General features: G+C 31.2%; 18 protein-coding genes across 21 annotated transcripts; 10 read left to right on the forward strand and 8 right to left on the reverse strand.

Annotated features, from left to right (window-relative positions):
* The first annotated feature begins 4,671 nt into the window (after positions 1–4,671).
* On the forward strand, positions 4,672–6,726 carry LOC124537431 (allergen Tha p 1-like). The gene is made up of 3 exons (XM_047114268.1): positions 4,672–4,833; positions 5,193–5,383; positions 6,425–6,726. Exons 2-3 carry the CDS (start codon positions 5,194–5,196, stop codon positions 6,613–6,615), a joined length of 381 nt encoding a protein of 126 aa, XP_046970224.1. The 5' UTR covers positions 4,672–4,833; position 5,193; the 3' UTR covers positions 6,616–6,726.
* A 12,487-nt stretch (positions 6,727–19,213) lies between these two features.
* On the forward strand, positions 19,214–32,921 carry LOC124537433 (allergen Tha p 1-like). 2 transcript variants are annotated; one of them, XM_047114270.1, is made up of 4 exons: positions 19,214–19,393; positions 19,793–19,987; positions 20,139–20,325; positions 32,849–32,921. In XM_047114270.1, exons 2-4 carry the CDS (start codon positions 19,801–19,803, stop codon positions 32,850–32,852), a joined length of 378 nt encoding a protein of 125 aa, XP_046970226.1. In that variant the 5' UTR covers positions 19,214–19,393; positions 19,793–19,800; the 3' UTR covers positions 32,853–32,921. The 2 variants fall into 2 exon arrangements, with proteins under 2 accessions (XP_046970226.1, XP_046970225.1); XM_047114269.1 differs by lacking the exon at positions 32,849–32,921 and having other exon boundaries at positions 19,240–19,393; positions 20,139–20,418.
* LOC124537435 (allergen Tha p 1-like) lies at positions 22,815–28,789 on the forward strand. 3 transcript variants are annotated; one of them, XM_047114274.1, is made up of 3 exons: positions 22,815–23,004; positions 23,756–23,950; positions 24,236–24,515. In XM_047114274.1, the coding sequence occupies exons 2-3, from the start codon at positions 23,764–23,766 to the stop codon at positions 24,424–24,426; spliced, it is 378 nt and encodes a 125-aa protein (XP_046970230.1). In that variant the 5' UTR covers positions 22,815–23,004; positions 23,756–23,763; the 3' UTR covers positions 24,427–24,515. The 3 variants fall into 3 exon arrangements, with proteins under 3 accessions (XP_046970230.1, XP_046970231.1, XP_046970229.1); XM_047114275.1 differs by lacking the exons at positions 23,756–23,950; positions 24,236–24,515 and adding exons at positions 28,092–28,286; positions 28,510–28,789 and having other exon boundaries at positions 22,981–23,004; XM_047114273.1 differs by lacking the exons at positions 22,815–23,004; positions 23,756–23,950; positions 24,236–24,515 and adding exons at positions 27,451–27,548; positions 28,092–28,286; positions 28,510–28,789.
* Positions 31,496–32,921, forward strand: LOC124537434 (allergen Tha p 1-like). Its single transcript, XM_047114271.1, has 3 exons — positions 31,496–31,577; positions 32,212–32,406; positions 32,662–32,921. Exons 2-3 carry the CDS (start codon positions 32,220–32,222, stop codon positions 32,850–32,852), a joined length of 378 nt encoding a protein of 125 aa, XP_046970227.1. The 5' UTR covers positions 31,496–31,577; positions 32,212–32,219; the 3' UTR covers positions 32,853–32,921.
* Positions 32,922–39,297: 6,376 nt separating this feature from the next.
* Positions 39,298–40,656, forward strand: LOC124537436 (allergen Tha p 1-like). The gene is made up of 2 exons (XM_047114276.1): positions 39,298–39,546; positions 40,377–40,656. Exons 1-2 carry the CDS (start codon positions 39,336–39,338, stop codon positions 40,565–40,567), a joined length of 402 nt encoding a protein of 133 aa, XP_046970232.1. The 5' UTR covers positions 39,298–39,335; the 3' UTR covers positions 40,568–40,656.
* A 2,549-nt stretch (positions 40,657–43,205) lies between these two features.
* On the forward strand, positions 43,206–45,634 carry LOC124537437 (allergen Tha p 1-like). Its single transcript, XM_047114277.1, has 3 exons — positions 43,206–43,260; positions 44,190–44,384; positions 45,363–45,634. The coding sequence occupies exons 2-3, from the start codon at positions 44,198–44,200 to the stop codon at positions 45,551–45,553; spliced, it is 378 nt and encodes a 125-aa protein (XP_046970233.1). The 5' UTR covers positions 43,206–43,260; positions 44,190–44,197; the 3' UTR covers positions 45,554–45,634.
* Positions 45,635–47,389: 1,755 nt separating this feature from the next.
* Positions 47,390–49,512, forward strand: LOC124537430 (allergen Tha p 1-like). Its single transcript, XM_047114267.1, has 3 exons — positions 47,390–47,489; positions 48,730–48,923; positions 49,279–49,512. The coding sequence occupies exons 2-3, from the start codon at positions 48,731–48,733 to the stop codon at positions 49,467–49,469; spliced, it is 384 nt and encodes a 127-aa protein (XP_046970223.1). The 5' UTR covers positions 47,390–47,489; position 48,730; the 3' UTR covers positions 49,470–49,512.
* A 30-nt stretch (positions 49,513–49,542) lies between these two features.
* LOC124537438 (ejaculatory bulb-specific protein 3-like) lies at positions 49,543–51,770 on the reverse strand. Its single transcript, XM_047114278.1, has 2 exons — positions 51,465–51,770; positions 49,543–49,851 (listed from the first exon to the last, which is right to left on the reverse strand). Exons 1-2 carry the CDS (start codon positions 51,646–51,648, stop codon positions 49,664–49,666), a joined length of 372 nt encoding a protein of 123 aa, XP_046970234.1. The 5' UTR covers positions 51,649–51,770; the 3' UTR covers positions 49,543–49,663.
* A 2,210-nt stretch (positions 51,771–53,980) lies between these two features.
* LOC124537426 (allergen Tha p 1-like) lies at positions 53,981–56,289 on the reverse strand. The gene is made up of 3 exons (XM_047114263.1): positions 56,124–56,289; positions 55,867–56,053; positions 53,981–54,256 (listed from the first exon to the last, which is right to left on the reverse strand). The coding sequence occupies exons 2-3, from the start codon at positions 56,051–56,053 to the stop codon at positions 54,054–54,056; spliced, it is 390 nt and encodes a 129-aa protein (XP_046970219.1). The 5' UTR covers positions 56,124–56,289; the 3' UTR covers positions 53,981–54,053.
* Positions 56,290–73,339: 17,050 nt separating this feature from the next.
* LOC124537427 (allergen Tha p 1-like) lies at positions 73,340–74,738 on the forward strand. The gene is made up of 2 exons (XM_047114264.1): positions 73,340–73,591; positions 74,207–74,738. The coding sequence occupies exon 2, from the start codon at positions 74,214–74,216 to the stop codon at positions 74,598–74,600; it is 387 nt and encodes a 128-aa protein (XP_046970220.1). The 5' UTR covers positions 73,340–73,591; positions 74,207–74,213; the 3' UTR covers positions 74,601–74,738.
* On the reverse strand, positions 74,481–75,519 carry LOC124537439 (allergen Tha p 1-like). Its single transcript, XM_047114279.1, has 2 exons — positions 75,320–75,519; positions 74,481–75,047 (listed from the first exon to the last, which is right to left on the reverse strand). Exons 1-2 carry the CDS (start codon positions 75,498–75,500, stop codon positions 74,860–74,862), a joined length of 369 nt encoding a protein of 122 aa, XP_046970235.1. The 5' UTR covers positions 75,501–75,519; the 3' UTR covers positions 74,481–74,859.
* Positions 75,520–76,305: 786 nt separating this feature from the next.
* On the forward strand, positions 76,306–78,155 carry LOC124537423 (EF-hand domain-containing family member B-like). The gene has a single exon (XM_047114259.1). It carries the CDS (start codon positions 76,357–76,359, stop codon positions 77,947–77,949), a length of 1,593 nt encoding a protein of 530 aa, XP_046970215.1. The 5' UTR covers positions 76,306–76,356; the 3' UTR covers positions 77,950–78,155.
* Positions 77,946–84,165, reverse strand: LOC124537428 (allergen Tha p 1-like). Its single transcript, XM_047114265.1, has 2 exons — positions 83,662–84,165; positions 77,946–78,263 (listed from the first exon to the last, which is right to left on the reverse strand). The coding sequence occupies exons 1-2, from the start codon at positions 83,864–83,866 to the stop codon at positions 78,082–78,084; spliced, it is 387 nt and encodes a 128-aa protein (XP_046970221.1). The 5' UTR covers positions 83,867–84,165; the 3' UTR covers positions 77,946–78,081.
* Positions 83,662–87,117, reverse strand: LOC124537429 (allergen Tha p 1-like). Its single transcript, XM_047114266.1, has 3 exons — positions 86,833–87,117; positions 86,007–86,208; positions 83,662–84,510 (listed from the first exon to the last, which is right to left on the reverse strand). The coding sequence occupies exons 2-3, from the start codon at positions 86,200–86,202 to the stop codon at positions 84,323–84,325; spliced, it is 384 nt and encodes a 127-aa protein (XP_046970222.1). The 5' UTR covers positions 86,203–86,208; positions 86,833–87,117; the 3' UTR covers positions 83,662–84,322.
* Positions 87,118–90,087: 2,970 nt separating this feature from the next.
* Positions 90,088–92,627, reverse strand: LOC124537442 (allergen Tha p 1-like). Its single transcript, XM_047114281.1, has 3 exons — positions 92,539–92,627; positions 91,649–91,826; positions 90,088–91,063 (listed from the first exon to the last, which is right to left on the reverse strand). Exons 2-3 carry the CDS (start codon positions 91,818–91,820, stop codon positions 90,909–90,911), a joined length of 327 nt encoding a protein of 108 aa, XP_046970237.1. The 5' UTR covers positions 91,821–91,826; positions 92,539–92,627; the 3' UTR covers positions 90,088–90,908.
* Positions 92,628–96,093: 3,466 nt separating this feature from the next.
* LOC124537440 (ejaculatory bulb-specific protein 3-like) lies at positions 96,094–98,762 on the forward strand. The gene is made up of 3 exons (XM_047114280.1): positions 96,094–96,157; positions 96,593–96,773; positions 98,477–98,762. Exons 2-3 carry the CDS (start codon positions 96,593–96,595, stop codon positions 98,656–98,658), a joined length of 363 nt encoding a protein of 120 aa, XP_046970236.1. The 5' UTR covers positions 96,094–96,157; the 3' UTR covers positions 98,659–98,762.
* Positions 98,763–100,018: 1,256 nt separating this feature from the next.
* On the reverse strand, positions 100,019–111,759 carry LOC124537558. Its single transcript, XM_047114433.1, has 7 exons — positions 111,661–111,759; positions 110,667–110,848; positions 108,418–108,600; positions 105,994–106,160; positions 102,154–102,281; positions 101,506–101,696; positions 100,019–100,485 (listed from the first exon to the last, which is right to left on the reverse strand). The coding sequence occupies exons 2-7, from the start codon at positions 110,842–110,844 to the stop codon at positions 100,301–100,303; spliced, it is 1,032 nt and encodes a 343-aa protein (XP_046970389.1). The 5' UTR covers positions 110,845–110,848; positions 111,661–111,759; the 3' UTR covers positions 100,019–100,300.
* Positions 111,760–113,710: 1,951 nt separating this feature from the next.
* Positions 113,711–115,188, reverse strand: LOC124537456 (ejaculatory bulb-specific protein 3-like). Its single transcript, XM_047114310.1, has 2 exons — positions 114,939–115,188; positions 113,711–114,062 (listed from the first exon to the last, which is right to left on the reverse strand). Exons 1-2 carry the CDS (start codon positions 115,117–115,119, stop codon positions 113,878–113,880), a joined length of 366 nt encoding a protein of 121 aa, XP_046970266.1. The 5' UTR covers positions 115,120–115,188; the 3' UTR covers positions 113,711–113,877.
* Between the last annotated feature and the right edge of the window lie 930 nt (positions 115,189–116,118).

Genomic DNA, 116,118 nt, shown 5'->3' on the forward strand with positions numbered 1-116,118 from the left:
AGTCTTAAATGGTAAATAAATAAAGACTGTTATAGCGTACGTTGTATAAAACGTACGACCTTTATTGGGACATGCACGTGATTTACTGACTTTAAATGGAATAATTGGCCTTGCCCTATCAGACTCAGAGCAAATGGATGTTTATAAAATTACTATGTAAACAGAAAAACTTGCAAAAAGATTTCAATTTAAATATTTCTTGTGAACATCATTATATTTCATTGTAGATCAAATAGAAAATAGTTAAATAAAACATGGATAAATAGACAAAGCGTATATTTTTGGCGAATTAACATTGAGGTCTGTTTTTAATTTGAAGCAAGTATTATGATGATATCTTATGTTATAATAACATTAAAACAAGTCTATTATCATTTTTTTAAATAAATTCTACAAAGAAATAATACCTAGTAATTACAGGTACAAGGGGCTATCTTAGTTCCTAATATTGGTGGCGCATTGGAGCTATGTAAGGAAGGGTTATTATTTGTTACATGTCTATAGGCGCGGTGACCATATTATAACATCATGTGCTGATGATTGCATCATTTGATCATCGGCATAGAAAAAAAAACTTAGGGAATTAGGAAAACCATATTCAAACCCGATTTGTTATTCGGACTGTTGCCCAATAGGTTAAAATTTTATGAATGAGTGCACTAGTAGAAAAACATTTAGTAATAAATTATATTGTTGATTTTAGTGGTATATTACAAAAAATACATATGTCCAGAAAGTAAAGGAGATCTTAGCGGCATTTGTTCCAGTCCTTTGATGAAAATCAGTAAATTTTCATGATAAACTCTTTGACAATTATTTTAAATAGAACTTTAGAGAGCACTCTTCGATATTTATATCTTTAAAATATATATATAGCATACATAGTATGGCAAATATTAAAGTCATAAATATATTTGTTAAAAGTTTTAATTAATTAATGATTTTAATAATTGCGTGTTGCCTCTACAGGTTAGACGTATGATACATACATACGTAATATGCAACACATAAAACATTAAAAAGAATAAAGGAAACTGCCAAATTGTGTTCAGCAAAATTCTGTTATATTGAAGATCCATGGTGGACTTTGTGCTATCCCGTCTGGATAGGTACTGTGTTCTGGTTTGAAGGCTGACTGAGCCAGTGTAACTACAGGCACAAGGGACATAACATTTTAGTTCCCAAGATTGGTGGTGTGGGAACGTTTCTTACAGCGCAATGGTCTATGGACGGTAGTGACTCCTTACTATCAGATGGCGCATATGCTTGTCCGTCAACTTATAGCATATAAAACCCCTTTTGCCTTCCACCAGCAATAACAATGGTGCTTGAACGAATTAAATACGCGTTACTGAAATCCACGTGTTCGACCCACTGACCTAGCTCTACTCATAAAACATATATATTTATAAACGAAATAATGATTCATAAATAAATAATCGCTCCCTTTAATTACAAAACCTAATGGTTTCGCTAAACATGGTTAATGTAACCACTAATTTATTTTATGCACAGTATCTTGCGTCATCAGTGATTAACGTACTACATGTTTTGTATTTGTTACCGAGAAATAGAAAAATCATTGAAAACTAAATATATACAAATCGAATTAGCATAATTGCTATTACAAATAACGTTCACGTAGGGTAATTGTTATTCTTGTATGTTTTATACTTTATTGTAGGGTTTAGAATGATTACAATATTGTTGCTATGTTACAAGCTATGCTACATATGACGACCTCCGAGGTCCCGGGTTCGATTCCCGGCCAAGTCGATGTGGAACTTTCATTAGTTTTCTGTGTTATCTTGGGTCTGGGAGTTTGTGGTACCGTCATTACTTCTGATTTTCCATAACACAAGTGCTTTAGCTACTTACATTAGGATCAAAGTGATGTTGTCAATATTTATTTACGTACAAATTAAAGTATGTCGGGTAGCTAAGGAAGCTTAGTACTTCTTCTTAGGATGTGTGTAAAGCCAATTTGTTATTCTACTCATAATTTATGATTTCGTCCATCTGTTCTCTTAGAACGATGACATAGAAACTTAGTAACGTCACATAAAATAACATATTAATTAATAGAATTATTTGTTTGTTGTGAAATATAAAGCTAATATTTCTTATATTGTCGATGGCTATGAGTTATCTAGCCATCGACAATACCTATGAGTCGAGATGGCACAGTGGTTAGAACGCGTGCATCTTAACCGATGGTTGCTGGTTCAAACCCAGGCAAGAACCGCTGATTCATGTGCTTAATTTGTCTTTATAATTCATCTCGTGCTCAGTGGTGAAGGAAAACATCGCGAGAAAACCTGCATGTGACAAATTTCATAAAAATTCTGCCACATGTGTATTTCACCAACCCGCATTGGAACAGCGTGGTGGAATATGTTCCAAACCTTCTCCTCAAAGGGAGAGGAGGCTTTTAGCCCAGCAGTGGGAATGTACAGGCTGTTGTTGTTGATTGATGAGCTATCTGCTTGTTAGCCGTTTTATTATAGACACCAATTAAAATAACCAATTATAGTTTTTTTAACGAATTATTTTAGGTATTATATTTTATTAATTAATATTTAAACTCGACTAAAAAATATTTTATAGTTTCACCTACTAATCTATAAACATGGAATTATTTGTTTTGAATAAAACTTGCCTTGGAATATGGAATGTTTTTCTTCTAAGTAAAGATAAAATCAAATCAACACAGTCGTTATTTGAATAATATAACAGTTATGAGAAATATTGAGATGTGATAATCGCATAATTGCATAGGATATGTCTTACATAATCAAAGCTTTAAATTAGTAAAATCTTGCAAATATTTGAAATGACTTCCAGACAGATTGCGTTAAAATTTGCACACATTTGTGGTGCTTTTTACATAGGTACAAGCAAGAAAAAATCTTATTTTACATGTTCATTAGCTACAAAACATCGTAGCTTAATTATTAAACACATAAATTATATATAGTGCATTTTTAGTAGTCGAACTTTTTTCTAATCACTTTTTTTAAAATATTTAACGTGCTAGGACTTTGTACTAGGCAGTCTGGTTATCTACCCATTCGAGATATTAATCTCGTATTATACAGCCAAACAAAAAACTAAGTATTGATTTTTTAGGTGTGGAGGGTGAAACCAGAGTAACTACAAGGGAAATAACATCTTAGTTCACAAAAGGTGGGGCATTGGTTATTTTGATTGGTTAGCATTCCATAGTTGATAGTACCAATGTCTAGAGTAATTGTCTAGAGGCAATGGTGACCACTTACCTTTTTAGTACCAATTTTATTGATACTAAAACTGTTAAAAAAGGTGTTCCTTATTTTTAGCTATGATAATGATTAATAGTATTATAATAATAGCAACATTAAATTTTTATTAACAGTTTTATTTTTAGTCTAAAGTGTCTCCTTCTTCTTGTGAGTGAAAAATTATAATAAAAGTTCTTTTAGACCAAATACAAGTATTTCTATAGCAATCCACTTCCACTGTACGAACACAGACAATCTGCTACAAATAGAACAAGTTTGACGGTAGGTACAAAGGAAAAAAACAAAAAAATGAGTGATTCAGATTTGTTTATTATCACTTACAAACTCGAAATAATAAATGATACCCGAAAAAAAAACACAGACGGCAATTGAAAAAAAAAATAAAAAGCTAAGAATACAATTAATTCGTAATTGCAACATTGTATCTACGAGGCTTTGATGTACCATTTACCGATACGTTTACACGACTGTGACAATTGACAGTTGAATGATATATCATTATCGTATCAATTCGAAGTGTTCTTTTAATACTTGAAATAAGAAATTATCTTCGAGATATTTAAAAAAAGAAACAATGTTATTGTAAATCGTAAAATAATTCGTCTTCGCTAAGATAGTAAATACTTTTTGGATTTTTGTATTCGATTTTACTATTAAAACCCTACAACCTTTTTATTTTGCTATGCATAAATGTAATATTCTCTTCTCAAAAAGTAATATACATACAGCGTGAATTTTTTTTGTGATTTTCTCAATATCAGGAGACTATTAAGATTATTCTGCACAAGTGTGCATGCAAACATAAGTCTACTCCCGATTTTTACAATCGAATAATCCGATGGGACTGTAAAACACGATCGGAAACAGTTCAGGGCCAACGATTTTACGCGCTTTTCGAAACTCGGGAGTGAACAAACTTCCAAATTTAAAATTTTAATTTGACGGTTACTAATTTTTTTCTACATTTTGTTATTTGTCTGATGGATATAGAACCTGTCTATATAAACTCTTTAGATAAAAAGCGCATGTCTAACTAAATTGCCATCACGGCCCAGTTGTTAACACTAAACAAACATATGTACATACCGAGAAACGTTGATTTTATCTTTATTCCAATTTTTTGTTGAATGTTTTTTTTTTTAAATAATTGCTGTAGTAATGATTTTTCGAAAACAATTTTGATTATACGACAAAAAATGATTGCTTGATTCCAATTGATGCTTTGATGGATAAACATAACAATTATATTATAACTATATATTTAATAACGAGTAATAATTAAATCCGAGGACGTACGGATATTTAAAATAATTTGCTAATTCGTTTATATAAAAAATAAACATAATGACAAACAGCCTTAAAGTTTGTAGGTAAATTAACGACATCTCTGACGAAACGTTCCGCGAACTATGTACTAACCGAAACTTGTTTTGTCGCGTCCAAAAATCTCGTTTTTTAATAGTGTATAAAAAGTCAAATCATAGCTCGCCCTCTGGACTCAGTTATCAACTCGGACCGTTGAAAGTGCTCCTATTTTACGACAAAACTTAAGGTATTAAATTTTTTGTGATTCGTGTTACTCAATGGAATATTCTTAATAGTATTTTTATTCGTGGATTCTGACGTACGAACGATGTTTTTATACGCTTATGAATTTGTTTTATTCAATTTTACAATAAGGAAATATTTGTGTACCTATTGTATTTTTAACAGTTTATTTTAGTTTTTGTATTTTAAAATTAATTATGCAGTTTAATATTGATGCAAAATATTAACAACAGTTTTTAATTAATTTTATGATTTGAAATTGTTGAATGCTATATCTTAAACATGTAAACATGTTTAAACTTCGATTAGAATCAATGGGTTGTTTCAAATATACGTTTTAATGATTAAATGATTTTGTTTCAGAATGAAGAGTGTTATTGTATTATGTTTTTTGGCACTAGTTGCGTTTGCCGCAGCTCGGCCGGATAAATACACCGATCGTTTTGACAAAGTTAACATTGACGAAATTTTGAGTAACCGAAGGTTATTAACGGCTTACATTTCGTGTGTGCTCGAAAAGGGCAAATGCACGAACGACGGACGCGAATTAAAATGTGAGTATAATATTTAAAATAAATTGTATAGCTATTATAATTCCTTTTTTATTCTTTTCTTAAAAGTACTTTCAAAGCATTCGTCATTGTTCTTTAGGACAATATACTCTATGGTTTCAGATTTATTAAATGTTTATACATATCTGTTATGTAAAGTAAAAAGATTATTAAGAGTCAAATTTTTAGTTCTTGATAAATTTACCATTTAAAAAAAGTTTAATCAATAAGTTTCAATTTAAAAAGGGAAATAAATTCTATGAATTGCTTAAAGAAATTATATTTATTTGAATATGTCAATCATTTAAGAGGATAAAATTATGTTTTTCGTAAATCACTTTTAAATTTTAACAAAATATCTTTGTAATATTTTTAATGAATTGTTAGTCATTGTCTAGTTAGTTTTTTTTGAAACTTATAAATATTCGACATTGTGAACTATGTACAGCGATATTCATCAGTTTCCCTGAAACCTCAGCCTTCATAATAGTTAAGAAAAAAACATTAACATTTTGTTTTGATTGTAAAATAAACCAAAAAATTGTTTATAGGATAAATGTTATTGCACGATGCATTTTATTTCCTAATTCATACAAAAACCGTATAATTAAGACCCCCAATTTACTTTTTGCAATAAATTCGAATAAAAATTCAAAACAACAAACTCGTTTAATATATTAATTAGACAATTAGGATTACAATTAAATATTGCGTCATACATCGTTTACATCAATTACGTAATTTAATCAATTAACGTAAAGTAGAAAAATATTAATAACAAGAAATTATTTAGCTAATGTGTCATTAATTTTTTTTTACAACTTTTATCATATTTTTTATATATATTTTTATTACAAAAAAAGATAAATTAGTCTAATTCTTAAATAGTAAATCTTATTTTAAATAAGACCTGACTTATTCATATTTATTAAATTAAAACTGTTCTATAGTAATAAGTGTCGTTGGTATTTATGTGAAGACTTTTTGCTTAGTACCATCAACAAAAAAAAAAAAAACTTATATTTTTTTTTTTTATTTTCCCAGCTCACATTAAGGAGGCTTTGGAAAATCAGTGTGAGAAATGTACCGAAGTCCAGCGTAAGGGAACGAGAACCGTAATCCGTCATTTGATCAACAACGAACAGAGTTACTGGGAACAACTTGTCGCGAAGTACGACCCAAAACGCAAATATGTTACTAAATATGAGAATGAACTCAGGGCTATCAAAGCGTAAAAAGAATGAAGAATTATGGGAACATCTGAATTTAGATATAACACTTAATTGTGTTAACAATAAGACTCAGAATGTGCAGCTATGAAAATAATAAACACTTATTTAATTTAATTACATTTCATTACTACAGCTACACCTATATATGTTGTTGAAGACGTGATTAGTTAAACAATGCTGTCTTCTTCTTTCGAATGTCAAATCAATGATGCGAGAAAGAGAGAAACTAGACACTTATTAAACTATGTCAGTCGTAAACAGTTTCTGGTGAAGATAATCAAATCAAAAAGTTCATCAATTTTACATAATGCAATTTAATTTTTCTAGTGTTCGTTACGTTATTGTCTGTATCATATTTTTCTTGGAAATACCAGAAAAAAATGGCTTAAAATGATTTACTTGTCTCGTTTGTAGTAGTATCATTGTTTGTATTTGGTTAATTGTATAGACGATGCGCATAGTTTTAGATGAATATTAATAAATTATTACTACTTATTTTTTGTTTTTATTTGAAGGTATTAAAATAATATTATATTTCAGACAAACACAGTAATGAACTTTATAACATTATAAAGTTGATGAGTTTGTTTGTTTGAAATTGAACGGGGTATTCCCGCATCTGAGCAAGTTTTGTGAAACAAAAAAACGTGTTAATAAATGTAATTAGAGTTAATTAAACTGAAAAGTATAAACAAATATTTTCTAGGTTTAAAATTTGATTTTGTCTATACTGCTAAGTGAAACATAAAAAAATATACAATTTTTACAACAACATTATTATATAACAATACAACAAATTTATTAGGAGAGTGGTGCTGTTTCTTATTGCCCTTAGCCAATTCAGAGAAAGGCAGTTTTCCCCATTACCTGGGAAAAACCCAAAGTCGTAATTTCTTTTGAACAAATTAACCGAAATCCAATTCGTCGAAGACGTTTTTCTTGCCGAGAAAGCATTGCTTTTACCACCTTTTCCGTACGAGATACCCCGATGGTAGGTAGGCCAACTATGGTAGGGAAAGCATCACGATTACATGCGCATGTGATCCCATAATCCCCCTGAAAAGACGGAATGGATACTATTGGTGTTTTTTGTAGATTTTAGATTTTAGTTGGACAACTTTTTAACCACTTAACGTGGAAGAAACCCATAATTGCGTTGTTTCAGCAAATTCAAAATCAAAAATGAAAATAGGCTCAAGTCCTTACATAGTCATAGTGTCCTGGTGGTTATCATGTTCTGAGATGGTCGCCGTTCTATCATTTTTCACCTCATAAATCGATGTTGAAGGTTTACCTGGCCAGATCATCAGCCACAGCAGGAGATTACGAAGACGGGAATATTTTTCAAGAAATATAATAATAATAATATACTTTATTGTACACCACAGTAACACAGTAATTTAACAATAAAAATGAAATATATACAAAATAAAAGTAGATGCACAATAAGGCGGTATTATCGCTAGGTAGCGATTTCTACCAGACAACCTTATGGGCTTAGAAACACAGTCATGATTTCAGAGAAAGGTGGTGTCACATGTTAAAATGTTTAATGTATAATAAATAATAATTACATACATACATACATACATACATACATACATACATACATACAAAGATACTTACATACATACATACATTCAAAATGCTATATCAAATATCAAAAGTATTGTCACCAAAAGACAATGCCAGGAAATGGTCTTTCTTTGGAAATATCTTAGTAGATCAAAGACTAACATCACGTAGCGATCTATCATCACAGAACAGCTTATTACTTATATAATGGGTTATGTAATATTGTCGATTAAAATAACAAATTCGTAAAACCGGATAAATAATTACCAGTTAAAGCAGTCATTGCTTAGCTAGTTTATATCTAAGTTACAATCTCACTGATAAGTGTAACTAAGTATTTGAAGGTTTTTGTATTGAATTACTTTAATTATATAAATTATTAATTTGTATTAATAAGTAGTCAAAAGACGTTCTTTAGTTTTGTACTTATTATAAAAAGAAGGATTAAATTATTATTTGTATACATATACTAAATATGTAACTAAAAGTGCTATTTTGTAATTATCTAAAATGAAAAAAAATAGTTAATGATATAAAAAAAATAGATAATAATTTTAGTAAGTTGTAATTTTTTTCATCATACTATTATATGAATAAATTTTATTGAAATAATAGTCTGAATAAAATTATAAAACAAATAAAATTCTACTAATTGTATTGGTATATCATTATTATATTATTTCATAATTTTTTACAATTTACACATATGATTTTATTGGTACGCCTTTGTTTCTTCGATCGGACGGATTGCTCTTTAAACTTGAAGACCGATATTAAGTTGACTGGAAACTCAGGGGCAACAAAGGATCATCATCATCTTCATCATCATCATCATCATCATCAGTACGTTTTTGTCCACTGCTGGACATAGGCCTCTCCAAGTGCACGCCTGAGGACGTTTTTTTTTATTATTTTTTTATGATATAATTATATTTTATGCGGACGAGCATATGGGCCACCTAATGGTAAGTGGTTACCATAACCCACAGACAATGACGCTGTAAGAAATATTACAATTCCTTACATCGCCAATCAATGTGCCACCAAACTTAGGAACTAAGATGTCATATTCTTTGTGCCTGAAGTTACACTCGCTCACTCACCCTTCAAACCGGAACACAACAATACTGCGTAATGTTATTTAGCGGAAGAATAACTGATGAGTGGATGGTACCTACCCAGACGGGCTTGGACAAAGCCCTACCACCAAGTAAGTCCTACACTACGTTTGCCGAGACGCGGTCTCCACTCTAGAACACGTTTACCCCAACGGTTTTCGGTTCTACGACAAATATGACCAGGCCACTGCCGCTTCAGCTTACTAATCCGGTGGGCTATGTCGATGACATTGGTTCTTTGAAGGATCACCTCATTTCTGATGCGATTCCTCAGAGAAACGCCGAGCACAGCCCTTTCCATAGCATGCTGAGCGACTTTAAACTGGTGGACCAGCCTTGTCGTGAGTTTTCATGTTTCGGCTCCGTATGTCACAAAACAAGGCCTCTAATTAAATTATAATTTATAAATAATTTTAAACAATTTCTCTCGGTTACATTGTTCAATAACCTGTTTCAATTTTTTTTCGAGATTTTTTCTTTGCCTATCTATTGCTTATAGCTAGTAAAACAATAGTACCTCTATGACCTTCTCTCTGACTATTTAACATTAGGTGACTACTTACTCGTGTCTTTTTAAAATAAGCAATAACATAAAAATAAAATTCAAAGTCTAGAAGAAAAATATTTTATCAATGTAGAAGCGTTACTCTTATTGATTGTCAAAAACCTATCACTAGTTCCGAAAAAAACACTTCTTGGTTATTGCCTCCTATATTTTTAAGGGAAATGTTTCTAAATTTTTCCACAAGTTAAGTACACTGAATGTTCATTTAAAAATATAAAGTAAATAAGGATAAATGATACGATGTAAATAAAAAGCAACATCATCTTAATAAGCAGTGCACGTTTCAATAACTATTTTTATGAAGTATTCTGACGCATTCCGCGTAAAAAATAATATTACATGTTGAAGCTCTTATGACTCAGTTTCCTGTAATATACTGCAAGGCATAAATATTAAAGTGTATATAATAATAATATAAGACAAGTAAAGGTTAGCGTTAGTAAATTTTCAATTAAGACTATCATTGTTTTGATTGGTTTTACAGAATACATATTTTACACTAAGTAGAGATACTCATGAGTAGGGAAAGTAAATTACATCCAAGCCCGTATTAAGAGATCTGGAGGCTCTGGGGTAAAAATTAATAGGACCATTATTATATTTTATTAATAAATTTCAACAATTTCTGTCTGTTTAATTTTCCAATAATTTGTTTTCAGGGTTTTTTCTCTTTTTTTCATTGCCTTTCTGTTTCGTTTATAACAATAATTAAGAAACGTAGAAGATATCGCGTACAATATCCACATAAATAATAACACATTAAGATTTTCCAGATCGAGATGGCCCAGTGGTCAGAACGCGTGCATCTTAACCGATGATTGCGGGTTCAAACCCAGGCAAGCACCGCTGATTTATGTGCTTAATTTGTCTTTATAATTCATCTCATGTGACAAATTTCATAGAAATTCTGCCACATGTGTATTCCACCAACCCGCATTGGAACAGCGTGGTGGAATATATTCCAAACCTTCTCCTCAAAGAGAGAGAAAGCCTTTAGCCCAGCAGTGGGAATTTACAGGCTGTTGTTGTAAGATTTTCAACTCTTTCAATTGAGTATCAATTTAACGTGAAATCTTGGTGATTATTGACCCGGATCTTTGCCAAATGTTTTTCGTTGTTTCTTTGCTCCTCCTTAACTTAAAGTGAGCTAGTCTATGAGAAGCCAAAATTCAGAAAATACTAAATACTAGTTTAAAGTTGTTTTTTTTCTTCAAATTGCTATTTACAATTTAATGATGCTATGAACAATAACAGGCTTGTTAGCTAGTAATGATGTTGTAAATGTGTTAATTAATTAAGTTTTTATTTTTTATTAAACTTATAGATTTAGTGTTAAGCGTAATTAGTATATACATACGTTTTTAACTTAAGATATATCTAACAATCAAAACAGTTTTAGTAATTAATTAAAATAACAGGGGTTTTTTGGTAAATAAGCAATGTTTTGTTGATGAAACCTGAGTTTCTTAGTTTATTATTTTCCCTGAAACTCTTTATTACAATACTAATTGACTATGTATACAATGTATAATGTAGATGGTATGATTCATATACTATGTTGTTTACACCTTTAAAGACGTATCACTTTGAATGTTACCTATTTATATTAGTTGTTAATTTTAAGTGTTTAGTTGATGGTGTAAAGTATTGTATGATGGTGTATCTATTTGAATAAAGTAATATATATACACGATTTTTCAATTGTTAGTTTAATTTTTTGGATCTCGTATACCAACTTTTTTTACTCTCGATATCTGCATTATATCACTTACGCAACATATTGACTCTTTAATTTAACTATTGCTTTCTCTTTCTTGCCTTTCTTGGTATTGTAATGATTGTCCAGTCGTAGAAATTTTGAAACGAAAATGATCCGAGCTGATTGATTTCTGGATATGTGAGGAGCTTAGAAAAGCCTAATTTGAAAATATCGACCTCGCTTACTTTTTTTATGCTACAACTCAGCTGTTTGTCGTGATACGAGGATTAGAATGTTTTTTTTTGCTTCATTTACCCTCTACAATTTAAGTTCTGTATATTTTTAACTTACTGTTAATTAATCAGAATATCGAAAAGAAAAGAGATAATACCTTTGTATCCAGTGCATACATTTTTTGTAACTACTTTTTTTCTGATACGTATTATTAACCTTTCCTTATTTTCTTATTAACGGATAATTTCTCAATGAATCGCGTAAAGTGTTATACACTAAAAATATAGGGTAAGACTAATTTAGAAAAACGTTTTTCGAAATAGTTTAATTATTGTAAAATATAAAGTTGGATATCTATATAAATAGATTGAATAATATCTATAGTTATTTATATGGACCACAACATTACTTTAATATCTCATAATGTATCATGATTTCTATAGTTATATTGATAATTTTTTTGACGTTTAAGTAGTTTTTTTGTGATTTGTGTGAGCGGCCGACTAAATGTGCCATCTGACCTTAAATTAACATCATCGCTTATAACAATGGCGTTCTAAAAATATCAACCATTCCTTACATCGCTAATGTCATTAACCTTGGAAACTGAGATTGTAATTCATTGCTCACTCCATTCAAATCGGAACGCAACAATACTGATTACTTCTGTTTGGCAGTACAATGATTATGAGTGATGAGGATGGTACCTACCCAGAAAGGCCTGCCCAAAGCTTTAAAAACCAAAATTGTCTTTACTTTTTGCCTTATATTTTCTTCGCTTACTTACGCTGACAGATCAGAGTAATTTTTCTCTCTTGGAAATCCGAGCCCAAAGTGTATTGTATATTGTATTCAAAATATGTTTTAATATTTGAAACGTAAAGTAATTTTTTTTGAATGAACAATTTTCATAGTTCTAGACTACGAGTTTGTTAGTTGCGAGTTGCGGATTAACATTTTAATGGCGTGGATCATTTATATTAATATTATGAATGTGAAAGTAACTGTCTGTCTGTCACTCTTTCACAAAAAACCGCTGAACCGATTTGAAGAAATTTGGTAAGAAGCAAACTTGAACTTCAAGAAAGGACAAAGACTAGGCTATTTAGCCTGACACATGACAACCAATACCCTAAAACGCGAGCGAAGCCGGGGGCGATTAAGTACTAGTTTTTTTTATAAAGTCAATTTGCTTTGTATTATAAGCGAATAAACAAACTATAAAATACATTCAAGAACGATGCACAAGAGCTTATCTCTAAGCCAGCGATCTCTTCCAAACAACCTTAAGGTAGAGGTAAAATAATTATCATAGTTTTATTCAAATGTAAACGTAAGGTTCCTTCCGCCTTAAACACAAAGAGAAACATTAAACACATTAGAGGAAATAGAAGTTCACGCCATTAGGGAAGAACTATTCAAGTAGTTTATTTAGGACATTTAGATAATTATAAAATATAAACTAAGATAAAGCATATTTTATTTAATCTATAAAAATAATATATAAAAAAGAGATTTGGTAATGTGTGATGTGTCCTAAATATTATACATGTAGCTTTAAAGTGGCTTTCCTAAAACTCAGCATTGATTTCAGTGAGGATATACTCGTGAAACTCCTGGTTTGTCATTGAGTTACCTCGATCTCATATATAATTTATATTTAATATTTGTACATTTAGTTTGGTTATTAATGCAGTAAATTACTTTACTTTTTTGTTCCATTTGCTGTCGAAACGTTTGGCCCTCGTGGCCCTCGGAGTAGTGGTGCAAAAAGCTTCATCAAAAGTATAACACCTCGTCGACACATTGCCTCCACTGGTGACAGGAGGGCTGGTTCGTTTTTTGCCCAAAGGATCGGTATTGCGATTCAACGGGGAAATGCTGCTAGCATTCTTGCCACCATTCCTAACTAACTAGTAACTAGTTTTAGTTCATATTTGTACATATTTAAGCATTCAATGTCATTAATTCTTATGTTAGTAAAAGATTGTATTTTAATGCAGTGTTTATATAATTTATTATCAATATCGTCAAAAAATTACTGTTTCAAATCATTTGGGATTGGTCTTTCTTGTAATTAAAAATAATTCTCATCATCATCAATTTACTTTGCACTTGTGCAAAACATTTCCGATTCTTAATATACTCATAGTAATAAAATTGCTACAATAATGTAGGGCGAAAGTGGAAAAAACCCCGAGCACTTTAACACAATGTTTGTTTGAACGAGTCTGTACAGTAAATTAATTCGTATTTTTAATATTTATATCAGACCAAGTAGAAAAAACGAGTTATTTTGTTGTATTATTTTTGATAATAAGAGTTTGATTTCATAAACAAAAAGTAGATTTCTAACGAATAATTTCTAAAGATCTTATTCACGATTAATGGTCAATTTCAGGTCAGGTTTAAAAATGACATAAAAAATATTTAATCGTTTGTTGATTCTCAATTGCTTTCGCAATAATTTAATAGGTAAATATGTTTCAAAACTTAAAATCGTTAGTAATAAAATCCTAGTAAAGATCATGATAGTCTAAATAACGAAGTACTTGTTACAAGGTAACCAACGTCATATTTGCGGGTTGATGAACCCGTACTAAAAATAGAAAAAAAAGGTAAAATAGGGTTTCTGCAAGGAACTGGAAGTTTCGTGTATATGAAACCTGAACCTGAACCACTTTTGCCCTATACTGTGTCTAGCGTGGCTGCGTTATCTGCTCTTTCTTGAGATTAGGCGCCGAGGACGAAATCGGTCAGCACGACATCACCGTTAGGACACTCTAACAAGTCACAAAATACTCTCTAAAATATTTATTAACTTGCTTCACTAAAAATATAAAGTTCAAACCCAGGCAAGCACCGCTGATTCATGTGCTTAATTTGTCTTTATAATTCATCTCGTGCTCAGCAGTGAAGGAAAACATCCTGAGGAAACCTGCATGTGACAAATTTCATAGAAATTCTGCCACATGTGTATTCCACCAACCCGCATTGGAACAGCGTGGTGGAATAAAGGGAGAGGAGGCCTTTAGCCCAGCAGTGGGAATTTACAGGCTGTTGTTGTATTTAGGCGTAAGTAGATTTTACGTTGTCTCAAAACTGATGATGTGTGTAAAATTTTTTTGTTCTGAATAATAAATGATGTCGATTATTGTTACAAGCTACACCCATGTAGCAATTGGCATTAAATGAATAACGTGATTATTTAGATAAGTATAACTGTTTTCCTATTATAATCAATGAATCCTTTTATTACTGGTTTATAAATCACAGCAAGATAATTTGATCACAATCATGTAATGTTAGTAATTATCAATTCCGTTGAATACAGTAGGTACTTGTTATAAAAATATTTCAAAATGACTTCTAGGTATAATGAACGACTATGTCGATTACTGATCTAGTTTTTTATTATGCATACTTGTTTGTAATAAAAATAATAATTGTCTTTAAAAAAGTTACATTCAGTGATAAATTAAAGAAGTAACAACTTGCAAATTTCCCACAGCTGGGGGAAAGCCTCCTTTACCTGCAAGGAAAATATTTGGAATTTATTCCACCACGCCGATACGGGTTGCTTTGATACTCATCCCGGAAAATTCCATTGTTTTTTAACAAATGCACCTCACGAAGTTTTCCTTCACCGCTGTGCTGGAAATAAAAAATAAACAGAAAATAATTAAAAGAAAGTTCAGTGGCGTTTGCCTGCGTTTGAACCGCAAGAAACCACTAGGATTATTGTAGAGTTTCCTTATCGTGCTTAAATGGAAATCGAGAAGTAGTGATAGGTATATTATGCACATTAATTACTTCATTTAAATTTATACGCATAAACACAATGTGTAATAGGTGATTTTTAAAGTGAAGTTGCATGTATATTAAGGGAAATTAATAATAAGATTATCTTAAAAAATCTTAAAGTCTTCTCTGTTAAATTAATATTAGGATTTGTTAAAATTGTATAATTTTATTTAAAATTGGATAATTGGCTACGTATTATTTGCTTTTTTACGGTTTTTTTTGATATGGTATGGTTTGCCTATGAGCAAAAGGGTCACCAAATGGTAAGTGGTCACTGGTCACCAATGCCGGAATTGCCTGTGGGCAATGGCGCTGCAAGAAAAATCAACCAATTCTTGCTTCACCAATACACCACCAACCTTGGGAACTATTTGTTACAATAGTTCATTCGCCCTTCACGGTACACAACAAACCTACCGCCAAACAACAGTACTCACTCTCTAATGAGTGGGTGGTACCTACCCAGACGGACTTGCACAGAGAACCATTACGGAGTAATTAATACTGTACCGTAAATAAAAGGCTATATTTAAAAAGTAAGGTTCTGTTATTCCCCATTAATATAGTTTAAAAAGGGTTCCTATGACTGAAAATAGAAACTATAATAAATAACACAATTGACTATTTCCTGAAAGTCAAAAATACAAAACAAAATCATAAAGTTAAATGGAAATATTTGAGGCAGCGTCCGTTGTCAGAAATCTTTCCACGGATCAGGAATATTTTAGTTTTTTTTTCCTTATTTTTTACCAAAAGTTTATAACGCATTGTAAATTATATCGTTGAAGGCTATTTGCAATTATAAAATATATGCTCGAGTTGTTGTAAAGGTGAATAAAAATAATGCCTCCGATAGGCCTTAGATAACCAAGCACTATAAATAAACAATATAATTAAAGATATACCTCCTTAAAATTAATTAAAAAGATATTAATAACCAGTACAATTAAAAACATGAAAATTAAGTGGTGTCAGGGTTTGAATCCACATACATCTTTTAAGATGTACACGTTCTAACCATTGAGTCATCTGGGTGCATCTAAGTACGACATTAGTGGTAAAATAACATTCATCGTCATCATCAGGCCACTGCTGTCCACTGCTGAACATATCCCCCAGAGCGCGCCTCTTTATTAGTCCTCTGCATCCCTCATTCAGCTTCTACCGGCGATCCTGCGAATGTCGTCGGACCAGCGGGTAGAAGGTCGTCCGTTATCAGTAGTTATAATAAAATATCTTTACTTTTCTTTGTTAGGATAAATAACGACTGCAATTCTCCTGTTAATATGTGTGACTTTTCCCCTGTTGCTTCTCTGTATTACTCTTACTCTACTTCTAACTATATTTGACAACGCGTTTACATAATTTCAAGGTCATCAGTGGAGGAGTAACAAATAAACGCTATAAAAACGTTACTATTTTTATATTTACAATATTAGTTACGATAAAAAATAATAATTCGATACCTGTTTTGCTAATCGACTTTAATTTAGATACGCCCATTTGATCAGTCGATTTAAATAATTAAATACGAACGATGTATGCAATATAAAACAAGACGTCAGCAAAAACTAAGTAAAAAAAACCTCTTTGACGTATTCGTACAGGTTTCTTGCGGCCATAAGTTAACAAGAAAATAAAAAGAGCATTCGAAACGGCATCTTTAAAATCATTTTTAGTCACAGAAGTAAAGATTAAGGAAATTTCCATAAATGTATAATTTGGACACGACTGTTAATTTTACGTACCCATCTTATCTTTTATAATCTTACCTTTACTATATTTATAATCTTTGTTTTGTTTATATTTATAAATTGTGGTAGTCATTTACTAATATATACATATATTCATTGTGTAGTGTATTTTTAGTTTCCCAAAAAATTCTATCAGACTATCAATTAAAATAGAGTTCAATCTAATTTTCACAGCAATACCAAATTTTGTGTTTGAAAGATGACTTAAATAAATCGATAAAATAACTACCCATATATATGTAGTCGATATAGTCGATAATGTTATGATTTATGTATTTAAAACCAATATCTATACTTATATTATATATTCATAGCTAAATGCAAAAAGAACGTTGCTGTGAAGTTAGGTCGAAACCCAAGAAAGGAAATAAACTTTATTATTTGTCACATTAAGCGTAAAACCGGACGAAAAACCCCCAAAAAGCGAGCAAATCCACGGACGACATCCAGTCTGTTATATTTTAAACATATTTTTGATATAACAGAAACATTTTATAATACATATATTCTATTCTAAAAAAAAAACTAATGTTGTCAACAGCTTCAAATACTTAAGATATTTACAGCTATTAAAACATTCTAAGGAAACAAGTTCAAGATATCTAGGCTAAGTTCGTAATATTATACTTAAGCGATAATTTGATACCCAGAAGCGTATTTAAAGACCTTTAGAATATAATACTTCAAAGGTCCATTTGCAATATCTAAGTGTACCATAGATTTTTTATTATTTGTAACAGGAACTAACAACAAACAACAGGGTGGTAAGACTTGGTTAGCACCCGTCTACGTAATTGCTCAAACCTTCCTAAAACCCTCCACTAATCACATATTCTACCGGCAAAAACCAATCCTTAGTGTTGTTGTGTTCCGGTTTGAAGGGCGAGTGAGTCAGAGTAATTAGATAAGACATAACATCTTAGCTCTCAAAGTTGGTGGCGCATTGGTGTGATGCAAGGTATCCTTATTATTTCTCACCGTGCCAAGGTTTACCGGTGGTGACAACTTACCATCAGGTGGACTATTTACCCGTCTGCAAACCTGTACGGGTAACCAATAAATACAAACTTAATTTAGTACTTTAAAAGAGGATTCAAATGACGAGTTTTCTGGTACTTGACAAAAGATATATTGTGTATTTTGGAGATCACTGCTATACATTAGGTACAGCATATATAAAAAGCATTTATTGACACCTTTGAAATTATCGAGGGCATGGTTTTCTTAACTTGTTTTGCTTATAAAACACGTGATAAGTAATTATCATTAAATACTCCAATCCTTAGTCTAGTTTGCGATATTCAAATTTAAGTTTAAAACCATAAACGGTAACTCTCTAAGGTAGATAGATGTACTTCGTTTATTTGTTAATTTATTTTTAGTGTGTGTGTTATTTTTTTGTTCAGAATATTCAAATTGAAGAAGAATTTAAGAGGTACACAAAAAACCAAACATACCTACTTCAGTATTTAGAATAAAATAATATTGCTACTATTAAAAGTAAAAAATATGTATCTCGTTGCGCTAGCTAATTTGGCTAAGTGCAATTTTTCAAATAGCTTACATGGACCTTATGGAAAATACTGACAATAGCGTGTAATAAAAATTCAAGAAACCTGCCTATAATGTTGTCTTAAGTTTTCGCGATTATTACACATAGAAATAAAACTAGTTATAACGGATTTGAATCGCGTATATTAATTATTTTTAACATCCCGACGTTTCGAGCATTTTACAGCGTTCGTGCATTTTCGAGCATTTTAGATTTCATATATCTATTAGTTAAACGAAAAAATCTGCAACACGAGATAAACAATATAACTTGCTGGAACAGGTCAGAGCCTTGGCATCATGCTCCGAGTCAAGTGTCGTATGAATACGTCACACGGAAAGATTATAAGTTATGACTAAGTTAAGTCTAAGTACCTACTTAGTTTTTGTGCGTTCCATATATACTAGTATAAAAAGCCGTGAGGACGGAGTCTGCTAATCAGTAACGAACTTTAAATCGGTGATCACACGTCTCAAGCAGGTATGCGATATTTTAATTTGTTGTAGATTGATATAATCATTTAATTAATACAAATTAATATTAGTGTTAATCAAGTGAGAAATATATGATTTACTTGAACATGAAATTAAACATTCACTGAAATTACACTTGGGTCTGGGCATGGGACTATGAGAATGTAATTGGAATAGTTTTGCATCAGGCTTCAATTTTATTTTTATTTCGTAATTTGTATACAATGTCATAAATTTATGTAATTATATAGTTGCCAGTTTGCTCCATGTCACAGATTCCTTACAACTGAGAGCATTTATGTGCGTTGTTTGGTTTTAATCTACGGATATAAATTTAGATGGTACCTTCCGAAATTGGAACTAACTTGCCGGACAACCTAATTAATCAAATGTCTTTTTTTTTCAGAAATCACAATGAAGGTCATAGTCTGCCTGTTCGCCTTAGCCGCGGTCGCGCTCGCCCGCCCTGATGAGAAGTACACCAACCGCTACGACAATGTCGATCTGGATGAAATTCTCGGCAACAAGCGCATCCTAGAGAACTACTTCAAGTGCATCATGGACCAAGGGAAGTGCTCTCCCGACGGCACTGAACTCAAATGTAAGTGATGTGATGTTTTGCTACTATGTTTTTCATAAATCAAACATTTACTTAAAAATAAATGTGTCATCGCTTGTGTTGTTTAAGCACGAAAACATCAAGTTAATTATGGTAATTTAAAAATTGCAACAATTTTGATCTTTAATTTCAGCACACATGCAAGAAGCTCTCGAAAACGAATGCGCCAAGTGCACAGACGCGCAGAAGAATGGCACAGAGAAGGTGATCGCCCATCTCATCAACAAGGAGCCGGAACTTTGGAACCAACTCTGCGCCAAGTTCGACCCTGAGAGCAAGTACAGGGTTAAATACGAGGAGCGCCTTAAAACTTTGTCTAACTGATTGAAATAATGAGTCCTTTGAAATGTGATATTATTTTTTGTAAAGCATTGCTGTTAGCTACAGATGAATAAAGAAATTATTTAAATTTATGTTGTGGTATTATTTGTTTAAAGTCAAGTTTTCGAAATAAAGAAAATAATTTATTTAATTTAGAAAACAAACAGTACAATTCATTGTTAAAATTATAACATTAATTTAGCACATATACCAGTACAGTTCTTTCTTATAACTAAATGTGAAACATGATAAGAGCAGAACAAATTATTATGAATAATCAAAAAATAAAACAAAAACCATAATCTTTTCTGAAACCATCAGTAAAACAAACTAAACTTCTTCGGATCCAATCGGTGAATTGAAATCTAACCTTTGGCTTGTGAGCCAAACGGAAATATTTTAAACGTATTGTTTGCAAATCATAAACATTAAGAGTTATCGACTCAATACCTTCGAGTAATTAGTTTCTGTTTGTTTCTTAGAGAAATGTTCGTTACATTTCACATCACTTTTTCGTATTACAGTTTCTCACAATATCATTAATATTTTTCCATTCCATTTTACTTTACAGAATATATATTCAGAAGCAAAACTCCATATCTTGATTCCTTAGAATTATGCCTCAATGATTCTTTAATTTCTGCGTTATAAGTTGCGTTAATTTCTCACTCTTTTCTGCTGCATAAATATCGCATGGAAAGCGGCTGCGTTATTTCTATACTTTAAGATTTTAATGTATCCACAGCCGTAAATAGTCTAAATTTTTTGGCTTCAAATGACAGTGAGCTACAAACTATTCCACAATTTTTCTACATGAGGCTCATGCAGAAAAATTTAATTATCATATTTAAAAAAAAAAACAGAATTTTTGGTCAAATTTTCTTTGAATTAGCTTGGAATGTAATTTTATTTAAGGAAATAAAATGTTATTAAAAAAAAGATATCAATAATATACACCAAGGTGTCAAAAGTTTTGCATTATTAGGCATGCGATGCCAATATTGATAATAATACATAAAATGTTGTTGTTTATATTTCTGATACTTTAACATTTTTAAGTTAAATTAGTCTTTGTTTTGCACAAAATTGATACACTGTTTTTTGTCAGAAAAAAACTGTTTTGTTATTACGTTATGATTAAGGTTTAAAAACATCAGAAGATACATCAAATCATTGTATTAGAAAATGGATAGGACTATTCGTGACAGCATGTGGCCTTTTAAAGTAAACCCGTAATAACTATTTTATCTATTGCTAATAAGTAAAAAATATTAGGTTGTTTGCAAAGCCATTTCCTCCGCCTGATTGGTAATCCTTATTGGGGTGGTTCCGTTTTGTTCAAAGCTCATAAAGATACGAAAAGCTAGATAAATTACACAAATGAATTTAAGTTTATTCTATGGTATGCAAATACATAAAGACACTAAGTATCTTCACTAAGAGCCATCGGTCACTAATTTTTATTATAAAGATCTCAAAACGATGAATTCCATTCATAGCAGAAGACTCAACTGACGGCAGTTTTCTGATAATTATCATAAAGGCAGGTTCTATTTTGAATATTACTGCAATAACGTTTTATGTAAAATGACTTAGAGTATTCCTACTTTTTTCATAGTTAAAAGAAATGTTATAAAGAATACTTGCATATATTGGTACCTTTTAAAATGATCGAGGGCACGGTTTTCTTAACTTGTTCTGCTTATAAAATTCGTAATAAATAGTGATTATAGATCATCTCAGTCTTAGGAATAGTTTACGCCATTGAAATTTAAACCTAAAACTAGATTTAGACAAAGGTGGGTTACTTCTGCTGAGGTAAATGCACTTAATACATTTGTCCATTTACTTAACTTTTTTCTGTTGATCACATTTTTGTTTAGATTATAATTGAAATAAAATGAGTAGTTAATAAATTTTATAAAAACCGGAGGTATCGCAGTATCACAAGCATAATAAAATAATACACATATAATAACGTTGCTTCAATTAACAATAAAAATACATGTATTACATTGCGCTGGCCAAATTGATTAGGTGCTTCTTTAATACGTGATAGCAATACGATCATGGAAAATACGAACGATGTCATACGAGCAAGGAGCTATAGAGCACATTTTAGACCTCTCATCTAGAAGAGCAAGCAAACACAACAACAACTGTGCTAAGGCTTCCTCTCCCCTTGAGGAGAAGGTTTCCACCAGGCTGTTCCAATGCGGGTTAGCGGATTACACATGTGGCAGAATTTCGTTGAAATTAGACACATGCATTCACACGATGTTTTCCTTCACCGTCGAGCACGAGATTAATTGTTAAATAGAAAGTGAGCACATGTATATTCAGTGCTTGGCTGGGTTTGAACCTAGGCCATATCGGCTCTTCTAGAAAATCAAGAAACAGGCATAAATCTCTTACTGTGTTTAATTTCTTAAGATACAAAATCTGCAACACGAAATAAACAACGTCGCCTGCTGGAACAGGTTAGAATCTTGGCGTCATACAACGAGTCCAGTGTCGTACGAATACGTCACACGGGCAAATTATAAGTTATGACTAAGTTAAGTCTAAGTACCTACTAAGTTTTTGTGCGTTCCATATATACTAGTATATAAAGCCGTGTGGACGGAGTCTGCTAATCAGTAACGAACTTTAAATCGGTGATCACACATCTCACGCAGGTACGCGATACTTTAATTTGCTGTAGAATAAAATAGTCCTATAATTAATATAAATTAATATTAGTGATATACATGTATCAAGTGTAAAATGTAATAAACGAGAAACTTTTTGCCTGTTTCTAACAATTCCTTACAAATCATAATTAATATTTTTATTCGCTGTGAATTTATTTTGTCCTTAATTAACAATAAGACATTGAATAATAAAACGTTTATATACGTTGTTGCGGTAATAATAGTATTTGTATTATCTCCTTATTTTGTGTCTATAAATTATATATTGAATAGCCCCTCCTATTCATAGTATTTGAATTCTTCTTTTGACGCAATTCATATCTCTCGTGCGACTACATTTTGAAGCTTTTTATACAGTGATAAACGTCAGGATACATATATAACCGAATCATTATAGTCTATTATTTTCACAACTTAAGTAAAATATGTATAAATTTCATCATAAATTGATTTTAATGTGTGATAATTTAGATTACCAAATCTATTAGAAATGTAATATTTAGATTTTTGTCATTTGAAAGCAATATGTAGCCCAAAAAAATTGTCATAAAAATATTGAATCACATCAATGCTATTTTGATCCACATCTACTGTACCTATAAGTCTTTTGGAATATTTACGTGATATTTTTATTTTTAATCTTCCGATTTAAATGTAGACCTGTTTGATTGGTAACTTCAGAAATTGGAACAAACTTGCCGGACAATCTAATTAACCAAATGTCTTTTTTTTTCAGAAATCACAATGAAGGTCATAGTCTGCCTGTTCGCCTTAGTCGCGGTCGCGCTCGCCCGCCCTGATGAGAAGTACACCAACCGCTACGACAATGTCGATCTGGATGAAATTCTCGGCAACAAGCGCATTCTAGAGAACTACTTCAAGTGCATCATGGACCAAGGGAAGTGCTCTCCCGATGGCACTGAACTCAAATGTAAGTTATCTTATGTTATAATTATTTTCACTAACAAAACATTTACTCAAAAATGAAATTTCAAAATAAATGAAATATGCAATTACAAATCGTAAGATCGAAAAAGTTTAAGATCGATTCGATCGATCGAATCGAAGTTTAAGATCGATTATCTCGTCGAAAGATCAACCAACCTGTAAAAAGTTTATACCAACGGATGTGTGTCGCTTGTGCTGTTTAAGCACGAAAACATCAAATTAATCGTGGTTATTTAAAAATGGTAACAATTGTGTTCTTTAATTTCAGCACACATGCAAGAAGCACTCGAAAACGAATGCGCCAAGTGCACAGATGCGCAGAAGAATGGCACAGAGAAGGTGATCGCCCATCTCATCAACAAGGAGCCGGAACTTTGGAACCAACTCTGCGCCAAGTTCGACCCTGAAAGCAAATACAGGGTTAAATACGAGGAGCGTCTTAAAACTTTGTCTAACTGATTGAAATAATGAGTCCTTTGAAATGTGATATTATTTTTTGTAAATCATTGCTGTCTGATACGGATGAATAAAGAAATTATTTAAATTAACGTTGTAGTATTATTTGTTTAAGGACAAGTTTTAAAATATAGAAAATAATTTATTAAATTTGGGAAACAAACAGTACCATTGATACTTAAAACTATAACATTAAATTATAGTTAAAAACATAATAAGAGAAGAACAAATTAATTACGAATATCTCAATATAGTAATAATATGATCAAAAATAAAACAAAACCATAATCTCTTGTTATTCTGTCGTAAAGTCATAAACATTAAGATTTACCGACGCAATACGGTCGTGTAGAGGAGTAATGTTTGTAACATTTCACATCATAGTTTCTCATAAAATCGCTAATATTTTTTCCATTCCACATAACATTACATAACATAAATTTAGAAACAATACTCCATATCTTGATTTACCTAGATTTATGCCTCAATGATTTTTCAATTCCTGGCTTAAAAATTAAGTGAATCTTAAAGTAGTAAGTCTAACAACCCGTTAAGAAGTCTATCAGCTTGTACGTTTTTCACATTTTGTGTGTTAAATTTTTCTTCCCTAATGTATTCTATACGTAATATTATTTTATAGGTACGTTAGTTTGTAAAATCCGAGATAGCGTTGTTTACATTGTCATCGTGTATCTCTTTTCTTTTAAGTTTAATAACTAACGAGGTAGCATCATCATACAATACCATATCACTTTTAAGTCCTAAAAAAGAGGTTCGATCATGTTATACATATCAGGAATAGAAAAGGTCCAAGATCTAGCCCTTGAGGGATTCCCATATCAATTAAGACCCCAGTGCAGGTTTTTCCCTTAACGATAGCCTTCTAAATTATGTTGTTAAGCTAAGGAAGTAAAAGTATATCGTCTTGACCGACTTTAGCTACGGCGGACAATTTCAAAAATCTAAGCAGGATATTTATAGTGCACAAACGTGTATACAAACTGTAAAATACAAATACTTACTGATAAACTCAAAACTACTACATATGCCTTAATAGTTCTGAGTTATTAATTACGGGACTAACTTTTCCTTTTCTGCAGCATAAATATTGTATAGAAAGCGGCTGCGCTATCTCAAAGCATAATACTGTAAGATGTTAAGCTGTCGACATCGGTAAATAGTCTTATTCATTTGGCCACAATTGACTGAGACTATTTACCGATTGATGATTTCTCTATCATATAGAGAGATCGGCGATCAGTTATTAGGCAGGCTTATTTAGGAAGCTGATGTTGAATTAATTTAAAAAAGTATGTGGGTATGAACAAATGTAATCTAAAATTATATTACTATGAGGATGACGACCTCACCGACTTCAGCTACGACGGCCAATTCGAATGGAGACGATCTACCAAGCAGGGTATTTATTGTGCAGAAGTGTGTGTGCAAACACAGTAAAACATTCACTTATTGATGAACTCAAAACTACTCAAACAATTTATTTATTATATCATTATATTGGAGTAAAATGGGCTGTGGGTTTAATTAAAAAAATATATGAAATTTTAAAAAATGGCAAAATATACGAGTTTTCCAAATATTTGGCGTACGTTGCCTATTGCCTATTCATGATACATACAATATTATAGTTTCCTTTATAATTCTTCAACATTTTAAGTGAAAATAGTTTTTATGTTTTGTTTTGCATAAATTGTTATAATGTATTTTATCCGAATAACTGTTTTTTTGTGATGACTTACGCTTACATACCCGCAGAAGATACATCCAAACAATGATTTAGAAAATCAGAAAAATGACATAACTATGATCCGTGACAGCATGTATCCGTTTAAAGTAAGCCCATAATGAGTACTTTAAACTGTTACATACAATAAATAAAAAAGGCGTAGATTTGTTTGCAAAAGCCATTTACTCCACCTCATTGTTAATCCTCATTGGGCCGGTACGCTTCTTTTAAAGAACACAAAGATATTAAAAGCTACAGAAATTACAGAAACTAATTTAAGTTTATTTTAGTGTATGTATAAAAGGCTATTTGGTATGTGGGACTGTCGGCTACAGGTTTGTATTATAAAAATATCAAAACAATTTTATACTTTATAGATATTGAGCTCAGAAGTCACTGACAGTGGTTTTCTGATACTTATCATTACAACTACTACAAACTCGTGATAAAAAATGATTAACAATCATTTCAGTCTTTAGTCAAGTTCACGCTATTCAAATTTGAATCTAAAATCTCATTCTGTTAAAGATGGGTTACGTCTGCTTAGGTAGATGTACTTCGTACATTTATTGATTTACTAAACTTTTTCTGATGATCACCTTTTTGTTCAGAATATAATTTGTATAAAAATAGTAAATAGATTTTGTAAGAACCGAAGGTATCGACTTAAGTACAGGACAAACATAATCCCACCAAAAACATAAAAATGTAAAAAAATGCCAAGTCTGTCGATGGAGTCTTTCCATCGTAAAAAGTTTTGAGATCTCATACAAGCCAAGTCCTATTCAAATTATTTTGTAGTTATAAATCGACATTCAGTAATTGTATCTTTATCATTGTATTTAGTAATACTTTTCTTTATCTTTTAATCATAGTGACTGTCTGCCTGTTTTGCTCGAGACTTGGCTGGAGCACTGCCGTGCTCCAAGATAAACGAATACACTTATATTGCTGCTATTAACAGTAAAAATATTTGTATCACATTGCGCTTGCCAAATTTCTTAGATGCTTTTTCAATTTGAAAAATACGGCCGATATCATACGAGCAAGAAGTTACAGTGCACATTATAGAACTGTCGGTCATCAATAAAATAAAGAAATCTGCATAAATGACTAATTTAATTTAATTTCTTAAAATAGAAAATCTACAACACGAAATAAACAACACAGCCTGGAACAGGTTAGAGCTTTGGCGTCATACAACGAGTCCAGTGTCGTATACACACGTCACACGGGCCAATTATAAGATATGTCTTAGTTAAGTCTAAGTGCCTACTTAGTTTTTGTGCGTTCCATATATACTAGTATATAAAGCCGCGTGCACGGAGTCTGCTAATCAGTAACGAACTTTAAACCGGTGATCACACATCTCACGCAGGTACGCGATACTTTAATTTGCTGTAGAATAAAATAGTCCTGAAATTAATATAAATTAATATCAGTGTTATATATACATGTATCATTCTGTTTCGTACAATTCCTTACAAAACATAATTATTATTTATATTAGCTGTGAATTTGTTTTGTTCTTAAAATAACAATAAGACATTGAATTGTGCAACGTTAATATATCAGTTTATATATCTTATTGTGGTCTATTATTTTTTAAAACTTGTACAAAAATGATAAAATACATATTCATTTGGTCACGTATACAATTTTCATGCGTTATAAAGTATGGATAAGTGTATACTAAACTTTCACATTTGTTTTATCTCCAGATATATGGGCAAAAAATGTTGTCAAAAATTTATTGAATTACATAAATGCTTCTTTTTTCCACATCTAATATGGATGGAATATTAACGTAAGAGTTTTTTTTAAACTTCCGATATATTCAGAAACGTTCGGTTGGTACCTTCCCAAATCTGAACAAACTTGTCGGACAATCTAATAAAAACAATCTGTCTCTGCTTTTCAGAAATCACAATGAAGGTCATAGTCTGCCTGTTCGCCTTAGTCGCGGTCGCGCTCGCCCGCCCTGATGAGAAGTACACCAACCGCTACGACAATGTCGATCTGGATGAAATTCTCGGCAACAAGCGCATCCTAGAGAACTACTTCAAGTGCATCATGGACCAAGGGAAGTGCTCTCCCGACGGCACTGAACTCAAATGTAAGTTATCTTATGTTTTTTATATTGTAATTTTTTTCACTAACCAAACATTTACACAAAAATAAAATTTCAAAATAAATTAAGATCGATTATCGCCTCGAAAGATCAACTGACCTGTAAAAAGTTTATACCAAAGGATGTCGCTTGTGCCGTTTCCACGCGAATACATCACGGGAACCTTTGAAAATGTTATAATTGAAACAATCGTTCTGTTTAATTCCAGCACACATGCAAGAAGCTCTCGAAAACGAATGCGCCAAGTGCACAGATGCGCAGAAGAATGGCACAGAGAAGGTGATCGCCCATCTCATCAACAAGGAGCCGGAGCTTTGGAACCAACTCTGCGCCAAGTTCGACCCTGAGAGCAAGTACAGGGTTAAATACGAGGAGCGCTTGAAAAATTTGTCTAACTGATTGAAATAATGAGTCCTTTGAAATGTGATATTATTTTTTGTAAATCATTGCTGTTTGCTACAGATGAATAAAGAAATTATTTAAATTTATATTGTGGTATCATTTGTTTAATATATGGACTAGGGTTAAAATATAGAAAATAATTAATTTAATTTGGGAAACAAACAGTACAATTAATTCTTATAAGAATAACATACAATTAGCATCTACATCAGTAAAGTTTCCACTGATAATTGAAAACATAATAAAAGCAGAACAAATTAATTAAGGATATCTTAATAGGTAATTATCAAAATAAAGCAAAAACCATAATCTGAACACAATAGGAAAACATAAGAAATAAACTTCTTCGGATCCGCTCGAAGAATGGAAATGTAACCTTTGGCACACATCCTTTTAGATTTTTTTTAAATTCAGCAAGGGAAAATTTTGATATTTTGTTATAAAATCATAAACGTCAAGAGTTGCCGACTCCATACGATCGAGTATCAGTATCTCACAAAATCATGATTTTTCCATTCTACATAACATTACAGAATAAATATTCAGAAGCAACACTCCATGTTTGTTTTCCTGAGCTCTATGTTTGATGATTTTTCAACTCCTTGTTTATAAATTGCGACTGCATTTATATCCCTTTTCTGCAGCACAAATATATGGAAAGCAGCTGCGTTAACTCAAAGCATAATTCTGTAAGATTTTAAGAGCTGTCAGTATCAATTAAATACTATTATTTTTTACTACAAATGCCGCAGAACCTCTAACTAATCATTGCAATAGGAAATTTAGCATCAACTTTTAGCTGACTCAACCGGATGTAACAAATACAGGCAAAAGAAGTGAGCATCAGCTTGGACATTTCTTCTTCACACTTGGTGTGCTATATTTTCTTAACTTATGAACATTACATTCGTTTTAAACTAATGTAATATACATTAATTTGTAAAATCAGAAATACCGCTATTTACATTGCTATCCTGAATATAATCTAAAAAATATTTTATAAGTTCTCATCTTGACCGACTTCAGCTACCAACCGAGTAGGATATTTACAGTGCACAGAAACAGAAAACACTTACTTAATGATAAACTTAAAACCTCTCTCTACTTAACTACTCTACAATTTTTTGTAAATATTTTTCTTGTAAAGGCATTACTTTCCATTAAGACTGTCAGCTGTTTAATTAAAAAAACATCCTAAAGAACTAGCAATAAGGCGTCAAAAGCTATTGATAATATATTAAGCATTATTTGGCTATTGATAATATACAAAATAATGTAAATTATGTCTGGAATATTTTAAACATTAAGTTAAATTAGTTTTTATGTTTTGTTTTGCAAAAAAATGTTGCATGGTTTTTTATCCGACAAACTGTTTTGTTATGCCTAACGCTTAAAAAACCTCAGAAGATACTTAATATAAATGTTTTCGAAAATCCTAACCTAACCTAAAACTAGATTTAGATAAAGGTGAGTTTTTGCTGCTTTGGTAGATGTACTTAGTACATTTATTCATTTACTGAACTTTTTTCTGATGATCACATTTTTGTTCAGAATGAAATTAAAATAAAATAAGTAGTTTATAGAATTAATAAAAACCGAAGGTATCGACTTGAGTACAGAATAAACATAATAGACGAATGCACTGCTGTTAACAGTAAAAATATATATATCATATTGCTTGCAAAATTTCTTAGGTGATTTTTAGGGTTCCGTAGTCTACTAGGAACCCTTATAGTTTCGTCATGTCTGTCCGTCTTTCTGCACCGATTGCCACAAAAATTGGTGGAGAGATGTATACTGATAATCCAAAAATTGATTTTTAAAATGATCGAAAAATAATAATTTTTTGCCCCCATCCCCCCTTCCCAATACAATACAGCGAATTAAGTTGATTCGAAAAAAAAATCCGTCTTACCCCTTCGTGTGGGGTATCGTTAAAAAGGTATCTTTAAATACAACAAAAAATACCTTGAAACCATGTGGATCAAACCCCCCAGTCTCGAAATATACTAATACAAAGTTATAATTAGAGCGTCCCCCCCCTTAACTTTTGAAATACTATTACAATAACTCTGTATCATACATAGTTATTTTTATACAACTCGACCAACTTGTGACGTGTAACTGCCCTAATTAAACGGTAATTTATGGAAATAACTACCTACAAACTATGAAAATAAGTACGAATGTTACATACAGAAGTGGGCCAGGGTAGAAATAGAGATTGCCAAATTTATCATCAAGAAAATCAAGCCAACAACCACAACAATAACAACAGCCTGTAAATTTCCTACTGCTCTGCTAAGGCCCCCTCTCTCTTTGAGGATAATGTTTGGAACATATTCCACCACGCAGTACCAGTGCGGGTTAGTGGAATACACATGTGATCACAGAATTTCGTTGAAATTAGAGGCATTCAAGTTTCCTCACGATGTTTTCCTTCACCGCCGAGCTTGAGATGAATTTTAAAACACTAATTAAGCACATGAATATTCAGTGTTGCTTGTCTGGGTTTGAACCCGCAATCATCGGTTAATATGCACGCGTTCCAACCGATGGGCCATCTCGGCTCTTCTAGAAAGTCAAGAATCCTGCATAAATGACTTACTGTGTTTAATTTCTTAAGATACAAAATCTACGACAAGAAATAAACAACATAGCCTGCTGGAACAGGTTACAGCTTTGACGTCATACAACGAGTCCAGAGTCGTATGCATACGTCACACGGGCCAATTATAAGTTATAATATCTAAGTTAAGTCTAAGTGCCTACTTAGTTTTTGTGCGTTCCATATATATTAGTATATAAAGCCGCGTGGACGGAGTCTGCTAATCAGTAACGAACTTTAAATCGCTGATCACACATCTCACGCAGGTACGCGATACTTTAATTTGCTGTAGAATAAAATAGTCCTGTAATTAATATAAATTAATATTAGTGTATCAAGTGTAAAATTTTAGTCTTCACTTATATTTCGGTAATTAATTTATGTTTCTTACAATTCCTTAAAAATCATAATGAATATTTATATTCGCTGTGAATTTGTTTTGTCTAATTAACAATAAGGCATTGAAAAATACAACGATCATATATCAATGTAAAGTGTTAAGGAATAAAAGTACATATATTGTTTTGTTTTTTTTTCTTGTTATACCATAAATTGCCTATCTCGTGCGACTAGATTTTGAACGTCAGGATGTATTTAGTATCGATTAATTATGGTGTATATAAAATATATATTAATTTCGTCATACATTGATTTTCCATGCGGTATAACGCTATGATATATAAATTAGGTTTTAGTTAATATTTACATATTTGTCTTTGAAAATATCAACAAAGTCAGAATTGGTTGTGATAAATTTATTGTTGGTCGTTTGGAATATTCATATAAGCTTTTTGTTTTTAATCTTCCAATATATATTACCTGTTCGATTGGTACCTTCCCAAATTGGAACAAACTTGTCGGACAACCTAATAAAAACAATCTGTCTTTGATTTTTTTCAGAAATCACAATGAAGGTCATAGTCTGCCTGTTCGCCTTAGTCGCGGTCGCGCTCGCCCGCCCTGATGAGAAGTACACCAACCGCTACGACAATGTCGATCTGGATGAAATTCTCGGCAACAAGCGCATCCTAGAGAACTACTTCAAGTGCATCATGGACCAAGGGAAGTGCTCTCCCGACGGCACTGAACTCAAATGTAAGTGATGTGATGTTTATTATGTTATAATTTTTTTCACTAACCAAACATTTACTCAGAAATAAAATTTCAAAATGAATGAAATATGCAATTACAAATCGTACGATTTAAGATCGATTATCTCCTTGAAAGATCAACCGACCTGTAAAAAGTTTATACCAAAGGATGTGTATCGCTCGCGCCGTTTCCACACGAATACAACACGGGGATCGTTGAAAATTTAATAATTGAAACAATTGCTCTTTTTAATTCCAGCACACATGCAAGAAGCCCTCGAAAACGAATGCGCCAAGTGCACAGACGCACAGAAGAATGGCACAGAGAAGGTGATCGCCCATCTCATCAACAAGGAGCCGGAACTTTGGAACCAACTCTGCGCCAAGTTCGACCCTGAGAGCAAGTACAGGGTTAAATACGAGGACCGCTTGAAAACTTTGTCTAACTGATTGAAATAATGAGTATTTTATGTAAATGATTGCTGTCTGATACGGATGAATAAAGAAATTATTTAAATTAATGTTGTGGTATTATTTGTTCAATATAAGGACACGTTTTTGAAATAAAGAAAATAATCTATTTAATTTGGTAAACAAACATTATAATTAAGTCTTAAAACTATAACGAAATATTAACACATATAACTAAAGTTTCCACTTATAACAAAAATATAAGAACAGAACAATAATTATGAATATCATAACATTGTAATTATCAAAAATGAAAAAATACAACATCTTTTAAATAAATCACAGATGTAATACAAATAATCTTCGTCGAATCAACTCGAAGAATTGAAAAAAAACTTGTTGCACTAAGAGATCATTTATATTTTTTTTTAATTTGGCAACACAAGAATTTTAAATGCATTTTGGTATTCTGTTGTCAAATCATAAACATTAAACGTTACCGACTCTGCACTTTTTACATCATCACATTAGTTTATAGTATTTTACATGACTTATTCGTATATCTATGATTTTGATTTCTCACAAAATCATTTATATTTTTGCCGTTCATATATAACATACATATATTAAGAAGCAACATTCCATATCATCATCATGATCACCCTGTATTAGTCCACTGCTGGACTGCCTTCCCCAATGCGTGCTACTGAGTCCGATCTTTGGTCCTTCACATCCCCGTTCAAGCAGCCAGCGAGATAATTATTGACTATGATAAGTCCATATAAGCACAGATTTTTTGTAGAAAGCGGCTACGTTATCTTAAAGCGCAATACTGTAAGTATATAAAGCTGCCACCACCCGTAATTACACCACCCGTAATTAGTCTTATTTTTTGAGCCGCAAATACCGCAGAACCGAAATGATTGCCAATTTGTTTTTGTAAGAGAATTAAGATTCATCCTGTTACTATTCAAATCATTTGCTTTAATACTGAATCAGTTTTCTATTTTGTTGCAGTTTATATTACTTACATATTTTATTTTACTTTGTATTTTAATTTTTAAAACAGTTGTTAGAAGGAATAGAATTATTTGTTGAACATATTCTAAAAATTGAAAGAATAAATAAAAATATTAACAAAAAGAAAAACTGACTTCAAACAAAACACCATTTAAAAACAAATAAATATACACTAAAAAGTAATAAAAATAATTGCGTATTCAACATATTTTTTAGAGTCCTCCTAACTTCCTAAGTAAAATTAAAAAAATATATTAGAGTACTTAAAAGGCGATTTACGATTAAATAACGCAGTTATTGTTTTTGGAGCCGATGGAGATAGATAACTTTCAAACAAAAAAAAAAATTATCAAAATCGGTCCATCCAGTAAAAAATTATATGAGGTAACAAACATTAAAAAAAAATACAGACGAATTTATAACCTCCTCCTTTTTGAAGTCGGTTGACAATATACGTTAGAGGTATGAACGAAAGCAATCTAAAAATGTATTACTATGCAATGTCGTCCTGAAAGACTTCAGCTACAACGGCCATTTCACAGGAGATGAGCCAATTAAGCAAGATATTTATCGTGCACAAGTGTATGTGCAAACACAGGAACAAACACAAGAACAACTACAAAAATAGCAATAATGTACACTAAGGTATCAAAAGTTTTGCTCAACATCAATATTTTGTGTGCATTCCAAATTGATAATACATAAAATATTATAATTCATATCTTTACTTAGGTTAAAGTTAACTTATCTTTTAAGCTTCCTTTGCAACGAATTCGTTTAACGGTTTAACTGTGTTCTTGTGATTACATGGCTAACGCTGTAAAAGCCACAGGTGATTCATCAAAATAATGCATTAGAAAATCATAGGTCTTAAAGAATTGTTCAGAAAATTCCACTACAGCATGTGCCACTTTAAGGTTAATTCATCATAACTATTATATTTTATCTATTACAAATTAATAAACAAAAAATAAGATTGTTTGCGAACCTATTTTCTTTGATTCATTGTTAATATAAAGTAAAACACTATGGCCCGTCTAAAATTTACGATGATATTATTTAGCTATAGATACTACATACTCATAATTCACTTTAAGTTTATTTAAGAGTATGTATATAAAGACATTCGGTTTATAGGGCCGTTGGTTTGTATTAAAAAAATCTCAAAACGATTTATTCCTTTACAGATATTTTGGCACAGGAGTCCACTGACTGCAGTTATCTAATACTTATCAATACACAGACCCGAATAGGGAACTATTTTGAATATCACTGCAATGCAGTTTTTTGGTAAAACGTAAATAATATTTGCATATATCTGTACCTTTAATATGATTTAGGGCAGGATAAAACAAAGTCTCATAAATTAACTTGATTTAGGTATTCATAAAACTCGTGATAAATAATGACTAGAAATAAGTCCAGTCCAGTCTTTAGTTCACGCTATTCAAATTTGAATCTAAAACCATATTCACATGAGGGTGGGTGCCTTCTACTTAGGTAGATGTACTTAGCTCATTTATTGATTTACTAGTATTTAATTATGTTCTAGTAAACAGATATGTCATTAACGCGCAAAAAGTGAAGACTAGAAAACGTCCTAATTGGGACGTTTGCCTTTAGTCGTTTTCATCATAATTATGCCAGTAATACGTTATAATACATCATAATTATGTAGTAATACGTTTTGCGTAATTAAAACATCTAGTTATCCCTTTTACTTATTGTTTTTATCAAGCTATCCTTTTTACTTGTAACGAAATTTAAAATAAACGGTCCCCGGCGCGGCACACTTTTTTCAAGTGTCAAAAAGTAGTTAATAGAATATATAAAAACTGAAGATATCGACAAAAGTACAGGACAGATAATATAAACGAATACTTACATTAAAAAAAAATAATAACTAATATAGGACATTATCACATACATTACTCTAATCCTGATGTAAGTAGCTAAAGCATTTGTGTTATATTGCTGCTAATAACAGTAAAAAATATATATCACATTGTGCTTGATCGTTGCTTTAGTGCATTTATAAAAAAAACGTTATAATAACCATGAAAAACGCACACGAGTGCGTTTTGTAAGGAAAATTGTACATTTTAGCTCTATGCCTAAAATGACTTCCTGTGCTTAATGTCTTAAAGGATTAAACTTCTAGCATGAGATAAACAATATAGCCTGCTGGAACAGGTTAAATCCTTGGCGTCATGCTCCGAGTCAAGTGTCGTATGAATACGTCACACGGAAAGATTCTAATAATCAATAATCAAATACTACCATGATACTATAGCATGATCTTAGTTTTCCTCTGAATGAAAACTTTACAGTTTCTCATAACAAAACCTAGCATACGTGACGCTTTGTTTATGATGTTAGTTAAATGGTTATTAAATGTTAATTTTGTATCAAATATCACACCCAGGTCACTTATTGTTTCACATTTTTGCAAACATTCAGACTTTATATAACAGTTGGACCGTATACAAGATTTTTTTCTGGTGAAAGTCATTTGAAAGCATTTTTTTGTATTTATCACCATTCCATTGTTGTCTGACCATTTTATTAGCCTATTTATGTCATCTTGTAGTTTTGTATAATCACAACTTGTTTCTATAGTTTTAAGGAATTTAAGGTCATCTGCATACATGTACGGCGTACAATGTTTAAAACACGATGGAAGATCGTTTACAAAGATGTTGAATAGTATCGGACCCAAGTGAGATCCCTGTGGGACTCCTGAGTAAACTTTTTTAAGAGTAGATTCAAAGCCGTTAACAACTACATAAAATCTCCGATCAGTTAGATATGACTCAATCCATTTAAGTAAGTTACCTGAAAAACCGTAAAAGTGCAATTTTTTTATAAGTATATTGTGGGAAACTAGATCAAAGGCTTTACTAAAATCGGTATAAATAACTTCAATTTGCTTTCCTACATCAATTTGTTCAGCTAAGGTTTCGGTGAAGTCAACCAAATTTGTTGTAGTTGATCTTGACCTCATAAAACCATGTTGGTGATCACTAATCAAAGGTCTAAAATAGTGCTGCACATGCGGGAGAATTAGAGATTCAAAAATCTTTGCAAAGGTTGTCAGTATTGATATTTGTCTATAATTTTGGACGCTTGTTTTGTTATCGCTCTTATATATAGGTACCACTTTAGCTATTTTCCATTTAGATGGAAACTTTCCTACTTTCAATGACTTGTTGTAAATAAAACACAATGGTTTTGAGAGGTTAGATGCGCAATTTGCAATGAGAATTGGTGGAATGTCATCGGTTCCTGCACCTTTGGCTTTGTTAACATGCTTTAGTTTATGTAATACATCTTCATGGTCAATTGATATATCTGATAAATTATTACTTGATTGATTTAATAAAACGGAGTTTATTAGAAACTCAGTGTTCGGAGGGTCTTGAATTACATTTTTATAGATTATACTTGCAAAGTGTTCAGCAAAGAGTTCACTTATACTTGCCCCTCCAAGCACTGTGTTTTGTCCATTAGTCATCTTTGAGGGATATGAGTTAGCAGCGTTACGTTTTCCTTTCATGTATGTCCAAAATAATTTAGGTTGCTTTTTGATCCTATGTTCTATATAATTAATATATGAAAAGTAATTTTCATTGGCAAAATTTTCACAACGTTCTTCCAAAATTGACAACGATATTTCATCCATGGGGTTTTTGTACTTTTTATATCTATTATGTAACTTATTACTTTCCCGGATTAATTTAATAAGCTTATAAGTGAACCATGGCGGATATTTAGTACTCTTTATTTTATATGTTGGAATAAACTTTGAGATACCTACATTAAGAACTTCATAGAAAACATCAACCATTTTATCAATGTCATCATCGTCACAGAACAACTCATGCCATTTTATATTATTTAAATAAGTGTTCATTTCTAAATAATCACCCTTAATGAAATTATATCTTATCTTATTAAAATTATTATTTAAGGCCTTTGTTTTTATATCAGAAATGTATGCAATGATAGGTGGGTGAAACTTATCCACCCTACATAATGATTGCATAGATGCCATTACTGAACAGTTTTCAATATTTGTAAGAAAAACATCTAGAATCCTATTCATGCTATTCAACACGTTATTGCACTGTCGTAATTCATTGAGGTTACAAAAATCGAGAAGTGTATGTCCTAAGTTTGAGATGCGATAGTTTGGAGATTCAGCACAGTTATTAAGTAAGTTCCAATCAATACAACCCAAATTCAAATCACCTACGATGCATGTATTATTGTTATGAAATTCTGAAATCTTATTACAGTTATCAATAAAATTATTTAGGATATTTTTATTGACAGGAGGAGGCAGATAAACAGCACATAAAGCAAACTTTGCGATACAAGGGTTACCTACGTCTACCGTAATCCATAAATCCTCACATACACTCTCCCATTCTTGCATACGCTGACATTCAATATTTTTAGACACGGCAATTAGAACTCCTCCTCCTTCTCTTTTACCTTGAACTCTGGACAATGCTCTGTCTCTTCTAAAAACCACATATCTATTGTCAAAAAGCTCCGTATCGAAAACACTTTCATTAAGCCATGTTTCTGTTAAAACGATTATATCATAGTTACTACGACACACATTTATAAAAAAACTCGTAGTTTTGCTTTTTAGTCCACGTACATTTTGATAATAGAAATTTAGATTTGCGAATGCTATGATTATAAATTTAAATACTCTCGTAGCTAAAATAATATTAAAGATAATACATATAACAAAGGGAAGTAACAAATCTATGTAAGTTTTTTCAGGAAATCTAAATCTTTAACTAATTTACAATCTGAATAATCATATCAATCGATATTAATATAAATTAATATCAGTCTATTTATTAGTATATTATTAGCATCAAGTGTCTATTTATTAGTATATTATTTGTAAAATAAAATATTAACTGAAAATACTCGTTGCCCGAAGCAAGGGGTTGTTATTGTTTTTTATTTTTTTCCTTATGAATCATAGATAAATATTTAGATTTGCAGTTCGTTTATTATATACGACAATATGCGGACTTTTCATTTATTAAGAAAAAGATTGTATATTGTCTCCTTGTGAATTGTCTACAAATATTTAACATAATATTTGGCCCTCTTTTTCATACTATATTTATTCCTTTATTCCATGGCTTGTGTCTCTCGGAGTAATTTTTAAAGTTTATTCAGTAATATTAGAAGTCTTGCAATAAAAATTGTCGATCAGTGATATTTATTTCAATCGAATATAAAAGATAAAATAAACGTTAACATTTGGAAAATTACGTGCCAATATTGCTACAGAAATAATTTAAAGTTGGCCATGAATTTATTTAAAAACAGATTTTATTTTGTTACACGTCTAACGGTCTTTTGGAATATTTAATTTAACTTATACGTTTCAATCTTCCGATATATTCAACCAATAGAACGGGTCTGTTCTATTAAATCTGAACAAACTTGTCGGACAACCTAATAAAATAAATGTCTTTTTTTCAGAAAATCACAATGAAGGTCATAGTCTGCCTGTTCGCCTTAGTCGCGGTCGCGCTCGCCCGCCCTGATGAGAAGTACACCAACCGCTACGACAATGTCGATCTGGATGAAATTCTCGGCAACAAGCGCATCCTAGAGAACTACTTCAAGTGCATCATGGACCAAGGGAAGTGCTCTCCCGACGGCACCGAACTCAAATGTATGTAGATGTTGATGAATATAATCTTATTATGCGTCTTATAAATATAAGATTTACTCAAAAATAATCCTTTCAAATAAATTATATACAAATACAAATCGTATGACAATAAGTCTGATTATCTCGTTGAAAAATCGACCAACCTGCAAAAAGTTGTAACCAATGGATCGGCAATGGTCCTTAGTGTTCAAATGGTTACCTATTTATAACTTTTTAATAAAAGTCAATTTGATTTGATTTATAAAAATTATATTAATTTAAATCTGGTTTACCTATACCACATGTATTTCGTCTCTCCTAAAACTGAAAATTGCAAATGGTTTTTATCTGCAAATGGGACTTAAAAAATTGGCATAAGAGAAAAATATTCAGATATTCATTAATTATTTCTAACAAGAAGTCTATGTTGATTGGTCTTGTATCCCTTTGTTGTTTTATGTCCTAGTGACGTAGGCGACACTTAAACGAATCATCAATCGCGATAAATATTTACACCGGCGTAAGATCAGATACACGTCAGTTGTTTTTCTTGTGAATCATTACAAATTATAAATAGATTTGTTTATTACGAGCTGTCAAAACATTAGCTAAACGTTAAATTCTCATTTTGTGTCACGGGTTTAACTTTGCCACTAACACTACATTTTTTATCATAATTCAACTCGTAATGGGCGTTGTACAAAAACATCTTGAGTAAACAGCGTTAGTGCAATTGGCTCAAAGCCTTGAGTCTCTACCCAAAGTCCAGTTCAAAGTCCAATAAGGCATTAGCAGGCTATATCTATTCATTGTATGATTATTAAAAAATAATAATTTGTCTTTAATTTCAGCACACATGCAAGAAGCCCTCGAAAACGAATGCGCCAAGTGCACAGACGCGCAGAAGAATGGCACAGAGAAGGTGATCGCCCATCTCATCAACAAGGAGCCGGAACTCTGGAACCAACTCTGCGCCAAGTTCGACCCTGAGAGCAAGTACAGGGTTAAATACGAGGAGCGCCTTAAAACTTTGACTAACTGATTAAAATAATGAGTCTTTTATAATGTGATATTATTTTTTGTAAATCATTGCTGTCTGTCTCGGACGAATAAAGAAATTATTTAAATTCATGTTGTGGTATTATTTGTTTCATATGACTAAAGGTTTAAGAATTAAAAGAAATAATCACTTTTAAATATGTACAATACAAATAAACTTCTTATTGCAAAGTGTACATAGCCAGAATGTAACCTTATGGTAGGAAGGATATAGTAAAATATTATTTTGTTGTGACCATACAAAATCATTAATATTTTTTCATTTATATATAAAAATACAGAATATATGTATTGAGAAGGATATTTTGATTTCTTTAAATGTATGCCTGGCTTATAGTGATCTCGTGAATAGCCCCTTTAATCGAATTATTGTAAGCGAGCTCTACCAACACCAGTTATTAATCTTTTTTTGAAACAGTTTACAACTTTACAGTGAAGCTGAGAGGTTAAGCTGACCTAACTGGATATATCGATAAACTCCTGATATAAATAACTCATAAAATTTGTATAAACTTACATACTGTGTATTGGAGGGGTCTGAAGAACCAGACATAATTTTCATCCAATATTTCTTATATTTAAAATATAATATAAATAACTCTAAAATTTTCACGGTCTCAAGAACTACCAGACTTAATTTTCATCATATATTTCTCGAAGAATCTGATAGTTTTTTAGTTGTTTTCTAGTTTAAAGCAGTTTATATTATTTAATTATTTTTCGCTTTGAAAACTAATAAGAGGAAGTATAGAAACATTTCTAGAACGAATTCATCTCATAGGAGATGAAACAATAAGCATGATATTTTTGGTGTACAAGTGTATGGGACACAGACCTACTACTCTTTCCTTGCCTCTCATATCCGATGGGACGGGAAATCCAACATGACCTGAAAGAGTTCAGGAGAAAAACAATGTATTTACGTGCTTTCTGAGATATGAAGTTTCAGACTCCAGGCTGTTATTGAAATTTTGACAGGAAAACATAATATTTTTGTCATCCTGACCTGGCACTTTAAACTTGGGGTAGTCTAAGAAGGCAGACTTAAGTAATATAGTACATGATAAATCATTAAATATAACTGACAATTACTCTATTTCTGCGTTATATGTTAAAACCCAATATTTTTTTTTCTAAACTTATTTTTCAAAAATCATACAGTCAATATTACCTATCCTTTATCTAGAATAGAGCACTAATGTTATTGCAGCTTCAAGTATTTAACATATTTGTACCTATTAAAATATTCTTAGTGAGGAAACAAGTTCAACAAATCTAGGCTAAGTTCGTAATATTTAGCTTTAGCGATAATTTGATATTCAGAGGCCGTTTAAAATACCACTCTATTCTATTTGACTGCAATATCAAAGTTTAACTAAGTTATTTTATTATTTTTTGTAGTAGATATCTATAGAAACAAAAATGTTATTAGCGTTAAAAGTTTTATTAAAATAAGAATTAATAACATCACATGCTTAATATATACAAATATGAACTAAAACTAGTTAATATGTAAATCTTGACCGCGTGGACTGGTGGCAAGAACGCTATTATATAGGTTATTAGTTATCATTAGAAGTTATATTAGTTATTGTTAGGATAGGTTCACACGATGTTTCAATTTGAAAGAAATGAGTTCTTGTCGGTGTGTAGGAAGTACCGATACAGCCAATTGTCAAGGTATTTAATTGTAAATAATGACAAGTGAGTTGAAGCCTGGTTGGCGTACATAGTTTTGACTTATCGAGACTTCTAGACATTTAACAAAAAATATTTGCGTATATTTGTACCTTTAAAATAAGTGAGGATACAGTTTCTATTAGCTTTTGCTTACAATAAATCTAAAAGCACAAAAAGATAAAGGTGGTTTATCTTTACTCAGGTAGATTTACTTTTAATAATTTATTAAACTATTTTCTGTTAATGAATTTTTTGTTCAGAAAGTTATTCAAATAAAATAAGTAGTCAATAGAATTTATAAAAACCAGACAAAGCGGACAAACATAATAAACGAATACACTTATATTGCTGTTAACAATAAAAAATATATCACATAGCGCTCGCCCAATTGCTTAATGCATATTTCAAATAAATTAAAGGAATTTATGAAAAAACCATAGCGTTAGAGAAAGAAGTTCTACCTCGCACAACTAACTAGTTAGTGGAACCAGCTTTCGCCGGCGGTTTTTCCGAACCGATAAGACTTGGGAATCTTCAAGAAAAGAGCGTACTCCTTCCTTAAAGGCCAGCACGCACCTGCAAACCCCACGGTATCACAGTTATACATGGGCCGTGCTAATGATTTTCTATCAGGTGAGCCTTATGCTCGTTTGCACCGTTAAATTTGCCCCTAAAAATTGCAACTTCTAGATCTATCTATCAGCTATAAATATTAGAAACCCGCCTAAACTTTCTGTGTTTAATTTCTTAAGCAATAAAATCTGCAACACGAGATAAAGAACGCAACCTGTTGTAACAGGTTAGAGCCTTGACGTCATGCGACGAGTCCAGTGTCGTATGCATACGTCACACGGAAAAATTCTAAGTTATGTCTAAGTTAAGTCTAACTACCTACTAAGTTTTTGTGCATTCCATATATCTAGTATATAAAGCCGTGTGGACGGAGTCTGCTAATCAGTAACGAACTTTAAATCGCTGATCACACATCTCACGCAGGTAAGCGATATTATATTATAATTTGTTGTCAAACAAAATAGTCCTGTAATTAATATAAACGACTATTAGTAGTATATGTTATTTAGCTCTAAATATATTATTTTAAAATGAAATTATACAATGTCTGAAATTACACTTAAGCTAGTTGAATTTTGTTTCAGAAAATTGTAGAATCAATGTTACTGAGGCCTATTTCTTCACGTTCTTAACACCTCCGAAGATTTTTTTCGGCACTTAATCCCTTTTTCAACAAATATTTATTTTCGAAGTTTGTTTTGTCCCTATTTAACAGTAAGACAATGAATGGTATTCTTAAGTACTACTCCGATGTATGATCTTTGTAAGATCATACATCGGTGTAGTACTTAAGGATTAAAAGTAAATATTTTGTCTATGGATATTTAATATATTTCGTCTGTCTGTGTATTTACTATACAGTGCAGTATTTTTTATTCTTCTATTCCTTGAATTGCGTCTCTCGGACTAAATATATTAGGTAATGATAGTCGCCATGATATATTTATTGTTGACTTACTTTTGTCTATTGTTTTCTGAAACTTGAGATAAAATATGTATTAATTTCGTTATTTATATTGAATTCTCATTCGTTAAAATATATGAATTAAAATTGAATAAATTTTCACATTTAAGTCATTTAATTAAGATTACCTTTTAATTACGTTCCAATATTGCAAAATAATTAATTAACATTCTGTTATATTTTATTTATTGCATAGACGCTATATTGCTCCTCATCCGAAATATCCACATTCTGCAGGTATTTTGGAATATTTATATAAGCCATTGAATTTCAATCTTCCGATATATTTAGACCTGTTCGGTTGGAACCTTTCGGAATTGGAACGAACACGACCAACAACAACAAGTGGTCCGAAAACATAATAAAACAAATCTGTGTGCTTTTTTAGAAACCACAATGAAGGTCGTCATCTGTCTTTTCGCCTTAATCGCTGTCGCCCTCGCCCGTCCTGATGAGAAGTACACTGACCGTTACGACAATGTCGATCTGGACGAAATTCTCGGCAACAAGCGCATCCTAGAGAACTACTTCAAGTGCATCATGGACCAAGGGAAGTGCTCTCCCGACGGCATCGAACTCAAATGTAAGTACATTTCACATTTACCATAATAACAGCTTTCTAATATACAATTCAAAATAATTATAAAGACTTTAAGAAAAATTCTTCTCTGGTTCATTTACAATTATCATTTTTATCTGGGTAGCGTTTTGACGGCAAACAATAATTTTAGTTCAAATAAATGTTACAGGTAAGCTAGTAGAATAGCTCATTTTACTATTTTTATTTATTTGTTTGTTCAGTTTAATGCCGTTCAGGCTTTTTCTTCCGCTGTTGTTTTGACGTCCGTGATACTTAGAAAAAAAGTAATGTAGATGCTAATGATTGAATCACGCGCGATAAATATTTACAACGGTGGAAGATCAGATACAACACGAAGTTGTTTTTCTTATGAATAATTGCAAATTAAAAATAGATTTGTTTGTTGCGAGCTGTCAAGGATTAGAAAAAAACCTAAATACGCTCTTTACCTAATGCGAAAAAGCCAGCTGTTTTTTCAATCGTTAATTGTTCAATTTTCAATTTGTTTACTCAAATAAAAATAATTTATGTTTTGTTTTTTTATTTACGGGATGTAACAGTTATAATGATTTGAAGTCGATTCTTAGTGGCAAGGGCTTTGCCGAACAGCCCTGACCAAGTTGTAAAGTTCATTGCTACCAGATTATAATATAATTAGCAGTTACCTGGGACTTCCCGCATATCCTCATAAATCTTACATTTATTTGACAAATGACTCTCTTTATTACGCTAACACTAATGTATTTTTCTTTATTTAAGTTAAATGATATTCGTCAACATCTTATGTAAATAAAACTATTACGATATAAATCTACGATCTTAGTTTTCTTCTATAATTTATCTCGAAATTAGAGATGAAGGGAAATATCGTGGATTCATTATCTCAAAACCTTGAAATCTTTGTCCAATGTCCTGTAACATTAGAAGGCTATAACTATTGTGTAAGATTATTAAAAAATATATTATTCTTTTTAATTTCAGCACACATGCAAGAAGCCCTCGAAAACGAATGCGCCAAGTGCACAGACGCGCAGAAGAAAGGCACAGAGAAGGTGATCGCCCATCTCATCAACAAGGAGCCGGAACTCTGGAACCAACTCTGCGCCAAGTTCGACCCTGAGAGCAAGTACAGGGTTAAATACGAGGAGCGCTTGAAAACTTTGTCTAACTGAGTAAAATAATGAGTCATTTGAAATTATTTTTGTAAATCATTGCTGTCCCTTACGGATGAATAAAGAAATTATATAAATTTATGATGTGGTATTATTCGATGAATATAAAGATAGGTTTATAAACAAAGAAAATAAGCTCTTAAACATAAAAATATGCAATGCAAATAAACGTCTTGAGCTAGCGTTATAACCTTGTTGTTGGAAGCCGAAATTAAAATTATTAATATTTTACCATTGACACTGAAACATATTTATAGCACAAAACAAATCTGTCAATTGCTGCAAAATAATCGAATAGTAAAATAACATTGGTCTTTGTGCCTGATTGGCATAATTAAGAGGCATTATATTAAACTATAAACATTAATCTCTCATCTTTTTTTATAAAATGAGTCCACTTGGACTCAGACTCAGTTTGCTGGACGTAATGTAGTAGTGGCTCTCCACTTAATGTGAATAGCGGAAAAGTAATTTGTTTTAATTAAGTGAGTATATTTAGGGTCATCTTTTTTTAAGATATTATATTTGACACAGAATGAGTCACTGGCCATAGAAAATGATGCTGGAAGAAATAATAACAATGATTTACATCACCAATGCGCTGTTAACCTTGAGTAACAAGATGTTACGTCCCTTGTGCCTGTTGTTATACTGACTTACTCACCTTTTAAATCTGAACAAACCGATACTGAGTACTGCCGTTTGGCGATAGAATTTCTGATGAGTGGATGGTTATTACACAGAGGAGCTTGTACAGATATATCATCGTCATCATCAGTCCGTTTTTGTCCACATTTTTGGACATAGGCCTCTCCATGTGCACGCCACTGTGGTCTTTCTCCGATTACTCGCATCCAGCTCCTGCCTGCCGTCTTGCGCAAATCGTCACTCCACCGTGCATGAGGAAGTTCTACTCTACGTTTCCGGAGACGCGGTGTCCACTCTAGAACACGTTTTCCCCAATGTTTGGAGAAAACACAAATATATTGCTTCTTAAAATTAAGAATCAGAAAGCAACGATGTGCAAGTAAGGCTAAAACTACCTAACTTTCAGTCGTTTGTGTGTTATTACGTATCTAATGTCTAAACATACAAATTTTACATAATTTTATAGTATATTAGTACAGTTTAAAGTCTACGTATGCTATGAATGGGAGCAGTTTTGTCAAAAAGTCCAGCTTATCAATCGAATGGCTAATTGTACTTATTGACTATTACACGACACAACACATACACCCACGCACATATAGACACTCTCAAACACACACAAATACACATATTTGAGTGAAACTGCCAAGCACAGCTACTTATATAAAAAAAAAGAATATTACCCACAACCTTCTCCACAACTCACAGCACTTCCTAATAAGTTCAAAAGTACAAATTTTGTAAAATTATAGCTTAGTTAAATACGTTTATTTTTGTAATATTCACTTAAATTGTTCAGTTATGTCTTACAAAAACAAATCTATATATAGTTAAAATGTCTAATATAAAAGCTTCGGTGCTTCAAAGTGCCCTTCGTCTGCCTATATTTATCAGCGATATTCACGTTTTTTTATAGAATTATGTTACTATTAAAAGTTATTACTTTTATAAAAGAAATATAATAACAATATTCGCAGTAGCACTGCAATGGTTAGTGTACAAATGAATAAATATACAAAACCTTTTATACGACGGAAGTCAAAGAGTACAATGCACTCAATAAAAATAAAAAATAAACTTTTTATTATAACGACAATTTTAACAAATCAAGGAAAAACTGAAACCAGTTTTATTTACTTTCAATAAAACTAGGAACTTAGTCACAAATTTGTATAAAAACATCTACCTTATGAGAAAAAATATCAGTCAATATTCGTGAGTGAAAGAGGTCGTCAATAGTTTGCTTTTGATTAAATTAAGGATATTTTACAAGTGAATAATCTTAAAGGTAACAACACATATATTTTTTTTTTTGTTCTAAGTTAGTATATGTTTAGCTCTGTGCAACCTCATGTAGGTACCATCCATTTACATCATATTCAAATATAAACAGCAACAGTATTGTTGTGTTCCGGTTCGATGGATAAGTGACCAACTAATGATGGTAGAGGTTGAGAAACGTAAATAATATTTAATATTTCTTACACATGCCAATGTCATCATGATCAAAATCGTTATCATTATAATCATCATATTAACATCATTTAAATTATATTCTTACTATTGAAAAAAATACTAACATACTATAAAAAATATGACAAGCAATAATGCTATCAGCATTTTCCCGTTCCAAATCAATTCCGATCACGCAGGTGTAAAGTGAACCAGCCATGCTAACACTAATAGACTAGAGTCGATAACGTGAGGTGTTATAATTTTATCTTCTGCATAATTACTCCAAGTTTCAATTGTTATTATGTCTTTGTTCAACTTGCAAAGAGAACAAGCAAGAGAGATATAATTTACAATTAGGGAGTAATTGCATCGTTGGACCAATTCCGTTTTCACAGTGGCCCCATCTATTAAAATTGTTCCCCTGATTTTTTTTATGTGCCACCTGGTGGTAAGTTGTCACCATCACCCATAGACAATGAAGCTGTAAGAAATATTAACTATTCTTTAAAACGTCAATGTGCCACCACCCTTGAACTAAGATGTTATGTCCCTTGTGCCTGTAGTTACACTGGCTCACTCACCTTTCAAACCGGAACACAACAATACTGAGTACTGTTATTTGGCGGTAGAATAACTGATGAGTGGGTGGTCCCTACCCAGATGGGCTTGCACAAAGCCCTACCACCAAGTGAATAAGACGGGGAAATTGATTCAACGCATGTAGAGTCCCATACTAAAACCCTTCCTCGTTATTATTTATACATAATATAATATGTAATATTTAAAACTATAAAATAAGTGAATGTTAATTAAAAAAAAACGTATCCTTCAGTTTTAAGTGAAGTATCGGCATGACGATGCAAATATATTTATTGACTTTTTAAAAGTTTTAATTCTTAAATTTTTATTGTTCTATTATCATAAAGTTGAGGAAGCAATAACATATTATAAATATTACATTAAAGTTAAAAGTATACTGTTATGAAATCGACGTCGAAACACGTTTAATTCAAGTAGATTCGTGTAAGTACTTTTAAATCAAATTAAAAGAATATTAAAACATTTTTTTTTAGAATGAAGGCTGTATTCATGGCCTGCGTTTTGTTCTTGGTCACGGTAGTTGATTCAAAGCCTGCAGATACGTACACAGACAAATATGATACTATAGATATCAAAGAGATCCTCGAAAATCGACGATTATTGACTCCATTCATTAAATGTTTGTTGGATCAAAGTAAATGCTCAGCGGAAGGGAAAGAGTTGAAATGTGAGTATTTATACATTGACTGTAGCAAGATATTACTATAGAAACTTCCTTGGTCGTATTACAAAGCTGTTTCCGTATATGGATACAGTATCATATTGATAAGCTTATTGTAATCTAAGGTAGCCTATCAAAAGTTGAATTTAAGATACTAAATAAGTAGTTTAATTACATCAACGTGAATATTATTAATATTAATTAAAATAACTACCAAGTACTACTATTAGCTGTAGCTGAAAACATCCTTAATGAACTGGGATAAGTTGTTCTACAATTGCTTTACAAACAGTTACTAATGTAATCCTCTTTAATTACTTATTATATTTTATTATTCAAAATATGTGTTTTGTTTCTATAGCTCACATCCAGGAAGCTTTGGAGAACAACTGTGCTAAATGTACTGATGCACAAAAAAAATGGACCCGTGTGGTGATAAGTCACTTTATCAACAACGAACCCGACCATTGGAAGGAACTCTCTGCCAAATATGACCCGCAGAGCAAGTATGTCAAGAAGTACGAGGCAGAGCTGAAATCTATTACGGCCTAATGTTACCACCGCCGTAACTTATATTTTTTTCATTGAATATTTGATATTTTATTTATACAAATAAAAGCTTTTATTAATATTTGATGATATTTTATTTATGATTCTAAATTTTGATCTGTATTCATATTAAGACAGTTTAAAATTTTAAAGATAAACATCTTAGTAATTAGGCTATGTATGTAAAAAATTGTAACTCAATCGTCTGCGTTAAGAAAAGCTTCGTATATCTCCTTGTACTTGCTGTCTGGATCGTACTTCTTCTTCAGTTCTTCCCAAAACGTTTTCTCGTGTTCACGAATATGGGCGACAACTATGCGAGATTTGGTTTTTTGTGTTGTTGTACATTTTTCGCACCCAGTCTGGATCGCGTCTTTAATGTGTACTGAAATATGGAAAGCAATGCAAAATTATTAACAAATAAATTTAAACAGATATAGATTTTTGTACGTTACATGTTCCGTAGTTAAAAAAACTACTTATAGTCTATTTCAATCACAAAAGGACAAACGCCAAATAAACAACATTTGACATCGAATTAACGCATTGCCATTGGTCGAGAGCTTGAATAACTCATGACCCTCATTATGGATTTGCGTAAATGTTACGTTTGACTGTTCACGAAGCCGTTACTGGAAATTTAAATTTAGAACTGTTACTAGAGCATTATGTCGCTAAAGTATTGGCGAATCGCGTGTATAAATTTAAGGTTTGTTGATCTTTATTCCTTATATTGGAATAGGCTATAGTTACGATAGCGACGCATTACTTTAATAACGTAATTAATTGTGCCGTCGAATACAATAGCCGTCAAATCATATTAATCGAATGAAAGAACACAATTGAACTTGTGTTTGAAAACGCTCTTAGACACTTATCAATGTTTACTGCGTAATACTAGTCGATGATAGCCTTAGATGCGACGCACTTGGTGCCTTTAAATATGGATGGCCGATTCTTAGGTTTTTCTAAATGAAATATGTACAAATAAAATGGCTATTTTCCAATCACAAACAGGTATAATGTCATTTTAAAAAACATGTATATATCTAAATGTAATATACAGACACTTTACTTTGAATACATGTAGTATGGAAATAAAATCACAAAAGTGTTTCAAAGAATGATTTCCGATTCAAAGTGTGGAATATATGCAGAACATTCGGCATGTAAATAAATTATGCAACCCATTTTGGGAACTCAGATGTTATGACCCTATGCTTCTACTTTTGTTGGCATCCAGACCTGAGCAACTACATATTGATTTTTCTCGGTTTTGGTATTAACGTTATAATTTGATAATTTATTTATAAACTGTGTTATTATAGTAATGAGTGTTATATAAATATGTACATACATCGTGGTCATGTATTCAAACTCCAATATTTATTCACAAATATAGTCTAGATATTTACATAATGGCTAGATGACTTCAGAAAACATCAGAGGTTGTTAGGTGAAATAAACAAGTGAATGACTAAGAAGCTAGCTTTATGAATGTGATAATTTTAACTTTAGGTATAATTATGGTTTAGTTTATATTAAACATCCTCACATCCCCGCTACTGAGTAGTTAACCTTGCCTGTAAAATCCATTACTGTGACACCTAGTTTCTTTATATTAATCTATACATATACTAAAATTGTAGTGTCTATTTGTAATATTAAAATAGCCCTTTTTTACTTAATGTATATGTATACATGGTAAATATGCCAAAATAACATTTTTTACAACTTTGTCTGTCTGTCTGTCTGTCTGTCTGTCTGTCTGTCTACCTGTTTGTTCCGGGTAATCTCTCGAACGGCTGGACCTATTTTGACGGGAATTTCACTGGAGGATTACTGGTATAATAAGGAGTAGCTTAGGTTACATTTTTTTTTGTGTTAAATTCAAACGCGTACAAGGTTACTACACAGCTCGTAACTAATATATGAGTATAAGGATTAGTTTGTTTAGCTTGCGTGTTAGTTTACTATGAAATTAAACGATTGACTTACATTTTAGTTCCTTTCCTTCGGGAGTGCATCGACCCTGATCCAAAACGCATTTTAAATACGACGACAACAACCTTTTGTTTGATGTGAGTTCTTTTATATCAAAGTCGTCGTATCTATCCGTGTATTTTTCAGCGAACGACAAACTCAAAAGCATGGAACCGAAAAGTAATATGAACATCTTCATTGTGCTGTTCTTGTTACCTTTCTGATATTATAACGATTTCTGCAAATGTCACTTCGTTTGTAGTTAAAATCGATCCATTTCCATCTATTAAATAGGTATGAACTTTGCATTGTGATAAATTACGCAATAAATTAGTCTCCGTTCCATTGTTGTTTATTTATACAATTAACTTTTAATTACATCAGACGCAGAAACAGTCAAGATAGTATCATTTGGAATATCGTTAGTTTTAATAATATTTATTTTTTCTACGATTATAATAAGGTTCGTTATGAGATTATTTTTAACATTTTTTTATCATATAATTTGACGGACGAGCATATGGGTCACCTAATGGCAAGTGGTCACCATCACCCATAGACAATGACGCTGTAATATTACAATTCCTTACATCGTCAATGTGCCACCAACTTGGGAACTAAGATGTTATGTCCCTTGTGCCTGTAGTTACACTGGCTCACTCACCCTTCAAACCGGAACACAACAATACTGAGTTCTGTTAAATGGCGATAGAATAACTGATGAGTGGATGGTACCTACCCAGACGGGCTTGCCAAGTAATTTATTTTGTCTTTCCATTTTGAGATTGTATAGTAGTCGAATAGGCAATTATTATTTTATAATATGAAAATGAATATGAAAAAAAAATTATTAGAAATTATAAAAAACTATTAACATAATTACAAACTATAAAAGTAAAATAAAAATCCGGTTTATCGTCAAAACTCTATCAGTCATTGGATGTGAGGTTTTGTCCGTTATTCTTGCAAAAACACGGTCTTACTAATAATTCGTCTAACTAATCAATCATCATCATCAAAATCACAGCTAGATATAGGCACAAGATACGCCAACGCATGGTTTCTCCATTAGGTCAAGCTTCCTTCGTCAAAGACTTGGTCTACCTGATTGAAGGGCTCCCTACTCATATGTCGATCCGCACTCTACTCTACTAGTCGGATCTTTCGTCATACAGCTAACTGTTCGTTAAATCTGTTACTAATACAATTCATATAGGTTCCCAGTTTTTAAATGATTACAAAATAGTACAAATAAATTATATTTGACGGTAGAAATACTGCTATTTCAGATTAAAACTATGACAAATTAAAGCGGTTGGTATAGCAAGATCAACCACATAGGAACGTTTGAACATTATTATAATCTGTATTAATACTAGGGACATAAAATTAAATATATAATATAATAAAATTATTATTAATTTTAAATTGGCTGTATAATGTAAGACTTTGTCTTCACAAAGGATCCGTATAGAAAAAAAAATACGTGTTATAGATAATATTCGAGTTATATTTATATCGAGGATATTATTTTTGTAGCGTCAAAATATTATCTAAATCATGTATGCAAGGTTTTTTACAGTGTTAAAGGATCTTTAATTCAACGTGCAGCGATAATCCTGTAATTAATTACAGCTATTGTTTGATTGTAATTATTGATCCAGGCAGTGTTATTATGCACTATTCATACGTTTGATGTCTCATGGATAACTGATATATTTTGTTTACATTTTCTTACTCAAATGCAGAATGCAATAATATAAGTAGCGGTTTCCGTTTGTTGCATCTGTATGCTGAGAGGGAGGGCTGTTGATAGGTTCCTTATGTTTTTTTTTTGGACAAATTTTATGATGATGATGATGATTATTATAAAGTTAATACGGAACCCTTTACTATTTTAATAATTATCTAACCTTAATCTTTCTTATAGTTCAAAATCCTAAATCCAAAATATTTCCAGTAAAAGTCAAAATCTATATTCAATATTACACTTACTTAATCTTACATCGGTACTAATTTTCATTTCGTTGATTTTATAAAAGTAAGACTGTTTTTTTTGTTTATCAATGTACATATGTTCTCCTGTTCTCTAGGTGAATATATTGGAGAATATCCCACCACGCCATTGAAGTGTGAATTCAATTAAAACGTATGTTGTATGCTGTATAGAAAACATGGTGACAGGTCTAGGATGGTATTATTTTGTGGTATATAGTATTGTTCAGCGTAGACGACGTAGATTATACAAACGGAACTAAGGCCCGAAATTTATAAATGTTCAGAATCGGCTATATCAATAAAATATATACAGCCTATGAATAAATATGATTTAAATTGTACAACATTATCGTGCAAAACAGACTTTTTTATTTTATGTTTATGTAACATAATGTTTCTAATGTATAAAATAATGTTTTGTTATTTACCTTGAATACATTAATTATAATAAAAAGCATTAACAAAAACAATGTCTTGATTTTTTATAACGATTACTCATGCAAAAGGAGAAGGCCGGTCATTAAAATAATACATGCATTTAAATCTTTATTAAAAATAAGTTACAAAATATTGTAAAAAAAATCCATAACCTTCGTTTTGTATTCCTTATTGGGGTATGATGATGCCTTTTTCCTTCGCTTGTTCCTCGTACTTCTTCCTCCAGACTCCTTCGGGATCGTACTTGGCACACAGTTCATCCCAGAACTCCTTCTCGTGTGAGATAAGCCGTTCGATTATGGTCGTTGCTCCGTCCTTTTGTTTCTCGGTACATTTCTCACAGCCTGTTTCGAGTGCGTCTTGAATATGGTCTGCAAAATGATTACAATTATGAATGAAACTTCACTTCAAATTTATTTTAGGTTAACTTGGAGAGAATGGTTTTTCTTTAATAAACATTGTCCGTTGTAAACGATGTTAACCACGTTATCCGTGGAATATCCCTTCTAGCTGTAATTACTATTTATCTATCTATTTATAGTAACTACTAATTAGTAACTCGACCAATATATTTGAAACAGAAACTCTAGGTGTCACTAATTTTTGAATGTTATGATTGGATGGTTACTACTTTGAATTTGGCTTTTAATGGAAAAGTAACTCCAATTACTTAAAAGTAAATGTCACTTAGTTAATGATTTTTCTTGCTTATACATTTAATTTAAAAATTAATGATTATACTAATTATTATTGAATGAAATTATAAGTATGACCCGTAAAATTATAAATACGATTAGATTATAATCTATCTCACGAGATAGTAAACTGTCGAAAACACTGTGAATATTTTCCTTTTAATTGTTAACAATCTAAGGACAATAACTTAATTTAATTACTCAATACTAATAAATGAATACAGAATTACTACTACTACTAATAATAATGATGATGATAATAATAGTAATGGTGTAAAATCAGTTTATTTGCATGTAGATGTAATTTGTAACCCTAGAAACTAATGATCCAGTATTAAAATACTTTTTTTACTGATGAAAGCAACATTGTTTGTGATGTCAGGTATAAATAATATTATCATTTTCTTTATTCATATATTGCACACGTGCGAAACCGTGTCACTATTGCTAAAGTGAATTCAGGTAATTGTCATTTTATTAAAGTTACTCGATATGGTTGAGGATTTCTAGTTAGAGGCAATCATTTCAGATTTCGAATATAGGGGGATCTATAATAAACAAGCAAATACTTAACAACACCGATATCTCTACTGATTTTTAACTGTTGTTTAAGTTTGGCTGATGAGCTTTAGCTTAAAAAAATTAAGAATAGGAATAATGTCCGAAACATCCGATAAGCCATGTTATGTTTTCTTCAAAATTTCAGTATTAGTTATAATCGAATTTCAAACGATGTATGATTAGTAGTATTACTACAAAATAAAAAAATATCCTTACTAACAGATTATCACTAACATATACCTAAACTGTCTGGATATTATCATCTATCGGTTTGAAAATGAATATTTAACTTTTAAATTAGTTTAGTTTTTTTCTTTTATCAGGCGTTTATTTGTTAGTATTAATATAATAGATTCCATCTTGATTTATTGTACGCGGTAGTTAACCAAAATCACTCGATGGTGGGATTAAAGAAATTGACAACATTGAGCATGCATCTTTCTACACAAAATCAAATAAAAACTAAACCTTCTAATTTTTAGTTCCGACATACCCATTGAGTTTATTATTAAAAGTAACACTAAGAAAGAAATATTTTTTTAAGTGTATTATTATTTCATAATGCCTGAATGATAGAAATTACTAAAATTCCTATTATCTCATCCCATTTCTTTCACTTTATGTTATTCATAATAATAGTGCATCCCTGATACATTCGATCCTGATCGAAGAAGATTTTCAGTACTTGTGACAACACTGTAAATAAAATAAAATAGTCAACTTACCCTTCAACTCCTTGCCTTCGGGGCTGCATTTGCCTTTATCCAGCATACAGTTGACATATGCTGTCAACAATCTCTTGTTCTCCAAGATCTCCTGAATGTTGATGTTGTCATATTTGTCGGTATACTTATCCTCCGCGAGCGCTGCGACGACCAGGCAGCAGGTCACAACAAAAAGTTTGGTAAACATCTAGAAGGTAAAGGATAAATTAGCATATATTTACATACGTAATAAATTCTATGGTTATAATAAAACTAACCGTTATGTACTCGAGTTTGCGATTCCACAAGGCGATGGTGACTTATGCTACAGTATGTGATTGCTCATGTATTTATAGTAGACACATTCAAGCTTAAAACGTCTAATTTACTCTTCGTCAGATCATTGTTTCATTTTTTCCCGGTGCATAAAAAGAAACTATACAGGCTGTTTTGTTTCAGCTACATGAATTAATGCTGAATTTTAATTAAATTAAAGACGTATGTCGTATTTTATTCGAGTCCTTTCTTCTTGTATAATTAATTTGAAATACTATGATGTTTTTTTAAACTGAAATACTAACACTATGTATTTTTACGAACGGGTATGGCTGGTATCCCTCTAACAACGTTCCACGTGGTCATGATTTATGCAGTAGCTATTTTTAATACTTATTTTGTGAAATATTTATTCAGATATTTTTATGTTAAATTAATGGTATAATAAAATATATGAATTAACGAAACAAAACTTTTAATATAAAAAAATATGTCTTTGTTGATTTTCTTTGATACAAAAACTACGTAACCAATTTAAGGAACATCTAAATGATTTAAGTTTAAATAAATAAAAATTTTAACAAAAAGAAGAACCGACTTCAAACAAAACAATATTTTAAAACAAATAAATATGCACTAAAAAGTAATAAAAATAATTGCCTATTCAACATATTCTTTAGAGTCCTCCTAAGTCAAATGAAATGAAAAATATTAGACTACTTAAAAGTCGATTTACGATTGTATAACGTAGTTATAGTTATTGCTATATTTGGAGCCGGTGTCAGCACGCACCTCAACAGTCAAAAGCAAGAAGCGATACGAGTCCCTTGATTGACCCAGTATACTATCGTATAAAAGGTATTTTGTAAAAAACATATTTCTTAATGTATTCTCGTATTGTTTTTTGATAGATATACTATAGGGATTTTTTGGCTGACTGTAAGTACTACATAGATTAGGATTAATGCTGTGTTGTTTCAAATCACTTCGTTAAATAAGTCATCACTTCTCATAAAAACTAAAATATTAAAATATGCTTATTGTCCCTGAGAGATAGACATATACCATTGCAATACAATACTGTAGTATATTATTTTGATCTATCTTGTAGAGTTCAGTCATCGCTTGCAATGTTATCGCAAAAAATAATGTATTTATTTACAATATCACATTAGAAACCCCTAAAATGGGCAGTATTTCACTACTATGTTATGCAAGTACTGTTAACAAAAATACATCCATAACATAGTAGAGAAACACTGATCATATTGCTCTTGAGTAACTATCTATTTAAAAAAGCATCAAAACCTGTTGCGTAATTTTAAAGATTCGAATCTTTGATAAGACATAAGACAGACAGAACATACAACTCAGAAACATCTGTCAGCTTATTTCATATTTATATTATTTTTCTGATGCAGTTAATTTTAATAAGTATCTAACATTTTGTGTTTAACACTAACTGTGAAACGAATTTTTAATCATATATTTGACAGTGAAAAAATCTGTTCCCGTAATTGGGATCACTTTATGGTTCTGTCATTGTATGTGCACAAGACTTAGAAATCAAAATCAAAATAAACTTTATTCAAGTGGGCTTTTGCAAGCACTTTTGAATCGTCAATAAACAATTAAGTGAAGCAACTCTGGTTTCGGAAAGTAGATACTACCGAGAAGAACCGGTATTAATTCCATGCTTTTTTATCATCTACAAAATCTTGTATCGAGTAATACGCCTTTTTTACCAATGTATTTTTTATAAACGATTTGAATTTACGAAACGTCAAAGTTAAAAATGTCTGCGGAATTTTACTATAGAAACGGATACCTTTCCCCAAGAAAGACTTATTGAATTTGCGGAGTCCGAAACTTGGCGTTATAAGCTTATCCTTACTACTATATGCACATATACAATAATAAAGAAATATAATCATAGAGCTTCTACTACTACTTGTTGACTTCCAGGCCGGATATATTATATAGTAGGTATGTACACACATTTTTATTGTATTTAATTAACGTAACTATGTATTTTATTATTATTATTCAAAAGGACTAGGTTAGTTGCCGGTTCTTCGCGGTAGAAACTACAATCCAACTACTTGTAGCTACACTATGTAAAATACCGCTTCAATAGTGCTAGTAAATTGTAAAAGCCTGCTTGAATAAAGTATGTTTTGATTTTATTTGTTCTGTTTTGGTTACCATCCAAAACGATACCCAAAATCAATTCTCAAATGCAAACAGTAATAATTAGTATGGTTTTGATCCAGTTGAAATAGCCAGTGAGCCAGTATAAAGGCAGGCTCGACAGACATCTTAGCAAGAAAATTTAATATAGACAGTTGATCCAATTATAGAAAATAGCAAGCATATTTATTAATTTGTTCTTTTTCAAGTTCACTTACTTATTTTTAATGAAAAAAGTACACTCTGTATAATAGTGACATTTTGAACAATTGAGGGAAGCGTGCATACACCCGTTCACAAAATTTTTATCTGTCACCTTGAATTTTTATTATTTATTATTAACATCTGAAAAAAAATATAATGATATTTTTCATTTTTTTCCAACAATTGTGTAACTTTTTTAACTTAAAATTTAAACATGATATGCGTATGATTGTTTTAAAATTCAAAAGGCACTCTGGAAAATTACCATAATGTATGCCTCCGAACGCGTTATATATAATTTATAGGAATTGATCACGACTTCTTATATAGAATACAGTGTATAGAATAGCATTTTATTGTTCGTAGAAACAAATGAAACGATTCTGTCTGTTTATCTAGTCTGTTTATCAAGTTCAATAAAACAATTACTTCGACAATATTTAATAGAGAAAAAAGTTAGCAGTTATATCATTATTTTGAAAACTACACTTATTAATTTAACAAAATGCATATGTACGAGACACACAACAGAATATTAAAAAACAATAGAGTCATAACATAAGTCAGGTTCTGAGAGTTAAAAAAGGGCGTAACTAAATCATATCATAAAATAATTAGATCATGAAATGTGATAAAAACGTGTTTGTTATTATTCCCAACTTATAGAAACGCCAATCATCGTAGAAATTAATGATACAGTATCCTGATAAGTGTACGTATTGTTCTACAGGAGAGTTATAAACCTCGTGTAAACAGGTGATAGAAGATGCTAGTGAAGTTTATAGTATTGATGCCAGCAAACTATCTTATGTTAATAGTGTCATAGTTTCAGAAAAAATCTGTTACGTTTTTGAGTACATATATATAGCATTTTTATATACATGATATATTGTTAAGTATTTAAAATAGTTATTTAGACATACATAGGTTATATCTTGTACGAATATCCTTTTTTCAAAGATATACCATGAAATACATACACCCATACTTTGAAGAAAATTTTTAAGAGTAATCTCACCAACGTCACTTATGAAATTCGCCACACATATACAGAAGAAATGATCCTGAAAACATTTAAAATGGTATCTACTACTGCTGATCCCTTGCTCGTAAAGGGAATCTAATAACGATCGGAGGGCTTATGGAAACTATGTAATAGTTTTTGGACTTCAGCCCATGATCTTCGGCTACAAAGCTTGGCTCATAGTACATCTTTTATATTCAGAGCGTAAGCCGACCTATGTCTCAGTGATTATATAACTATAGCTGCATATAGAAAATCGGTAATGGTTTCATTATGAATATCTATATGCTGAAAAATAAAGAAGATTCTTGATTGCAATTTACTAAGGTGTTGCGATTTAGCAAAGATTCAGTACTACGGCTTTATAAGTTTACACTAAATTTTACATTAGGTATTTGACATTGAATTTATTTATTTTTTTGTTTTTTTTTTATTTTTTATTTTATGGGATAGGCTGGCGGACGAGCATATGAGCCACCTGATTGTAAGTGGTCATCATCACCCATAGACAATGACGCTGTAAGCAATATTCACTATTCCTTACATCGTCAATGTGCCACCAACCTTGAGAACTAAGATGCTATGTCCCTTGTGCCTGTAGTTATACTGGCTCATTCACCCTTCAAACCGGAACACAACAATACTGCGTATTGTTGTTTAGCGGTAGAATATCTGATTAGTGGGTGGTACCTACCCATGCGAGCTTGCACAAAGCCCTACCACCAAGTACAATTTAAAAAACGTTTCACCATTTGTCATCAAGATGAAATTAAATCGAAACAAAACCTGAAATAAGTTTCAAATTCCTAAAAAATCGTTTGAATAAACGTGAAGTTTGAGAGATCCACTAGTTTATAATTTAAAGCTGATAATTTTATTGGTTACTTTTTTACAAACTTTAAATGAATATTAGAACAGTCTACAAAAGCCAACAAAACTAAACTCGTAGTGCTAAACATCGCTATACTTTGTGTGACTGACATACGTTCAAACCGATTCTATCAAAGACAATATTTTTTTTTCTCGTCGTTATTTAGTTTTTTTTTCTTATTCTAAAACGTAAACAAAGCGAAATGTCAAAAGATATAAATTAGCTTTTATTCAATCTGTTGCGTCGTTAAGAGTAATACTCGTTTCAATAATGTTCTATTCAGAACTGTTTAAAAAAAGTCCCTAATAGACTGATCACGCCTCGTATTCTTTATTCGGGCATATAAAAAAATAAGTGCGTTAAAAATATAATTCAAATGACAGGCGTGTTTGAATAATAAATTACTTTTTTTTAATCATTTAATTTGACGTTCGAATTGTAAACAAAGAAGAAAAGATGTTGAGTTAATTTGTTATTATGATCATTTATAACGTATTTATGGGATACTGTATGTTCCGTAATGATAAACAGACCTAGACTTACATATTCAATGCGATTGGTTAACAACTCTGCTATTTCATACACTACAAACAGTTCTCTACTTATATAACTTTGTTTATAAAACAACACAATTCCACTTAACTACTTATATCTACATAATTTTTTTGACGTTGATATAATTTGACAAAGTGACATTTTTTCATGTAATCATAATGAATACGATAGATTATTTATATAATACCACTAATGACGTCATATCAAATCAAGGTCAAGCTGAGATGGCCCAGTGGTTAGAACGCGTGCATCTTAATCGATGATTGCGAGTTCATACCCAGGCAAGCACCACTATATATATATATATATATATATATATATATATATATATGTGCTTAATTTGTGTTTATAATTCATCTCGTGCTCGGCGGTGAAGGAAAACATCGTGAGGAAATCTGCATGTGTCTAATTTCATCGAAATTCTGCCACATTGCATTCCAGCAACCCGCATTGGAACAGCGTGGTAGAATATGTTCCAAACTCTCTCCTTAATGGGAGAGGAGGCCTTATCTCAGCAGTGGGAAATTTACAGGCTGTTACTTTACTTTTTTTACAATTCAAGGTCAAAGTTGTTAATTTGCAAACACAAACAGACAGACTTCTCTATCTCATCGAAATCAGCTGATTCCTACCACAAAATGCGCCAAACGCATCACATATTTTCCATTGTAAATTAAATTCTATGAATATTTCCTTTCATAGATATCTATAGTACGACACAACTTAGATGTAGCATCGGCAAAATTCGTAAAACCGATCACATAATATGAATATGATCTTTACACAAACGTAATAACTTTTAATATCGTATGACCTAATATATTCGTCAATTTGACACGTCGATTTACATGCACTTGTTTTCTTGAGTTGAACTGACGCGGGAATCTATAGCGACGAATAGCGTCGAATGACGCGATAGGAAGCTATTTCTATTGGTATTGTAAATATGCAGTAATCGGTTTTATTTTCATTTCATTGCATTTTCCGATGCTACATCTAATTTGTATCTACTATACTATGTTATTTATATTTCATAAGAGTTAATTAAAATAACAAGTCTCAAATCTTCTTTATATCTAATAATATTCCAGTTCATTGGATAGCATATAATTAAGCTAAGATCATAAGAAAATTACTCATGAAACCGGTCTGTATAATAAAACTTTATGAACAATTCTATAATGTACAGGCGATCTAGCTATAGAGTGTTCTTTTTATTATCACGACGGGTTGTTAATAAAGCTTTAGATTTTATCATTAATAAAAACTTATGATAATAAAGAGTCGTGGTATCTACATTTGTAAGTATAGTGTGTGGCTTTGCATTTCTTATTGATCGTATGGATATAATATGAAAGATTTTTTTACTGCCTTATTGTGATAAAGAACATTATTAAATATAATTTAATAAGATATAATAAGTGAAAAGATTACAAGAAAGTTCGGAAATTTACCACGTAGGGAGTAAACTGCGAATAAGTTTACGCGTGGATTCATTACAATCTTACAAGTAGCTTCCAATTTTAATGTAAAACAATTATAATCAAAAGTATTTTTTCCAAAAAACCTAACATCTCCGAATTTCTGCCAATGCAATAATAATGCAACAACTTTAAAGCAAATATTTATATTGGAATATTAGGAATATTTTATATTGGAAGGACAAGATACCAAAGCAAAAAGTCAATTACTGATTACACCAAAGTTGAAAGAGCTAATGAGACCTATGATTTGATGACAGGAATATAAGAAATTCCCAAATGAAACTGTCGCTTTTCCAGGGAGAATCAAAAGCTATTACTAAAATACTGGACATGCACTAGATTTTATTCTGTACAGTAAATTGAAGAGCTACGCCCTGAATACCGCCTACACCTAATAAAGAAATTTATTAATTTTAATCAATACACCAGATTATTATTAGAGATTAGAAAGGACGAAGAGTTTGAAGAAATTTAAAATGAGTAAACTATCAGTTCATATGCTAAAGGCAATTCTTAAATAAATATAACAAATTAAGATTATAACCGATCATTTTTTTGCAGCTATCGTCCCATAATAACTGGGTCAAAAATTTGCTTACACTATTAATATACATATAAGATGACATTATTGCTTTACACTTTATTTTACTTGTTGTATCTTAACATACCATAACTCTTTTGTATGTATGGAAAATATATTTTGTCTATTTTTATAATTTTATTTCTAGATTACATACAATCATATATCTTATAGTTTTGCAGAGTTCCCATGAAATAAACTAGCGAACTGGTATTCTGAGCATCTTATCAAAAACCCACAAAAAATGTAGACAGCGTAACTCCTAATATTTTAAAATTATGATATTTTTATCTGTATATTTCTGTGCGAAAAATTAAACATATTAAAGAATGTATCATATTTTTTTTGTAACAATAGAGTTACAATAATTGCTTGATTAAATTTGATAATATCATGCAAGGAATTGGAAGTATTCCAAAACTGTGGTACACTTCAAAGAAACGTTAAAACAAACGCTTGGAAAATCCTAGGTAGGTAGCAATTAACTTTGTTACGTATTAAGCTATTATCAATTGAATACTGAATGCTTGACGTTGACACCTATAGACAGCATAATGGATGCACTTAGCCTTCAATTGTGTACTAGATCAAGTACAAAACCTATTGCTCGAGAAAAGATAAAATCTCAATAACAGACAAAGATTCTCATTAAAATGAATATTATGGAAGAATAGTTTAAATATGAATGAAGAGAGAATAATGACATGCAATTAAATGAAGCTATATGAAGCCTCCTTTTGTATTAATCTTTGAACTTTGGTTTTCATAATTATTGTTTTTAAGGTTCACTTAAAGTCACTAGACATTCGATAAATATATAATGTTTCATATAAAAATGCCCTGTCAGCTAATGCCAACCGTAAGTGCGTAACCCAGTAAACATTTCATAAATGCGATACAAAGTTATTTCTTACAAATATTTTACTCAACGACCGCGTATTCGAGATTCCTTTTTTTTGTAAATACAAAGATGACAGCTGATTGAATTATGTAGAATAATCGGCATAATAACATTACATGGATTTTTATTATTGCCCTGGTGATCAAATGTATAGAATCGTGAGTGCAGTCTTGTACCGTAATAAAATGATGCTCTATTAAACACCTGACAAGGCTAACACTCATGCGCACCAGTGCAGTCCTAATACCATTATAAACAGCCCAAGGTTGCATATTTTGCTTGTAATGTTGTTTCTTTGGAGTTGGTTATTAGTAAAAAAACAAAGAATATTATATAATGAATATGTGGATCGAATTCGAATTCGAAGTCAATCATCTTGGTCGCGAATAGGAGAGGCTGCACGATCGTTGACATTATCCAACCGCTGCCTATCCCGTGGTTTGCTCCGTTCGGCTCTTAATGCTCAGGTGGAAAAGAATCTCGACCCTCCTCGCACTCTTAGCCGCGTATGCGCTGCGAGGCATACCAGCTGTCCTTCTCGGAGTCATCTGAAATATGGCATACGAGGGCCCCACCTAATAATTCCTTAGCCACAAAGTCATGTTCTATTTACAATTTTACGAGCGTCAGTGCTTTCGTCACCACCGAACGGAATCAGTCGTCCATTTCCGCTGCACCGTCTCCTACACCATGACGGTCTCACTGAAGAAGACTTCCGCCCTCAATTCCGATTCTATTCGGAACAGAAAGAGTACACACATGTACGGCGGGCGGGCAGCATTACGAAACACAATGTCTCAAGTATTGTCCAAACGACCGTGATTACCTGTGTCAGTCAGAAGTTGACTCGCAACTTTCGTTCATTGAAAGTATGTTATTTACTACCAAGTAAAAAGTAATACAGAAAGAATTGCACTTCTTTTTAAGTATCTGATAGCAGAACATCGTCTTTTTAGACATAAAAATAAAAATCTTCAGAAGTATGGTATATATCAAAGTATTGGCAAAAAAAGGCTCAAGTAAAGTGATTAATCATTTCTATCAAGAATAAATTTATTTTAATTTGTAAAAAGTAAGGTTAGAGTTTGCTATTCAGTAATAATTATATAATTTGCATGACAAACCTATGATATTCAATGTATTAGGTATTTATTCTTACTTACTAAAAATAGTTTGACCAAAAAAAAACCCGAGTTTCTTCCGCCGGTTCTTCTCGGGTCATGGTGAACCTTTACTGAACCGAACCAAGCCGAAGGAGTATGTATATATTTTGGTAAATTACATTATTTACTTAGGGTTTTAGTAAGTTGTAAATATTTTCAGTTTATAATTAAACTCACACGGTTTATAAAACTATAGCTGTGACGTAAACATTAATTTCATTCGCAGATAACGTCATACACATTTCAAAACTTGCTTATCAATACCATCTTGCTGTTTTTATTTTAATTGGGGAATATTAAATTGTACGTCAAAAAAGTGACGCTCGCGTTATTTGTACTTTAAACTACGGACAACACCAATTATAATACGATGTGCCATTCTGTTGAATACGAGCGAGAATCAAAAAAAGATATTGATTTTGAGTCATTTAGGTGCTGTTGGAATTTAGGTTTTAAATATTTTAGTGTTCCATTTTATGACAATATATGTATTTATTTTAATTCCTGTACTAATCCATTTTATAGTCGATTAATGTTAGGCGCTCATATTAATAGTGTATTTTAGTGAAAAATATTTAGTATGATATAATTGGTTGTAATCGTTTCAATTTGGTGCAAATTTTACAGCGAAAATCTCACTTATTACAACCACAAGTGTGGCACAACAATCTATTATTCTTTAAATGCTAATTGAATAATATGTTATAAAAATAGGCATCTATTTTCCATTTCAAACACAGGAGGTGAAAATCCAAAAAAAATTGACGCGATATCATGGATAGATATTGGTTAATCTATGGTATTGACAATGGATTTAATGCGTTTGGAATTTTTGAGAAATACGTCAATATCACATAAATCGTTCCTAGATAGCAGCTGTATCCAATGTACAAAGGAAATTGCTAAATTTAACGACCTCCGTGGTCAAGTGGTGTGTACATCGATTTTCATGGGTACGAGGTCCCGGGTTCGATTCCCGGCCGAGTCAATTTAGATTATCTTTAGTTTTCTATGTTGTCTTGGGTCTGGGTGTTTGTGGTGCCGTCGTTACTACTGATTTTCCATAACACAAGTGCTTTAGCTACTTACATTGGGATTAGAGTAATGTGTGTGATGTTGTCTCATATTTATTTATTTATTCACTTTGTTCAGTGATTATTATTGAAAAGACGTAATACTATGTATTACAAATCATAGAAAATAGAAAAAGACAATTAAGTATGGTGGATGCTTTTATCGTATAGTATTTTAATCCTAGTCTATGTTTCTTTAGTTTTTACTTGTTAGCAAAAACACTAGCATGGTCTAAATCATAAACTAATTAAGCTAACTTTAAGGATTTTTATAAAAAAATTCAATGTTATTTTAAATAAGTCATTGTTTGAATAAATAAAATATATCAAGTTATAATATGAATTTGTTTGAAGAAAAGTGTAATCACACGTCCTAATTGTTGACCGTATTTTTTAAGAAAATTTCCTAAAAAGGCTAAAAGGGCCGCCTCTACCTGCAGCAGTGGTTTGTAACATAAAGGTTTAAAGGTGAATTTGAGTATTAAGTTACAGTACTACCTTAAACCTCATGGCGATAATATACCTTTAATATAACAATCTAAAATTTAACTCTGAGCATTGCCTTACAATGTGTGGCTTCACTGACTGAGGAAGTTTCGTCTGTGATGTAAACATTTATAAATAAAAATTTTAACAAAAAGAAAAACCGACTTCAAACAAAACACTATTTTAAAACAAACGAATATGTACTAAAAAGTAATAAAAATAATTGCGTGTTGAATACGCAATTATTTATAAATATGTTGATATATTTTAGAGTCCTCTTAAGTAAAATGAAATGAAAAATATTAGACTACTTAAAAGTCGATTTACGATTATATAACGTAGTTATAGTTATTGTTATATTTGGAGCCGGTTTCATCAATATTTGATAACATCCTACTTTTTGAAGTCGGTTGAAAATGCGTATTTGAGCATTCGAGCCTGAAGTCCAATCGGTTATTAGCTTCAAACCCGAATTTTTGAACTAACCTTTTCAAACTACCAAACTACAGCAAAGGACATTTCAGTTCTCAAAGCTAATGACATATTGTCATTTTCAGGGAACGTTATTATTTCTTACAGAGCCAACATTCAATTTTTAACAACAATTTTGAACAAAAACAAAACATCAATCAATATAGTTAATTAAATATATTTATACACTTATTACGCTGTAGGTTATTTAAAAATGAACTTTATAAAACAGAATTTTCCATTAAGAATCAAATGCGATAAGGAAAATAACAGAGAAAAAATAATGTAATGAAAATAGAATCAACACAGACGGATTATTATATCAGAAATAGTACATTTACACTATTGCTTTTATAATTCTACAGGCGTTTTTTTATTATTTGGCTCCTAAACAAAAATAAAAACAATTTTACAGAAAAGAGGTTATATATTAAAATTAAAAAGTATTAAAAACTTAAGGAGTTAATATATTACGTGAGATAAATATATATAATAATATTGTCTTTTGATAATAAATTTATAAGGCAGAGTTCTCCCAATAGGGTATAGGGTGAAGAAAACCACAGTGTAAATATGAAAAAGTGAATGACATTTATATTCTTATGATATTTTCATATAGTGTATTCCAAATTGAATTTTTATCCCATACGCAACTGATATATTTGGATCATGTATTAGTGCGAAAATCTTAATTGAAGAAAACCTTGCTTTTTTGGATCTACTGGTGACTGGGCTAGCGAGTTTTTGCATAGTTTCGAATTAGGTATTCAATAGGATGCAGCTAACATTCTTTCTACTATTCCACGTGGTCTCGATTTTAACAGTAACTATTTTAAATCTGGGCGTTGATATCAACGTCGAAGGAAAAAGTTTGGATAGCAATTATATTAAATAAAAGGCTCAAAAAAAAATTGATTAGTTCATATTGATATTGATTAATATTTAATTACGTTTTGTAAATTTGGTATGTGTTGATTTTTATTTAAAGTATATTTGTAAAACCTAAAGTTGCTACTGAGGAATTGGTGAAAACATATTTTAAATCGATCCATCCATGAAACCTGCATCCCTTTACATAATTGTTGCATATTTAATACTAGCTTCTGCACGTGCTCTTCTGACTATCGCTGTTCCAAATTTCAATCTCCAAACCCTCCAGATATTTACATGATTAAATAACAAGACATACAGAGATTACGAACATACGATATTGCTCCGTATATAGCAGTAATTTTTAACAAGAGTTTGGATACTGGTTCATTTCCTAAATTGTTAAAATGTAGCAAAAGTCTTACCACTTTTTAAGAAGTGAAATAGAAACGATCCCAGTAATTACGCGCCTATTTCAATACTCCCGTCCCAGTCTTTAAGTAAAATTTTCGAAAAAAGAATATTTTCAATCAACTTCTTATCCATTTCGGTACAAATACTATTTTTCATAGTGAGCAATTTGGTTTTACAAGGAGGGACCAATAACTGATGCGGGAATTGCGCTTCTTAAACATATTTACCATGCTTGGGAAAAATCACAGAATGCTTTTGGAGTATTCTGCTCTATGGGGTTTAGGTCAGGTGATTGAGCGGGACAGCCTAAGACCGATACGTCTTGTTCCTACAACCATCTCGTCACCACTCCCGCTGTGTGCGGGCGGGCGCTATCGTGCATGAGCGTGAATTCTTGGCCCATTTTTAGTCTATTGGCACAAGCATCTCGTTACGGTATTTTTTGGCCGCCATGGTGTTTCTGATCCAAACGAGGTCTGTTCTTCCACCAAGATGAATTCTCGCCCAAACCATAATTATGCCGACGTGGTATGAATGGACTTTCTGAAGATGTTGCAGACGGCTGTCATGACCAGGGCATCGCCAAACACGTACTCTATGTGTATCGGGATGGAAACCGAACCGGGACTCATCGGCAAAAAGCACCACAGACCACTGGTTATCTTCGGAGAGTAAATTTACACGAACCCACTCTAGTCGTCGCCCACGATTTCCTCGGCGTAGTGCTGTAGTACGAAGCGGTCTGCGAGCATAAAGGTTAGCTTCATGCAGCCTTCTCCTTACAGTTTGGTCAATCACAAGCAACTGGTCCTCTGGCTGGAGCCTCTGAATCAATTGAAGTGCCGTAACATTTGGTTTTCTTTTTGCGGTAACTTGCAAATATCGGTCTTGTCGTTGATTGGTTATACGCTTCCCACCTGAATATCTGACCCAAAATTGAACTCTGTGGAACATCCATTTTTATCGTAGGTCCAGAAAACTTTATTCCTTTAATAAAAACTTGCTGGTTTCTTTGACTTAAGTATGAAGCAATGAGATCAAGAGCCTTACCTTTAACACCGTAATTATATATAGTATATTACGTAATTATATATATTATATTAATTTAAAAGAAAATGTATTAACTAACATGACTGTATTTTTTGAAATGCTTAAAAAGAGTAACTACTGAGTTTCTGGCCGGTTCTTCTTGGTAGAATCTACTTTCCGAACAGGTGGTAGCTTCACTTAATTTTTAAAATCGATTCAAAAGTGCTTGTAAAACACCACTTGAATAAAGTTTATTTTGATTTTTTTTAAATCAAATTTAATATATTAACTTTTTAAACACAAAATAATATATAATATGGTAAAAAGTGCGTGTTCAATGCTAAAACCATAATATAATATAAACCAAAATAGAATAGAATTAAGCTGAAACCATAAAACAAAAAACACTAACTAACAAAAACTAGCGACATTCCCCGGCTTCGCACATTGTCCAATAATAAATAAATAAATATAATACAGAATGTCACATACAAAGTTCATAGCTTTTTGTCATTAGACAATACAAACCGCCATTTTGCAAATGTAATATCTGTAATATTTTCGAAAATATTCATTTAAATCACATGCTGTAAATTCATTTAAAGTACTCAATTGAATAAGGAATAATGCTGTACAGCTTAAGGGGACTACAGGAGCTAATTGCCCTTGAGAATCACGCGCACACACTTACACTAACGACAAAAACGGCATGTCCCCGCGCGCACTACGCTTAGCGAGGCGGCGAGGTTACGCCTGAATATTCCAACAGATGGCGCCGAACCGCCGCGCGCCGCGCCGAGCGAAAGCGAAGCGAAGTCAATTCTATCAATCATAGATTTCATAAAAATAGACAGGACAACAGAATTATTTTAATTTCTTTGTGTCATTTAAAAAATTATGATAAAATTAAACAGAATTAATTAAACTTAAATTATTATATAAAAATAGTTAATTTAAACATTTTTTTCTTTAATTTTTACTGTATCAATTCAATTAGTTGTAATACTAAATAAAATTGGAACTGTTCGTAATTTGTACACTGACAAAAAGCGTAAAGTTTGTTCGTTTTACTAATATCGGGACACAAAGAAAAAAAATTAAGTTAAAAAAGTCAGCATCAAAAAGTTACTATAAAAATAATATCGTCAAGTCGGTTTAGTAGAATTGTTGGTTAACTCGGTCAATCACAGTGGCTTTAGTCATAAATCTCATAAAAATAGTTTGGATATTAGAATTATTTGTATTGTTTTTGACTGATATTTGAAATAAAACTGATTCAATTAAATTCAAATATTTTTATTTATTTTTGGTTTAACAAAAAAACAAATAAATTTCGTTTCAATTTTTTTATTAAAATATTTTTTTTAATCATTCGTTCGTCGTCGTTCGTTATTAAAATATCTTGGATACTTGCAATCAATATTTCACCCACTTTCACTGAAGCTACGAGCTAAAATTTTTCAATTGATACTATTTCCAATCTTTAAAAAATATTGAATTACGTATATGACACTTCTAAATATTTTAGTTCTTTGGTTTACGACAATTACATATTTCAAGATGGCCCAGTGGGTAGAACGCGCGCATCTTATTGCGGGTTCAAACCCAGGCAAGCACCACTAAATATTCATGTGATGTACTAATTTGTATTTATTTATTTTTTTTATTATTAAATTTCATCCATACTTAGGCATTTTGGTCGAAAATAAGAAAATCTGATTTAAAAAAAATTTATTGATTTTACTAAATAATTAAGATAATAAATTTTTAGTATATTGTTTGTAGAATAATCTGACAAAAGACCAAAATTATTGAAGGTATATAAGTGTAGTTAAAAAACAAAAAAAGACTTTTTTAGAGGTAACTTTGCGATTTTTTTCTATCGGACCAAATTAATTACATCATGTTTTCAACACAATTAATAACTAGCATCTATCCTGAAGATTAACATATATTTTTTTCATTTGGTTTATTGCATTGGATTATATACTTTTTGGCATTTTAAAACTTGCATTTAGCTCATGTAGTCCCCTTAAAATAGCTTTGTAATTAAGCCATTATATCTCGTAAAAATTAAAAGATTAAATACTGTTATTGCGGGTTATCCCTATGTAATATACAATTGAAGCCTTTTTTATAGACTGAAAAATGTATAATACAATCCTGTAGTACAATACTTTGATCTATCTTTTAGGGTTAACCAGGGTTTGAATAGTAAACTAGTAAAATGCTTATTTACGATATCACATTAGAAACCTCTAAAATTATCAATATTTTTTACCATATTATGCACGTTTTATACATATAAACTTCCTCTTGAATCACTCTATCTATTTACAAAGGCTACATAAATTCCGTTGCGTAATACGTTTGGTAGAATCTTTGTACCTACTCCGCCTTTATTGGGGTAGGTCAACAGTAATGCATATATCTGAATTAATGAATTTTAATTTCTAATAAGAGAAATATTATCTAAAGATGATTCATAAATTAATGGTCTACAAGTTTCCTAGGTCGCGACCATACCTTCCTACTATTATAATTATCTTATTGCAAAACAATCTGCGTGTTAAAGGATTAACATTAATATTCAGCGAATAATAAAGCAATAGATGTTCGTTTTAATTATACCTGGATATTACTGTGATGATTTCAAGAATAATTATGTTAATATTCCAGTTAGCAAAACATTTTTATGATGTAAATAAAATGAAACCTATGCTAACATGGTTTATGTAATTAAAATTCATATAGAGGTTTATAATTAAAAGGAATCCCTCATTTTTCATATCATTTGAATCTTCAATACATTTTATGCATTTATTTCGATGATTATATGGGTGATGCAAGTTTTCTACGGTATTTTACAGTTGTTACTTTCATACTCTTAATTCCTATTAATAGTGTACGACAGTTTCTCGTTTTTTGTTACAATACGTTTGTTTAGAGATCATCGAATCGATAAAATCGATGATTCCTTAGCAATGATTCGAAGTTCAAATCGTGACATCACAAAATTTTGGAATGCTTAATTTATATTTGAAATCAATCTTGTGCTTGACAACGAAGACTGATTGAACCTACATTAGTCTTACATATCGATAATCTGTCGATAGTTCAGGTGCTAGCGATAGTATCGATAGTATTGACATTTATAAATCGAATCGACAATATTCAATACAATCAGGGCCTCGTATCAAAAAACATAAACGAGAATTTTGACTTCGTCACCGTTTCTAAAAGTTTATTCTATGACTATCGTTGGTGCAAAACTATCGACATTATCTATAGTATCAATAGTATCGCTATTACTAATAGTATTGCTTATAGTATCGATTGTGTTGCCGTCATCAATAGTTTGCTCACTGAGAGCTATCGCTAGTATCGATAGAATTAAGCAAAACGATACAATCGATAACGTGAATAGTTTTCGTAGTCATCTATCGATACTCAAACAATCAGTAATTCTGTAACACAGACCCATATTATAAAAAGACGTTCTGGCAAACAAATGACAGGAGTAGCGTAATGAAATACGTTCCAAGCTTTCACCTCAAGCGGAAATGAGATATGTTGTATGAACAACATTTTACAAAATTAATACGCTGTAAATTTCCTACGACTGGGCTAAGGCCTCCTCTCACTTTCGAGGAGAAGGCGTGGAGTATATTTCACCACGCTGCTCCAATGCTTGGTTATATGAAGGTATGGCAGAAAGACTTTTTTTTCAATAATTAACTTTTTAGAATCCAACTGTGGTCTAACATACCTTCAAATTATAATCAACAAAAAATTTAAGGAGACATATCTTTTTTATTGTATACATATATCTTTTTTAGTTTGTGCAAAGCTAATTTTACCTTTGTCTTTGTAATACGACTAAAAATGAACACGAAGCATTGACTAGCTGGTTGACGAACACTTACAGCATTTTTTACTCGTGATTGATGACCTATAGATTTTCTTCCGCGGGAAACTATTGTCTTATCAATTAATACCCAGTGATTCATAGAACCCTTCAATTGTTATGGTGTCAATAACGCAACGCTTAATAATACTTGAATCTGAATGGTATAAATATCCTTACCCAAGCGTTAAGTCTTCACAGTTGAATAAGATTCGATCAGTGAATCAACAAACAGGATCGAATTAAAGGTAGGAAAGCTTATCGATATTTATTTCTATTAAGTTTTCTAATTATTTAATAACTAGAATAACATATTTAATAATTGCTTTTGAGCACTAAAGTAACGTTGTTATCAATGATTTGTCATCATTAGGACAATCTCCTTTTAATAAAGTATATTCTCCGTCAAAAACTTAAATTTATTAATCTAATTATCAGTCACACGTTTGCCAAAATGTAACATCAAATTGACAGCTTAATTTTATATTCTGTATGATGTATATATGTGATAAGTGAGTTAGCCAAGTGAAATGTTAGTACTCCATAAATTGTAAAAGTGTCGTTTGCTCCTCGACCCCGGATAACAATAGACTATTATTCTAACAATAAAACAATAGGCAATCATAGTAATTAAATTATTAGCACTAAGTTCCTTATAGTTAACGTATCAGCAGTCGTTGTATGCATTGGCTATATACATGTTGGAAAATTTAAATGCATTCATTAATAATTCAAACTATTATATAAAATATTCCATGTTTATACGTAAACATGGATTAATGTATGATTTTATGCGAATTATTTGATTATATTTCCAAGTGATTACTAGATTATAGTAATCCATATATATGTTTTTATTTCAGGTTCAATATGAAGGTAATCATTCTTATCGCCTTGGCATCTTGCGTGGCAGTTGCTTGGGGTAAGCCACAAGGTACTTACACCGACAAATGGGACCAAATCAACATCGATGAAATTTTGGAATCTCAGCGCCTGTTGAAAGGTTACGTCGATTGCTTAGTTGATAGAGGCCGTTGCACATCTGACGCTAAGGCCCTCAAAGAAACTCTTCCTGATGCGCTGGAACATGATTGTAAGAAATGTACCGAAAAGCAGAAGACTGGTGCCGACAAAGTCATAAGACATCTGGTAAACAAACGTCCTGATTTATGGAAAGAACTATCAGCCAAGTATGACCCCAAGAACATCTACCAACAAAGATACAAGGACAAAATCGACGCCGTGAAGCAAGCTTAATGCATTTTAGCTTACTCTATCAATTATTTTCGAAAATGTAAAATTTGTAAATGTACAGTTTTAATATTATTTGTTATTTTGTAAAAATGTTTGACAGCATACTACTATCATGGTTAATAAATATCTATCAAAATTAAACATCTTGGTACATTCATTTATAATAATAAATTTGCAATTATCTTTTTGGCTCATGAAATTAAACGTGAATTTTAACATGATCATTTTTAAAAATAAGACGACAAATTTAGTCAATTTTTCTTTAATCATTTCCTTCTATAAATCTATTGAAGTTCTCTCTATAATTCTTATTTTTGTCATACTTTTCAACAAGCTGCTCCCAAGCTTCAGGGTGCTTATCCATTATAGCCCTTATCACTGTTCGAATTAAACTTTTTTGCTTCGGAGTACATTTTCCACAAGTAGTTTCAACCGCTTCTGGTATTGCTTCTGTAAAAACAAATATGATATTGATAGCATATTTCATTTTCACACCATTATTGCTTTATTCAATTTTGATTATACCATGAATAGTCGTAATAAATTATTATGAGAAAAATATGCTTCCAATTTTTATAGTACTTTACTAAGGGACTACAATCTATATCATAATATCGATTTAAATCATAGTTAAATTTCGATATGGGAATATAAATTAAATTTTGCAAAACTATAGCTATAAAGTATTGGTTGATTACAATCATGTAAATTCAATTGCTTACTTTTAAAGTCTTTTGCCTCTGGTGTGCAAGGTCCTTGATCGAGGAAGCACTTGGTGTAACCTATCAGGACCCTGTCGTTCTCTAATAGTGGTTGAATATCAAAATCATCATATCTCGAACTGTAGAAATCCGCTAAGACCAATGTGAGGATTGCGACATAACTTATGAGTCTGGTTAGCATTATTCACTGCAATAAGATATATACAATATAATATTATTCAACTCTTAGTTTAAATTATTTTGGTGTTTTTTTATTTTTAATTCAATTTATAGAGCACATTTTCGAAAAAAGTAGCGCTAAAGAAGTACTCTCACTAGTTCAGCACTTCTAAATATTAATTGATGAGCATGTCATATCCATTTTCACTAACACCTAATACTGAACTGTTCCCTCTCCAATTTCAAATCAGTTGTCAAAATTGTAACAATTAAACATACTTCACTACGAAACTTTCGATGGGTATATAATTAAAAAGTTCTTAAGATATTACCTGAATTTCACGTTATGGCTTAAAATATTAGAATGACTAAAGAAAACATTGAATTCCGTCAAGTATTTATAAAGATGAAGGGACTATTATTAGATAAGTATACATTACATTCAACCGGCAATCTTTGAAATCATGCAAGCGTTTAGAGGTTGCACAACACACAAAAACAAATTACGATGAGCGTATGTAAATAATGTAGTAGATTGTAACTTTTGACTCATAAACAGAAATGGATAATAACGTTTTCGTATGGCTTTTTTGGAGTTAGAAAATAAATATAACATTTTATTTCTTAAAATCGGGTAAATAGCCTGTTTATGATATTGAAAGTATTTATAAAATATGTAAATATTTTTTAAGCTGAATAGATATTATGTAGTCTTTTGAATTCGTAAAAAAGTATTCATATTTTCGTATTCATTTATTTTACTCACAAAAAATTTATTGTGATAGTTGACAAAATACAAATGTCAATTCAATCTTTGGTATTACGTTTGTTATACTGATGTTTTTATTTATATTTTAGTTTTTAGAAACTTTATCGATATGCCAATAGATTGCCGCAAGACTACGTCTGGGGGAAAGGGTAATGTGGGTATGTACATTGAAAGAGATCGTAATATTTGTGCTGCTGGAATACCAACAGCCCAACCAAATGATTTCGTCGCAGACTCTCTACAACACTATTTATTGAAAGATGAGGTTGATGCTCTCATTAGCGATGCTATCATTCCCCCTAAGAAACCAAGACCAGCACCACCATTACGGTATCCAATACCACTTGATAAACGTTTTGCTGGACCATTTGGACAAGTTGCAGATCTAATAAATCCACCAATAAAATCAAAATTTCAAACTTTAGTAGATGATTTTAAAGATACGCCATATGCTTCTTATTGGAAAAAATCTCTTGGAAAAGTCAGTGATCCAGTGCCAATGTTACCAGAAGGCTTTGATACATTAAATACAACATTTGGTAAGAAAACTGAATTTCACGGCCGTTTATATGATGTTATAATGCCCAAGGAGCCTATACAAAGTGGTGATAGACAGAAATCAAAGGAATGTGGTGTTCAATCGACTCGTAATTATTGTGTACCCGCCTTCGACCCAGACTTGACATTTGGTCATAGAACCTTTGTTGACAAACGTGGCACGTACGCGAGGTGTTGCCTTACTGATGACAGAATCATACTCGGAAATAGCGGGAAAACGGTTGTAAATACATTACAATCTAATTTTCAAGATATGACTCAACCGAGAATCGGCACTGTGTTAGCTCCTAATGATAATATTAGCAATGTACCAGATGGTTATACCTTTGGAAAATTAAAACCTCCCGACAACCTTATAGAGTGCTTGACGTTTTGCAAAATGTGTCCGGATGTACAATTTTACCGAAAATGCTTAGGGCATCTCAATTCTCTCCGAAAATACTTATCCAAACGTTTCCTCCCTACATTTTTCCGAGGCTTTTATTTAAATCTAAAGTATTTTGATACATTAAAATGTGATTGGCTTGATAAGGATGTTGTATATAATGCATGTGCTTTCAGATTAATTAGGTTCGATACTTCTTTAATTGAACCTTTGCTTTTTGTGTGGAAAGCATTTGACGGCTCTAAGATCAAATATAAAACATTTGTACATGTGCTTAATTATAAACAACCTTTACCAGATATTCCTAAAATGTCAGACATACCATTGGATTGTCTCTATTTTAACACTACGTATACTGATATGGTTAAACCTGGAAAGGAGATAGACGATAAATTAATGGCGGGTGTACCATCAGGTCGTTATTTCGATTTGGATTATCCGATAACACCAGAAAATTGCTGTAGAGCTGATCGAACATGTCTGCCTCATGAATCTGATATGAAATCTTGTCTTAGTCCTAGTATATTAACTTTGTTTCATGTTAATCATAGAGATATGTATGCAAAACGTGAGCCAAATGCTATTAGAAAAGTTTTCGAAGCCGCTGGTGAATCTTTACCAGAAGAAAAATTCAACGCTGTTTGGGAAGAGGCTAAAACTTACCACTCGAAGGGATGGGTTTGCTATGAAACGTTCCGGCGAGCATTGGAAAACTATTCCTCAAGTAATGATAACACTAATAAAAACAAACAAGATTGAGTATGAATAAGAAAATTATATTTATTGAAATATTTATTAAAAGTTAAAAATTTTGGAAAAAAAAAAATACAGTTTTTGTATAAAATTATTTATAATTTTTGTTGATTGGTTTAATTAGATCGTATTTTAAATTTACGACTTAAGGAATTCTGCGAATGCTTCTTTGTATTTTCCTTGGGGATCATAGTGAGATACGAGCTCCTTCCAGATTTCAGGATGTTTGGTTTTCACCTCGTTAACCAATTGCCGTCCCATTTGCTTCTGCTTATCGGTACATTTTGCACAGCGTGTTTCCAAAGCTTCTGGTAGTTTATCTGAGAACAAAATATAACAATTAATATCATTATTATGTTTAAAATATTTTCGACATAAAATAAAATAAAAACTGTATAAATCACAACATTTCTTATATTTATATATTATAATGAAAATCATGGCAATGAATGAGTACATGATTCGCTACGAGTAATTGGCAAGCGGTCACAGATACTCAATCAAATGTAAAATGCTTTTCACACTGTTGATGCGTAACCACTTACAGGATCTAAGCTGTTATGTCTTTTGTGCTTGTAATTCAAATAGTTTACTTAGAATTTAAGCCTAAACGCATAAAATATAAACAAATAATATGCGCCAAAAAGTCTTATCACTGTTTAAACGATACCTGTTAGAAAAGAAGTATAAATAAAACTTATGGTTCCATGATAAGAACACATAAATCTGTCATTCCATTAACCCTCATTAAAGGTGAGGTGGAATAAGCTTCCAACCATATCTACAAAAAGAGGGGAGGTCTTAGATGAGCCTTTACTTACCTGCTAGTATTTACTGTTTTTGTATTGATTATGTATATAAATCTATGCAGTGGCGCTGATTATATTTGGGCCGTGATGGCCGAACCCGTTCGGCGGGTTCGAGCCTAGGCAAGAATCGTTGAATTTCATGCGCTTTATTTTTATACAATGATTCAATTCGTGTTTTAAGGTAAAGGAAAGCATCGTGAGGAAACCCGAATTTGTGTAATTTCAATGAAATTCTGCCACATATATATCCACCAACCCGCAATAGAGCAGCTTGGTAGAATATACTCCAAACATTCTCCTGTGAGGGAGAGGTGGCCTTAGCAATGGAAAAATTTTAACAAAAAGAAAAATCGACTTCAAACAAAACACTATTTTAAAACAAATGAATATGCACGAAAAAGTAATAAAAATAATTGCGTATTCAACATATTTTTTAGAGTCTTCCTAAGTTAAATGAAATGAAAAATATTAGACTACTTAAAAGTCGATTAACGATTATATCATGTAGTTATAGTTATTGGTATATTTGGAGCCGGTGTCAGCCACGGTGCCCTTGCCCCAACAATCAAAAAAAGAAGCGATACGAGCCCCTTGATTGATCCAGTATATTATTGTGTAAAAGCTAATTTGTAAAAAACATATTTGTTAAAGTATTCTCGTATTGTTTTTTGATAGATATACTGTAGGGTTTTATTGGCTGACACCGACTCCAAATATAACAATAATTATAACTACATGATATAATCGTTAATCGACTTTTAAGTAGTCTAATATTTTTCATTTCATTTAACTTAGGAAGACTCTAAAAAATATGTTGAATACGCAATTATTTTTATTACTTTTTCGTGCATATTCATTTGTTTTAAAATAGTGTTTTGTTTGAAGTCGGTTTTTCTTTTTGTTAAAATTTTATTTATTTTCTGATTTTAAGTGAAGCTGATGTTGACTAACTAATTTTTTTTAATATGGATAGATTAAGCGTTCCGTTTATATGAGTCAGAAACTACTTCGAGGACAATTTCAAAGGAAACTTGCGAATAAAGCAAAAATAGACTTTCGAAAATGCGGATTTAATACGTCACGCGGCGTAAACTACAAGGATCCCTCGAAAGAGCTGTAATCGAACTCAGCAAAATAGCTTTGAAAAAGACCAACTATATCACATACACAAAATTTGATTAAAGATAGTAAGAAATTCTGCCCCATATCGCACCCTAACTGCGAGCCGTATAGGAGTTCCATCACTACATAGTATAAAACAAAGTCGCTTTCTCTGTCCCTATATCTTTAAATCTACGCAACGGATTTTGATGCGGTTTTTTTTAAAAGATAGTGTGATTCAAGGGGAAGGTTTGTGTATATAATACATGAACAATATAGTAAAGAAACACTGATAATTTTAGAAGTTTGCGATGTGATGTCGTATATAAACAAATTCTGTAGTATATTTAGTATCAGTATTGCACCCGTGCGAAGCCGGGGTGGGTAGCTAGTTGATTATAATATTCGACTATGATAATTACATAAACATAACCACATTACGGAAGGTGACTCAAATATCCAAATAACCTATAAATAAAAGATTCGACCGAGTATCGCTAACGTGCTCCTCAGAATTGTTCCGTTCCCTTCCGTTCCGTTACTTTGACATGGATCCTGTGCTCAGAACCTTACCAAACTTTCACCAAATTGCTCTTGAAGTATATATTTTATAATAAAAAAAGAATTATCAAAATTGGTTAACGTGATTTTCAGTTATTCACCTATTTGTCGCGCATATACATAATGCAAATTTAAGACTTATGTCGTTTTCACATGGATACCATCATCGGAAAAAAAAATAAAAAAAATGGGACCCCACGGGAAGCACTACCTTTCAAACAAAAAAAAAATTATCAAAATCGGTCCACCCAGTGAAAAGTTATGAGGTAACAAACATAAAAAAAAAAAAAAAAAAAAAAATACAGACGAATTGATAACCTCCTCCTTTTGGAAGTCGGTTGAAAATATACAGGCTCTTAATATATGTAATTTCAATTGAACTAGTACACAGTTGATACATCAATCGTTTATATGTATCTCTGCATGTTTCAAATTATACTAGAATGAATATTTAATTATTTGCCAAAAAATTTATTTTGGCTAATTTTCATATGTTTTAGTTATTAATAGCAGTGAAGCAGAATGTAATATTTCATAATCAATAGGTTTAAATCATTAGGACACGAATGTATTCGTAGTTGTAATTTATTTTTTTATACTAAAGTAAAAGTAAACTTAACTATAAATCAATAGATTAATAGTAATTTATTTGGTGTCTATTTACATATTTGCTTATTTTTAGAAATTGATATAATACAATATAATGCTGATCCTGTCAGTGTATATTTGAAAAATCTTTACACCTCTCAAAATTTTCAATTTAATGTAAATGTCAAGTATACATATTGAAATATCATCTGAAATTAATACAATTAATAAGGGTTATTTTTCAAATAAAAAAACCCTATACCATATATATGACCATATAATATCGTTATGGTAGCATTTACATATATATTCATATGTTGTTTTTGTATCTTATTATTAATACCAGTGATTAATATGACCGGCAATTTTCTTCTGTATACATAATTGGTTTCCGTCGATTTGATTCAATTATACCTTATACCTAACATATTATGTATTTAAGTCCTAAAGTATATAGGACGATATTATACCTAAACTGAGGCTGCCATTATTATAGTATGGTCATAGTATTGGACAATCTTCAGGCGTTATACGTTTGATTTTAACTAAGGGGATTAATTTTTATTTGAGAACAAGGACCTTTAACGTAACGCGGATAAAAGGATAAATTATACTCACGACTCTCGTGAACAAAACATTTGTAGATAATATCGAAATATCGAGTTCCACTGAACAAAAATAAAAAACATGATAAATGTCCGAAATTAATAATTTTAATAATAAGAATAACCATGTTAATTTAAAATCTTATATAGGATAACGTATATCTCTTAAGCTCTCTGATACCTAGCAAGTAATACAATTTACGAGCTTAAACTTTATATTCATGATACATATAACATCTCATTTTGATGCACCTTTTATTGAATTAAAAAAAAATAAAACATCAACAGTAGATGAAAATAAATCTGACGTTTAAGATTTATTGTGCTTATATTTTGTAAGGCACGAAGAAGCAACAGTTAAAACGTTTCTACATTTCTTATACAGCAAAATGGCTTCAGCAGTCACTAGTAAGAGTAGTGGCGGTAAAGGTAATGTAGGAATGTTTGTTGAACGCGATACTAAGATTTGTGCCGCTGGTTTGCCAGCGCCACTAGAACAAACTGTTGGAGACATTCTAAAAAGTTATACGTTACAAGATACGGTTGACGCACTTATAGGAGACGCTATAAAGCCTTCAGCTACAACTGTACGTAAGACGATGAGGAAGCCCAAAATACAAGATATGAGAAATGCCGGTATTTTCAGTGAAGGAGCTAAAGTTATAAACCCACCGGTTAAAACGAAATTTCAAACTTTAGATGAAGATTTCAAAAATACAGTTTATAATTCCTATTGGAATAAACCAGTTGGTAAGTTCCGTGACCCCGTACCTTACCTTCCCAAAGGATTTAAGATATATGAGACAACACTTGGTAAAAAGAATAAGCAATTGCACAATTTCAATGAAGTTATCGCTCCAGTGGATACAGTACCGGATACGGCAGCTTCTAAAAAACCTGGTTATCAAACTACTCGCAACTATTGCTGCTCATTCAACCCTAATATTACTTTCGGGAAAAAAAGTCTTTCAGATGTTACAGTAAAACACTGTCTTGTTTATAATAAATTGATCCTAGGAAATGGTTTAAAAGCACCGATTAGCGAAAAACAGGCTTACTTTCAAGAGACTACAATTCCTAAAGTTGGAGTCGCACTAGCACCAAATAAAAATATTAATTGCGTACCAGAAGGATTTGCTTTTGGAAAAGTTGAATCTTATCTAAATGATCTACCCGAATTTTTAAGGACTTGTGAAATGAACTCTTATAAAGAATCATTAATCAAGTGTCTAGGATACTTAAATAGTTTACGTAACAGTTTATCTAAGCGTTTTGATGGTCCATTTTTTAAAACTTTTTATCTTAATTTAAAATACTTAGACGACTCCAAAAGTGGTTGGATGGAAAAACAAGTTATTTACGATCAATGTAAAATTAGATACATAAGATGTAATCCCGCTTTGATTGAACCACTTTTACAAATTTGGGATGGATTTGATGGATCTCGAATTGATTATAAAACATTCATTCGTATTATTAACTATAGGGAACCTCTTCCTGACCTCCCGAAGATACATGATTCATCGGAAAGGCTTATTGATTTTACCACAACTTATAGTGAACTAGGAAAATATGATAGAGAAATGCCAGAAAAACAGTACAGGGCTGGTGTTCCAACAGGAAGATACTTTGAAAAGGATTATCCGATAACACCAGCTGGTTTTTGTAAGGCTGATAGATTTTACCTTCCAGAAGAGTCAGATATGAGGGCTTGTTTAATTCCAAGTATTTTTACATTATTAGGAGTTAGTCATCGTGACATGTACGCTAAACGGGACTCTGCTTCAATAAGAAAAATACTCGAAAATGTTGGGGAAAAATTCGATGATGACAATTTTAATGAAATTTGGAAAATGGCAGAAAAACGTCATTCTCAAGGATGGGTTTGTTTGGAAACCTTTCGTCAGTCGTTAAAGGAATATAAAAAAAAAAACAGGAATATGAAATAAGTTATACTTAAGTTTAATTGATAAAAATACACGTTATTTAATTTAGTTATGGTCTATAAAAAACTTAAAGATATTTAGTAAATAAAATGTTCTATATATTCTTACCTTTAAGTTTTTTGACTTCCGGAGTACATGGTCCTTTATTTACTAAACACTTAGCATATGAAGTTATAAGTCTGTCATTGCCCAAAACTTCAGAGAGGTCAATTTCCTCATCAGGGTATTTATCTTCCGCTAAGACATAGGCGGTAAGGGATAAAAGCAAAATTATAAACTTCATATTTGCATAAAGGTACTGTTCCTTACGCATGCGTTACAATCAATACGATTAGAACTAGATCGATCCTGCTTATATATTACTGTAATTTATAGTAATTCTCGGAAAGGCAAGCAGAATGCATATATGTGTTAATTATTGGTCCAGCCAATATGTCCTTGTCACTGTGGCATAGCATTACAACAATAAAATTACTATTCAAGATTATGTTGATCAATTATCCTCAAGCTCTAGGAATATTACATTTGTTTTTGCTTTATATAAGACTATTTTTGGATCGAAACTTAAAATTTTATAATTTGCTCGATAATATGCATAAATATTTACTGTTACAATTAAATTTTTTGGGCATATATTTCCAAAACAGTTAGGTACAGATTAGGGTATGACAAGCTCTTCTTTTAAGGCACTCTCTAGCCTACTTTTGATTTTAAATGCAATTATTTGACACTTCTAATTCACTTAACAATACTTAAATTAAATTTATTTCTAATTTCCCGTTACTAAAAAACCATAAAGCGCCTCCCTGTTTGCTTGAGTCGGATCATATTTGTCGAGAAGTTCAAGGAATCGGGGTTCACTCTTAGCTCTAATTCCGAGGAGCAGCTTGCGAACGACAGTCTTTTGTTGGGGAGAACAACGGCCGCATGCTGTTGTCAATGTTTCTGGTAATACACCTGAAAATATAAAAGTAAAAGTAAAGTAACAGCCTGTAAATTTCCCACAGCTGGGCTAAAGGCCTCCTCTCCCTTTGAGGAGAAGGTGTGGAACATATTCCACCACGCTGTTCCAATGCGGGTTGGTGGAATGCACATGTGGCAGAATTTCTATGAAATTTGTCACATGCAGGTTTCCTCACGATGTTTTCCTTCACCGCTGAGCACGAGATGAATTATAAAGACAAATTAAGCACATGAAACAACGGTGCTTGCCTGGGTTTGAACCCGCAACCATCGGTTAAAATGCACGCGTTCTAACCACTGGGCCATCTCGACAAATATAAATTGTTAAAAAATTATAATAATGTAATAATGAATAGGTTAAAAATAATATGGATAAATGAATATAGAAAGCTGATTGATAAAATCAAAGAAAAGATGTTTAAAAAAGACGCAGTTGTTACTTGGGCACTTTATTTGGTAATGATATTGCGAATTTTTAAGGCGCCTTCTTTTAACGTCATCCTTCATATTATCAAACACCGGACAGTATCACACACATAGACATAAATAATAAATGAGGAGGTTTTTGCCTAACTGAAATAACTACTAAGACAATTTACGAATAGTATTGGTCATACAAGATGCTACGCATTTCGGAGAAAGTTGTAGCATAACATTTTAGTTTTACCCTTTTTAAATCGTGACAAGCGTGAATAGCACGTGCTTGTGTCTTACTTTTAATATTAATTTATTCGCATTTAATTTATTTTAAAAGAAACATTTGTTCATGAAGAAATTTTATTTTTTTCTTTGGCCATTTTTGTTTTTGCTTTTTTTTGTATTATATTTTAATTGTAATTTAGTTACTTATAAATTAACTTCTACCTTAAATTGAATATTGCCCTTTTTACCGCGGAGTTAGGATATTTTCGTGATTATTTCTTATCGCCAGTTAAATAAAATTTTCGCATAGATATTTTAACTTAAACGACGCTTAGTACCTACTATAATTTAAGATAAACAGTTTTTATGTAATTTTATTTACGCCCAATATTACTAGTATTTTAAATTTAAGTATATATTATACATTGTATAAAATGCGAATATATTTTTTTATGTTTAATAATTTGTACTTATATTATTATTTATTAATGCAACATAGTTTATAAGCTAACTTCAACGTAACCCTAATATATTTTACGTCTTTTTATCATTTGTATTATTAAAATTACTTGAATAATTAAAATTGATTGATTATTTTTTGGCCCTACTCTACTGTCTGTAAAGAAAGATGGTTATTTAATTTTTTTAATCTATTTTATTTATTATTATTTAGCGAATCTAACTCATTTTTAATATTTGTAAATATAAGCACTAAACTTTAAATGATACGGTTATAAGCATAAAAATAAATTATTTATAAATGGCAACAATGTAAGATGTAAAACGCAATATCCTAACCGATAAATAAGGAAAAAATGTATACCTACTGCGGATGTAATGATACTAACGTTTGAAGTTCTTGCCATCCTTGGTACAAGGACCTTTTTCCATGACGCACTTGTAATATGCGAGCAGGATTCTCTCGTTCTGTATTATGGAGTCAGCATTAAAGTTGTCGTAACGATTCACGAACTGTTGGTATTGCTGTGCCATGCAGGTTGCCACCACCGTTAGCGCACATAAACTAAGCACCCAGTACTTCATGTTTCCCTGGTAGAACAGAAACAATTATTTGAGAAATCATTCAATATATTACTTTAAGTAAACCTAGTTTAAAACTTTAATTAAAAGCATTTTTCGATTATTAACTTTATTCAACATGTTAATAACTATTTACAAAATTTTACAATTTAAAAAAAAATTTTTTTTTACTGTTGATGTTTGACGTATGTTTTATATTTATGATCAGCTTATGTTATTATATAATACGTTGTTTTCATTGGACGAGAAATATTAAAAATAAAATAATTCAAAACGATTATATATTAATAAAAACAAGTTATTAATAAGTACAATTAAATCAACTAATAGTTTTATACAAGATATTTTTACAAAAAAAGACATCTATATTATAAAACATCCAGGGGCAATCAACATTGTTTAGAAATACCAAAGGGTAATAAATAAACAACGATAAAAAAATCTTGAAATGACTGCATCGTTATACATGACACAACTAATCACAATAACATAAACAACGGTATCTGATTAAAATACAGTTTTAGATGTAACGTTTTAAATACGAAGAACATCACAATAATAACCCGGTTAGCGCTTTCGTACTGGCGAAATACTTTCTAAGTAAAAATAGTCAAATCAAATTGAAGTACTCACTGTTGGATGAAAGTAAGAAAGTTGGTAAGTCCTTCGGTTGCGGCGGCCAGAGTCGGTGTGGCTCGTGACGAGTGGGGTGCTAACATTTCTCCAAACCAGTCCCAGGCTGAGGAAGAGGTCGATGTAACGGAACGCATACAAAATATACCTTGCCCGGAATTGAAGAAAGTAACGAGCGGAAGGGCGAAACGTTAAACTGAATCAACAAAATGTAGTGTTATTCGCTGCGCCTGCAACTGCTTTGTCCTTGTATTTTGTTGTTTTATTACATTTCATTTTATCGTTATTTAGTAAAACGTTGCAATTGTTTTTTTTAGTTCTTCACTGTTTTATAACTGGTAACGACAAAATATTTCAAGTTCAAAATGACTACTAAAAAGATTTCTTTTTTTTAATTTTACTCTTAAATATTTTTGGTAAAAATTTTAGTTATTCTACTATGTAGGTTAAGTCTTGCTTAAGTTTAGTCATAGAGAAAGAAGAGATGATGTCCTTGTAACATAATTTTTGAAGTTGCTCTAATGTACGATATATATCCGAATGTTAAACAGGTTCTCAATGTCATTACCCCCAAAATAAAATTCGACGTTTTTTTGTTATACCTTTTTTTAAACAAATATCAAGATGGTTGAAGTATATACACGTACACGTATTTTTTGTGACCTTAATTTGACTTATTCGATTTTAGCATTGTCAGTCACGAATCGAGTCATATTTTATCTTCGCTTTAAGTTAATTTAAATTGTTAAAATGTTTAATTTTAAAAGTTGTATTCATTTTCATCATTTTTGTTTTCGCTATTATTTTATTTAATATTTTGATATTGGTCACAAGTAAGGCAAGAAAGGTCTGGGTTTGTCACGAGTATTTGGATCGTACAAGTAAACCATTTATTTAAATATTTCCTGCTCTTGAGTCGAGCAAGAAGATCTGATCCGTTCTAAGGAAATATGTTAATGGTAAAATTCTCGAAACTCAACTTTTGCAATTACTCTGGAAACGTGAAAGGAAGCAATAAAAATGTTTATAACCTTTTTTTCAAAAAATAATAATAGTCGTACATTTATAATGTCTTTGAAAGAAAATAGACATGGATGGAATGGAATAGTGCTTTGGATGATTTGACTCTTATAAAGTATAGCCTTAAATACATACATACAATTATTTATTCTCAAAGAAGACATAACAAATTACTTCTTTCTGAATAATGCAAGATCGTAAACATACAAATTTTACATAATCGTACGCCAGTCAACACAGAACGTAAAACTGTCATTCTAATAGGTACATTAATTAAAATGAATATTTTTGTTTTCTCATTTGAGATAATTTACTGAGCAAGTTTTACTATCAACATAAAATAATTATACTTGATTTTTCTATAATAATCGTTTTTAATACTGCGTCATTGTTAAGAGCGAAGACCGGTTTGTTTAATAATTTATTTGTTCCCATTATGTTAACTTTACTTAGCCAATTAGCACAAACTTTCACATAGACTTATAGTTTCTAGATTACTACTTAGTTGCCGCGAACATTTGTACGTTTGCATGTTTTATATTTATATTTAATTCCAGCTGAGCCCGCGACTTCGTGCGCCTTTGATTATTTTGAATTTAATTTTGATTAATGTAACGTGTTTATAATATATGCATTTAGTAAAAGGCTGTTAATATAATATTACAAACAGACACTCCAATTTTATATATGTATGGATTAGTGTTACACACAAACTATGGAAAGACCAAAAAAAAACTTCTGACACCTAATATTCTAACGGTTTTATAAGGTTTAATAAAATGCAAGACGACATAGAGATAAAAAAATTGTTTAACTTTAACCTTGTGGGAACAGCCCAAGTATATTTTTAAAACGGAATTGGGAAGATACACTTTTTTATATTTTTTACTTTATTTTAATAATAAAAATCCAAAACATTCTAATTTACTGCAAAAAAAGGAATTTCAAAATGTCATTTTAAATTTTTGAGCGAAAACGGATCTTTCGTTTGATTATTTCGTATGACGTCACTCCTGTCTGTCACTCGCCCATTGCGCGTACTTTTCCTCACTGGCTTTCATACTTTTTCCCCGATTTTTGAGATACTTTTTTGTAAAAATCTAAAACAGACTATTCAACACTCCGAAAAAAAAAACGAATTGACGTATGGCTCGTGCAATGCGTTCATCTACTTCAAATAAATGGTTTTTGATTGGACCTTGTGACACAGAACTGAGAAAAGGTTAAGGTTAAAAAAAAGGTTTCAAGCTGAAAAGAGGAAACTAAGAACTTCCATTTTTATTCGAAATATGCAATTAATTTTCGTTTGAATATTGACTTTTTTTAACAACTATAACTTCAAATAAGTAGTCATTACAGGAGTGACGTCACTGAACGCTAATTAGTGTTTTGAAATACGTTCCGTTTCAAGTTACTTTAACTCGTAATTATTGTTAAAAACAACATTATATCAAATATAAACCTTACAGTGGCCCTTCCTTTATAATTTTTAACATTTTTGTTCCCTATTGAAATTTGAAACAGTGTATATTATACGGCCACTTCTAATACGGTTTATTTACAGCTTCGCTGGCTTAGTTTTTGTTTCCTAACAGAGAATTCATCCTTCGGTAATCCGTCGGACAACCTTAAAAGCCTAACTATGTATATAGATATGAGAAAATTTATATATATTCACTATCTAAACAATTACATATTTATATTCACTATTAGAACTCTTAATCTATTTAATATTGCTTTACTACATTTTTTTGGACTAATATATCTAAAAGCAAAATCCTAAGCAGTAGCAAAGATAATATTCATGTCATCACTAATTTTTTTTCGAAAATATCTGTTTTCTAATTAATGTAAGCACCAGACTAGAATGACGCTCTGCAATGTTAGCCATCTTGCACAGCAATTATTAAAAACTAATTACCTATCTATCCACCAATCCACCATTGCACTCAGTTTATCCCAGCATCTACACAACCTTACTTTAATCATTCCGCTCCTACGTCAATTCCATATGCATTTTACAACTAAGTTAAAATAAAGAGTGTTTCATTATTAACACGATCTCTTGCAATAATATTGGACAACACCATATACATTACTCTGATCCCAAAGTTAGTAGCTAAAGCACTTGTGTTAATTTAAATGAAACTATCGATCTATTCATTCGTTTGTATGAATTTAAAATCCACTGACCACCTATCCATTTGTCAACCCAATTAAGTAAAAGAGCTTAGATATTTTTATAATAGTTTATTTTGTAATATTCTATATAAAATCGCTTAATAAGTATATAAAGTTATCATTGGCGTAAATACATATAAATTTAATATTAATAGAAAATAAACCATCACATGGACCACGTGGTAATGGGTCATCAATAACTTTATTTGTAATTGATGTGTTTTTTAGATAAATCGAACTTTCACTTTTTAAATTAAATATAAATACTAAATAGTAATATAGTAATCTAAAAATCCTTTAAATATTTCGAGAGCAAATCTTTCATGGTGTGTAATTTTAGACAAATTACAGTAAGTCGACTGAACTGATTAATATAATATAATTTTTTTTAAATAAATAAACTAAATAACCCAAAACAATAAAAGTAAACTTATATTTTTTTCTAATACTTGGCACTTTAATTAAAACAATTGTAATTCTAAACAGCATAATTATACTTTTAATTCTATAATTTTTTGATCATGAGGTTAATTTACAATCATTATTTTCATGATCAACATTGGTAAATTCCGTGGTCTGGTACTTAAAGGGCCAACATCATTGACCCATATTTTAGTAATTAGAATAGAAACGATGGACACATGTTGGTTTCGCCATGTATTTATGTGTAATATTGTTTATATTATATGATTTACATGAATTCCAATATATTTACTACCTGAAATTATAACGCATGCTAGTTGTATTTATCCGTCAAATTCCAAAAATAGTAGTTAGTAAAAACTATTCTAAATCATTTTGAAATTCTTATCGGAAAAGTGTACTCATCCCCTTTAACTACCAGCCCACAGAATTATAGAACCGTTTTAGAGTACTCAATTTGATTGCGCTGACGGCGAATATTTTAACGCTAAAGCGTTGAAGTATTCTGAATTTTTTTCGCTGAGAACTTTAGATATGTGTTCGAATTTCTGCTTCTGTTTTGGAGTACACTGACCACATTTAGTTTTAATCAATTCGGGTATTGTATCTGAAACGATAAAACAATTTACATTAAAAATAAATTTTAATTTAGCAATTTATCATCAGTTAAAATCTAAAATAAGTTTTTATCAGGCGCGAAATAGCAAAATATTAACAGATATTTCAATTCTTTTATTGAGAAACAGTTTAAAAAAATATATATTTCTATTAAAATGTATATAAAAAATAATTCGTTTTTATTTATAGTACTGTAAATAGCTGCATTGATTACAATTATTTTGTCTAATATGTTTTAGCAGAATTAATATTTTTCTGCTAGTTTTGCTTCATGCCAAGTTTTGATGTATTTATAATATTCGATGTATAGTAGTTTGGCCGTGGAAGATTATCAGACATACAGACTTATGCACTCATCATATCAGTATAAATATTTTTTTATCCCGTATAAAAAAGTACCGCTAGAAAATATCCCCGACTGTTGGCTGCCGGCTAAAGGCATCTCTTCCGGCATCAGACATTTTCCATTAAAGCCGAGAACAAATATACTAAATAAATAAAGCATAATAGATAAATTCTTCTCGATTTGAAACGTAATATTTTTAGTAGTATATATAAATAAATGGTACTTTACCTCTTAATCCCTGCATCTCTCCACAAGGCTTCTGATCCATGAGGCAGGCAAACGCTGCTTTACTCTTTTCCTCATTGCTCAATAACTTTTCTATATCCAAATCCTCGATATTGAACTTGTTGCCGATTGCAACCGCTACCACCGTAAGTAACAATATAACCACACGCATCATGAACTTCTGAAGATAAAAGATAAAAATGAAATTTCATGTCACTGTTTATTGAATGTGATATTCAATTACATTATTGACGTAAATAATAAGCCAATTAATCGTTAAACACTTCTTAAGATTTTTTTTTTATGTTATAGGTTGGCGGGCGAGCATATGGGCCACCTGATAATAAGTGGTGGTGGTATGTCCCTTGTGCCTGTAGTTACACTGGCTCACTCACCCTTCAAACCGGAACACAACAATACTGAGTACTGCTATTTGACGGTAGAATAACTGATGAGTGGGTGGTACCTACCCAGACGGGCTTGCACAAAGCCCTACCACCAAGTGAATATATAGATATAGTGAAAGATAAACAATGATCTTAGTATTTCAATAGACCCAGTGGCGTAGCTAGGTAAGGAAGGGCCCCGGTATATAGAAAAAGAAAATTCTTGTGCGGTCGTGATTTTCCAGCTTCAGAGGCTTAAGGATTAGTTTAGAGGGCCCCCTGAACTCCGGAGCCCTGGTGCGCTGCACCACCTTGTCCTACGATAGCTACGCCACTGAATACATCAAGAACTACATATAAAATGACATAAAAGTAAACAGAATATAATTTTAAAGACTTTTAAATTCGCAAAGATTTGAAAAAAGAATATAATTCGTTTTTTTTTTTATATTCCATTGACCAAAATCATAGAAACATAAGATAAAGAAATAAAAATGGTCTACTCGCCTCGAACAAGAAGAGCGAATAACTTGGATGGTTCAAGAGGTGGTCGCTTATAAATGGTAATTATTATATGAAACAGGAATTAATTGTGGAAACTTTTGTACACTTCATTGTTCGCAGGCTTTAGTGTTTCCTTAAGTGTCGTAAGTGGCAAATTGAAAAATAATCAACAAACATGCAACATTTGCTATCGAGTCGTCTATAGTATCTGTAATATATAACTAAATCACTTTCTGTCTGTATTTCTGCTTATTTCTATTAAACCATTTAACGTATTATGATACGATTATCATTACTAGGAAAAGCATTATACGAGCAATATTTGTGTATGTATTTTATACAAAATGTTTGAACCATCATGGTGTTTTAACCAAAAAACCGTTTTCTATGTAAATTAACACGGATATTGCTGGCTATGTATATAGGCTGGTTTTAGAAAGATGTAGATTTAAAAAACCTGTAGATCAAAACAAAGTCTGTAACAGTACGTGTGTCGTAAAGTCCATTTCTAATAGTTATTTATATAAATAAAAAACTACATATGTGTTATTTGCGAGACCATTTCTAAAATTGATCATTCGTCCTTCAAATAAATATGATGGACATTTAAATTCATTCGAATGAGTAGTATAGAATATATTCGTTTTCAAATTAAGAAACAAGTACGCCGTCCTACTGGTAATAAGCTGCCCATAAAAATGAAATGTTGATCTTAAACCACGGACAAATTTTGTTGTACACTTTCCAATACAATAAATGTACATATTTAGATTCATAGACTATTCATAACAATTAATAAAAAAAGAACGTTAATATACCTATTTAATATATTCTTAGAGCACGCTAACTCGGGTTTTTTTGCCTTGTTTTATAATAAGTCACAATTTTAAGTTCCTAAATAGCATCAATATCATCAATGTTATTTTTGAGAATTATTTATACACCACTACATAATGCTTGTCAAGTAGAACTTCAAGTATAACGATAGTGAAAATTATCATAACGGTTAAACGGAGTTTATATTTTTAATTCTTAGTTGATATTTCCATTGATACCTCTTATTTTATAACTTGATTTTCTATTACGATTGAGATTGATGAAACGTCATTCCATAAAATCAGATAATTTATACTAGGATTAGATTTAAAATTTTTAAATTTTAAATGTTAAAAAAGAGTAACTACTGAGTTTCTTGCAGGTTCTTCCCGGTAGAGTCTACTTTCCGAACCGGTGATAGCTATGATAGATAGATAGATATATTTTGATTTGATTTGATTTTATTTGAAGATGAAGAACGCACTTTAGTCTCATAGTTAGTTAGGTTAGGTTAGTTAGTCTCGAGATACGTTATAAGAAATATAAATACTTACCTGATAATAACGCAGATAATATATACGTACATTGATAATTCTCAATTGGATTGGCTTATGTGGGCCTTCCAATGGAATTCCTTTTTATTACGTTACGTTAATTACCTATTAGTAAATCGCTTTCGTAAGTTTTGATTCACGAAATATAAAACTGACTATTCAATCAACACAATAATATGGTAGTTTTAACCAGTTGGATTTAAAGGTCTGGAAGCCCTGTCATCACAAAAGAAGGCCTCCAGTCTGAAGAAGTGGAGGCGTGGAGACTCTAATAATTATATTATTAGGGTCTCCACGCGTGACTCAGATTTTTATTTCCTTTTTTATGATATAAGTAGGCAGACGAGCAAATAGACCACCTCCGCCCACAGACGATTTAAGAAATAATAACTAATACTCTTTATTGCACTGAGAAATTATACATCGTAGTTTTATACATGAAATTTTTGTTCACAATGGCGGGCTTATTTCTAAAAGAATTTTTTTCCAGCCAACCCACAGCTGTAAGAAATAGTGTTATAGAGCAGGTATAAATAGTGCAACATTAGATACTCTTAGTAATATTATATAACAGAAACAATTTCAATATAATATAATATATATAACGCTCACATAAATATCTATAATATTATAAATACATATATACTAAATTATTATACTTATACTACATCTAAATACACAAATATTATAAATATATAACCATTGCTTACATGACCAATATACCACAAACCTTATCAAAGTTGTTAATGTATATTGTTACACTGACTTAGGAAACCGGAATATAACAATAATGAGTACTGCTGTATCACCATTCAGCATACCACCATACCACCGGTAGAATATCTGATACGAGGTTACCTATCCAGACGGGCCTGCACAAAGCCCTACCACTAAGTAACATTGAAGTTTATGTATAGATACTATGTTATGAATATACTTGCTATATGTAGAATATGACCAAAAGTTCAACTAAAGTTTAAAGATTTTAAGCAATTAATAAAATACAGCTATAAAGCTGTGACTGAAGTAATTGATTTGTATTTACATTTTGAGTTAACTGATAGGCAGTGATGAGTTTGAATAAACATTATGGACTGGCCTAGTGTAAAAGGTGAACAGGCCTATTACTCAAATCGTTAGAGAAGTATAATCCTAGGTTTAAAGGTAAATCGTCATGGCAATGACAAACTCATATATAGAAGAGGAATTTTATATCTGCCTTACCTTTGAAGGCATATATTGAATGGATGTATATTGTAGTTAATAGTCAAGTCGTTCTATACGAAAATATAAAAGGTATATTTAGAAATATAATCATTATCGTGTAGTCTTACCAGAAACCTGACTTATTTTCTGGAAGTATGCGTCACCGGTTAACATTTAGAAATACAAGTCAATTGAAGGCAGTTCTATAAGGAAACTATATGTCCCAATGACTTGAAATTTGCCGCATTATTCTTGTGACGGAGACGCTGACTGAAAAAGTATTTTTGAAAGGGGGAAATGAGGAGGATAAGAATGTGAACCTTTTCATTGAGTATAAGTAGGTGCAGAAATTCAGGTCTTCCAAATAAACATTGAGCATCGACTAACATTGATGATACCAAAAAATCTCTTCCTAATTGACTTACTTGTTTTCCGTTCCCCTTTATCTGCCTTCAACTATACTGTTCTTACATCACAACGATGGGTATAGCAAAAGCTGAAAAATAATTTTATTCTGATCCAATTTTTAAGACAATTTCTGCCTCGTACCACCAGTCTGTGAAACCAGAAGGAAACGATACGACTTAGGAACCTTCAAGAAAAGAGGGTACTTTTTCTTAAAGGCCGATAATGCACCTGCAAGCCCCTCGGTGTTGCGAATGTCCATGGGTGTTATCACTTTCCATCGAGTGAGCTATAAATTAAATTCTAATTATAGAAAATCTTTACCAAGATCAAGGATATGAGTAGAACTAATGATGAATAAGTGCAAATGCTCTGTGAAGTGCGCAGTTCAGCGAATTATAATGATTGCGATGATTAATGATATTTGTCCACAATGGTATAGAGGTCAAATTTATTTTTATTTTAATAGATAAATAACTATAATGAAAATAATTTAAAATACATTTTGTACGGAACGTAATTGAACAAAATTGGTCTTATCCGCAAAATTTTGTATATAACGTCTATGATGCGACATTTTCATGTAAAGTTTTGTTTGTGTTTTTGACAGTGTTGGAACTGAAATTGAAGATTATTTAAACGTAATATTATTTTATTCTTTATTATCACAAATATTTTATATTTTCAGTGCACATAACATTAGTCAGTCATATACGTTTAACTAATTTTATTTTATTAACTAAACTTTTTCGTATTTATCATTTATAATTCGCATAAGTTTATATATTCCGTTGATGATATATTTGTATTATATTATTTTATATTTATCGAATAAAGATACAGATAAAATAATGAATATAAAAGCAAAAAAATAAGACAGAAATATACAAAAAAATGTTAATTTAAATTTAGAACACTAGTTCTAAATTTAAATTCACATTTTTTTGTTATTCGCCAGATGTAAAAATTAATTGCTCTGATTGCTTTATTTAACGCTTCATTTTATAACATCAAGTGTTTATAATTGTATAGCCAATATACCTTTTACATTTCTATTATATAACCTTATTTTACAGATGTTGAAATTTGTGGCTGTAGCATTATCGTTGCTTGTGGTCTGTGTAAAATGCTACGATGAAAAATTCGACAAAATCGATATCGATAAAATATTGAAAGATGACGCCTTGTTTAACTCATATATAAACTGTTTCCTCGATAAAGGACCATGTACTGCGGAGTATTCATCAGAATACAAAGGTAAGAGTCATTTTATGTATGAGAAGCTAATATATCGACCAACGTCGTTTTGCTTAACTATATTGTTAAACGAAATGCTTTACCAAAACGCGCAAGTATATTGGATTAGCCTTTTTAGCCAGGCATCTCATTTATTGTAATTATGATATTTAATACAAAATATACTATATAGATACATATATCTTCGACTATCGTAACATTTTATATTATTAACAAATTAAGCCTAACAAAGGATTAAAAGTATGATAAGGTTTTTCCTACTTCAATGTCAGTGTTTGCTAGAGAAAACTGTAAAATATATAATAATAAAATATTTGTCCATCCGCCTGTAACTTAACGATTTATCTTAAACGATGGGGTTCAAAGTAAGTACGAAGCAGGGAGAAATATTATTTTCACATTTTTAATTTAAATATATATTTGAACGATATGTTTTTTTTTTTTTGATGTTTTGTATTAAGACTATTAGTGTAGTCCATAATTTATTCGTGTAGAAGTTTAAGAATGATTATACATATTTATTTCATTAGTTGTCACAATATATACAAGAAATACCCAACATAAACAGAGGCTCATCCGTGTCTACCAAGGATGCTATTATTTCTTCATTTTCCTCATCAATTATTCCTATAGAATAAATTATATATAAAAATTGAGTGTGTTTTGAATTATAATCTTTAAAATTTCTACTTAGATTTTTATACGTACAAATAATGACATTCAAATTTGCTGACAAATAACCGATGTAAAGTTAAACTTTTTAAGGTAATGGTTTTAAGCTGAGTTTCTTAATTTACAAATAAATTGACGTAATTAGCGAGATTTATTCGTCTTTTTGTTCATTATCTTATTTATCTTGAAATAATAGATATAAAAAGGTAGACGATGAGGATCTTTAGGGTTACAGCTGTTTATATCCGATTAATTCATATCTTCAACTTTTGTAATGTATTACTAAAGTTATTAATTAAATTTAAATTTTATTCGGTGAAGCTCGATATTCGACATTATTTACGAATGTCATGTTCAGTCTCGTGAAATAGAAATAAAAAACATGGTAAATATCCCGAAATTAATAACTTTAGTAATAAGAATAACCATGTTAGTTTCTTCTAATCTTTTGTAATGTATTCAATCTCTTTACGTTTATACTACTCTTAATGGTAAAAAGAGTTTTGGAATAGTTTTGTTATTTCCAAAGTATGATATTCGTGTTTTCTAGAGTTTCTTTTTCATTTTTCGTGGTGGGGTTGATATTGATCATGTTTTACTGACAGCTAGAGATTGAGAACTGTTAGTAAGAGTTGTGTAGTATGATATGCTTGATATAATCGCGATCTATGACAATTATAAAAAAAGTAATAAATTCAATATTTTTAATAAATAAAATCAAATAGCCACGCCGTCAGGGCGATCTTATAATTAGTTCTAAAGAACAGATCACTTTTCTCTATTTTATTTTATTAAGCTTTTATCTCAAACATATTATTTAAAATCATTAGATTTATCTTACACTAGCGACCCGAAACTTCTAAAATTATCAGTGTTTCTTTACGAAATTGTCCATGTATTACATATAAAAACCTACTTCTCGAATCACTCTATCTATTAAAAAATTCGTTGGATAGTTTTAAAGATTTAAGCATTCATAGTCATAAGGACATAAAACAAACAGATGTATATATTTTTAATTTCTTTCTCAGAAATGTTACCGGAAGTCTTGTCGGATGGATGCGCGAAGTGCACAAAAATACAAAGAGAAAACTTTAAAAAAGTATTGAAAGAGGTATTTGAAAATAAGAAAGATGCGTTATTGGAAATCAAGAACAAATACGACCCTAAAGGTGAATACGAAGGCAACATCAAAAATATATTAGCAGAATGAGATCTGTTAATTTAATTCAATTGAAATGTTTAGCCCTGGCTCCGAAATTGTGACGACTTAACAACTATTAAATTATTACGCAAACTATACAATTGATTAATTTCATCTCAAATTATAACCTTTACATATTATACTTATGTAAACATAGATATATACGTACGCACCAATGTCACTTATAGCAATATCATAAGTAATATCAAATACCTAAACACCCAACGTTGGTGGCACGTTGGTCTGATGTTATTCCTTACATCAAACTTTAATCAGTACTGTTTAAAGTTTGTAATGTAACCAATAACTATGGTAGTTGGTGGCCCATTTACCAAACCACCAAAAGATAACAATATTACTTTCATAACTCTTCGATACATGTCAATAGAGTGATAATCAGATTTAATGCAAAAAATTAAGTTAGTATAGGAGAAAGTTTAGCGATTATTTGAGTTGATACAATTTTGTGAATTTGCATCCAAAATATTCTGGCTGCTTTCCTTTCCTTTCCTGCCAAGCCCACAAACGAAACACACGAAAATCGTGATGCTTACAAGTGATCTGGACGAATATACATGTTAATTATAATATAAATATAGTCATAAAAGATTCGCACTTAATTTCCCAGCAGGGATAAATATAGGCGTTATACAACTGCCGCGCTTACATCACCACGCTGCAGCGCTGCGCAACTGACCCCACGACACACAAACACACATGCAGTTGCTTGCCTTCACTGCCTCTAATATTCTTACCTAATCATTCAATGTTTGACCGAGCATATATTCATATCTAATCGTACTATCATATGTTTCATCAGTTAACATATTGGTGGCTTAATGTATTTTTTTATTATATAATAGGCAGGTGGGCATGATCACCTAATGGTAAATGGTCACCACCAATGACATTGGTTCTGTAAGAAATAATAATTACTGCTTACATCGCACCAATAAGCCACAAGCCTTTGGAGCGAATATGGTATGTCCCTTGTCCCTTCTTCAACTTCATTGGGATTATTAATTTCGTAAACCTTTTCAATAGTAATCAGTTACTTTTGGAATCAGTATTCGCAACGTAACAGTGCTGTCCTTGTGGCCGATTAACTAAAAATATGTTATGTTTTCAGTTTAATATGGTATAATTTTTTTGAAGTTTGTCTTAATTTTTTTTTTGTTTATGTTTTTACACTTAACACGATTCTCGTATTTAGTACAAAGAGAATTATAAATATTGGTGACAACAATCTCTATATAGGAAAAAATAAATAAAATAAAGCGACCAAAACTGCTTTTTAGACTTAGAAGGTGACTTAAATATTAAACCTATTTGGATTTCAAAGCTATGTGATATAAAATAATACTCAAAATAAAAAAGAAACAAATATATTTTATCATTTATTACAATCAGTCAACACCAATGCGAATAATAAATAAACATTTTCCACCATCTTCAAATGGTTTCTTCAACACGACGCAAACAATATCATATCACAATGAATCTCAACCAACGTTAAGAATCACTCACCTTCCTTAGATCTATCACAAATCTCAATACAAATTTGTATTTTATTTGAAATATTGAAATTAAACCTTATTAATATATCACTTAAATGCTAATTTTAATTGGCTAAGCTAAAGCTTTGAGCTATTTAGCTACCCTGGATGAATTTCTCGAAGTTGGCACGGTGTTTTCCGGAAGGATCATTTTTCTTAACGAGCTCCTCCCATTGTTTCGGGAATTTCTGTTGAATAGCCTTAATGACTTTCCTTATGTTAGCCTTTTGCTTCTCAGTACATTTGCCGCACACTGTTTCGACGGCTTCGGGTAATGTTTCTGAAATAGAATATGTAATATTTGAGAAAATGTCTTACATTTAAGCATATGGTTGGACCATACACATTAATATATAACGAACATATTCTTAATGCACTGCTGTCAATGCGTTTTCAATCATAATATCATAATTATTTAATTAAGTTATACTAGGTAAATCATCATTAAAATTGGGATATAGGAATACAAAATATTAAGAATGGCAGCAGAATGATTGATGAATGGGCGGTACCCAGGAACTAAACAAAGTCCTATACCAATAATGTGACTTTGAATACAAAAGAAAAAGCGAAGAAAAAGTTACATTTTATATTTAAAATGTTGCTTCATAGTGTGTTCGCCAAAGGCCTTGACCTCGACCTTTTTATGCAAGTAACACGCCATTTATCCTGAGCACTTTGACAGGTTGAATATACGTATGTAACGTACTTAGTAAGCATTACGCATACAGCTTTGACCGAGAGTGTGTTCATATTGAAATAATGTTGAAAGGCTTATTGGTGTAGCATGGAATCAAAAAACGATTGTTTAATGTACATAAAGTAACAAATATATTAATGCCGTGATTATATGGTATTTGGAAGTATTACTGATCTCATAATGAGAACATTTTTTCAATACACCTTTGTGCATTCTAGTCGACGAAATAATTTGAATACGATTAACCATTATAGGTATATATAGTTTACATTTATTTCAAATATACATCCACTGCATCACCATACTGATTCCATTTTGACAAAGTACTTTACCTAATGAAATGATCCCTGATTCACGAGTAAATAGAACGTTGATGTACTTTTTACTCGTATACAAAAAATATATACCTAATACTTTCAACAACACCTAAAGGTTGATGGTGATCTATATAAATAAAGAGCACATATGACCCTCTTAGAATTTTACTAAATGGTTTTTTTTTTTTTTGCCCATTATCTTTTTTGAGTAAGCATATGCTCCTGTTTATGTTATAAAGATAAGCTGATTAAGATTTAAATATAGAATAATTTTTCAACTTACTTTTAAAATCAGATCCTTCTGCTGTGCATCTGCCTTTGTCTAAGAAGCAGTTGACATACGATTTAAGGAGCCTCTCGTTTGTAATCAACGTTTCCACGTCGAAGTTATCATATTTCGAGTTGTACTTATCAGCAGCCAACACCGATAGAACCAGGCAAGCCAAAACAACTAAAGTCTTCATCTTTATTATTCTGAAAATAAAAAAATATTCAAATATTAAACTTCACACGTGAATTCGAACAAACTATAAGTGAGAAAAAGAATAGTTATATGCGATTAAAAAGACAATGAAGCAAATATGCTGCGCCACGAATATTAAGCATCTGGTTTATTTGATGACAATGCTCGGCCAGGATCAGAATATCAATTAATACCAATGAGATTCACTGTATCAACAAAGGACGTTAGAATGACGATGTAAATTAAATTACAGGATACACAGCTTGCTTAATATTAATATATTTATTGTAACTTGTAAAACATTTAGTGAATCACGTAATGAAAGAGATTAGTGGCAAAAAACGTCAAATCTATGATCCGTAAGTATCACACTGGGTTACGAGAATATTGCGACCATAATTGCGTAACACTATCACAATTCGATTGCCGGTGACACTGATTGCAGTATTATGCAGTTCGTTAACCCACCTTTTACTCTCTATAGGACCCAAAGAACTAGCCGCCGCAGAAAGCGACAGTGCTTTTATATCGACGACCATTAAACCACCTCTTTGCCGCCGCACAGACCAAATACAGCACCTAGCCCATACGCGATTCTAAACCTTTGGGTGACGATCATAAGAGCTATTGTTAAATATTTTTTAGCATAAATTAAGCACCATCACAGTTGTTGAAATCCTTCATATAAAGATTGGTTGCTGAATATACCAGGAAACCATATTGAGCAATTCAAAATTCCCAGCCCGAGGTAAGTAAGGAAGATATATTGACTTCAATATTATGATCACTGAGTATTATTCCTTAGAATATCGACATGAAGTTACAAAATTACATCGATATAATCTAAAATAACTGAAAGCAAAAATCTCTATTTTTTTAGTGTCATGGCTTTTTTTTATGTAACTGAGAGTAAGTGGTCACCAACACCCATATCACACCAATGCACCACCATTATTGGAAACTAAGATTGTGTTATCATTTGTGCCTGCAGTTATACTCGCTCACTGACACTTCAACCCGGAGACAAAAATACTGAGTATTGGTGTTTAGAAGTAGAGTATCTGATGAGTGGGTGGTACATAGACAGACTTGTGCAAGGGCCTACCACAAAAAACAATTTTCCTATATATTTAAATTTAGCCTAGGGTTCTTTATCATTTACCGAACCCTAATACTTTTAAAATACTATTAAATATCTTGTGGATTCTAATGTTACATAATTAACGCAACTGGTAACATTTGTTAATTAAGATTAATTTAACGATATTTCACATTGCTTATTGCGTATTCTTCGTATCTAATTTATAAATTACATTTTAAATATAAAATGTAATTCATTTATTACAAATAAATTAAAAACTAACCTAAAAAATTAAAAACAAAACTATAGCTATATTATCGTTTTTTCCAAAAAAAGTTTGTAAAAGCAATAATACCATATTACTTATCATTGATTTATTTATAACAAAATAGAATGTAGTCAGATATTGTAAAACTACAAAATCATATAAACAAAAAGTTTAAATTAAATCTGAATTAGCTAACTAAACATGCTGCTCCCATGGCTCAGCTAAACGATTGATGTTCCTTTATAGAAAGAAAAATTAAAAGTATTATTTTTTCGATGGAAAAAATTATTCTCGAAAGCATACACTTATACATACACTATATTACGTGGACAGGGACGGAACTGTCTAACAGGAAGCCGGGAAATCGCGCAATAATTGATTTCACTTATGAGCGAGCGTCAGATGATTTTTCTGAGAAGGTATAATAAAATTAATGTTGCTAAAATTAAAGTAAAGCGAAGCAAATTATTTTTCAAATCTATCCCATTTCTAAATAAATACGACAAGCGGATTCTATTTTAATTTAATCATTCGAAAACAAACGACAGCAATGAGTTACCTGTTGTTCAAAATGTCAAAGTATTCATATTTTATAGGCAGGATGATTTTGCAAGATGTTTTCAGTTTAATAGCATTTATACAATGAATATTCGTTTTCCACGTTTAATTCTTAACAATAAATGTTTGAACAAATACATAGTATTCTATTCTTAAATATGATTTATTCTTAAACACATTTTTAACTAAAAATCCCGTTTAACAAATTAAACTATGTTCCTAAAACCGGATAATCGTTATTTAATATTTATTTTCGGAATAATACGGCATGGTATAGTACACAAACATTTGATAACAAATTAAGACTCCCATTAGCCGATAAAATTTCCACTGTTACATTAAAGTATGCGGCTATTTTGATAACTAATTGTTCCGCTCGGTTTCACCCGCGTAATGCATTATTGCTCAGCGCTAATGAATCAGTATGATGTTCAGTCTGATAGTATCAATTGGGCATTGTAAAAAGCTACCTAGATGCCTTTGGCTAGGATCAAAAATTGTTAAATTATTTTTTAAAAAAATAACTGTTTTTTTAAGCGAAATATCTGTTTTAATCTCTATTTAATAAACAGGCTGATGGGATGTAATAATTATATTTTCGTTGTTTACTAAAATTATCCTAGAATTGTTGTATAAAAATATTTTACGTAGCTGAAAAAGCGTAGAGAGACCATATGGCATATTAGGGGTCCCAACTTGGTCACTAGGCCCTGCTAATGTTATGTAGCTTAACTATAATATATGAGCTATCTAGAGCAAAAATATTTATTCAAATCAGATTCCTGATACTACATTTCAATGCCTTAATTTATTTCTAATTATATTTTAATGTTTCAAAACATGTGAAGATTTATTACCAATTATCACACAACGGGGGAAGAAGCTAAATTAGGAATGGCGGAATGACGTGTCCTTTAACGCTTTAACTGCAATATAAATGCTAAAATGAATAGTTGGGTTATGGACTAGTAGCACTAAAATGAATAGATGGTCATATCCTTCACACTACAGCAATACAGGTTGGCGGATATAAATGTAGCAGAATTTCATCCAATACAGCATTGTTAACTCGTGGCATTTTCATCGCCGAGCACGAGATGAAGTTGTCGTAGAAGAACCGTCCCTACTTCGTAATATTTATTATATTAATATAAATTAAGAGTGATATATAATATGAGACAACATCATACATACATACATTACTCTGATCCCAATGTAAGTAGCTAAAGCACCCGTGTTATGGAAAAGCAGAAGCAACGACAATACCACGAACACCCACACCCAAGACAACATAGAAAACTAATTATAATCTACATAGACTCGGCCGGGAATCTTACCCGGGATCTCGGAGTGGCGTACCCATGAAAACCGGTGTACACACCACTCGAACACGGAGGTCGTTATATCGTAGCATGATCTCGATATAATTATTTTGAAATGTACATCATCAATTTTAAGCTAAAATTGGATTCAAAATACTTATGCTAAAACGAGCAATTTACCTTACAATATCGGGAATACAATATTTCGATACATAACACGATAACTCAGCTTAGGTATTCTATATAGCCTAGATTTGTGACCATTTACGTACACGTTTGCCTTTTGATCGAAGGAGGATATTAGTTATATAGTAGCTTTTCGAAGGTTCATAAATACAAATAAGACATCAGACACCCAAGACTGACGAGACTTCCAACTATTTATTGACTTCTTTAGAAACGTTTCTTTGTTTTTTTTCTTGATTATGCTGTGAATCTATACTAAATATTCTGGCAATGTCATGTTTAAGAGAGATGATGCTATTTTGATAAATAGATATTTTATATTTCAATTAGTAAAAATCTTTATTACTAGTTTAGAAAATAAGTAGTTTAACTTTATTACTGTGTGTTCTGCAAATTATACTGTCATAATCATTTGGACCGAAATAGATTATTTATAATCAATAAATAATAAAACTAATTCCAATTAATATATCCTGATATTAAAAGTTCGAAAGTGTGTCTATTGCGCTAACTATGTAATTGTCCTTCATTTTGTTTTCCCTTCAAGTATTCAGGGGTGTTTGAAATAGGACATTGTGTGGAAGACGGTACAAAGAGATCACCACCACCACCCGGGTGCCCTAAACCAGTGAAACCGCGTGCAAATGTGGCGGATAGAAAATGTTTGTTTTTCGTAATATTTCGATATGTTTATCCATGTCACAAATGTTGTTATTCCGTGACGAAATAACCTAATTGCGTTGTATATTTAAAGAAAGATTCAATTCCTTTTTATTACAAAGTTCATAACCAACAAAATCCGATATTATGTCCTCATACCGGTCATGTCGTATTGTGTTCGTTACTTACCCTACATTTATGAACTATTACATAACTCAAGATCTTGATATGACCATTTCAAAGGTTGCGAAGTATTTGTTTTGTGGATCGAGTTTACGTTTAAGCTCGTCGTATTTTTCTGGTATATATTTTTTGAAAGCCTCGAATGTTCTGCCAGCGAATCTCTTCTGTGACGGCGAACATTTGGAACACGCTGTCCGAACGATTTCTGGTAGCACCGCTAGAATATAAACAACTTATTTTAAGCATACATTACAGAAATATATTTTTTCTTTGTGATATTTGATCACATATTAGTGATTACAATTTACACAGTTAATGTGTTTATTTAACATATGCATTATATACGTAGAGATATAACAAGTATAGTATATAACCACATAATTGTTGCATTTTAGTTCAAGAACAACATTGTAGGTAAATAAAAGGCCGTTTAAGAAAAGTAACAAAATAGTCGCTCTAACCAGCAATTATTATTTTTTTACTTCTCTTATCTTGTCTGTTCATCAATTTATCTTATTCTTGATGTCTATTTCAAGCATTAGACTCAAATATCCTTTACGAGATTTAGTCATAACGTCCTGATTACTTTAGTGCAAAAAGGCTTTAAATATGATAGTTTGAAGTGAGAGGGAGAAATATTGACAGTTTATATGTTGATTTGTAAGTAGATTTTTATATATGTATGTAGTATATAATTTTAAGTAACAATCTACACATGTCCCATGACTGGACTAAGACTCCTCCTCCTCCTATCTCAAGACTCCTATCTCCTAGGACTTATTTGGAAAAAGTCATATGTCGCACTAACAGCAGCCCTCGGAGATATAAGATATCTTTTTTATTGTTCAGATATTATATACGTAGTCGATTTTGTAAGGGAAAACGATTTGTATCATTTAATTTATAGGCGGTACAAATCAATATATTCTTTATTCGAAAGCAATGTCAATAATGTATGTAAAAAAAAGAATATTATCACCAGCTGTTGTAGGACAAAACTACATTGTTGGGTTATGAGTATGTGCGCTAATATATGTCGATTAAAAATTTTTTGAATCGTTTTTTATTTGCATTGAAACAACTAACTCAGTAAATATGAAATATGTATGTGTTGTATAAAATCACAGTCGTAGATTTACTCGTTACTGTATAATTTATTCAATAAAATTTAAGAAGGATAAATTATTAGAATTGCCTAAGTAAAATGGAAAATATTATTTTGTATTATTTATCTAACAAGTATTTATGTAAAATGATTAAAAAATGCTATGACAGGCTAGATTATATAACAATATTTATTTGATAATGGAAGTAATTATGGAAAAATCATATTAAAATAAGATAACGATTAACGTACCTTTGAACACTCTTCCCACAGGAGTACACGGGCCTTGGTCTAAAAAACAGTCCAAATATTTGTTTAACAGCCTAAGATTTTCCACAAAATGATCAACATCGTAATAATCATAACGCCTATCGTAAAATGTATCTTCAGCAAATGCGGAACAAATTAACAAAAACAAAAAAACTATTTTAACCATATTAACCTGAAAAAAAATTTAAGAAATAAGATAAAAATATATATTATGATAATAACGCTCTAATGTTGAATGTATCTGAATGAACTAAATAAAATGGTGTGGATTTTACGATCCCATCTATTTAAAACATCAGACAATTTGACCATTAACCTTCAAATAAAAATCAAGAGGCTATACAAAAAGCGTTGAGGCATCCCGACATTACGTACGAGTGCATAAATATACATGACTTCAAATATGTACATCTCATTATACTCGTAGATGGACATATGCCCTTATGAAAGAAATCAAAACAAATATCAATTTCTACCCAATTTAAAAAAAATGATTTAGAAGAGCATAAGTCTCTAAAAACATGTAACTAAAATAGGTTTAATCCATTGACTTCGTATGAAACGCTTAAGAGTATTTTATTATATATCTTGTATATTAGTTAAACCAAGGCAAGCACCGCTGATTCATGTGCTTAATTTGTCTTTATAATTCATCTCGTGCTCAGCGGTGAAGGAAAACATCGTGAGGAAACCTGCATGTGACAAATTTCATAGAAATTCTGCCACATGTGTATTCCACCAACCCGTATTGGAACAGCGTGGTGGAATATGTTCCAAGCCTTCTCCTCAAAGGGAGAGGAGGCCTTAAGCCCAGCAGTGGGAGTTTACAGGCTGTTGTTGTTGTATGCATTGTATAACATTACAGTATTTGGGTATATGCTAATATACATGGCCTAAAAACTTCATTTTTTAATTACGGTTTTATTTTAAAATCTTCAGATCAGATTAGTCAATAATATTGTGATTTCTCTTGCTTTATCATCGTAATATAATAGTAATTAGTAAGGTAATGTAAATAATAAAATAAAATAGAAAAATTTAAACATTCATGTATTTAAATCAAAATCAATATTATCGTTCAAGTTATTAAACATTTCTTAAGCATTTGCAATAGCTGTTTCCAATGCGGCAAAGTATTTGTCTTGAGCGTCGTACTTTTGTTTGAACGACTGGTAGCCTTCTGGATTTTTCACCTTGAGTACTTCTAGGAAACGTTTGAAGATATGCTTTTGAGCTGCAGTACACTTGGCACATCCTTCGACAACAGCTTCCGGTATGTCTTCTGCAAATGGTTAAAAAAAAAACACATTAATTCTATTTTGTAGTATTAATCTCGAGCTAGGCACTATGGCATTTTATTATATTACACCAATTTGTAATTCATACAATAGATTGGTTAATTTCTTGTTGAATACTCTAATATGTATAATATTATGGAGGAAGAAGCAGTAGCATCTTGGTGGTAGGGCTTTGTGCAAGCCCGTCTGGGTATTTACCACCCACTCATCAGTTATTCTACCGCCAAATAACAGTACTCATTATTGTTGTGTCCGGTCTGAAGGGTGAGTGAGCCAGTGTAACTACAGGCACAAGGGACATAACATATTAGTTTCCAAGGTTGGTGGCACATTGACGATGTAAGGAATAGTTAATATTTCTTACAGCGTCATTGCCTATGGGTGACCACTTACCATCAGGTGGCCCATATGCTCGTCCGCCAACCTATACCATAAAAAAACAATGCCCTCAAAATATATAAAAACTTTTTGGTTACAAAGCAAAAAAGGAAGATTAATAGTGTGTAATTTTGGTGATTATTAAAATGTAACCATGAAATTTTACGATACATTTAAATATAAATACAAAAAATTGCTTAAATGCTCGCCCGGCACTTGCGACATGAGTGTTGTTTTTAAATCGAGGTAAATTGTGGTTTCTGCAATATTCCGTTAGCAATTTATTTCCTACGTTAAAAAATATTTACTTCTAACAAAGTACCAAACTATAAATCTTCCATTGCTAGGCTAAGGCTTCTTCATCTGAAGATTATAAGGTTGAAACTTAGTATTGAAAAATTTACGTTACTTAAAATTGAAACAAATAATTGCTGGTATTTGTTTGGTTTTTATACCTTGATATTTAGTTAAAATTCGCATATTCCGAGTTGCTTGATACCAAGAATCACCATTTACAAATTTACCACAATTTTCTAAATTTATGTTTTTTCTACTACAATATTTTACTAGTTTTACAATGTGATTTTTTTAATGAAAATTATTATTAAAACTTTGCCGTAACTTTTTAGAGAGAGTAAGATATTGACGATAGATGACTGACGCCAAAACGTATACATAAACTAGCTTTCGCCCACGGTTTTGCTCGCGTTTTAGGGTGTTGGTTTTCCCATTTCCATTTATAATATTAATATATTTATATACATAGGTATATCTCCAAACTTATTTATCCGTTTTAAACTTTAAACTGACAACAATAAGCGTCAAACGCTGTTTACAATAAAATTATATAAATCTTCTCGACGAAACAATTTTTTGTCTCGACTGGAAATCACGTTTCGTTTTTTGTGGCGATTAATGGTACAGTCAGAATAACACGAAATTTACTAAATATGAACGTAAAAAGAAATATGAATAAATTATAATAATACAGCAAAATTAATAAGATGTTATCTTTATTTCCCTAAATTACCGAATAGTAACGCTTACCTTCATCACGTCAAAATGCGAGCATATTAAACTTATTCCGCGTTTTAATTAATAAGATGCATTTATATAACACATGTTACTTCTTATTAACATATCTAAGAAAAAAATTAAAAGGCCTTGCACAATTATATGAGGTCCAGGCAGTGACGGATTTACCAATAGACTAAGAAGGGTAGACTAAGGAGCCTAATTTAGCCCAAATTTGTAAATCTTACAGAAATAAAAAATATCATATGATATCACTTAATTTATAATCATACTAATAACGGGAGAAAGCCCATGTAATGAGGACGATAGAACAAAAATCACAAAGTTATAATATCAGAATAAATGTAATTAATATGATTGTGAACTAAACTAACGTATTGATTTTCAAAAGTCAGTAGTAGCGGCAAAAATTGAATTGCCTACTAGGCTAATAGCGGCAAATTTGTAAATCCGCTACTGGGTCCAGGATACCTTTGCTTTGAAAGGATTTTTTACAGTATTGTGGAAATAACTTATATTAAAAGGACAATTTCGTTAGACCGCTGCGGTATAAATACTATTTCTCCCCAATCAAAACGCAACTTGAAACATTATCTTATAAAATTATTGACAGTAAAAAAATATGGACTGTACTCACTCTTAAAGTCGGCTGTTTGTTCGTTACAAGTCCCTTTGTCAATGAAGCAATCGAGAAACACTTTCAGGGTATCAGGATCACCAACTACAGCTTCAATATCCAAATCGTCATTTTCACTGCTGTATAATTCAGCAGCAGTGAAAAACAATAATGCGGAGAGCACAATTAAACACTTCATATTTCTGCGGATGATATTATAAAAATGAGAATTTAATACTAATTATATATATAATATACACTAAACAACGTATCATAGATCAAATCTTTAGTATTGTTTCAAGGTCAAACAAATTATTTCGTTTGAAAGACAACTAAGAATTGTTATTAGTAATTATATCCTTAGTATGTTCCGTCAGATAAAGACAACGAGAGGATAGACTGGTCTTGTGTTTACAAGTACACTAATTGCCAAACCAGATTAACCATTTTGAGCTCCTAGACAACGGGGCCCGAAATAACTATAAAAAATAACACAAATATTTATTTACAGGTGCAGGATACCTAGGCCGCTCCCAACGCTGCCTAATAGATAATCCAACCTTAACTAATTGTGCACTATAATTTTCTTAGGCTATTGGGTATAGTCTGCATATACAGTCCGCTATGGTTGTTTTAAGTGAAGTGAACGTGGTCATAAATAGAACATTTAAATAAACTTTATTTTGACAAAAAAGAAATTACTTTTATTAATCCTAATAGCAATATTTTATTTTTTATTGTTATTGTAAATTTGCGGATATTACCATAAAATAAAGGAATAAATTTATCAAAAGTAAAGTCAATGAAAATACGAAATTAATGCGCCATGTTTTTCCATGGATCTTGTATTTTTACTTGAACGCGATAAGAAAAAAATATTAACAAAAACCGGCTTCATGTTTACCAATAAATTACGACAGTTGCCACTCAAAATTGCATCACAAACGAACCAAATAAAAATAACATCGTTATATAAGAGACAAATGTTGCCAGTGATATAATTACAAGGTCTTACCTGTAATGATATTTCGAGTCCTAGTCCACGGGGAATACAAAGACGAGTGCTTCTGAGGTTTAAGATCACCCTTTATATACATATTCCTGTGATCCGACAAGGCTATTTGCATATTAAAGAAAAATGTTGTCGATAAAGATTTTACAAGTGTCATGAGTGATTCCGATGTTGCTACGCTTTTTTTTACTATAAAACGTGCATAGAATTCGTTTTAGAAACAATAGCATGAGATTTATAAATAAACACTTCCAAGATGACGAGATATCTCCTGCATAACAGAATTTGATTTACATAATCCCGTGACATTTAAAGAAATACGATATATTTTTATTTATAACGATTCTCTGTGGTTTTGTCGGTACTTGCATTATTGGTATTATTTACAAAGGGTAATTAGGAGCACAGTTGCAGCAAATACATACAAGGTTTCGTTAAATAAAGTCGAATCGAACCGAAGTAATGAGGTGAACCGGTTTTGAGTTCAGAATTGTGTTCCAGCTCAATTTAACAAAAAATATTATTTCTCAAATTTTACCCAACATTCATTCATTCATTCAGTCCTATTTAAATAAACAAAAAATATAGCTTTTTTACGGTCTTTGATTTGGTTATGCTAAGAAATCGACTTCTTAAATACATATTAGTAGTTTCAGTCAGTTTTTTTTTAAATAAATAACTACGTTGTTGTAAACGAATCAAAAATCAATTTCTAATCATTAATGTAGTAGGATCACAAAAGAACTTTTATCGTATAATTGGCAGGAAAATTAAACTTTTTAAATTTCCTGCTGGGTCTTCTCTTATTTAATCCTGAAAAACGGCGATTTATTAACGTGTAAAAGAGTCTAGTTATTATTTTAATTCAAAAGCATTTATCAAAAGAAAGAAAAACTAAACCTGATAACATATTTTGTCAGTATGAGTTATCATCACCCATCAACATATTTCTTGTGATGTGGGTATAATTACAGTTGTTTTACAGTACGTATATAAATAGGACAATGCAAATTTTTTATACAATAATATAGATATTTTTGGAAGAAACGGTGAAAATATTGTATAAGCACGAGTAGAAAAGCTAGGGTATATTAGATTATACCCTAGTTTCCGACTTCGCAAAGTTAATACATCCTTCTTGAGGTACATAATTGATAACTATTAAAACATTTAAAGCTCATGTAAAAAAAAACACTGATAAAAGGTTAAAGGTATTATAATAATGAATGTATTAAAAAATATTTATTAATACATTCATTATTATAATAAAGATATAAAGTAAGGACTCAATCCTTATAATATTGATTAATTTCTAAAATATATATATACAAAAATATTGTACTTTACTGCTATAATAGTAACTACTGAGTTTTAACCTGATGCCAGTCTTAGCTTTAATTTGAAATGTATAATACGAATCAAAGGTACTCTATTTAAATAAAAAATATAACAACAGTTATAAATAAAAAAAATAAAAGTATAACGTCACAAATGAACCAAATAATATCATAATAATTCAAATTTCTAAACCATTGATTTCCAATACAATTAATTACTATATGACTTAATTCATTCAAAAATTGTAAAACATTAAAGTAAAATTCACACACTAACTGTTTACATATGACTCGAACATATGTATATGTCCAGAAGGTACTCAAGTATTGCTTGTAAACAAGCAATACTTGAGTTACAGTAACGCTATACGTTAATTAAAGTCGGGCAACTTCACCATTAGGTTAAATTACTTTGGTTATAATATTATCAATAACCGCATAATGTCGGTTTAAGACGTGGAAGTGACAGTTGATACAAATAACTGCTGGAATAGCTGCACAACTTAGCAAACTTGATTAATCGTTATAACAAGAGAATAGAATATATTTACGATATACTTACAAAACAAAAAGAGTAAATAAATTAATCAATAGGTCTAAAATAGAAATTGCTTTAATTATTTATCAGGCGGTTACATATTTAATATTAAATAAAATATTTATAAATTATATTACGCGTATTAATGATAATTAAATATGTTGAAATAATACAATTGTTATTTATTAGTGTTTTTTATTGCAAAAAATAAAAAGTTATACAGAAAACAATAAGCAATACAATTATGGTATTTTCGCTCACTTACATTGAGCCCTATATTGTAAGTTCTTCAGACCGGTCTTTGGATATATATAAAAGTTTAAACGATTCAATACTTTCATTTATTTAGAATTTCGATAATTCTTTTTCCAATGCATCAAAATATTTGTTCTCGGGATCAAATTTTTGTCTAAACTCATTATATTCCTTAGGTACAACTTTTTTGACCCCTTCTAGGAATTGTCGAAACATGTGTTTCTGACTTGGATTACATTTTTTGCAAGCCTGCACGACAGCTTCGGGGATGTTTTCTGGAACAAATCGAACAATTTAGTATCAAAATAATACTTATTTGGTATCGATGCTAAACATTTGAAAAGTAACAAATATACCTATTACATAAACACAAAAGCTGAAGACCTAAACGTCACTTTTAGGAATTGAGAAAAAGAAAACAGAAATGCGTTGTGTGAATGAAAAATTTACAAATTATTGAGCATCATCAACATCTCTTAAGGGGAATTTGTAAAGGCAAGACAATATATTTTTGAGTGATATATGCGACATTGGGTAAAAAAAAAGAAATGAATACAAACTAAACGTATTTCAATCTTTGGTGATGACGATGATTTGAAAATATATCTCTTTGACTAATTCAAAATTGAACAATCACGCCTGCTAAAAAAAATGTATTTGATTCGCAACGGAAAATAATTAAATACAATTTATATTCAGTCATATACTATCCAAACAATAGTTTAGACAACTAAATAAAGTTTTAGCATGCAAAAAAAATAACAAATAGAGCGTTTGCCCAAAAAAAATAGTTAAAAAACTAAAACAAAACGGTATTAGCACGCACTAAAAATTAGAAAATAGCCATATTGGATTTAAGTCACGTAACAATTTTTTCGTATTCCTGACAGCCAATCCTTTCATTTGATATCCATATCATGGTGATGGACTTCAAACAGCCAGTTCGCGATCTTGGAGAGGACGCCATATTGGATTTGTAATGACGTTTAATTAATAATCATGTACCTATTGTCATCAGAACTCAGAGCGTGCGCAAATTCTCATCCTTATCGAAGACCGGGAAGTGGGTCAAATAAGGATTCCAAGGTTTTCTTACATTAATAGTTACAAGTGAAGCTAATAAAAGCGAGTTAATAAAACATAAGACATACTTTTGTAGCTAGCTGTCAGTTCACTGCACGGGGCTCTATCTTGAAAGCAATCCAAAAATGCCTGCAGTTCAGTCGCGTTAGCAATTAGTGCTTTAATGTCGTAATTATCATTGGCCGTCTTGTAGAACTCGATGTCAGCTGCCACAACAGTCAACACGACTAGAAGTGCAATTGTCTTCATCTTGAAATATATTCTAAAAATTAAAGTAAATTTAAATTTGTAAATATATTTTATATGCAATATTTTAAATAAAATTTAAATGCTCAAATATTATACTAATATGAATTATTTATATTATATTATTATTGTATAAACCTTGACCACGTGGAATGATGGCAAGAATGCTAGCAGCATTGAATCGCAATTCCGAACCTCTGGGCAAAAAACGAACCAGCCCTCCTGCCACCAGTGGAGGCAATAAGGCGAGCTGTTATACTTTTGATGAGGCGATTTTTCGGTCAAAATTTATACAGTAACTTTTTTTCATATTTGTTTATATTTAAGCATTTAATGTTTTTAATTCTTATGCAAATAAAGAAATTTTCAATTCACAAATCTATGAAACATAAAATTTCAAATCTTCAATAAAACCTACTACGTTCTTTGTTTTTACTGCTAAATAGTAAAATCATGGTTTTAATTATATATAATCAGCAGTGTTTTATATATTAATATATATTCACTTGATTTTTAAAACCATATTAAAATCTACAACACTTTAATATTCCTTTAATTATAAACCATTTACACCAATTAAGTATTTAAATCATTGGAATACAATATAATTAAAAATATAATTTAGTATAAAAGAAACAATAAGTATTTATTTTAACACTCCGAGTTTATACTTAACACAACAACTGACATAATTTATTAAAAAAAAATTATATGCATTTAACTGATTTCACGTTCAATAATTTTCACGCAGATAGTTAAAGACTATTATTTTATTCCGTTATGCCTTCCTTCCTTTTTTATTTTACTATCAGCGAATTGGTCAGTTAATAGCTAATTTATATATGTATATTTGGAATATGTAGACAAATCAAACGTGGCCCCAAATATCTAATAGGTATGATACAAACGTAAGGTCTTACCAGACGGCAGTCAGTCATATAATAATAAGTTTTACAATAAAAGTTGATATTTATACTGTTCCTTATTATTATACAATTAAAA

This window comes from Vanessa cardui, chromosome 18 (assembly GCF_905220365.1).
Source record: "Vanessa cardui chromosome 18, ilVanCard2.1, whole genome shotgun sequence".
Classification (NCBI taxonomy): Eukaryota; Metazoa; Arthropoda; class Insecta; order Lepidoptera; family Nymphalidae; genus Vanessa; species Vanessa cardui.

What these genes read in the sequence shown, in the direction of transcription:
- LOC124537440 (XM_047114280.1), top strand. Translation starts at nt 96,593, where the DNA reads ATGTTGAAATTTGTGGCTGTAGCATTATCGTTGCTTGTGGTCTGTGTA. An exon ending in GTATTCATCAGAATACAAAG is followed by an intron (nt 96,774 to 98,476) that starts GTAAGAGTCATT and finishes TTTCTTTCTCAG; the next exon opens with AAATGTTACCGGAAGTCTTG.
- LOC124537430 (XM_047114267.1), top strand. Translation starts at nt 48,731, where the DNA reads ATGAAGGCTGTATTCATGGCCTGCGTTTTGTTCTTGGTCACGGTAGTT. An exon ending in GGAAGGGAAAGAGTTGAAAT is followed by an intron (nt 48,924 to 49,278) that starts GTGAGTATTTAT and finishes TTGTTTCTATAG; the next exon opens with CTCACATCCAGGAAGCTTTG.
- LOC124537435 (XM_047114274.1), top strand. Translation starts at nt 23,764, where the DNA reads ATGAAGGTCATAGTCTGCCTGTTCGCCTTAGTCGCGGTCGCGCTCGCC. An exon ending in CGATGGCACTGAACTCAAAT is followed by an intron (nt 23,951 to 24,235) that starts GTAAGTTATCTT and finishes CTTTAATTTCAG; the next exon opens with CACACATGCAAGAAGCACTC.
- LOC124537431 (XM_047114268.1), top strand. Translation starts at nt 5,194, where the DNA reads ATGAAGAGTGTTATTGTATTATGTTTTTTGGCACTAGTTGCGTTTGCC. An exon ending in CGACGGACGCGAATTAAAAT is followed by an intron (nt 5,384 to 6,424) that starts GTGAGTATAATA and finishes TTATTTTCCCAG; the next exon opens with CTCACATTAAGGAGGCTTTG.
- LOC124537433 (XM_047114270.1), top strand. Translation starts at nt 19,801, where the DNA reads ATGAAGGTCATAGTCTGCCTGTTCGCCTTAGCCGCGGTCGCGCTCGCC. An exon ending in CGACGGCACTGAACTCAAAT is followed by an intron (nt 19,988 to 20,138) that starts GTAAGTGATGTG and finishes CTTTAATTTCAG; the next exon opens with CACACATGCAAGAAGCTCTC.
- LOC124537428 (XM_047114265.1), bottom strand. Translation starts at nt 83,866, where the DNA reads ATGCGTAAGGAACAGTACCTTTATGCAAATATGAAGTTTATAATTTTG. An exon ending in GGAAGTCAAAAAACTTAAAG is followed by an intron (nt 78,264 to 83,661) that starts GTAAGAATATAT and finishes TTTTGTTCTCAG; the next exon opens with ATAAACTACCAGAAGCTTTG.
- LOC124537437 (XM_047114277.1), top strand. Translation starts at nt 44,198, where the DNA reads ATGAAGGTCGTCATCTGTCTTTTCGCCTTAATCGCTGTCGCCCTCGCC. An exon ending in CGACGGCATCGAACTCAAAT is followed by an intron (nt 44,385 to 45,362) that starts GTAAGTACATTT and finishes TTTTAATTTCAG; the next exon opens with CACACATGCAAGAAGCCCTC.
- LOC124537438 (XM_047114278.1), bottom strand. Translation starts at nt 51,648, where the DNA reads ATGAAGATGTTCATATTACTTTTCGGTTCCATGCTTTTGAGTTTGTCG. An exon ending in CGAAGGAAAGGAACTAAAAT is followed by an intron (nt 49,852 to 51,464) that starts GTAAGTCAATCG and finishes TCCATATTTCAG; the next exon opens with TACACATTAAAGACGCGATC.
- LOC124537436 (XM_047114276.1), top strand. Translation starts at nt 39,336, where the DNA reads ATGTCTTTTTTTCAGAAAATCACAATGAAGGTCATAGTCTGCCTGTTC. An exon ending in CGACGGCACCGAACTCAAAT is followed by an intron (nt 39,547 to 40,376) that starts GTATGTAGATGT and finishes CTTTAATTTCAG; the next exon opens with CACACATGCAAGAAGCCCTC.
- LOC124537456 (XM_047114310.1), bottom strand. Translation starts at nt 115,119, where the DNA reads ATGAAGACAATTGCACTTCTAGTCGTGTTGACTGTTGTGGCAGCTGAC. An exon ending in ACTGACAGCTAGCTACAAAA is followed by an intron (nt 114,063 to 114,938) that starts GTATGTCTTATG and finishes GATTTGTTCCAG; the next exon opens with AAAACATCCCCGAAGCTGTC.
- LOC124537558 (XM_047114433.1), bottom strand. Translation starts at nt 110,844, where the DNA reads ATGAAGTGTTTAATTGTGCTCTCCGCATTATTGTTTTTCACTGCTGCT. An exon ending in GGTCCTATAGAGAGTAAAAG is followed by an intron (nt 101,697 to 102,153) that starts GTGGGTTAACGA and finishes TTTTATTTTCAG; the next exon opens with AATAATAAAGATGAAGACTT. An exon ending in AGAAGGATCTGATTTTAAAA is followed by an intron (nt 100,486 to 101,505) that starts GTAAGTTGAAAA and finishes ATTCTATTTCAG; the next exon opens with AAACATTACCCGAAGCCGTC.
- LOC124537423 (XM_047114259.1), top strand. Translation starts at nt 76,357, where the DNA reads ATGCCAATAGATTGCCGCAAGACTACGTCTGGGGGAAAGGGTAATGTG.
- LOC124537429 (XM_047114266.1), bottom strand. Translation starts at nt 86,202, where the DNA reads ATGAAGTACTGGGTGCTTAGTTTATGTGCGCTAACGGTGGTGGCAACC. An exon ending in GGATGGCAAGAACTTCAAAC is followed by an intron (nt 84,511 to 86,006) that starts GTTAGTATCATT and finishes TTATATTTTCAG; the next exon opens with GTGTATTACCAGAAACATTG.
- LOC124537427 (XM_047114264.1), top strand. Translation starts at nt 74,214, where the DNA reads ATGAAGGTAATCATTCTTATCGCCTTGGCATCTTGCGTGGCAGTTGCT.
- LOC124537426 (XM_047114263.1), bottom strand. Translation starts at nt 56,053, where the DNA reads ATGTTTACCAAACTTTTTGTTGTGACCTGCTGCCTGGTCGTCGCAGCG. An exon ending in CGAAGGCAAGGAGTTGAAGG is followed by an intron (nt 54,257 to 55,866) that starts GTAAGTTGACTA and finishes ATCATTTTGCAG; the next exon opens with ACCATATTCAAGACGCACTC.
- LOC124537434 (XM_047114271.1), top strand. Translation starts at nt 32,220, where the DNA reads ATGAAGGTCATAGTCTGCCTGTTCGCCTTAGTCGCGGTCGCGCTCGCC. An exon ending in CGACGGCACTGAACTCAAAT is followed by an intron (nt 32,407 to 32,661) that starts GTAAGTGATGTG and finishes TTTTAATTCCAG; the next exon opens with CACACATGCAAGAAGCCCTC.
- LOC124537442 (XM_047114281.1), bottom strand. Translation starts at nt 91,820, where the DNA reads ATGATGCGTGTGGTTATATTGTTACTTACGGTGGTAGCGGTTGCAATC. An exon ending in AGAGATGCAGGGATTAAGAG is followed by an intron (nt 91,064 to 91,648) that starts GTAAAGTACCAT and finishes TTATCGTTTCAG; the next exon opens with ATACAATACCCGAATTGATT.
- LOC124537439 (XM_047114279.1), bottom strand. Translation starts at nt 75,500, where the DNA reads ATGCTAACCAGACTCATAAGTTATGTCGCAATCCTCACATTGGTCTTA. An exon ending in AGAGGCAAAAGACTTTAAAA is followed by an intron (nt 75,048 to 75,319) that starts GTAAGCAATTGA and finishes TTGTTTTTACAG; the next exon opens with AAGCAATACCAGAAGCGGTT.